This window comes from Gallinula chloropus, assembly GCF_964237585.1.
Source record: "Gallinula chloropus genome assembly, chromosome: 8".
In the NCBI taxonomy this organism is placed as follows: Eukaryota; Metazoa; Chordata; class Aves; order Gruiformes; family Rallidae; genus Gallinula; species Gallinula chloropus.
Genome location: NC_140093.1, coordinates 22631994 through 22767195, shown reverse-complemented (window position 1 = coordinate 22767195; position 135202 = coordinate 22631994). Strand labels below are relative to the sequence as shown.

Below are 135202 nucleotides of genomic sequence, written 5' to 3'. Positions count from 1 at the left end.
CCTCATTCGCTGCTTTTATGGAGTGGGGAGAAAATCTCAAGCTGTTGGTGCTATTACACAGAGCAGAGTTAATTGACAGCTCAGAAAAGCAAAAACAACTGATACCTAAATACATGTCTGTTCTATAAGTGCTCACATGTGTGAAACAATACGTGATCCACAAAAACATATGGCTCTTGTATCAAATACGTGAAATCAAGTTGAATTATGAAGACTTTGAGAAGGTCCTCGGTTTAAATGTACACGGCTCTCTGAAATGTCCAGCTAAGTCTGGTGCAGCAATTAAAACCAGATAGATTGTCAGGATGCATAGACTGAGGGTAGAGTTAATTCAGTATGAAAGAAATGAGTGACCGGGAATGAGGGAGAAGAGCAGAAGCAGCGGGAAAGGAGCAAGAATGAAAAGAGACAAAATGCTAATGAGGGGAGCTAGGGAGAGCCTGGAATAGAAGAGGGGGAAAGAAAGGAGCAGAAATAAGGAGAAAGGAAAAGAAAATAATGAAGGAAGGGCATCAGAGAAAAAAGAGAAAGAGAGCAGCAAGAAAAATAATGACATCTTATTGTGTAATCTGGCAGCTTTCACTTTCAGGAGAACAAAGCCTGGAGCAGACCTAAAGGGTACTACTTACATATTGAAAGTATGTGGGAGGGCCTGTCTTTGATGGTTTTATATATTTATATATATAAATACACACATACACATAATTATATAAATACAATTACATAGAAATTGCAGTCTTTCTGGGGATCTGGCGCTGCTCCCTGGAATGACAGTTTCCCCAGGCTGCTGTGTGTCCGGCAGCAGTCCTGCCCTTCCCACGTGCCACGCTGTGAGCCAGGGCTTTCTGTTTCAGTCTGCTGTTTGTCTCTGTCCTGCCTTCCCGGAGCTGGAAATGGTGCTTCTGGCTCCCTGCTCTGTGGCTGCTGGTGAGGTGATAACCTGATGCGACCTCGGGGCTGCCCGCTCAGGTATCGCTGCTGCTCACAGGCGGCGTTTCCTGATGTGGATATTCATGGCAACATTTTCATTTCTCACTGGCTGATCCCAGTCACGTCAAATGTTTTCTTGGTGAATTTGGTTTGGGGTTTTCTATTGGTTTTGCCTTGTCTGTCCCTCCCTGTGCCAGCTACCAGTAAAATGGCATAATTTTTCATGCTTTTTTGACTAAAAAGTCATTGAATGATATTTTAAGCTAAGGCAACGCCACTTGATAGTTTAACAGCCCTAAATATTGATCAGAATCTGTCTGCCTCCTTTAAAACAAGCCCTTTCTTGGAACATCATCTTCCACCTTTGGATTGGGGACTACTGGGACCATCAGTTGCATATCTTTGAGTAATACTATTTATTCTCATATATTTAGGCTGAAATTGAAACTCACACCCAGTAAACTGTGCTCTGTCATATGAGAAATAACACTTGGTGGAGCAGAAATGGATTGGGCATGATCATCCAGCTGGCTTTAGGAAGGCTGTCTCAGGAGGATGGGAAAAATAAATGAAGTTTCTGGCTTGGCCTTATTGGAGTGAAGCACATTTCTGTAGGCTGCTGAGCATCCCAAGGAATTTCTGATGCCTACTGGAGCAGGTGTGCTGCCAAACCTCCCCAGCTGTGTGCTGGGCTGACTCTTCTCATTAAACCAAATAGTTCTCTGCACCTCCTTAGGTAATCACAGGATTCATTTCAAGGCTGCCTATGGTCCTTGCATGTGTTCTGCTCTTGCTTGAGGACAAATTGTCACACCCACCACACCCAGGATGTTGATGATGGTGGAAAATGTCTTCATCTTGCATAGCAATTGATTTGTTCCTAGATGTCTGCATGGGTGACATACAGCTGGCTACAAGACTTGCAGTGATTCCCAGTTTTGTGTGAGCCATTCCAGCTCTGTTTTGTCTTGCCATAGCAGTTCTTCCCAGGGTGTGAGGTGGGTTGGACTCCTCGGTTTTCTTCCATATGCTGTGAGGAGCTTCCTCTTCAAAGGCAACTTCAGCTCATCACATGATTATATCGGGTCCTCATCCCTCCAGGGAGGGCACCTTTGTGAGGAGTCCAAGAGATCAGAACATTTGTCGTTCAGTGGCAGATACTTTATTTCCTGGTGCTGTTATAGAAGTGGCATCTCTGCATTTTGTTAGTGACCTGCATGCTTTGCTCCTGTGCCGTGTCGCAGGTGGCATTGTTCAAATCACCCTTTTGGGGGTACAAGGTTTTCAAGTTTAAGCATTAAGTGGTATTTAGTTAATTTGTATTTTTTTCTGGGGAAAAACAACAAAAACAAAAGGCTTCCAGCCATTGCTGGACCATTTTTAAATGTCTTTTCTGCTGATTTGGATAAAAATCTGAGTTAATTTGTGCCATTCTCCTTCATCATTTCCCTGTTCCATTTCTCATCATTCTAATAGTCCTGTTATGAAGACAAGAAACAGAAACATGGATATTTAACACTTAACAATGTCTTATTGTCTCATTGCTTTTGGAAAAGGGAATGGAAGAGGAAAAACCTCCCATATGGCTATAAACAAAACAGAAGGAAGTGAGTTCACTATCCACGGGAAAGCACAGCTCTCCTGCAAAGGAGATTTTTCTTTCAGCTGAGGGGAAATGCAGCACTGCTCTGGTGCTGAGCAGTTCTGTCTGCAGGCTGCGATGCCGAAAGGCTTCCCAGGGAACCCTGAATGTTCCCTGTGTGCCCCGGGAGCATTGCTGATGAAGATGGTGATGAACACGGCTCGTAGTCTACCAGTGTGAAGTCAATAGCAAATTCATACTGAGTTCAATGCTGCACTTGGGCTTGCTTGGAGAAAGAAAAACTGTATCCTGCCTTTCCAGAAGTGCAATTTTCACTTCAGTCAACCTCTTCTAGTCTATAGTACCTGCCTGGTCGTTGCTTTGCAGCTCTTGACCTTTTCAGAGTCCCATGCCTTATCTTGGGTAGTCCTCTACCTTGTCTTTATTCCTGATCTGCCTCTGGGCATTATAATGACCTAGAAACCCAGTTGGGTCAGGGGGTGGGCATCCTCCAGCCACTGCACATCTGGGTTTTCATCACTAAATATAGTAAAAAAGTGGAAGTTAGGAATTCTGGGGTGGTTAAAGGGATGTATGGTGTAAAAAAAAAAAAAAAAAAAAAATCCCCTGTATTTTAATAAAATAGGAGAAAAAGAAACTAACTAGGCAAAAAGTGCTTCTAGAGGCTGAGGTAGATCCAAAACCTCAATGGAGAACTGGGGATGAAATGGCTAAAAAGCCCCCTCCCCAAAGTGCACAAATGTAGTGATCCTTGTGAGAATCGCCAAGAGCTAAATGACGTACAACATTGTGGTTGTTACTGTGTGACACAGAAGTGCATTGTATCCTCCGTTTAGAGCTTCAAGAGAGTAACAACAGTGAGTGTAACATCAGCAGGGTGTGAGCTTTCTCAGGGATACCCACAGTATCTCTCTCAGCTTGGCCAGAGACAGGGGTTGTAATAGATTATTCAGTGCTCGAGTTTGATAAAGCACAAATATTATTGAGCTTCCTCATTTTATCCCCTTCCTCCAGAAGATGGCAAAAGTTAGCTGGGCTTACTGCGGATAGCTGAAGAAAAAACGTTTCAGGACTGTTTACACTATACTCCAGTTTCAGGTCAGCACTTGTTTAATGCTCCAGATGCAAGGGTTGTCTCCCAAGCCCACTGAGATGAGCGGTTGTTTGGAGCAGGCAGCCACCATGCCTGCAGCTGGGCAGCACTGCAGTGCGCCGGGTCAGCTGCCGCGCTCCCGGCAGCACAGGGCTGCTTGGCTGCTGCCTCGGGTGCTCTGTGAGCCACACAAGTCCTAGCTCAGGATGCACATTTGCCTTTGTCGGGAGGGAAACCGTCAGTAGCGTCTCCATGAAGATCACAGCCAGAAACACGGGCGTGAGAAGTTCAAATGTTGTACACAAGGTACCAGAGACGTGCACTGCAGTGTCTGTTAGTGCTCCGCGTTACGGACCTTCTGCTGAAGTAAAAGCCCTAGAGATTCACTCCTTGAGTACCAAAGAGGTTAGTTCCCACTAATATAGCATATATTTTGTCTAGGACACAGTGGAGAACTTGCATTTACAGAGGAACCTTGACTGAAAAAAGGAAAGAATATGTAACAAATACATAGAAAAAGCCATCAGGTTAAGTAGAGGTTTCGCAGCAAGGAATTTGTTCCCAGCTCAGCAAGAAACTCTAGAAAAAGGAAAGAAGTATTACTAATAAAATCAGAAGAGACACAAAATAAGCTTTTCTTTCTTGTACAGTTAGCTTATTTTGTTCCTATATTTAGCTGCTCTGGCAGTTTATAATTTCAATATTAGGAAAATGTGAGAGTATTTGAGTAAAGTGATACGCTGAAGTCAAGAGGCTTCCTGCCAGCAGAGAAGAACTGAGGACTGCTTGTTTAAAGGATGCTTCTGAGGTGGTTCAGCTTAGCCTGGTGCTTATCCCATGGGGAAGTTTTCATTTGATTCCAAACAAATTTGTCCTCACAGGTTTTTTCAGCCTCAGGGTTTTGACAGCTGCTGTAGCTGACCGATCAATGGGCAGAGTGGATTTGTGCCCCTGGAAGGGAAGGGAGCAGTGGGCCAGTTTGGGGGATGTTACAGACACCCTTGCAAAAGCCAACATGCCAGCAACCCGTGCTAACAACACACCAGCCCAGGACACCTATTCCCCTTCTCAAATCTCCTCCAAGAGGAGGTAGGCTGTGTTCCTAATTGGCAGAATGCTCCATCTTCTTAGGTAACTTGTATCAGGGCAGGCCCAGAGGTGGTGCAAGGACACGTCAGCTCCCACCTGAGCTGCATTTACCCTGAGTTTTGGTTTTGGAGAAGATGTTGCCATTTGAACACACATTTTCTTCTTTGGACAGTGTTCAACATACCAGTCATGTTGCCTAAAACCCACAGTAAGGTAGTGATTGTATCTTCTGTTACAAGAAAATGTCCTTGTCACAGAATCACAGAATCACAGAATTGTAGGGGTTGGAAGGGACCTCAAGAGATCACAGTTGACTTCACAGAGGTCATATCCTTATTATTCAAGCCACTGGGGAAGTGATTCCCTGGCTCACCACAGCCTGAGAAAATGCACATTTATCAGAACAAAAACTTGATTTAAAAAAAAAAAATTGAAGATTCTTAATATATCAGATTATTCTGTTTCCCATCCAGAAGGAGGGAATGTTATCTCCAAATTTTTGGCTGAGTTGGGCTGTCTGGGTAATACAAATGTGCAGAAGGAGTACTAGCAACTGGCTGTTTTTAGCAACGTGAGAAACAATACCAACCACGGGGGCTGACCCCGCATCGCTTTCGTTTGAATGACTCAGCAGTCCTAATTGTCAAGAACCGATCCCGATCAGGCTGGCAGAGCCTTGCAACTGCTGCTGGGTTAGTTCGACCTCACCGGCTGCTGCGTCACTGATGGTTTCCCTAGCCCTGAGGCAGAGGAAGCAGCGAGACAATAGCTACAGCGGTAGGAAGCTTTCTAGCCTCACCCCTGCTTCCTCCCGTCAGCGGGGGTATTACCTGCTTGTCCGCTCCTCTGCTGGGTTCACCTTCCTATAATCCCTCTGCTCTGGGAGCTCTGGTTTGGATACAGGCAGTTGCTCAAAATCCTGCAGAAATGAGATTGCCCTCCAGGTATGTGTTTAGCAGCACGCTCTGGCAAGCTCTGAAGAAGCTGTTGCATTAGTAGCTCTACTGCTGCCAGCTGAAAGAAGGAGAGTACTCAGATCTAATAAATCACCAGATGTTCAAGCAGTTTCTGCCTTCTCTGTGGCACTGCACATCAGCAGGAACGTGGCAAAATGCTTCTTTGTACCCTCTTGCATCTGGCGTTTCAGCACATATTGTAAGTGTGCATTAGGAGACTGGGATGTTGCTATATTTGTACTTGCAGATTTGGAACGAGAATAAAATCTGGAGAGATGCAATGTGCACATGGAATGTTTTCCAGAGGGGCTGAGGAGATCCAGCCCAGTGAAGCTGGAGCTGTCTTGAAACTTCAGGTTGACAATGCAGTGCTATTTTTAGGGAAGCCAAGCTTTTACTGCTGAGACTTGATGGGGCCGGGATGCAGCACTGTCTCACTGCAGCCATGGTGCTGTGCATCAGCACAATCTCTCCCCATGCTTCTATCAGCTGTTTTCCATTATATCCCTTCTAGTCTGTTAGTAAGGCCTCTGGAGTCACCACAAGCCTGCCATCAGCAAAGCTACTCTCTGCCTGTGTCGAGGCACTAATAGTCACTAATTAGCCTGAACCTGGGGCTTCCAACCCACACCCACACTCATGGCCCAGGAACTTCCTGGAGCTCTGCCTTCAGCCCTGATCTGAGCTGTGTGGCTGGAGCATTCACCTCCAGCTCAGCCTGCGTCTGGCCACAAACCCTGTTGTCCAGACCGCAGAGTGACATTGTAGCCAGGCCTCAGACCCTGTCACTACAGACCTGCTTTGGGGACAGGCATGTTGACAGAGTAGTGAGGAACCAGCAGCTGGGGCTGCATTTTAACATGGAAAGCAGGACGTGGGAGATGGGCTGATGTTTAACTCGCCTGTCCTTCTGAAGAGACAAGCGAGTCTCTTCACAAGGTGAAGGAACCTTGCAAAGGTGGAGGAGGTGAAGGAATGCTCCTGCATGAGGTGCAGAAACTCCTTCCTGGGAGATTTTTGCTGGGGGGTCAGAGTATCCTAGAAGGTGGAGGCAAGAATGGTGAAATTTCTTTCTGCCTTCCTGTTTTTTAGTCCTTCTCAGCTAGCTTGTTTGATTGTTTGCTCTCCTTTCTACAGTCCCTTCTCTGCTCCTCCCTGCACTCTGCTTTGTCCTTTTTTAGGAGCAGCACCAGCTTTCCTGCCTCCTTTGCTTCCCTTTGAGGCACCCGGGTTCTGCTGGTAATGCTGTTTGTTTCCAGCAGAGGCTGCTCAGGCTGCCTTTACAGCGAACCAGCTCCCAGGAGGTGCAAGGGCATGCTGCTTTCTCCTTCCAGAAGGCCCTTAGATGTTTTCCTTTGATGGGAGACCATGAACTGAGCAGTTCAGGGAAGCTTTTGGATGCTGCTGGAGCTTGGGTACTGTGGGAGCATTCATGTGTTTGGGTTGGGGTTTTGTTGTTGGGGTGTTTTTTGTGTGTGTGTTTGTTTTATAAGGAGCTGGTGGGTAGACAGACCTTGCTTTACCGGCACAGAAACTTGTCATTTTACCCCAGAGATGAGGGGTTCCTTTCTTGGTGGACCTGGAGATTGGGCACAGAGCAGGGGTTTGCAGCAGGCCGGAGAGCAGAGCCTTGGGCTGTTAGTGGCTGCCCACGTCACCCTGCGGCTGCATCCCGCGGGGCCCCAGCCTTGGGGCCCGTTGGGTATTGCGGGCGCTCACCTGAAGGCCCCGGGCAGGGGCTGTGACAGTGGGTCCGTGGAAGAAGGTAAGTGCTTGTCTTTACCCCTGCCGTAGTCAGCTGGGGGGGAGCCTTTGTCCCGGGGTGTTGAGCTGTTGGACACAGCGCCTTGGCTGTGTTCCGTGTCTGTTAGTCAAGGAGAATCCCCCATGGTCATCCCTGTGCTAGTGAATGCGTCCTACGGCTCCTCTGGCAGGGCATTCTGCTCCCGGGCTGCCTGGCTGTCCAGGGCTGAGCGTGCCACTGCTGTCGCCATCTAGGCTGGTTTGGGGCGGTTTATTTCGCTACGAAAGCGATTTGGGGTTCAGACTTGTGTGTGCTGGCCGAGAAGGGGAATAGGGAGCTCGGTATGGGCAGCGATCCGCCCGTGAGACAGCGGCTCCGTGCCGGAGGCGCTCCGGGAGCTTCCCCCGAAGCCCGCAAGCCGGGCGCGCCGCTGGCAGCGCGGGTGTCCTGGCCGGGTCATGGAGCTGCCGCCCGCGGCCGCCAGGTGGCGCCATGGCGCGCGGCGGGGCCTCTCCCAGGGCGGGCCCGCGCCGCCACGTCCGGCCGCGGCCGCCCCCGCCCCGCCGCGCTGCCGGCATTGGGTGGGCGTGGGGCCGGTCTGTGGGCGTCAGTGTCCCGCTCCCGTCCCTCCCCCGGCTCCGAGCGCTTCCCGAGGTCGGCAGGTGTAAGGGAGCCTCAGCAATCGGCACGGGTTGAGTTCTTGTGCGCTCCTGCCCCAGGCGTGGTGCGTGGCCCGGCCGGAGCCGCCCGTGGAGTCCGGCGGCTGCTGCCGCCGCCGAGAGTTCAGCCCCGCCCGTGGTCGGAGGGGAACGGAGCGTCAGGGGCGGCACTCGTCAGCGCCGTGCCCAGAGAGCCCCTCGGGCGTGGCCCGCGGCACTCGCCTGTTGCCGAGGCCCTCAGGCCTTCTGGCCTGTGCTCCGAGGGGACTGGGAAGGGTCCCTGGCAGGTGCCTAACCGGGTGCCCGCTGCCCTGGCTCCGAGAGGGAGCCGGCTGGTTTTATAAATACCTGTCCAGTCCTCTCTGGGTACGGAGCAGTCTTGGCTCAATTCAAATCTTCTGGGAATGAGTTCCATAGGTTAATTATGTGCTGTGCAGAAAGGGATTGTTAGAATGTAAAATGTCGCCTTTCAAATTGTAGGGAAGTCATCCTGTTCTAGAGGGAGCAGCCAGTCAGCCCAGAGATGACAACAGGCACTTAATCGGTGAGCATCAAAACACGTTAAGCACAAGCAGGGGGTGGGTTGCTATCCCCTCCAGTTAATGTACAGACTCTCTCCAGACTCCCCCTAAATTTCTGTGTGAGAAAGTATTTCCTTTCCTCAGATTTGAGTTTTCCACCCTTTATGTTTCCTTGCATATCCCTGAGTTCAAACACCAAGACAAGAAAGAGCTGAGCTCCTATCTCCTGTATTGATCCTATTAATTTCCAGGTGTGCTCATATCAACTCTTGTGTTACTACTTCTCTGGCCTGGAAAGTCCTGGTCTTTCGGTCTTTCTGTGAATTTTCCCAGGCCTGTATCTTCATATCTCTCTGAAGATGAGGTAGCCAACAGCTTGAGGGCTGGTGTTTTACCCTGAGGCAGGCAGGCTGTGATCTCCCTTCCTAGTACCGCTTAGCACTACTCATGACTGAGCATTTCATAAGCTGAAAGAGTAACTCTACAATTTCATATAACTACAGCTGTGCAGTGCTCACATACGACAGGTTCCTGCAAAGATGCTCTATTTTTTTGCTATCCTGTACCTCAAGCATCCAGACCACTTGTTGCCTCCTTTGACCATAGCTATGTGCTCCCATGAAGGCCTTCCAGAGCTGTAATACCCAGGTAGATTTTGTATTAATGCTATTAACTGTGAGCAACAATGTCTGAAAACAGCCATGCCTTATTACTTTACTGAAGTGCAATTATCTCTTAAAATGCCTGGACTGGGCTGGCCTTTATTTTATCCCCTGTAATTGAAATTTGGCTTGAAGTGTTTGTAACTACAGCCAGTAAATAGAGAGGAAACCCTCGGCAGTAACTTATTCACCCACTGTCCAACAATGTCGCCAGTGATTTATTTGACGACAGTTTCTGGGCTGCGTGTGAGATGGGGTGAGCAGTGGAAATGGTACTCATTAGAACAGAGGGGAGCACTGATGAAAAAGTGGGTTCAACTTGCTGAACAATTTGGAGGTTGCGTGTATATTGGAGACTGAAGTGTATGTTTCTTGAAGGAACAGGAGGGAGCATCAAACTGTGTGTGTCTCTAAGTAAGCTGGCATCCAGACTTTGTTGGCCTGACTTAAGGTTATCCTCACAGGCCAACTCTCAGACTTTCCTGAACTTTACTTCTGTAATGACTGGGTTTTCTTCCTCTTTGGATTTTGTTCAGAGAAAGTGGGGAGCTGTCAGTAGTGCTCTGAGTAGAGGGTATGGCCAGAGCACATGAAAATAAGATAGGATTACACTTTATGAGAAGTGGCAAAATCTGGCCTGTAGATATCACCACTATTTTTCCACTTACAGAGAGTATTGGTCATACGCCAACAGAACAAAGCTGCCAACTAAAACCTTTTAAGAAAGGAAATGCTGTCTGAAGCCTGGCAATAAATGTTTTCCTTCCCCCGAAATATGTGCTGAACATATAGAAAGAAGACTCAGAAGTGTCTCATGAGGTTTAATGCTTTGTGATTGTATGGATGGATGTGTTAGTATTTTTCACACTTTGTTCTTTCATAGAAGAGCACTGTAACTAATACTACTCGGTTAAAACCAGTAATTAAACACTGAAAACAAGAGGTAATGTCATGCAGTTGGAGAAAGCTGTTTAAAAGGCACTAGTGTAACATCAAAATGCCAACACCGTGAATTCTTTGTCGGTTTAAAATTCCTTTGCTGTTCTGCCACTTTCTCTCTTTCTTTGTGCCACTGTTTTTTCTTGTGACTGAAAACATCAGATGACCACGAGCAATGAGCAAGCAGCGGTGCTGCCTCCCAGGATGTGTGGCAGCAGCCTCTAAGCCCAGTGTTACCGCAGCAATCGGGATCCACGTGGCCAATTGTTTTGCAGACATAATGGTGGTGTATTTATGGATCTCTAAACTTGTTTTTCAGGATCTGTGTCTGGCTGCCTATCGTGAAGCTCCCTGCTTAACAGCAGAAATAAAGCACTTGTCAGGCAGAAGCAGTGCGTCAGTGCAAAATGGAATTCGCAAGACTAAAGTTTACACGAGGCAACAACAAAATCTACTGTGCCATTCTGTTGGGCAACAAAGGTAATTTGTTATGCAACATAATGAGGACTTGTGTGTGATAGATGGCAGTGGCTCTCGGTTACAGGGCGTTGACATCAACAAGCACATGCAGCGTGCAGATAGAAGAGAATTGCTGTACATAACAGAATTCAAAAGCTTTGTTGTTATTACAGGGTTTTTTTCCAACTTAAAAATTACAGAGTAAACAAATACACAGGGACTAGTCCTGCTGGTCTGTATGGTCTGGGTATGACCCTCATCATTTCCTTTTGGGTTGGTCTGTGTCTTAGACTTAGTCGACCATCAGCCCGGGGACACAAGGTCAGGGCTCTTGTGTGTCATGCATTCCATGTGCCTCTGACACATTTGGCAGGTCTCCTGCCAGCCCACAGAATGACAAAGGAGGAACAAGTGTAGGGGGAGAAGTAAGATACATTCATAACGCTGTTTACTGCTGCCCAGAAGTCCACTATGTCTCATCCCACATGCTCCACCACTAGCATATGCACTCCTAAAAGGCAGCTATCCTTCCTGTATGGAGGTGATGGTCCTTCACCTGTTTTGCAGATAAACCACTGTGTACAGAGCCGGGAACAGAGCATGACTCACAAAGCAGTGAGGCTGATCTGCTTTGCCATATCACCTTTCAAAACAAGTGTAGCTGCTGGTGGGATTGGACCTCTTGTTTATGATGACTTAGCTTGCTCTCTGCCTCCAGAGCTGGGTCTAGACCCAAAAAATCCTGTTTGCTGACATTCCAGTGCTGTCTGACAAATGCTTGTGTAACTTGCTGCCAGGTATGTGTTTTCCTGGCCCACACTGAATGTTTCCCTTGTCATTCATCTGTAAGAGACAGTCTGGGAGCAATCTCTTCCCAAGAACTGCAAGGGAAAATCTGGGCTTGAGCTTCACTGATAAATTCATCTGGGAGAAACCAGGAATCAAGACTGTGCCATGTAGCGGGCAGAGGACTGAGCTGAAGCTGTGTTGGTAACCTGGCAGTCTGTGAGGTTGGTTGTTTCTTTGGTGTGCCTGTAACGTCCTACCATAAACCTGATATTCTGGACTAGTCATGATTGAGCAAACAGTTTTATTCCATGGCTGCTGTAGCTGGGAGTTAATGCTTGCTTTTTGCCTCAAACTGCAGGCAAGCTTTGTTGGCCAGACCACGTTAGGGGAAGCTGCTCCTGTAGAAAAGTTCAAGACCCCCATTCCCTTTTGTACAGTGCCTGTAACGTCCCTGTCAGCAGCAGGATGTTGGAGTTCTGATTGTGCCAGTGACTCAGCAAGGGCTTGGTGCATTCACTCCTACTCAAACAGAAGCCCAGCTACTTCGTGCAGTCGTGACAGCAGTATGCTTAATGGTAAAGCACTGAGTTAGCCACTACCTGGGTCAAGCTGCTTTAACTCTTGGTGACTTAGGTTACATGGGAGTACCATCACTATGAACTTGCCCTCCAGTGCCTCAGGATTTAACCAAACAGGCTGAAATAGCTGAAGGGGCTGGATAGATGGTTGGGCTCGATGATCCTGAAGGTCTGTTCCAACTGAAACCATTCAATGATTCTATGAAAAGCTGTGAAACAAAGGCTGCTTTAGTGAGTTATGGTGTAATGCTGGGCATGACGCTCAGGCCAACACTTTCAAACTAATACCTGATGGAGAAAAAATTTGATTTAGGTGCCACATGGGCACCTGCACTTCATTTCCAGAGATGCCAGGCACCTGCCATTATGAAGCAGATGGGGGTGTCTGGCCCTGTTTTTCTTGTGTACTTTTTAAAGCCTCTTGAACAACAGTGGTCTTGTCCTGATTGAGATATTTTAGGAGCCACCATTATATAAATACTTCATGATAATACTGTTGGAATTTTTTTAATTTTAGCAGGGTTAATTTAATTACCAACCAAAGTAATTAAATTAAATCTGACCAAATGAATATTGCGTCATAAGAAGCAATAAAATTCCATACTGTGAGGATAAGAAGCAAGCAAACCAACCCTGCCTTTCAAGCAGAAGATGGTATCTGGCATTTGCATAGATATTGTATACATTGTAATTAAAGCCATCCTTAATGTGTAATGCTGTTATTACAGCCCTTGCTGTTTTGTGGCAGTTGGTAGGCCTTATAATGAACAACTACAAAAATATCCCAGGAACTCTAGAAATCATTACAGCTACTTTGCAGACAATGACAGTCTTAAAGCAAACCTCACAAGCACCCTTGCTTTTTCACAGGGAAACATCTTGGCAGCGCCCATCAGTAAGAACGCGGTTTCGCATCCTGAAAATGCCGCTGGTGGGACAGCCTGGGTGCAGCTCGCAGGAAGCTCACAGGTGAGAAGCCAGCTGGTTCCTCCTGCAGCGCGAGCGTGGCGTGTTTTCAGATTCAGGGTGCTGAGCCTCGGGTCACGGAGAGGCGAGGTGCTGTGCCAGACTGCCCCGCGTGAGCTACCCAGAGGTACTCTGCTTGGCTGGCAGAATTGTGCAGCGGCAGGTGATCCTGTGTCTGACGTGCCGGAGGGTTGTCTTTCCACTTGAATGGAGCTACTTGCAAATGTTCTGCTGCTTCGTTCCTCTGCAGCTTTCAGGACTGTTTCAAGGTCAAAGTTACTAACAGGGCTGTGAGCACAATGCCTCCTCTCAGACTGCAATGTCCGTGGTACAGGGGTAATTATTTATGATCTGCTTCTGCAGTACCTACTGCACTGAAATGTTATTTTTCTCAGCACTTGTGACCTGCCTAGAAGCCACACAGTTCATGTGCCTTTCGTGCATCTGTCAGCCCTGCTGCCTGTCCCTCCGGGTCCCAGAGTGGGCAGCTGGGCTGCCCTAGCCTTGGGGTTCTCACCCCGGATACTGTTCACAGGGAGCAGCTGGAGTGATTGATGCTGGGGATTGAGGCCAGCTTCTGGGGCTTCCTTCAGCCAGCCCTTCCCTCTCACATAGGCAGCAAGCAAGCACCCACCCACCTTCCAGCAGTGCCAGCACACAGAAACACTTTTGGTAACTGTACCAATCCCTGAGGTCTTTCTGCCAGTACCCCTTTCTCCCTTGTTTATTCCTTTGTCTTCTGCCCCTATAGCAGAGGATGCCCTACCATGTCCTCAGCCCCTCCTTGCTCCATTTCTGTGGAGCTCTGTGTTCACTTTTCTAGCACTACTTGTGTCAGGTGCAGCAAGATGAAGCCACAGTTCAATAATGGTTAGCTGAATAAAGTATCACATGTAGAACTGCACAGAATTCGCACAAAATTTGCTTCTGCAGCTTATCACAATATGAAAGGGTACAGTTGTTTGAACACCAAGTTGAGAAGGATTTTCACATGTAAGCATTTGGACTGAGATTTGGTGTGGTGGCAGATGGACATGTGGAGTCAGGGGAGTTGCCGGCCTCTACCATCCCCAAGGTACATGTCATGTTCCTCTGGGTCAGGGTGGTGGAATTTTCTCCTTAGTAGGAAGCTTGACATCTGACTGTTCCCAGTATGGATATTTCTTGTGCAGATGGTGCATCCATAGTGCTTTAAGGTCTGTGTTGTGTCCAAAGTGCACCTAGAAAAGCTTTTTAAAATTCAGGAAAGGTGTCTGTAGCAGGGTTTGTTTTTAATGATTAAAAGAAGTAAACATTAACAGGTATTCTTTTAATCTGCTTGGATCAGATGAATGGGGCTGTCAAGGACTGACAGGTGACCGATGAACTTTAGTTGACCAAATTGGTAGTTCTTCTGTTGTGATCTAAACTGAAGTTTACAGCATGTGTGTTAGAGGTATTTACTAAGAGGCTTGGTAAGTGCTGTTAGTAAGATGCAACTTTGAATCATGCACTTTGAAAGTCATAACAGGTCAAATATCTAATGAAAAATTTAAGAATGAAATTAGTGGGAACAAGAGAGTTCCCACCAGAGCAATAACGCAGTCCCTGAAAGCAGTCAGCTGCCTCTGCAGCAGCAGTTTGCGTGCTCCTCTCACAGCTGCTTGCATCTTCTGAGAGTACACCTTGGCTTAGTTTTCATTTTGTTTGTTGTCAGCACAAGCTGATTTGAATATGGTTTGAGTAAAACCAGTTAAAATCTCAGGATCAGCATCCAAGAGAGTTTCAGCTGTATTTTCTGAAGTGGTCATGCTGACCTTTGCTGACAGCAAATGGTTGTCCAACAGTAGTCAGTCATCTCATAGCCTAGTCTTACTTTCACACTTAGCTATAAAGCAAGAAACACTCAGAAATCTGCTGCGGTCCTGATACACAAAGATCACTTACTGAAGGGGAAATGTTTGGGAGTAACAAACATGCCATTTCCCCCTGCATTTCCCAGCCCAGGACCAGAGTGCCAGAAGGGACTGCAAACCAAGTGGGCCCTGGGGAGCAGTGGGCAGCTCTGCCTCATAGCCTGCCACCTCCTTCCCTCTGCTTGGCCTAGATCAGCTCATGGTTTACTCAGCGCTTCCTACAGGGCTGCTCGCTGCCTGGGGGTTGCTGCTGCACTGCTGCTGTTTTATGTGAACGGTGGGGTTTGGCTGCCTTCTCTTCCCCCAGTGAAAGCAGAGTGCTGAGCTCCCTCCCGACAGGGTCACCCATGCCAGGGCAGTGAGAGCTCTCAGTGGTGCTGCCAGACATGCTGTCTCAGCACATCTTCTGCTCTGTGTGTGTGAGGGGGCTGTTTTCTGGCTTGGGGTTGTCTTTTAAGTTTTCAGATCTTTAAAGTTCTGTCAACCTTAAACATCACCCCCTCCCCCCTCCCCCACCAAACAACCCACCCCAATTGTAGTCTTTATTAAAAGAGCAAATAAATTAATAATAGAATCTAAAATAATTTTTTTTTCTGTAATGATTGCATGAAAAAACTTAGAAGTGAGAGGCAGCTGTAACCTAATAGTTCAGGCAGAAATGAACTGATAATACATATGAAAAAGTTATACTTTTAAAGTAATTTGCATGATTTTTTTAAATGCTAACTATTGGCAATATAATCTCTTTAACAGCAACATTTAAGAGTACAATATTGCTTTTTCGTCCAAATAATATTATATCCAAGTATGTTTAATACTGCTAGTTGATTAGAATTGGGCAAGCATAGACAAGCAAGCAATACAGAACAGCACAAAGCCAATTCCTTGCAGACTTTACAGGACCATCAGGACATTCTCTCTACTTATCAGAAAACATGTTAATAGCTCCTGGCTCCCTTACTTACTCAGATAGGGAGGTAAGATCTTTTCCTGTAAGCCGCCTTCCAGGAAACTCACCCTCCTCAAGGTGTGTAATGAGAGAGGAGAGTAAAAAGAAAAGGCAAGAAGAAGAAAAGGCAATGTTAGATAATGATAAGAATAGAAAGACCCTGGGAAGTGGTGAGGGAGAGATGTGGATTGTCAGGACCTAATGTCTAGAATGCTAAATGTGCTGATAAGTGACAACCTGGGGAGATTAAACTGTGGTCAGGGGTATGTAGGTTAGGCTGACAAAAGCTGTCTGCAGGCTGAAATGTCCAACTATGCTAGTGGACATTCAAAATAAGATTTCTTCACAGCAAGGGCATGAAACCGAGCAAGTCAGACTTGTCTCTGCAGTATATTAGGCCCTGTCAGCCTCAGCTATGCTCAGTGCACGGGGAACAGCCTTGTGTCATCTGCACAACAGCACCTGCTGGTGTGTGGAAATGAAGTACTGGCCATGCTCTGTTGGAAGAAGTTGGAAGTTTGGGTTAAGGAGCTGATTTAGAGACACTTGGTGGAGGATTCAAGCCAGCAGGGCCTTTGCTGCTGATTGTTCTCTGGGATTTCCAAGTTGACACGTTTGCTCCCTTAGCAGAGGTAGTCATACCCTGGTGTCAAAAGGAAGTAGGGTCCTTTCAAAGCGTGCTTTATCCTACAGATGCCATAAAAGCTGCTGGTCAAAGTTGGTCCTAGAGAGCTATACCTCTCTCAAAATCTGTCAGTTCTGATGCAGATATAAACTCAAAAGCACCAGCATTCTATGAGAGAGACTTACTGGTGGAAGACACTTCATATGGTCCTGTCTTTCCTAGTTGTTCTTTCTCAGCTGCTTGTAGGGATTTCATCACATGTGCTGTTGCTTGCCCTTATTTCGGTCTGAACAGGGACAAAGGGAGGGAAGAGCTCTGTCACTGAGAATTCACAAAGCAAACCCATGAGCATAGCCTCCAGAGGAGCCTGGAAAAGGAAGCTCCAGGTGGAAGCTGCTTTGGGTTCCTTTGTTCTGTGCTGTTGGCTTTCCTGCCCTGCTCAGACCCCTGTTTGTGAGCAGCACAGCTGTATGGGACGGTCTGGAGTTGCTATTGTTCATTGCAACCTATTGCCCCTACAAAGCATTAAAAGACCACCAGGCTTCAGAAATAGAAGGTTGCTGCATTTTTAGTGTATGTTCAACTTCGTGGGTTTGAAAATTCTCATGCAGCCTTTCTGCAAATAGTACAGTTTCCAAGCAAACATTAACTTAGGTTCCTCTGCTGACAAGCACCATTCTTGCAGCCAATAAAACAGGCATACAAGGTTCAACTTGCCCAGTAGGATCTTCCAGACCTCCTGCTAGGGCATATTTCTGGATTTAGGCTTTTCTTAGAAGCCACTTTTGCCTTCAGTCCCAGTGGTTGAGGCCACCCTTCCATGGTGGCTGTGTACTGTCCTGCTTTTAGCTCTACCAGCTGTTTCATGTCTCCTAGCAGACCCCTCCCCTCCCAGCACTCCCACCAAACCACAGCTGCAGAGCTCTGGAGGCTGGTGGGCAGTGAACCAGCAGGTTTTATTGCAGTAGTCGCCTCTCCTGAGGGAAGGATGTAAAGGGGAAGGAGCGAGGAATAGCTGTGTAGTTTTTAGCATGACTTTTAACACTTCAGTACCAAGTGCTAAGTCATGGGTGAAAAAAATGTGACCCTGTGGGGCTGGCCTGCTCTCCTTCCCGAGTGAAGGTACTCTCCCTCCTGGGGTGGCTGTGTACGGCCGGGATATGCTGCCAGGCCTCCCCTGGGCTCCCTCTGGGCCTGGGGTGCTGCTTGCAGGCAGCCTGCTAATGCCTGGCAGGGAAAAGGCACTGACCCGAAGCCCTCGGGGAGCTGGGAGCCCCGCCGCAGCCCGGGATAGCCAGCGTTAGACTTGGAGGTCTAAACGTGCCTTTGTTCCGGGGCCGGGGGGAGGAGGAGGAGGCGGCGGCGGCCGCCCCGGGGTGGGGCAGCCGGGCAGCCTGTGCCGGGGACGCCCAGCCGGTGCGAGCCTGCGGGAGACGGGATCCCCGCCAGCACAGCCCGGTAGGACAGCGAGTCTCGCTGCTGCTTCTTTATTTCCATCTTTAACCTTCCGCCCGGCCCCTTCCCAGCACGGAGGGCTCCGGGGCAGGCTCGCCCATTCCGGAGCCAGCCGGGCGCGGGGTGCCGGGGCGCGGCGGGCGGCTTTCCTTCCCGGCTGGGCTCTGTCCGCTGGCAGCCGGCAGGAAGGGCTGAGCTTTGCTACCGAGCGCCTCTCGGCAGAGGATCGCTTAGACGGCGCTGCTTTGCGCGGGGACGCCGAGAAGAGCCGGGACGGAGGGACCGGGACAGCCTGGTCCTCTGCCCTGGCAGCGCCCGGCCGGACACCGGCTCTGCGGCGGGAGAGCTGAGCTTGGCTTCCTGAGCTGAGAGCCGCTAGCTGCCCGCTCCTTCCTGGCTCTGTGCGGACCCCTCCCTCTCGTTGGCGCCTGGGGCTTTTCCGTGTTGGGAGAAGCTCCTGAGCCCCACTTCAGCGGACGCTGCTTGAGCGGGTGCCCAGCGCTTCGCGGCAGTGCATCCCCGGGAGGGTGAATCCCCCCTCTCTGGAGATGCTTCTGGGGTCTCTTCCCATTGTCGGGGGGAGGAGATGAGAAGAGGATTTGATATTGAAAAGGAAAACAGAAAAAAAGAAAGACTCGGAGCAGCCAAGGCGAAGTGCCTATGGGGGCTGCTTCACCCCAAGGCAATGGGAACGAGGTATGGAGCCGGTTCGGAACCTCGCGAACCCGTGAAGGTCTGGCAGCTGCCAGCGGTGGGGCAGCGTGACTGGCAGCATGTCTGGGGCTAACACCTCCTGCCTGCCAGCATGTCAAAACGTTTAGGGTGTTCATGGGACGAACTCACCAATTAAACAACATTTCATCTTTTTTTTCCTTAAATGTTTTCCACGTGTGCTGTCCTGAATGGTAACCTCAAATTTTCTGAATGATGTAATACTGTTGCCTGTCTTCTGTAACAAGGTGTTTTCTTTAGCTGTGATTAATCATCCTGTTTTTCTATTCCAATTAAGCTGCTCACATGGAGCACTGAGACAATCAGCACCTTATCCTATGAGCTGGTCTTGGAATTACCAGTTTCTCCCTCAGATTGGAGTTCGGGTAGACCAGAGGTATTTTCAGTTTCAGGCTATTGTATTTTCCTGGCAGTTGTAACATGTGGGAGGTTACTTGAGTCAATGACTTGTTAAAGCATGAGCAGACTGGGAGGGGTCTGATAAGAGTGGAGCCTTGATTGCATGTGTGTGCTTGGGTTTACTTCTTGCAGACTTAGTGTCCTGGAAGACAGCTCAGACAACTATGGGCTGTCAATTGCCCTGGGATCAGAATAATCTATACTGAATGTTTGAAGATGATGTTCCAGTAATAGTTTTTGCTCCTTAAGCACAAAGAACAGTGATTTAGTCTTTGATGTTGTCAGGTTGGTGCCTTGGTGAGCTTAGACCCTTGTGGCAATAGGAATGGACAGGTACTGGAGCTGACTGAGATGCCTGAGGAGGGGAAGGAATGGAGGAGGAACAGCTGACTACTTGAAATTCCCAGGAATGGGAAGAGTCTGGCGGTGCTTGGCTGTGGCTCCTGCCATTGGGGCCTCCCGCATCCCCTTGTAACTGGCTCCTTTAGAAGTTGCATCTTCAGGGACCCCCAGAAATGGTGAGGAAGAAGCCTGGTCACCAAATGCATTATTTTGCAGAGAATTACAAAGTGGAACATAGTGCTTTTGCCAGCGCTTGCAGTATTGTATTCTTTTAAACTTTTGAATACTTTTGAGTTCAGCTTTGGCTGAACTGCAGACTCTTCCCTGGCTGGGCTGTATCTCCCCAGCTGTAACATCATCTCCCTTTTGGGGGATCTCACAGCGCCTCATGGGAGGTATGCTCTGGTGAGTGCGTCCAGGGTGACTGAACCACAGCTCCAGTGAGGCACTACTTCAAAAGCAAGTTTTTGTTGGAAAACAAAAGGTAGTAGTAGATACTGTGTTTTTAGAAATAAAGTACCAGACAGAGTGAGTGTTTCTAGTGGAACGCTGCTTTTTTGTCAGTTTTTTTTTTCCCCTTAGGGGAAACCCACAGTTTTCAGTAGAAAAACATCACAGAGAGGGAGTTCTTGGAGCAGCCCCAGGCAGCAGTTACTAAGAGAGGGATTAAGAGGGATGAGAAATGAATGCAGTTGATGTTGTCCGTTTCTCGCCTTGACAGCATCCAGGAGTGAGACGCTGACTGCCACGTCATCCTGGCGTGGCACTTTCCTCCCTAAGAGTCAGTGGCCTGTATAAATCTTTACACTTCACTCTAAAAGCCTGTGTGGTGAGTCGGGTAACACGAGTTCCTTTCATGCCTTGGTGCCCTATGCACTGTTTGTACAGTAGTTGCCTCGGTCCAACAGAGCAGTGAGTAGCTGGGTTTATTTTCCGTGCTTTTGAGGCATATATGAAAGGTTTCAGGACCTGGGACTTCTGCTGGGTGTTGTCTGTTGCACCAAGTGCTGTTTTCAAGGAAAAATGTTGTGATTAGGTTCTAAACTTTCTGACTGTGGAGTCATGTTCCAAATGGCAGAGAAACATTACGCAGCATGTAAGGTCTAACTTGGTGGTGGATTTTAGGAAAACTTTTCTGGCCCGGCTTTCAGGTCTGTCAGCTGTGTGGCTGGGAACCTTCCTCTGCAACATCTGGGTATGAGCAGTGCTGGAAACAGGATCCTTGGCAAAAATGAGCCTTGTCTCTGAACCATTGTGATTTTTCTGATGAGATCAGTTGCCACCTGCATCTCTCTGGTCTGTGACTTTATTTTAGAGATGTTGTAAATGTATAAACAACCTTCTGACCTTCCTCACTTCCATCTTTTGCTTTATTGTAGTTTCCTTCTCTTCCTCTTCATCCTCTCTCACAGTCCCGTGTCCTTGCAGACATTCCTTATTGCTGGCTTGAGACATGTTACCAATTGACCATTGTTTCACAGCCACTTCAGACAAGAGGAGGAAAGAGCTCGTGTGGTTAGATGGATAGCCTTCAGGGTTTAATGAGCACCCCCCAAATATTGCCATCAGCTAAGCTCTGATTTTTTAATTTATTTTTTTTTTTAAGGCGTCCCAGTACCCTGGTTGTCATTCTCTGGCTCGTGAGCATTTGTGGTGTCTCGGCAGAGCTCAGTGGTGGAACCCCTGCCATGTGCACATTGAATCAGCTTCTCCATCTCATGAACAGAATGGACTTTATTAGGGAGTCGTGAGCAGTGAGACCAGAATTCCCCAGTGACACTGTGACTCAGTAGCTCCCCTTGATGGGGTAGTGCTGTGAGAGAGAGGTTTATTAGTGTTTTTCATGGAAGTTTCACAGATAGAAGGAACTTGTGTTCAAGGCCTGAATATTTGGGATTGTGGTTTTTATTAATTGTAATCAGTCAAAACAACATTGGCACTGAAGCTTCTGTGGGAAAGTTGTTTGTGAGCTATTAATTATTTTCAGTCTGCTTGGCACAATGTGAGGGATTATTAACATAACTGGTCTCGCAGGTGATGACAAATTCAACAAGTATTGCTTCTACTATTTGAAGAGGTTGGTTTTCATTGTTCCTGATTTTTCACATAGCTGCCCTCTTCCAGCTGACACATTCCTTATAGAGCTGTCCCAAACCTTGTAATTTGCCAGGAATTTAGGATAGCTTTTTATTTAAAATACAGTTTCCCCCCTTACTTACCATAGTGACCAAAACCAGGGCTTTCATTTCAATTTGCAGGAAGCAAAACATCATGCCATTATCTCAACACTGCAGAGCTACCTTGCATTAAATTCTGTGTCTTACCAATCCATCTTAAGAAGAACATGGCTGTTAAATCACAGGATAATTGTTGTCTTCTCCTTCAGTTAAACACCTTCCCTCATCAGTATGGCCAGGAGGAAAATAGTTTTCAATTGTTCTTATATATTTACTTTCAGTATTGAGTGTAGCAGCCTGATGGAGGCCAGACTGAGAATGGGCTTAATGTTGGTGAGGAGGATACATAAGTTTTGGACCAGCTTGTGCTCCTGATACACCTACAAGCCTCCTCTGTCAGGTTACTCACAGCTCTGCCATAGCTTTGTCAGCATATGTGTAAGTGTTAAATTGCTTTTGTGGCTTTGATGGATATTTGTTTTGGTGAATACATATTAGTTTCTTGCTGGAACTAGTGTCCAGGTTGAAATGAAAGGCCCACAGTGTAATCTCACTCATTTTCCTGCCTCCATTGTATGTGTTCAGGTAGTTTCCAGGCGCGCATTCACTGTCTGGTACCATACTACATCGGTCACTGGACTGTCCCATGGTTTTCAATGGCCTTTGAAACAGAGCAATAAAACAAGTTCATGAGAAAGGGATTCACAAGTTGCTATCTATTGCAGTGACTGAAACACATCTGTGAGATAAACCAGCCTTCTGATAGTCTAAATAACCACTCGTGTATCTGTAGGAAAGAAAAAAGTCATGTCCCCAGCATTATTTTTATTAGTAGTAAATATTTTGATCTTTGCCCTCAGTGAGCAGGTGTGCTGATGGTGTTTCGGTAGTTAAGGAAATTAATCTGTTCTTGGTTCAGTTACTTGCTTGTTTTGGGGCATCAGATGAGTGAGGGTGACTTGATACTGCTAGAAGTACTCAGATTGTTTTATAATGAGAGCACTACTCTTCTGATAAAAACCATACCTTTCAGTATCCCACCCTCACAGTTATTTTATCAGTGACTTACTGAACTTTCCCTAGTCTAAACAAAGCTCTGATGCTGCTATTTGTCTTAGTTCTTTTCATTGTAGGCACAGTTTATTTTTTTTTTAGTTCCACTGAAACCTACCCTGCCTCGTTCTTTTGATACAGATGGTTTTGTGGAGCTTGAAATAAGCTGCCATGGCAAAAATACTGTTTATCCTAAGCTGAACTTAAACACAGCCTTAGTGCTCAGAGCAGAGAGTGCAGGGCATACCCCACAAGCAGTGATGACGTGTCATCTACACATGTCCCTAAGTCTCTCTGCTTCCCCTTGGATATACAGAAATGTGTAACAATGCAAATAATTGCTCATACCCCTATTTTCTTTGTGTTTCCACAATTGAGGTGCTGCAGACAAGTAAATACTAAACAGGAATGCCTGTTCCTTGTCTTGACTTTTAACTCGAGTAACATTTCAATGGTGAAGAAACATCTATCCTGCCATTCACCTTCTGTGATGTGGTTCAGCCAGCAACAGTCCAAGTTCTATTTGAAAATACCCGTTATAGAGAACGAGTTGGCCGAAGGCAGCTGGTATTGTCAGTACACATTACAGGGCTCCTTCAGGAGTACAGGTGACATCAGAAATCATCTAAGTGTCCTCTCAACTTTGTTTCCTAAAATGTAGATTCAAATTGATTTCCTTTGCTCTCTAAGCTCTCAAAGAGACAGTAGCTTCCTCAGAATGGCTCAAACCTCAATTAATACTGTAGAGAACTTTCTTATGAATGAGCCAATGACTCTTACAGTTCTTCTTTCAATTTCTTTACTTTCTTTTTTCAGATTTTTCAGCTGTGTGTTTTACTTGCAGTATTTGTGCTCTGTTTTTGGTGAGTGAGATGAGAACATGGAAATCCCATTTTTCACGTTCTGCAGCTGCAGAGCCAGTGTATTATAGTTCCACCTGTGTTGGCAGGGAGTTCCTGTTTTAGAAGATTAATTACAGTTGAGTAACTCTTGAGTTCCTCTAAACCAAACGATTTTTCTTTCCTGTATGGCAAGGGAGATTGCAGTCTTCTGGGGCTGTAAGCGTGTTCATACCTACCGATACAGCAGTTGGCACCACTTGGAGATACCTGTCTGGTTTCAAGTCTGTTCTGTTGGGTGGATGTAAATCCAAATGGATGCTGTGGCTTCCTTTACATCTTTTAGAGGCCAGATTTTTTCATCCATCCAGAAGTTTGCCTCTAGCTCTCATTATCTCTTCTTTCCAAGTCAAAAGTCACTATTGGTATTTCACTACATTTTGGAAAAGAGCTGCCCCCCCCCCCCCCCCCCCCCCGATTGGGGTCAGATCTTTAGAAACCACACTTGTGTGCTTGTGGAATTAACATAGCTGCCCAGTTTGGATGGCCCTGAGTATTTACATGGAAATAGTTTGGAATTGTTTTGTTTCTTTTTTATAAAAATTTTCCTTTTTTCTCCCCCCTCCCCTTTCTGCTGGCTGAGTGGCTGTTAGCTGGTCCTGGTCTAGTTCCAGTGAGGAAATGGCCTTTTTCCTAGTGAATCGCACCTCTGGCAATTCCCATTCATGTTTACCGCATTAAATTGCCGTGTTTCTTACCTTGCTAGGAAGTGTATTTAAGCACAGCTTGCTTAGGAGAGCTTGATTCTGGCTTTGTACTCATTTTTTTGGTATGTCTTTGGGTGGGTGGCATCATTTGGTTTGAATATTGACATTTGGGTGCACGTGCACCATGTGTCCCTAGAGATGCGCTGTCGGATGCCTTGCTGTGCGGATGGCTGAGGAAGCTGAAGCAGCTGGTAGTGGCCGTGTTCCTGTAAGACTGTCTTTCATAGTGGGTTGAGGATGTAACGTACAAAGAAGGCAGCACCAAAGCCTCCTGATCCAAACTGGGGCCCAGCGGAGAGGTCAGATGCCTGCTGAGTGAAGCATTTATGGGATGTGTGCTGGGCTTCTTTGCTGAGACATGTTGTGGTGTTAACTGAGCCAGACAGAAGACCTTCCATGCGGTTCTGCCTGAAGCTCAGTGGTCTGCCTTTGCTAGCCCGAGCTGCACAGAGACACTTGGCTTCTCAGGCAGTGGCCAGTGGCAGGGTGCTGCGGACAGCCAGTGCTCAAGCTGCAGACCAAAAGCACTTTCTCGTTCCAAAGCTCTACAGGTTTGTGAAACCACACTGTAGTAACAGATGCATGTGGCACAGATAGGATGTTCTTGTTTTCTTCACCTCTGAAACTCAAGCGAGTCTAAGTACTGTTATTGAATGTTCTGTTACTACAGGTCTCTTGAGGCAGCTATGGAGAGGCATAGGCAGGCTGATGATAACAGCCAGAACCAGCAGGAAGGCTAATGAGTTCAGATGTTCTCTTAGAAGGCAGCCTCATCCCCTGGGGTTTCTGACACCATTGTGTAGTTCTGGTTTCTGCGTACTTCCCAGATCTAAAATATTAAAAATAATACTAGACAGTTTAAGCTGCATCTGTTACTGACTTCTGCCAGTGTAGTTTGATCACTTTGCTTTAAACTGGAAATACTCAAGACAGGTTACACCATAATTTTGAGTGGCTGTAGGTTGTGCTGCTTGGTTTTGCTTTTTCCCCCCCTTCTTTTATTGATGGCTTGTTGGGGGGAGGCAAGATGGGAAGGAATCACCAGATTTCCAGCGTGCCAGCACTTGGTGTGTCACTTCTCTGAATCCAACCTGTGGTTACAAGAGAACATGAAGTCAAGATGCAGTAGGGTGGTAAAGGTGGAGAAACAAGGGACAAGAAGGGATAAGAGCAGGAAAAAAAGTGAAGGGGGCAGTGCATGTTCCAAACTGGAGATTGTGGCGAGAAGGGAAGGAGTTCATGAGGGACACTGAGATTTTCAATCTTGTATCTAATTTAGGCACAAGCCATAAAAATACATGTATTCATATATCTTTCATATGACTGGCTTTGAAGGCTGGTTAAGATTTTCCATGAATAAAATTCTTTGTTCCCCTCTCTGACCTGTCACACTCCATCTTTTAAAATAGTTACCATTTAGCAGCAGCTGTAAGAAGATACTTGAACCACTCTCCCGATTCCACCCGAGCATCCGGACCCAACACACCAGCCAGTGATTAAAAAAAGTTGTAAGAAGCAGCAATGTGGTCTGCATGTGCCTCAGACACGGAACTTATTTGAGATGGCAGGGCAGCAGAACAAAGAGATGTCCCACTGTATATTCAACAGATCTCATCAAACCCAGCTCTAGCATTGTTGATTTGAGACTACTGTTGATTTGACATTAAGAAAAAATAATTCTTAACAAACACTTGGGAAATACTGTTTGAGAGATGTAACTTTTCTCTCCCTCCTGCTGTCTGTCTAGGTGGACTTGTGGCCACAAACCAGACTTTTGTGTGTTTTTTCCACTGTGTGTTTCATTTGTCTCAGGCAGTTTTCAGGAGTTAGACTATAAGATGCCAGCTCAGCTAGAGAGCATTTTTTTGACCTGATGTAACAAAAATAATTTTATACTGATTTTAAAGCTCACACTGACAAAAATTGGAAAAATAACTTGACAAATGACAGGCTTCTGCCAAATACCTTTGAAAAGGTCACGCTCAGCCAGCCAGTTTGGAGAAATGCTCTGGAAAGAAACTGAGTTGATCTAGTTCTTTAATAAATTTCTGTTTAATATCATTGCAGTGTACATCAGATAGGAAAACCTGAAAGGAAAAAGGTAAATTTGAAACCTTGGAAAATCATCGTCAGCTAGACGGAAAGGGTACAAACAGATGGGATGAATTGGAAAAGGGTAAGTACAGAGCCTGATGTGCTGAGCACAGAGTGGTTTGGAAAGGCAGTTGAGCTTGGTGGGATTGCTCGCGTGTGTAACGTTGGGTGTGAGGTTATGTGGTATCGATGGCTACAGACCCAGAGTGAGAAACAAATCAGGACTTTTCTCTGCATTAAAAAGGCAGATTGCTAATTATGATACTCAGTATCTGTTGGAGAACTTGAAGGAAGAACAGAACTGGCAATGGCCTTTCTACCCAGGCATTTCAGGCTGGCTGACTTCGGTAGCCTCAATTCTGACCCATGTGCATCCATGTGCCATCACTTGCTAAGCACTTTGCAAATATGCAGATCAGGTGCTTGCTACTGAGTCAGTTGGTTGGGTGTATGAGCTGCAACAGCACATTCCCATCAGTACAGAATGTTGGTGGGAGAGAGAACTCATTTTTAACTCAAAGCCTGGGAGGAGCCCTGCTCTGGCAGCGGAGGTTTCTGAGAGTCTGCAGGAAGTACCACAGCCACAATACCACGTTAGGTGAAGGGTGGGTTGTCTTACTGGGGGTGTGATTTATTCAGAGTTCGCCCAGAAGGATTTATTTCAAAGTGTTTTGTTTCAGGCAAGATGCGTAGCACAGGAGACGAGTTACTCCTTGTAAACTGTGGTACTAAAGCTCCTTTCAGGTGTATCTTAGCAGGGTGTGCAAAGCCAGTGTTACATGCCTGCAGTGTGCAGCGCGCTCCGGGTGCTGGAGGAGTTGTTACCAGCTGTAATGAGAAATACAAAGCACCTTCTGTTGAGTCACTCCACATTATTATTCTAATTTAGGGTTTACACAGTGCAACAGCCCCACTTTTTTATCAGATAGTAATTAGGGTCTGTTGGTATTTTTTCATCTTTTGAGGGAGGTTACCGGCTGATCTATATCAGTTTGAAATAATCAGGTTTTTAATAGAGTTCATATGGCCAAGCCACTGTAGAACTGCATGTCTGTTCATTCCCTCAGCTGCTGTTGCAGGGGAAGGAGAGAAAACAACCAAAGAGAACCGTGCTCAGTTTTTCAAGGTATGTTTATGGTAAATGATAATTTAGCTGAACATCATTGATTTTTAGGTTTGCATCAGGTGATTAAACCACAAAGATAGAAAACCTGACACCCTGTAGCAAGACCTTCTCCCAAGTAACTAGCAATAGGACGAGAGGAAATGGTCTCAAGTTATGTCAGGGGAGGTTTAGATTGGATCTTAGGAAAAATTTCTTCACTGAAAGAGTGGTCTGGCAATGGGACAGGCTGCCCAGGGAGGTGGTGGAGTCACCATCCCTGGAGGTGTTCAAAAAATGTGTAGACGTGGCACTCCAGGACATGGTTTAGTTGACATGGTGGTACTGGGCAGGCGGTTGACTTGATGATCTTAGAAGTCTCTTCCATCCTTAAAGATTCGATTATTCTATTACCTCATTTTCTATATCTATCTGTGTTTCTTTTTAACATGTCTGTGAAAACGGGTAGTTTGAAATGTGACTAGGATTCAAAGAGAAGAGGTATGAGTCTCTAATACTGTACTCTAGACTTTCTCTCAAAGGAAAATTTAGCATTAGAATCAAGATTTAAAGGTTAAGTATGCATTTTAAAATTAAATTATTAAAGCACTGAGATTAAACAGTAGTGTTTTAAGAGGTTATTTTGGATATGTTACATGAAGAAATAGGCATAGAATGGATTTCAGTTTGCAGGGAGTTACTTCGTGACTAGAGCCTTTTTTTCACTGCAGTGTGGAGGAGATGTCTTTTTCTGTATTGTGGCTGTTCTAGGTATCGGATCCGCTTGTCGCTAATGGTGCATGAGAACAAGGATGGCATTTGTAAGGTGCATGAGAGCTGACACTCAGTGTTCTCTGCTGTTTTGGAACACCCCTCTAGTCCACACCAGAACTGATTTGCTCTGCCTGGAAGTTGTACTTGGCAAAAGAAATTTTAAGTATAGTTTAATGACAAGGTAAGGATGTGTCTGATGTTTCAGTTTAAGTGATCCTCTCTACCAGCTGTATGGTGGCATTAGAAACGCTGTTGGATTTGCGTGGGGTAGTTAAAGGCAGCGTGCTCTTGTTTACATCGCATTACACGGTCTTGCTTTAGTTAAAGATGGATCACTGCAGCTGAAATAGACTTGCCAAAGTCCTCTGCTCAAAGCTCTGTGCGTTAGCGCACAGTACTGAGCATATGGGTCTATGTGTAGGCAGGTATGCAAGCATTTCCATATGCCAAATGTGAATGGGCTCTCATTACCATCCCACCCTGGCCTTCTGCAGTGAGTCTGCTCCCAGCTCCCTGCCGGGACGCAGCGTACAGGGCTGGTACAGAGGAGGCTGCGCTGCTGCACCGGGGCTGCGCTAGTCCTGCCAGGCACGGCCCTGTGACAAAGGGTGTCAGGCTGAGGTCTGGCATTTCTTGCATGTATTAAAAGACAGGAGGCCAAGTTGCTGTGAAGTTGCAGGGGGGTATGGATTATATACATCTACATGTGTGTGCAGTGTGCATGCCAGTAAGCCCACACAGGAAAGCCCTGCTTTATCCCAGGTACCGCTGGTGCGGAGGCTGCAGCAGATGCCTGCCCTGCCGCGGGGATGTCTTGGCTTTTCAGTCCAACACAAGTTCTTGAAAAGCCTACAGGGCACTGGTCTTCCTGAGAGTCCATGTAGCCATGGCAGCAATGTTCTTCGAAGTCCAGAAAATAGTAGTTTTATTAGTCTGTCACCAAAAAGGCTACTTCACAGTATAAACAATGAAGAGTTCAGTAAGGTACTTTCTCTTTGGAAAGCAGCAGTGGCTACCCAAGGCTTTCTCTAAAGGTGTTTGCGGATGGTTTGGCCTTTCCAGTAGTTCCTCTTCTGTGGAGAACTAAAAGCAGCAGGGAAGTAGCATTCAAAAACCTTTCTTCAAAACACTCCTTGCTGAGCACTGGCATTCCTCTGATAGCTGTAATGCAATCATTAACTCATTGCTGGGAACAGTTCTCTGAACAGGACAGGCTCATTGCAGCATGGCTTTTGATTTGTGCCTTTCCTGATCAGCCCAGATGTAAAAGCAGGCCCACATGAGTTACTGAGGTGTGCACTGCAGTTTTTGTGTTATTGTGGCCCGATTTTGCCGTGTTTCCCTAGGCTTTGTTTTCTTTGAACAGGCACCAATACTGGTGCAGCAGTTATCACACAGGGGTGGGAAGCGCTACGAGCTGACGGTCTTGCTGTGATACTGGGTATTGCTAACCCATTACTACTCATCCAGGCATGAGAGATCAGGCCAAAAAGGCTGCTGCTCAAAGCAGGGGGAAGAGAGGGATCAGAGGAGGCTGTTCTCTGGTGTTTCTGCTTTCCATACGGTGCCTAAACAGGAGCATGTTTCTTACTAGCTGCAGTTTGTCTCTGGGAGCAGCCCTGCTACAACTCAATAATGAAGCCTAGGAAAACTAGTTTCACTTTAAGACAGTCTTCCAAAAAGCTGTTTGGGAGCCAAATGGTCAGTAAACATCAAACCAGGTTATTAATGTCCTGTTCTTGGAATGTTCCTATGTCTTGTTATGCCAGAAGACTCCACGTGCGCTGTTGCTCATGAACTCCAATCAAACCCATGTTTAAACCCCATGTTTTACTGTACTTTCAGCTTGGAAAATTAGTTGAACTTTTTCCTTTCCAAGCATCTTTGTGTGCTGAGAAAGATATATTTTTTCAGGATCAGTGAGACCCTTCTTTCAAAGTGATGTTTAGTGCTGTGTCTTCAGCTGGGCTGTAAGTTTGATTGCCAGGAAAACGATTTATGGAAAGGATAACAGTCTAACTCAGCCTGCAGCTCTCAGCCCTGTGCAGCTAACAGACATTAAAAGAAATAATTTATACCTGGAAAAATTTATAGAAAACACATGATTTTACCTTCCTACTTAACAGTTCTGTTCAACTCCTTTGCCAATGCACTTTTCAAAGTGGAATTTGGTGGTGTCTCCTGGGAGCTCCTCAGATACTCGACTCTATGTCAGTCTCTCTTATGGAAAACCCTTTGGGAAAGTACAAATTCTATTGGAAAATCCCAGAAATTTCCTTTGGCAGCTCTCCTTTGGGACTAATGGCTCTCAGTCTCTTGGAGGTGATTTGAGAGTCCATCGTCATCCCAGTGAAGTTTTAGCTTTTAAGCATATGTCCTCTTTTGGTTAGTTGGCTCAGAACCATATTTGTCCCTGTCGTGGAGTGTCTTAAAGGAAAAAGGAGTTACTGGCATATGCTGTGCATGCCTGAAGCAATACTGAATTCCAAGGGGATTTCCTCTATCAGATTGAAAAGGACTGCAGCTTCCCAACACCGTGCCCTCACACCCATGGGATAAATACGTAATCTCAGAATTGGGTGGTGGCAGCGGGGGGAATATTGTTGGACAATTCATGATGGGAAGTCAGGGGTTCATATGAAATGTCCTCAGTGGTATGAGAAGAACCCAATTTATTTCCAACTGGAATTTGTCATTTCTCCTTAAATGTATTACCAGAACTGTAACATTTTGGGACTGCATAGGCCATAAGGCCGATCGGAGACCACGAGAGAAGGACAGCTCTGAGTAAGGCTTTGTTAGGTAGCTTTTCAAGGCTTTTAAAGCCTATATTGAGAGACAGGGGAGGAGGAAGATTCCAGTCAGTGATCGGTATGAAATTATTCATGAATATTAAGCTTTAGGTGCAGAACAACTCAGGAAGTTATTTTTCCACTGTCACAGAGGGAAGCAATACCAGTTAAACCAAGGCCTGCAGCAGAAACATTTACTGGAAATGTTTACATGTTACTTAATACCTTGACATGCATTATTCAACTTGTGTAATGTTAGTCAGGGTGGAGCAGGGAGGAATGGCTTTGCAGAAGAATTTGTTTGCTCCCTGTGGAATATTTTCCTGAGCATAGCTACCTTCTTTTGCAATGAGGTACGTTCCAGGAATAAAAAAAAAATGTTCTTCAGCCACATTTTTATGAACTGCTGTAATGTGTTCTCTTGCAAAGGTGACCTAACCTTGTCCAGATGGTTAGCCCCTCTCTGAGCAGTCTTTCTTCACGGGAGAGCAGAACTGCAAAGAAGCCCCCTGCGAGCCCCCTCCAAGGAGGAGCACTGCACACTAAATGGTGGAGGCATTTAAATGGATGCACTTCTTATATTGGAAATGAAACCCTACTTTGCCTCTCAGAGCCTCATGCAGCAAGCACTCTCTCCTGACCAAACAAACCACTTAAGCATGTCCTTCAGTTTTCCTGATGTGTCTAAACGCCTCCTTTGAACTGCAGCCAAATGAGCTGCTGTTGAGAAGGTGCTGAGAAGAGTTCATCAGCTGGTATTAGCAATGTCACAGTGATGCAGCGAAGGAGGCGGCAAGGAGAAATAGATGGGGAAGCGTGAAGTTAAGCTGGCATCTCTGCTTCCCTCTGTTTACTTAGTATCCACACAGACAGTAATTTCACGATTCACCTGCTGAATGATTAGTTTTGCTGACAAGGCTGTGACAAATAGCAACTTGACATCATTTGCAGAGGTTTTTAATCTAAAGGCGTGAGAGTCACAAGTGAAGCTTCCAGGCTGCTTGTGGTAGATTGCCAGACAGAGTGGGTGAAACACACACATGTTTTGGTTTGGTTAATCAATACCTGGAAACATTGTTGCAAAAAGTGGTTCAGCACAAAGCCTGGAGTTTCCAAAATAGTAAGGCAGTTGTTAGTTTTGAAAGTAATACTAATAGACTTTTCCTCTTGCACCGCAACAATCTCTTTTTATTTATTTGCTATGGCATGGAGCCAGACTTGGCTATTGAGGACTAAAACCGAAGATGATGCATACATAGCTCGAATACACTGTCTGAAGTGTAATTCCTAGAAATAACGTGAGTCGTCCTGATTCAGGATGACTGGATTGTCTACCAACAAAAGGCCGTGCAGAGTATTGCTTCAAAAGATGTGCTGGCATTTTAGGAGCATTCCCAGAACCTCTGCATGGGTGGTGCAGTGCCTGTCAATACCACTTTGTGGGGGCTGCTCTGAAACGTGGCCCAGTGCTGGCTTTGCAGAGGGTGGAGTTCATGGATCCTGATCCTGGTAAGCTAAATTAATCCAAACTGTGAGATGAAAGTGTTTGTTCCAGCAGAGCACTGGCTATTCTGGGTTCTCACTGATTGCATGGCAGTGATCTTCGGTAGAACAGTTTTATAGCAACAGAAACATTGGTATGATTACATGCTCATGAATTAGTATTAGCTTTCTAGACACTTGCAACATCCTTAATGAGAAATCTGTAAATGCCTTTTGGATGCCTATCTGCTAGGCACATGTATTTTTGATACTCTTTTTAAAGTTAAAAACTCATAAGTAGTATAAAAATTGTAACACGTTCACCAGAGGGAAAAAGTTCAAATCTTGAGGTTTTTAAATAGGGATTCAAGATAATGGTCCATTTGTAGCTAAGAATTGATAATTTTAGAGGAATGATGTTGCATGTAGTTTTTTTTAATCTTCTTGAGCTTATAGATTTTTAAACTTTCACATGAACTTTTTCAGGTTGCCCTGGTAAGTAGGTACAGATAGGCACAAGCGTACCAGCTTCTTAGTGGTCTGTAACAATCAGTGAGACTGAAGTGCTCACGTTTTTCCACGGACTAGTGAAATGTTGATGCAGAAGCTGTGTTTTATGGTAGCAGTAGTATGTCACACTTGCTTTTATCTCTTCCTTTGGTTTGCATGTGCATATAACACGTGCAAGATAAAGGAAGATTTGGTTTTGAGCAAGTCTTTCATGGCTCACAAATGGCATGTGACCGAACTCAGAAGTGATGTTCACAACGTACTGCAGGTCAGCAAACGTGTTTGACTCAAAGTGTGACAACACCAATGTCATTTAGGGGCTAACGACTCCTGAGTTTTCTCTCTTACGGCAGTTCTATGCAAAACGGTGTCTTGCTAACCCTGCCTTACACCACTGTGACTGGACACAGTCTGTGAGCTTCTCTAACCAAACATGACAAAACGCTAGTTGAAAATCTTCTGCAAGGCCAAATTCAGTAATAAATACAGTGTATTTCATATCCATAGTCATTAAAAAGTGTGATGCACTCAATAGTATCTGATTGTTATTAATTTTCACAGTTGCTACATGTGTTCTGTTATCAGAACGGCCTTAACAAAAAGGCCAGCTAGAAAATAAATATGTAAAGAAGGTGGGAGAGATACAGGTCTCTCTAAACCATTTGTGTTCCAGTTTTGTAATGAATCTCTTTCTAGTTTTTGCCTCTGGCTGAGATTAGTAATATCCCATTAGCCCAAGAGATGTAAAACATGCTGTGCTGTGCTTGGAAGGGTGTCAGAAACTCCTCCTGTAAGGATGAGAAGGCATTTCATTGCCTTTTCAATTATTGGGCAGTCTAATCCTAGTAAGCACTTGAGCAAAATGGAGCTACTAAAGTAACTGTGAAGCCTGATGTTTGATTTTCATAATGAGCACATTGCAAAGATGAACTGCTAATATAGGTGTATTGAGGCAGGTACAGCAGCTATTACACTTGAAATGGTGTCTAACACATTACAACCTGCTGGACATTGAAGCCTATTTTTAGTAAAAAAAATAAGCAAGCTGACTGTGCCCTACTTTTTGTCAAAATGTGTCATGGGATCTTTATATTTGATTAGAAAAGTCAGCAGAATTAACACAAGGGAACTCGGTGCCTCTTCTAAAAGCTGGCAGTCTAACAATCCAGTGCTGCCTTTTATTACAAAAATATGTTAATATTGGGTATGAGGTCAGACCCATAAAGTGGGCAGTGAAGATAATAGCTGGTGGGAGACTTGCTTGTGTGGTGTGTGAGGTTACGTGTGGACAGAATTCCTGTGTCTGTTAGGCAACTGGCTATTCAAGATGCTTTTGATGAAAGAAGTCACTTTGCATTGATGAATGGAACTATTTTTTCAGATTCTGCCTTCGGAAACTGGAAAAAGGAAAAATTATGTACAGATTGCTCTCTCCCTGGCAGGGTTTGAGGCCAGGCTGGATGGGGCTCTGAGCAACCTGGGATAGTGGGGGGTGTCCCTGCCCATGGCAGGGGTGGGACTGGGTGGGATTTGAGGTCCCCTCCCACCCAGTCAGGTCTGTGGTTCTGTATTTATATATAAAGAGAGAATAAAGCAGGAAAGTCAGATGACCATTTCAGGATGCTGCCGATCTTTGTAAAGACCTTACTCTTCCTAATTAGGAGCAATTTTGTTGATCTTTACTGTCTAAGATAAGGTGAATGCCCACACACCTCATGAATAAGCTGTCTCATCAAATGTGCCCGTAGTCGGAAGCCTCTGTTGGCCATGAGCAGATGCAGAAAATGTGCAATTACATATACATTTGCTTTAATATCAAATTAGTGGCAGCTAAGTGCTTTCAACCAGTTTATCTACAGATAATTGATAATCAAAAAAAGAGCTGCATTATTACAATATAATTTGTATAAACTGGTCAAGAATGCCACCATTTAAAAGGATCTGCCTAAGAGCTTCCAGTCATGGACTTTCTGTGGTTTGGAAGCAAAATGAGGATGAGCCTGGTAGGTGTGGGTTTGCAGGGGGTGGGCTGTCAGCTCCCAACTCGTACTGGCACACTTGCAGCCCCAGTACAGGGGGACTCTCCAGTTCCCCAGATACAGGGAGCCTGAGAGCAGCAGTCGTGCTCTGTGGGATCACGAGCAAAGCTGGTGCTGCAGGGGGAGAGCTTTGGTGGGCTACGGCCTCTCTCCAGCTCGGGCCTGCTGCTGCGCGGCTGCTCACACAGCTTGCTGCCTGCGCTGGGAAAAGGGGAAGGAGCTGAGCCCACTCACTCAGAGCAGGGCTCTGTCTGCCCTGCCGGGTCAGTCAGCTGGTGTGCTGGTTCTTGGGCTGTGTTACAGCACCCGGGGGAGGTCAGGGAGGTGGAGGAAGAGGCCCTCTGTTTCAAGTGGGTTTACGCCATTTAAGTCAGGCCTAGCATTTTAAAACGAGAGGCCTCAGACCCCGAATTGAGTAGTGGGAACAGAAGGGTGACGTGCCGGGATATCATTGCTGCTGGCTGTTTGAGGCACTGCTGTAGATAAGAGCGGTTTGCCTCCCTGTCTCTTGTACACATGCTGTAAGTTCATGGAGAACTTTTTCACTGCAGTTTACAGATATTAAATAACTTGCTTTAGCAAAGCACTGTTAAAAGCTGCTTGTTCTTGCTGCAGGCGGTAGCTTCATTAGCCAAATTCAGCATCCGTTTTGTCTGACATCTGCATTTGCAGTCTGGTACTGAATGTCACTCAGTCCATTATTTGCTGCTGCCTCCCCCTTCACCGGAGTCAGTGTGAGAAACAAAGAGAAGCTTATTATAGGCACACACACTGCTGCAAGCACAGGAAAGGAGACCAATGTACTGTACAAACACCTTTGAGGGAATGCTGTGCTTCTGGAATTGAGCTAGCAGGTTATGCTGAGTTTCTCACCATGCCATTAGCACTTTATAAGTGCACCCTGAGAGGCCTTGATGGCAACAGCCAGCTTGGATTTTGCGGATTGGTCTGACTTTTGCGGAGATGGGCAAGGAAGGTCCCGTCCAGCAGGCCAACTTTTGTCAGCTGAGACTGATTGTGTTATCCACATGCCATATCTTCTCTCATATCATTTATATGTGTTGTAGTACTTTAACCTGGTGTGTGAAATCACATATAGACTTACTAAGCTTACTTTTAACATACAAAATTCCTTGGGAATCTCTTAGCATTTCCTTTTTAGGAGATTTGACTTTGTTAAACCTGATGGTAATTTATTTTTTTCTGAACATGTGGCATGAAATAGACATGCCAAAAGTATTTGCTTGCTTATTAACACCTCTTAAATTTCAGTGACTAATGAGAGATTTTGTCCCCCAGATAGTAGCCACCTACGACCTTTAGGCAACACAGGGCATTTTTTTCTACTATAGATGGAAGGACTTAAATGGGACATTCAAGTTTTGTTAATTCTGGACAAGGTATTTTTTTGATGTTAAAATCCAAACTGACTTTCCTTTAGTGACTTCTTAGGAATCTGTCATGTTATTTTTCATACACGAGATGTTCCAAGGGCTTTTATTTGGATGACAGTAGGCAGCATGCTGACAAAGGAATGACCCTGTGGTGTTGAGTGGTCATTATTCTTTCTACCATTGCTTGTGCAGTTTTGAATATAGTTTTTTTGGTTTGGGGATTCTTTTTTAAAGGACATACTTATGAGAGATTCTTGTGTTATTCTGTATTCACCACAAAATGTTCCTGTGCATTAACGAAGCTGGTTTGGTTTGTAGATGTTGTAGGTGTCACAGTATCAGACACTAGCAAGTTGTTGTGAGCATTTAAGTTTTGTGACAATTTCCAAGCATCTCCTTCCCAGTACTAGCTGTGTTCTGGGTCACACTCCTTTAGACTTACTCATTTGATTTTATTTTTTTTCTCAGACCAGCTTTTTCTACTTTAGACCACACGTCCTCTGCATGGTGTTTCCACTTGCATTTTCCTTGTCCCTCCATCAGGGTCAGCTGCCACAGTTCTGTGATGCCTGCAGACAATTTATGTGTTCGCTCCTCTCTTCTGACCATTGCAGTGACACAGGGCTAAAATAATGTAAACCCAGAATTCCGAAAATGACACATTTTCAAGTGACCAAGAATGTGCCCTAGGTGTACAGCTGTTTCACATGCAAAGACATGACTCAGATACAGCCCTTTTAGACAAAACCCTTTTGTTACACTGAGAACACATGTAACAATAGCCTGGGGGAGAGAATAATGAAACATTTGTTGTTTTGTGAGGCGAGGTGGAAAGACAATCTAAAGATCAGGAAATTGAGAATTAAAATTATATTTTAAGTCTGTTTTTTTCTTTCTGCTGCCACGTAGGGCATAAAACATTTCTATAAGATGTCTAGAGACAAGTTCCTTATCCATACTGCACACACTGTCCATAACAGCTCCCTGAGTGACAAGGACATGAAGATCTTGTAGGCTGACCAGCTGTAATCTGAAATATGTTGATCATTACTGATTGAGATCTTGCTACTCCCACTGCTAAATACTGATGTTGTATTTGGAGGCATTAAAACACAAAACAGAAAGGAACTTTAAACTCAGAAGTTCAACACTACAGCAAGACTCTGTGTGGGCAGCTTTCCTTGCAGTCTATTCATAGATATAGCAAAAATTGTCTATACAAGGCAGTTTTTAAGTGCTTGGGGCTTTATGCATGACAGACACTTAAATGCATCATTATTTAATGGAAAAGATGGCAGTGCAGTGAACAGATTTTGAAGTTTCTGGATTGTAGCCCTCTGCTCAGTCTACTAAATCATTCACATCATAGTTGACTTACACTTTACAAAGACTTCACTCGATCCTGTAGAACAACGACGTGATGTTGCAAGATCCAGAGTAAATAGCTCTTTCTAAAAAAAACCCCATTATCTAGCCTTTCCAGGCACAAAACCATTTGTCATCAGTGAGGCCAGTTAGTGAGCCAAGATTTAAACATCTAGGCCAAGACTATCTGGAATATTTAATGTCAAAACCGCAAGTATTAGAATGGTTTGAAAATTGACATGTCTGTGACATTTCGCCCTACTGGGTTTCATTAATACCCTGTTTTGCGGTCAAGATGGTTTTACCACGGGGAGGTCATGTTTGATGAGGATATAACCAGGGGGATAGAGGATGGTAGGGCAGTAGATATGGTCTACTTTGACCTCAGTAAAGCATTTGACACCATCTCCCACAGCATCCTCATGGCTAAACTGAGGAAGTGTGGTCTGGAAGGTCGAGTAGTGAGGTGGATTGAGAGCTGGTTGAAGGGAGGAAGCCAGCAAGTTTTGATCAATGGGATAGAATCTACCTGGTGGCCTGTGTCTAGTGGAGTCCCGCAGGGGTCAGTACTGGGACCTGTGCTATTCAATATATTTACTGATGACCTGCATGAGGGAATAGAGTGCACAGTCAGCCAAGTTTGCTGATGATACAAAATTGGAAGGAGTGGCTGACACACCAGAGGGCTGTGCTGCCATTCAGCAAGGCTCAGACAGGCTGGAGAGCTGGGTGGGGAGAAGTTTAATGAGATTTAACAAGAGCAAGTGTAGGAACTTGCATCTAGGGAAGAACAACTCCAGGTACCAGTATAGGCTGGGGACTGGCCTGTTGGAAAGCAGTGTAGGTGAGGGATCTGGGGGTGCTGGTGGACAGCAGGATGACCATGAGCGAGCCGTGTGACCTCATGGTGAAGAAGGCCAATGGCATCCTGGGGTCTGTTAGAAGGGGTGGTTAGGGTTAGTAGGTCAGGAGTGGTCCTTCTCCCCCTCTACTCTGCCCTGGTTAAACTGCACCTGGAATGTTGTGACCAGTTCTGGGCCCCTCAGTTCAAGAAGGACATAGAAGTCTTTGAAAGAGCCCAGGGCCACCAAGATGATGAAGGGAGTGGAACACCTTTCTTATGGGGGAAGGCTGAGGGAGCTGGGCCTCTTCAGCCTGCGGAAGAGGAGACTGAGGGGTGACCTTATTAATGTTTATAAATTCAGATGGAGCCAGGCTCTTCTCATGGATGGCAGCGACAGGACAAGGGGCAGCTGGTGCAAGCTGAAGCAGAGGAAGTTCCATGTGGATGTAAGGAGAAACTTTTTCACTGTGAGGGTGACGGAGTGCTGGAACAGACTGGTCAGAGAGGTTGTGGAGTCTCCTACTCTGGAGACATTCAAACCCCACCTGGATAGGTTCCTGTGTGATTTAGTCAAGGTGATCCTGCTTTGTCGGGGAGTGTTGGACTAGATGATCTTTCAAGGTCCCTTCCAACTCCTGACATTCTATGATTTTTCAGAAATCTATTTCAGTTGCAATGTAAACCTTAAACAAAACAGACAAGTGGCTCAATGGGCTGAGTTAAACTTCGGTATGTAAGACACGATCCACAGAGATGGATGTATGATCTGTACGCTTGCCTGATAAACCAGTCGCCTTAATTTGAAATCTATCTGTGGTTTGTTTTTTTTATCTTCCAGGAAGAAGGGAAGTCAAGTGAAGTTACCACACTCCTGTGGTATGAAGAAGCAGCATGATGTTCAGAAGCAATGCTTGTAGTATCGAGCAGCCTTAAAAGAACCAGTTAAAAGCAGGAAGGGGGACTATTAATTGAGACACACAACAGATGGGCTGTGAAGGCGACTGACACACGGTAGGCAGTTTTCTTACTACCTTCTGCACATCCACTGACATTTGCCTCTATGTTGCATTGCATGCTCACCATACATGCAAAAATCCCATTTGCTGAAGTAAGTGAGGAGATGGTTGTCCTTCCCATAGATTTCCAGCCAATCCATGTTGTGGTTGGTTGCTTTGTAATGAGCAACTAAACATCCCCTAGATGTATTCTAAATTTCATGAATTTTTAGTGCCTTGAGAATCAGTAAATGAAGTTAATGAGGAAGTAAATCCATCCATCTTTCTGGTTTAGAAACTGGAATAACTGGAAAAATGGAGAGAAAAATAGATGAGACTAATAACATGGGATGATTATTAGCACAGGGATGTTAAAACATGCATAGTACGTTCATTTTTAAACGCGGACAAGGACGTGCGCTGCCTCGCCCTATTCTCATTAAAGGCAGCAGGAATGTTGCTGCTGATTCCAGTGGGTGGGGACACGTCAGCTGCACGCAGATCCAAGTGGTTTCATTACCGGTTGCATTTCTACCTTGCTTTTCTTTGATTGTTTCTTTTAAGCCCTAGAAAGCCACCTGTTTTTTATAGGTACCAGTTTCAAGGCAATTATTCCTAACAGCCTAGCGCCGAGACTCTGAAAATGAGGATGCATCACGGAAATCAGAGGCAAGGCACTAGGCTGCTCTAATGAGCTCTTCCCTGCTGATTTCCACAACCCCCTCCGGGCAGTGCAGCTCTGCCGTGAGCCCTTGTCGCGCCAGCAGAGCCGGCCGCCGCTCGCACGCTGTAGCTGCGCAGCCCGGCCGCAGGAAGAGGTGCAGCAGTGGGCTGGGCGCGCCTGCGGTGGCTCGCCGCTGCGGGTGAGAACTGCGGCCGGGGAGCGCCAGACGACCGGCAGGGAGATGCAGCCGCTCGTAAACGGTTCCCGGCGAGCCCGGCCGTAGCCTCCGCCAGCGCCTCCGCGGCCCGGGACCGGCCGCCCGCCCGGCGCGTCCCGAGAGGGGCGGGCAGGCGGCTCCCGCCGGCCGGAGGCGCCCGCGGGACTGCCCCGGGCAGCACCGGCGCCTCCGGCCCTGACGGGAAACTGGACCCGGGAGCGCCCAGCCGCGGACGGGACGTACCGCGCCATTGGCCGCCTGCGCTCGATAGCGAAAGCTGCGCCCGGGTTGGCAGTCCGCGGGGCGGGACCCGAGGGCGAAGCTGTCGCCTAGGTAACCCCGGCCCCGCCTCCGAGCGGGCGGCAGTGCGGCCGTTGCCGGCGGCGGCGGGAGGGAGCAGGCTCCCCGCTAGCGCCAGCGCCGCCGCGCTGGCTGGGGGGCGGCGCAGGAGACGGCGGCGGTCGCTGCCCGGGCAGGTGGGTGTGCGGCGGCGGACGGGCGGGCCGAGCTGCTTGTGCCGCGGGCGCTCTGAGGGGGGACTGGCCGGACCGGCGGGGCGCCCGCGGACGGGCGGGTCAGTCTGGCGGTGGCGGCGCGGCGGGGGCTTCGCCTCGGCCGCCACCGCCGGCTCGTTTCGGTCCCTCCCCGCTGCGCCGAGCTCCTCAGGAAGAAGACGCTGCTCGGCTGCCGCTCGTTGCGACACGGCGGTTGCCCAACCGCGCGGGAGGCGCTGCCCGCTCCCCGGGCGCGCTGCGGCCGCTGGTCGGCGGCGAGGTCGCGGGGCTGGCGCGAGGGGCCCGGGGCAGGCGGTGGCCTCGCGCTGGTCAGCGGCCGCGCGCCTTTGTGCCCTGCCGCGAGCCGGCGTCGCGCAGGGGCGCGCGACGGTAGCGGCTTCCGCGGCTCGCGCGTCTCTCGCGCCCTCCGGACGGCGGGCGCTCGCGCGACCGGCCCGGGACTGACTCGCCGCGCCGGCTCGGGGGTCTGATGCGGCCTCCCGGCTCCCGCGCGTCGGGCGGCGGCCCCTCGGTACGCCTCCGGGGCGGCGGCCCCTCGGTACGCCTCCGGGGCGGCCCGGGACTCGCCGCGCTGGCTCGGGGGTCTAATGCGGCCTCACGCCCCCCCCCCCGTCGGACCCTTGCGTAGCGGCGCTCGAAAGAGGGTCGGCGGTCCCTGGGCGGTCAGCGCCTTCTCCTCCGTGAGGTGAGGCGGGGCAGGTTTGGCCCTGGCTTCCCGCCGGGGCGTCCTGTAACGCGGTTCGTCCCCCAGCCGAGAACTGTTAGTGGCTCCTCCGGGATTTTGAAGCCAGGCGCCGGTACTCGGTGCCGCTGGCAGTTGTCAGCCCGATTCCCGAGCGCTGCGGTCTTTCCGCACCGCGGACGCTGGCGTGGAGAAGCAGCGTTTGCGTTTCCAGTCAGGTGCCTCAGTTAGACGCGGTCCTGTCGCGCTGCCCCCAGAGCGGCCCTTTCGGCAGCCCGTGGTCGTCCCGTTCTCTGTTACCAGACAGCTAAACTCTCCCACAGATGGGGACCTGCTTGTGTGCAAGGGCAGTAAATCATTAGTCCCAAAGAGTTCCTGAAAGAGAAACGGAAACCTTTTTATGCCAAAACTGCTGGTTGCTGTAGCTCCCGCGCGTGTGCTCTCACAGGCCCACGCTGGACGCTTCCCAACATCAAGAAAGCTCAGGGGGTTCTTCTGAACAGCACTTCTCTGCATTTGCACTGATGAGTTTTGCTCATTTGGAATTGACAGCTGTAGCCAAAGTAAATGGTACGTGCTCGCTAAGCCGACGCTGCCGTTACACTGGTGGTGTTGAGCTCGGTTCAGGCTTAGGAAGGTGTCGAGGCTGGGCATTGCTGGGAACCCCAGTGACACTTTATTTACGTTTTCAGGACTGTAGTTAAGTGATTGCGTGAAGGATGTTGTAGAAACTTGGGTCAGCCTGTGGTTTGCAGTATTAGCTAGAGTCCCACAACTGTAGGTTGTCAGAGATGAATTAAAAGGTGACATCAAACACTGTAATACACTTGCTTTTAGGAAGACTGCAAATGAAGAAATACTGCATATCCATATGCCTGTCAGAGGGTTGCAAAGTCTAGTGGAGTGCATGAAGGTGACTAGGGGAATCAGTCACCCAGTCACTTGGAAACCTTGATCTAGAAGCTTCAGTTCTGAATGATGATGTTTTTCCAGGCTTCAGAAGTTTCATGCCAGCAAGCAGTGCTTTTCAGAATGTGGTTGTTGGACAAAAATTCTTTTTCTTTTTCTTAAGAATATCAGAGGTATGGGTAATATCAAGAATGTTTTGTTGTAGATTGACTTGGAAACATGTTTGGGTGGCGTTTCAGCCTGATAAAACGTGTTTTAAAACGTTTTTGAAAAGGAACTTTCTCTATACATGGTCTTAAAAGATCCTTGTTGATGTCTATATAAATATCTTGAAGAAAAAAATACTTCTGTTAAGTCAGGTTTCACTTCCCAATGTTATGAATTTGCTGGTTCTCCAATTGTCTATAGACTTTTGGCAGAACTCCAAATGCTGGTGTAGGAAAGACTTCTTAAAAAAATAATAAATCTTTCTCTGATTCTTGTAATGTAGTACGTGGCACACCCTATAGTAAAGAGAGAAGGTATCTTGCCTCTTCTTCCTCATTTCACTGCTCTTTTCCCTGTCTTGGGGGTCAAACAGAGTCAGTAGGCTTGTGAAATACTGCATGCTTTTTTTTAAGTTGGCATGTGTCTGCAATATGCTCTGTTTCGCAAATGCAAAATTGAGAACCAAAATCCAGTAAAAATACAAGCTGTGGGAATGCTCTGTGTGCACGGGGAGCACAGGGAAAATCCTGTTGCTTCTTAGAAGTTGGGTGGGAATGCACGCTGGTGTTTTGGCTGTTTGGCTGGAAATCTGGTGCTGTGTTTCAGTGACTAGAGTTCAAGTAGCTGAAATGTTTTTGCGTAGATCTGGAGATACACACGGAAGCATTGTCCTTGGTTCACTAGGAGTTGCCTCCAGTTAATGTACCTGATCGTTGGGCTGTGGAACTGGTGCTGTATTTTATGTGAAGTCCTGGGCCTGGTTTGGATTGAGGTGGACTCTGACTTGCCACACTTGCAAGCAGCAGACCATTAAGTTATGAACTTAACCCGTTTCCGCAGCTGGCAGTTCCCATGAAAACAGTCTAGGAGAGAAACACCTGAAATAAGCGTCACTTACACCATTATGTAGAAAAGCTTGCTCGTTTGTGTGTTGTTAGCAAATGCTTGTTTGTACTCAAACCAATACTCTGGGAGTACAGACACACGCGGTTTTATGTTCTGCATCTCAATTTAGTTGCCTCAAAATGAGGACTTTAACTGGGGGGGGCGAAACCAAAGCAGCGTTAGTGTCCGAGTTGTGAAACAGTCTGTTCTGTGGCAGTGTTGTTTGTCAGTCCTCGCAGTCACTCGCCGTAACAAAGTGTCCCGTGTTCTGATAACAAACCCGATCTGGTGTTAGAAATTTAACAGGCTTTTAAAGGTAATTTTTCGGAATCACCATAGTAACCCGTAAGCAGGCGGGTTTGCTTTGGGGTGGTAAGGTGTATATACTTGTGGTCCAGAATTAACAGCAGGTAAAAAGTGGGGGTTCCATCAAAAATGATCAGCGATTCTGGGAGGTTAAGGATACATGTGTTAGTGTAGCGCCTGAAGTATGGGTCAGGGACCAATCTGTTCTACAATCTCCCTAATTTACATGGGTAAATCTGAACGTTTGGTGGAAATAAATTCAGGAATGTGGTCTATTTACATATGTTAGTGAGGCCTTCATGTGCAAATGCTTGTGGATGGCAGCTACCAAAATAATTAAATTTGCATACTGGCTTCAGAAGATTAAAGAAACAAATGGTGACACTGACGTGCCCCAAGCCCCTTCCTTTGAGAAGTAGAATTGGAGCACTTGTACTGTCTCCCACTGATAATTTTTTTTTTGGGGGGGGAGGGTGGAGGGTGTGCACGTTGTTTATTTGTTCTGGTTTCAGCAGTTCGGGAGCCAAAGTTTAATTGCTAAAGTTTAATTGCTAGCCTGCTATAGTGTGTGGCCTTTTGTGAATTTGGTTGTATGCAAATAGAGGGCCCAGACTGTCTGCAGGTACAGTCCTTGCTACTTTCACTTCATGGCTCTTAGCCATGGGGGGGGAAGAGTGCCCCAAATCTTTTTCACTTCCCTTGAAAGGAAGAAACAAACAAACGGAGGAGGGGGGGAGCTGTGAGAAATTTGATTATTTAGTTTCTTACCGTAGGTACTCAAGACTTGAGAATTAATTGAACTCAGAAGTAATTTTGTGTCTTTGGAGCTAAATTTACATCTATAGAAATTTTTTTTGTATTTATTTCAAAAAGAGCATAAGAATGAGTACTGACATTTTTATTTTGATGCAAAATATACTTAATATAAATTTTTTACTCACAGATTATCTTACAAAATCGTCAAACTGGCATATTTTTGATAAGTAGTGTTGCATTAAATTTTCACTATGAAACTGAATTGTAAAGGGTGCTTTCCCATTTCCAGAATATCTTGCTATTATTTGCAGTAGTTATTCTGATGTTTAAAATAGCTTTCTGAATTCTTCATCAAAATGCTGTAACGAAGCAGTATCAGAGACAGGATATAGCTGTATGTGATGCTGTAATACTGAACAATTTTACATACCGTGTTAGGTTGATAAATGATCTCCAGATTTCTTTACTTCACTTTTATTTATTTTTTTTTAAACAGAAAATTTGAACTAGAGAGGTATAGTTCCCTGGGGCAGGGGTGGAGTGAGTTGGCCTGATGGGATAGATCTAGCTCTGTCTCTTAAAAATAAAGTGCCTCTAAGAGATCATGGAAAATTGTGGATATTACACACAAAATAGCTTCCCCAACAAAAAAAACCACAACCCACCCCAATGATTGTTGAATGGGAAGCTGTGTCCTGTAATGGAAAAAAAAAGTCCCTGGGTTTAATTTTTGTGCCTGTATATGATGGTTTCTTCTTTGTATGAGGTTACTTGTAAGAGGGAAGGAGGTGACAACCCTGTGATTTCTGTTTTCTTTTTATGAGACCCAAGTAATTGGCATGTTCTCATTACTGTCTTTTGAAGTTCACTTCTGGGACAACTAAAGATTCTGACTGAAGAATCAACTTCTTTTCATGGTCCTCGAGCTTTTTTCCCCCCAGACTTCTTGTATCCAGAGCAGATAGCAGAGGCTTTTCTTTACGGGTTAGTTTGAAACTGCTGAACATGTTTAAGTGATGTGGAGTCCATTACAGCTTGCAGTGTTTGCTCTTGCTTTGGGTCGCTGCTGCCCTCCCCTTGCCCCCAGGCACCATATATCTACCCGATTAAAAAACCCCCAAGGACTGTGAGTGGTGATGTAAGTTTTGAGTTTGCATTGACTGGCAGCATGTAGTGATGGCTTGTTTGGATAGCAGAGGTAGATAAACCGTTTTGTGGAAGTCACGGGGGTGTTTGTGGTTTGTGTTGCCAGTTAATAAAAACATTAGTGTGTTTTGGTTTTATGATAGTGTTGTTGTGAAGTATTTTCTAATTATCAGTGTTCCCAAAAGTCCTTTGTGCACAGAAGGTGTCTTTAACAAAACAACGAAAGATTTTAAAAGTACATGTAAGAAGGGTCAGTTGTTCCTGATGTGCTCCCTCTGTGCCAGCCTGGCGCTGTGAGAGGCTCACAGTCCTGCTGTCGAGTGGTTTTGTGGCAGCTTTAATGTGTAGCTGCAGACTACTAGAAGCAGTTAAAAACTGGAATAGGTAGATGGTTTGGAGAACATTTAAAAAAATCCAAACATGAAAAGCCTAAGAAAACAGAATAATCTGTTACACTGGTAGTGCTTGAGGTTCTTGAGCAATGCCTTTTTATCTTTTGTAAATAAAGTGCTTGAGAGGTGGATTTTGATCTTGTTGCATCGTATTTTGCTTTGGGGTGGTAAGAATGAAGGATGATATTTCAAAGTGTGCTATGTTTTGACGATTTATGTTCATAAGAGTAGAATGTTAATAGCAGGAGAACATAAAGCATACCTGATAAGAACTGGTTACATTGGTGTCACTACACATAACCCTCCAAAAGGCTGCTTCAGGTACTGCAGTGGGGTGGTTTTCTGTCAGTGATAGGAGTAGTGCTGTTTGGTATTGTGTCCTCCAAAGGGCTATCAGTTAACTGGTAGTTTGTGTATACACACACAGGTGGGTACAGACCCATGCACACAGAGAACATGGTAAACAAAGGTGGTAGGTACAGACCCATGCACACAGAGAACATGGTAAACAAAAGTAAATGTTGCCATTAGAAACTCAAAGCTAAGTACAAAGTTGATGTGGTGGAAAGAAGCACACAAAATGTTATTTAATAGAGGTATTGGTCACTCTGTCCCCTTCTTGATTGGCTCCACACCTCAAATTCCTTCCTCAGTTTTTGAAAAGTAATTTGGTCCTTATACTTGTATATTCCTCCCTTCATCCAACTTCAAGTATTTCTGGTTTTTAACTTTGTTTTTTTTTCTTCTACTGTCTGTCATTATGTTTACTACTCTTGACTTAGGCCTCCTCCCTTGATCCCCTGTTGTTCCCCTCCCAGGCCCAAAGAAATTAAGGACCTGTGTGTTAACTGTGTTTGAGTCTTCACTCTGTTAATTGTCTTGTCTTTTTAGACAGCTGGTTCTTGGAGGCATAGGTTAGTGTTCCTTACAGCTCCCTGTGGCAGGATGTGTATTAGAAATAACTCATGCTTTACAAAGCAATCTGGGATTAGAGGTACATGGAGAAGATGTGGGAGTTGGTGTGCTAGAAATCATGATGCTGGAATGCCTGCTTTTGGGTCCTGTACCTTTCAGTGCTTGGAAATGGCTGTCATATGTTTGTTCTCTGCTAGTGTTGGGATGTTTGTTTTTCTGTTTGTTGTGGGTTTTTTGGTTGTTTTGTTTTGTTTTTATTGGGGGATTTTGGGTTGTTTTTTCTTATTCAAATTCCCTTTGGACATAAATGGTTGTTCCTTAGGGAGGCAAGGCCTTTGGGATTCCCCGTTGTGTCTGGTGGTCTGAAAATCTTGTGGGCTTGGAGTTTTTGTATTTCTAGCCTTTAGTGCTGAGTGTCTGTCTTTTGTTTCTGCTGATTCAGAGGAGGATCTCTGAATTTACTATCCAGTTATGTATATGCCCTGCTAAAGATGCAATTCAAAACATTAGTGAATATATTTAAAAATTGTCTGGGTCATAACCAGGGATTCTGTAGGCAAAGAAGAGTTAGTGTACAGACATCAGTAAAACAGAGATAGTGCATTTTATGTGTACGCAGCCCATATAGGTGTATGAAATGGCCAAATGTCAGAGACACATAGTAGAATGTAAGCCCTGTTACTAGGTCATGAAAATCTACAACAACAAAAACCCCAATAATGAGCCCAAGCCTAGTAAGAAATAAAAATTGAAGTGTAGCTTTACAACTACCTGAAAGGGGTTTGTAGCGAGTTGTAGCGAGAGAAGTAGTCTTTTCCCAGGTAGTGAGTGATAGGATGAGAGGAAAGAGTCTCATGTTACACCGGGGGAGGTTTAGATTGACAAAAAGTCTTTACCACAAGGGTTCTTAAGTCACTGGAACAGGCTGCCCAGGGAAGTGGTGGAGTCACCGTGGATTCACCTGGAGGTATTTAAAAGACGTATGGATATGGTGCTTAGGGACATGGCTTGGCTGTGTTAGGTTTATGGTTGGGTTCCTCTAAAGGGGTCTTTGCCAACCTTAATGATTCTGTGATTTTATTCTTTTTATTCCTTCAATTTTCTTATGCCAGGTTTGAATGGAAGTTTCATGAGAGTCTCACAGACACCGTGACATTAGGATTGAGGTGAAGAACACTTGTCTGTGTGTTTTAAATTATTTATTCATAGTAATAATTTAATGTGAAGAGGCACGTGTGTGGGAAAGAACTGATGGCAGGACTGTCTTTGGGAATCTGTGATAAATGCTGATGGAAAGTAGTAGTTTGGGAACCCTCCTGAGGGAAGAAAAGCATCATTAGTCTGGCAGATTGTCAGCAGCAAATGGTACATTAATTTTTGGCATGAAACTCTTGCTAGCAGAGAAAGACTTTCCTTTCTGTTGATAATAATAAAAATGAGGAGGGACTGTTCATCTGTTCTCAGCAGGCTGATATTGTTCAGCTCTTTTCAATATCCACGTAAGATGGACACAATGGCTTTGGCAAAAGCCCTTTTACATTTTATTGTTGACAAGAAGTGCTTTATAATACTGATAATCTGCATTCATCTACATAACTAACTTTCCTTCATACAGTTTTATTATGATCACAAACTATAAATAAACTGTTGCAAAATTTCAGGTGTTATTTAACACTAAAGAGATACCCGTGTTCATATGTGTGTTTCACTGTATGGAGTACATGGTGGGTCTTTGTTCTAGGACAGTTTTACTTCCCGAGCACTTGGGAATGACTGTTTTACGTCTACTGCTAGTGGCAGCAGTAGAAGGAAGTCGTTTTTTCTATTAAAGGTGTTTATTTACACTTGAATTAGGTGATCTCTGTGTTGAAAATTTTATTAAGCTCACACAACGGGTTTTATTTTTTACCTGAGTAATAAAAAAAGCATTTTTCTTTGCTGTTTTTACTTTAAGTGTTAGGGTATTGGGTTTTTAATATCTGATGTGATCTGCCTAAGTTCTTAGAGTTCAGCTAACAAAAGTACATAAAATTTGTTTATTTCTTTATGGTGGTCTGTTTTGATAACTAAAGTAATTTCTGCTTCCTTTGGGTGCTGTAAATATATCTGGTGTATGGAGAATTATAGCAGGAAAGTACTGCATAAAAAGGGAAGGTTGTTCAGTAGGAATTGAATTCCTCAGTAAAAACAAGATTTGCAAGAATGTGAAGACATAACTTAAAAAAATAAAAGTAATGTTAAGACCACAATCGAGCCTTTTCCTCACCATTTCTCATCTGAATTTGTAGCAGTTTCACCAAGATGTGCAGCAGCTCTGTATCTCTTGAAATTGAATATGCATATTGGGTGCTTTCCTAATTTTTGTCATGGCAAATGTGCTGGATTACAACTCACTTTATATTCAATTTCCTATTCACCAGAAAATGACAAGAGTCCTTACCTGTTTCTATGTTTCAAATAAAGAACACTGTTATTTTCTTTTGCTCTGTTTTGTTTAACTTGAACACTTCAGCATCAGTTTACTTGGGCAAGATAGACTCTGGGTAAGGCCCAGGTTAGGGATTTGTAATCATAGAATCACAGGGATTGGAAGCTGACCTCGAGAGATCATTGGGTCCAACCCCCCTGCCAAAGCAGCTCCCCAGCTCTTACTGCACAGGGAGGCATCCAGACGGGGCTGGAATCTCTCCAGAGGAGACTCCACACCCCCTGGGCAGCCTGTCCCAGGGCTCCCTCACCCTCACTGGGGAAAAGTTCTTCCACGTATTGGTGCGGAACTTCCTGTGCTCCAACTTGAGGCCATTGCCCCTTGTCCTGTCTCCACAGACCACTGAAAAGGGGCTGACCATTTCCCCCTGTGTCCCATGCTTAAGATATTTATAAACATTAATAAGGTCCCCCCTAAGTCTTCTTTTCTCCAGGCTGAACAGTCCCAGCTCACTCTGCCTTTCCTCATAGAGGAGACGCTCCAGGCCCTTAATAGTCTTCGTAGCCCTTCTCTGGACTCTCTCCAGGAGATCCCTGTCTTTTTTGCACCAGGGAGCCCAGAACTGGACACAACACTCCAGGTGGGGCCTGACCAGGGCAGAGTAGAGGGGGAGGATCACCTCCTGTGACCTTCTGGCCACACTCCTCCTGATGCACCCCAGGATCCCATTGTCTCTCTCAGCCCCCAGTGCACACTACTGGCTCATGGCCAACCTGTCATCAACCAGGACCCCCAGGTCCTTCTCCGTAGAGCACTTCTCCAGCAGGTCACCCCCAGCCTGTACTGATACAAGCAGTTATTCCTTCCCAGGTGCAAGACTTTACACTTGCTTTTGTTGAATCTCATCTGGTTTCTCCCTGCCCAGCTCTCCAGCCTGTCCAGGTCTCGCTGAATGGCAGCTCAGTGCTCCTGCGTGTCAGCCACTCCTCCCAGCTTTGTAATAATTAGGTTCTGTTTCCAAGGGTCTCACTTGGAGACACCGTTTGGGCTTAAAGGAGTTTGGTTTTCATCTGTGTGTTGAGGGTGAGAGGGTCACTTTTTCTTTAGCCAGGGTCTTTGCTCAGTGAACTCTTCTGTTGTTTGTGTCCTTGAACATATATACTGTCAACTGTCAGGGACCTTCAAGTGTGTGAGATGCTACTTTAGGATAAATGCAGATAATTGAAAAATACTTTGTAGCAACTGTGGTATTTGACGTGAATAGCAAATAGGTTGTATGTGGTGTTGTTAAGTGGCACTATTAAAAAAACCCAAATGTTTAAGTGGCCACATATAGTCATCCCAGTCAATGCACAGCTTCACTCTGTACCTGTGAAAATCTTTTTGTTGAAAAAGACCCTTCTTTATTGTACTAAAAAAAAAGAGGAGAAATTATTCTTGAAAAGAAGGTAGAAGCAGGCCATAGTTTAGTAGCTGAAGTGTTTTTAAAGCATCATATTAAAAGATTATAAAGTTAGAATCTTTAGTGTATTGTTGTCATGGGAATAGAAATGTCAATGATTAACCCCCTTCTATTTATAGCTATTTTCTCCTGAGTTAATATTCCTGTTCCAGTTAGCTTCTAGGTAAATTTTAGGAGAAGGCAGAGCAATTCTTGCCTTAGTCTATCACTGCAGCTAATAGTTTTAGTGTCTCACAGTTACTTTCTTTTTAATGTGAATTCCATAATTAAGGTTCTGTATTTTCAGAATTGTTTGTACTTTGATAACTTGTCAACTTTTCTGGCATGGAGCTGTAGGATTGAAAGACGCCTTCGGCATTTGCCCTGATTGCCGGTGTACTGTCAGCCTTGCATCCATACATAAGGGCTAGAAGGGTTATCATAAAGCTGCTGTCAAATGACAGAAGTGTAAAAATTAAAGCAAAAGTCCAAACCTGTATTCAGGCTTGCTAGTAGCTTTCTGTTCAGGTTTGCTGGTTTCCCCCACCCCTTTCAATGCATACCAGGTTTGCTCTTGAGCAGCTAATGGGAGCAGGAGGGTGTCCCCACTTCCTTCAGACTTGGCCCATCTTGCTTATGTGGTCCTATAGTGGTACTTTCCCTTTCTGTTTGTCAATGTTCTTGGAGGGTTTCCATACACACACTGAGAACTGCAACTCCTGTGAAAATTCCTGCGCTTTCAGCACCAGAGTATGAGGCACTGGAAGTGTCTCTGCCTGAAAGAGGGGGTGCATGGGAAGTAAAAGTAAATTAAAACACAGTGTTTCATTACCTAGAAGAGCTTAATAGATTGGCTTTTGAGTGTTGGATATGGCTGAAGGTAAACTGAATTTGTTGGATGCTTGAATATTTCCTTCTTCATCTCAAGAAATATTTGTAATGATGGCTTTTAGTTTCAGAGAGTAGCAACTGTATACATGATGCAAGTGACGAAATACTGTTGATATTTATCATGTGGTAATGTTTGGAATCAAGCAGCAAGTTGGACCGCAGCAGCATGTCTTTGAAGTAGACCTAGCTAGACACTACTGTGTTTGTTCGTGATCTCTTGTAATTTGTACTTTGGAGTTTGTTTTAATCTTAAGCAACAAAGCCTTTAAATTGGTATCTGGACAAGAGTGGGAAGTAGTTTCACGAAGTAGCTCATAACAATTACAGAAAAAATGTTTAGTCTTGCTGTTTAACTCTACTAAAATCTACTCTTATATAAATCTCATTTATGTAAAAATAAATATACAAAAATAAGAATTTGGGAACTAAATAGAAGACAAATTGCGTAGTTGCACCACATTAGGCACTTAACAGCATGTAGCTGGGATGTGAAATATCAGCATGTGAAAGTAGTGAAGAAGATGGACTACACAGAAGACATCACAAGAAACAGAAGTCCTGCTAATAATGTTGCAAGTAACTAATTGTAATAAGATCTTTGTAGAGCTAAGATAGAGTCATTGTTTTGTTTCTTTGTTTAAAAATGCAAGGAAGTATTTATTCATTTTGTAACTGTTGGGTGGAACCAGTATCGGGTTTTGGAGTGGTTTTGAGATCTGTGACACACTAGAGAATAGCAAATGCATCAGCAGTAAGGGCCATGTTCAGGTATCCTGAATCCTGAGGAGGTGCCTGGTCAGCGAGACCTATGCACCTTAACTCTTTCAGAGTTTAAGCTGATCAGAGGGAAATAATGGAGAAGGACTTCATAAACTTTAGGATTACTGGAAATGGCCTTGGAGCTCATTAAATGTATATAAGACTTCTGTATCAAAAAATGATGGTGTGGAGGTAATTTTGTTCCTTATGTTCTCTGTTATGCCCAATAATCAACTTAGCTTCAAAAATAGCAGGCTAGTTAGTCTCACCTCAGTCCCTGGAAAGATGTTGGAGAAACTTGTTCTGGGGGTAAAGGAAAAGAAGGTTATCAGAAGTATTCAGCTTGCATGCACAAGGGGAAGTCATGCCTGACTAACCTGATAGCCTTCTATGAGGGCATGACTAGATGGGTAGATGAAGGGAGAGCAGTAGGTATTGTTTACCTTGACTTCCACAGCATCTGCATAGGCAAGCTTAGGAGATGTGGGTTAGATGAATGGACAGTGGGGTGGATTGAAAATTGGCTGAAAGATAGAGCCCAGAGGGTTGTGATCAGTGGCACAGAGTCTAGTTGGAGGCCTGTAACAAGTGATGTTCCTCAGGGGTTAGTCCCGGGTCCAGCCCTGTTCAGTGTAATCATCAACTAATTGGATGAAGGGACAGAGTGTACCCTCAGCAAGTCTGGTGATGATACAAAACTGGGAGGAGTGGCTGACGCACCAGAAGGCTGTGCTGCCATCCAGTGAAGCTGGAGAGTTGGGCAGAGAGTAACCTTACGAAATTCAACAAAAGAAAGTGTAGGGTCCTGCACCTAGAGAGGAGTAGCCCCATGCACCAGGACAGGTTGGGAACTGGCCTGCTGGAAAGCAAGTCTGGAAAAAGACCTGGGAGACTTGGTGGACAGCAGGTGAACCATAAGCCAGCAATGTGCCCTCATGGCCAAGAAAGCCAGTGGCATCTTGGGGTGTATCAAGAAAAGTGTGGCAGGTCAAGGGAGGTTCTCCTGCCCCTCTGCTCTGCACTGGTGAGCCCTCATCTGGAATATTGTGTGCAGTGCTGGGCTCCCCAGTTCAAGGACAGGGAGCTACTGGAGAGGATACAAAAAAGAGCTACAAAGTTGATTAGGACACTAACTTCTCTCTTACAAAGAGAGGCTGAGGGACTTGAGACTTTTTAGCCTAGAGAGGAGAACACTGAGGGGGGATTCTTATCAGTGCTTATAAATGCTTGAGGGGTGGGTGTCAGGAGGATGGCGTCAGTCTTTCTTCAGTGGTGCCCAGTGACAGGGCAGGAGGCAATGGGCATAAACTTGAATATAAGAAGTTCACCTAAACAAGAGGAGAAACTTCTTTACTGTGAGGGTGCAAGAACACCGGGACAGGCTTCCTAGAGAGGTTGTGGAGTCTCCTTCTCTGGGCACGTTCCTGTGTGACCTGCTTGACGTGACCCTGCTCTGTCAGAGGGGTTGGACTAGATCTCCAGAGGTCCCTTCCAACCCTGGTGATTCTGTGAGTACAGAGCTCCTGCTCTGAATCACTTGCTGGATAAATGTAATTATGATATTGAGTTCTTCTTAATGAAGACATGTGCCTCAATTTAGCTTCAAATCATGTTTCTAACTGTTAGCCATTTAACTTAAAGAATAACACTGACCCATATTTTTTAGTTCTTCATAAAAATGCTTTGTGGTCTTTATTTTGGCTGCCTGAAGGAACAATAAAGGCTGAAAACTGACTTGTAATTCTGACACAGATTAATTTTTGCAATCGTTTGGCTCAGAGCTTGGTATTCTGCAGATTCTGTCTCAGCTGCTTTTTTTGAAAATTATTCTCTGTGGGTATTTTTACGTGATGAGCTCTTGTAGCTACAGGCCTGGTTTGTCTTGATAAAAAAGATTTTGTATGAGATAGGTGGGTTTCATAGAGCAATTGTGTTCTGTGTTTTAAAGCGACACATTTCAGAAAAGGCTGAGGCTTTTTTAAAAAGGATATTCTTGTTTTTTACCAACCACTGACACCTGTGAAAGTAGAACAGAAGGAAGAACACTGCTGTGTGTGAAAATACGCTGTCTGTTATCAATAAAATACTTTGTCTCTTGGTATTAGTGGAGAAATAAATGCCACCTTTGCAAGGTCAAAACTGCTCCCTGCTGTTGAAGAGACTGTGGGCACTGCATAGTTAAGGTGGTGCTTCTGTACTGTTCTACTGTTCGGATCAGTCTGTGTGCAACATTGCAATGGGTAGGAAATGGTTGGGTTGTTTTCAGATTCAGGCTTTAACTTGAATTTTCAGCATCTGCATTAAGATGTGCAGGGTGTGAAAGTCAGGAGTTGTGCTGATATAGCCAGGTGTGTGCTGCTGTGAGTTCTTTATCTCACTGTTTTAATTCTTGAACTTGGATTGTAATGCTTTAATTACTGATAGTGAAAGTTCTTGAATAATTTTGTGCATATTATTGTTGAAACTTAAGACTGAGAAAGGAGAGAAATAATATTGCTTTAGATTTCTCAGTATTTTTTTCATTTTAAGATACTTGATGTATTTACTGATGGTTAATCCTCCTCTTGTCTCACTCGGGGAAATAGTGAGTTTCTTCATTGCCAAGTGGCTGCTACAACAGCTAATTCAGTTTGACATTCCCTTGTCCAGTCTTCAGTGCTGTTGAGAGCATGAAATGCACAGAACAGCTTTCAAGTAGCTGAAGATCTAAACCTAGAGTTGTACAATACTCTAGCAGTATGTTTCTCTAGGTATCACTATCCAAAACATCCACTAGTGCTTTCAGTGCAAGTCCTGGTGCCTTCCTCAGTGTGCTCTTCCAGAGTAGGAGATGCTCAAGAAACTGTTTTATCATGTCATTTACCCACTCTGAGTTCCTGGAATATCCTTTCTAACAAATGGTTTTGTTTTGTTCTCTGACAGAACTCATAGAGAACCCTGAGTGATGGGTCTAGAAATTGTTGTGGTTTAGGAGACCACAGAGCCACAGTTAGTCCAGTAATTTCTATGTGGCATCTTGTATTTCTTATGAATAAATTGTTCTTTTTTCTCTCCACCCCCACCCCCTTTTTGGGTGGCCTACTTCCTTGCCCTACAATTGTTTTATGTCATATACCTCACAGACGTTATAGGCAAAAATTCCTTGTAGGTTTTCCCCCTCTCTCCCTTTGAGGTACAATTTTTGGGTCATGCATTCGTAAGGTTTCTGTGGACATAAAGAAGTATGGAGGGTATCTATAGCACTGTGGAAAGCTTCACTGGATTGTCACAGGTATTTTTCTTGTCTCCACACAGTTTTACAGTTCCTGAGTTATTGTGCAAGATTGTTAGTTTTTTTTCTAAAACAGTTTTTTGCATAAAACCAGGTTTGCACAGACCCAGCACCTGTGTAGTAAAGCTGTAACTGAAGGATTCACTTAATTGTTTATTGTGCAAAATACAACTTCTCATGCAGAAGGGCAGGCTGAACTGGAGAAGGGTTTCTGCTAGGTCTCTGGTGGCACTTCGTGTAGCAGTGCTGTGGGTCTGGACCCAAGGGCAAGTGCCTGAGGTGGTTTTGTTTTGTGTCTTTGGCTGAGCTCATGGTGATGAGCAGAGACTGGTGAAGGAGGTCCCACTGGCAACATCAGGATGACAGTTCTGCTTGTCCTGCATTCCCCAGAGAGATAAAGTGGGGTAAAGGTGTGTGCTCATCACAGAGTCCAGCTTGGGTTCAGAGCCTGAGGCAGTTCCTTGTCTTTCTGATCTTTACTCTGTTCCTATTGATAATGTTTGCATGTTTTCTTATGAGTTGGAGATCTCACCAGCTGTTTATGGTAGTTAGAAGGCCAGCAGAGTTTGTACCTTGGTCTGTTAGGTAATATAGTCATCAGCCTTTGAAAAAATTTCCACTCATAATTTAAAGGTAATATGCTGGCATATGAAAGGTTGACCATGATGTGATCTGCAGTTAACACCGATAACCATCTCTTGTAACCTCTGTTCTGCTTGTCTGAAAAACAAGAGAGGTTGAATAGCTAGAAAAACAAAGCTGCACACTGTCATCCTGTACTGAAGGATCTGTTTCTGATGCTTGAACATAGTAATGCGTAGTTTGCCTGTATGCATCAGAAGTGGTTTAAGGTCTGGAGGACTAGGTGTTCCCCCAGCTACCCGCAGGGTGCAGGTGCTTGCAGAGGACCAGCAGGAAGCCTGCTGTCCATGTCAGGTCTGAAGTCCTCTGGAGACAGGAAGAGGGAAGGGGTGGGAAAGGACAGAGAGCTGTAGAGTAGGCAGCAGAACTGTAGCAAGCAAGAAGCTGTGGAGAACATGGGACTTGATACACCGTGACAGTAGCTATTCACAATGGGCTGGCTTGTTAAATGTGTACAATGTAGGGACCCCAGCTATTTTCTGGGCTCTGCATGTGTGCCTGACCCTCAGGTTTGATGCTGGTGCATTGTCTACTGCACTAACTCATTTATTTCTCACCAAATTCTGAATGAGGCATGTGGAACATTAGGTCTCCTTGCCTTGCCAGTGTCTAAGGGGTGAATATGGTACAGGAGGTTGACTCTGTCTAAGATAGGGATGATTTGAAGCATGATAGGAGCCAAGCAGCTGTTGTCAGTTCCAGGTCACAATTTGCACTGTGTGGTGTGAGGAGACAGGAAGGGATGAGGCAGAAGAAGGCTTGGACCAGAACTTACAGCACTAATATGACTGCCTACTTGCTGGTACTTGAGCTATTTCATGCAGTGCTTCACCCCCAGCCCCCAAATGCACTTAGTCGAGAGAGCTGACAACACATCTGTGTTACACATTGTTCCCATTTATGAACTTAATAACATGGGTAGTGTTGTGGTTTAGCTCCAGCTGTCAACTAAGCATCATGTGGCTGCTTGCTCACTCCTACTCCTGGTGGGATGGGGAGGAGAATTGGAAGAAAGAGGTAGAATTCTTGGGCTGGGATAAGGACAGTTTCCTGGCATGGCAAAAGAGGAGAAAATAACAACTACGGCACTGAGAATATACAAAGTGGGTGATACACAGTGCCCAGCCCTGGCCAGCTACCCCTTATGTAAGGAATGTGACATCAAATGGTATGGGATATCCCTCTGGCTCATTTGGGTCAGCTGTCCTGGCTGCGTCCCCTCCCAGCTTCTTGTAGAAATGAACTCTAACCCAGCCCAAAACCCAGACAGGCAGGTAGTGTGATGTAAGGAATGAATAAGGTAACAGTTTTATCCAATGTATCAGTGCTGATATTAGATAACCAGTATTGTGCATTTTCCCTGTGATTCCCATGTGCAGTTGTGAGTTTCTCAGCAGTTTGCAGACCTCCATGGAAGCTGTTGTTAAATTTGTCTCAGATATAGCAGCAGGGGTATATATGCAATTTCAAACCACCATTCTTTGCTATGTTGGTGCCAGTAGGTTTCCCATGAAAGGTTTCTATGAATTTAGAATGCTAAATTCATAGGCTCCCACAACCTGATTTGTCATCATGTGACCCCTTGAAGGTTGGGATCTCTGATTTTTTTGTTAAAATAACATCCTGCTTCTGCCCCAGGGTATGGTACTTCAGATGTACATTGTATATCCCCTTTGAGGAGCCACACATCATGAAAGATTGGTTCCTCAGATGGAAATTCTGGATGTAATGACTTTTTTATCTTGTATCTATAGTATGATGCATTTCACATCCCCTCCTGAGCTCCTGCCTTCTGGCCACTAGCTTTTGATTCTGATTTTTCTGACTCTGTAAACACAAATATTGATGTGGCTGTAAAATATTAGTGCCAGACTGGCACTTTAGTGTTGGTTGTAAGAGATTCACTCTGTTCTCTGTCCTAGCAATTTCTAACTTGTGTAAGGCTGCCTTCCTTTTTTCTTATTTTCCTTTTTAGCTTTTGCCTGCTGCAGGCTCCTAGGCATTAGTCATCTGAAGTTTCTGGACTAGTTCATACCTGGAAAACAACCTTGTGGTCCATAAAAAAAGTTATATATGTAGCAGTGACATTTTAGACCTAAGTGGATGGGGTAGCAATTCTTTTTCCCTTAAAGCCACTGAAGAAATCCAAGCTGCTTCGCAGTGCTGTATGCGCTGATCTCCAGAGAGGTTCTGCCCTGTGTGGGACAGCGGGAATGACAGCCCCTGTACCTGATCACTGTGGACTACTTGGTGTGGTTTAGAAAAAGAAATGTTTATGTTGCATGCCTTGTGTTTTGTGGCTTGGCCTACAAACTGGTAGATTATATCAGTGTCAAACCAATAAACAGGGCTTTGTTCTCAAGGGAGTTTTAAATATTTTTTATTTCACTTTGCTGAGAGCCTGGTTTGCAAGGTAGAGCTAAATGCAGATCATGTCTTGGCTCTATGGAGATACTTTGTCCTGTACATCTGCAGGATGATGATAAGAGGAGATCTATTGAAGCTTGCTTCTGCTGTTTCGCAAGTTGAAATATCAACAGAAAGTTGGGATCACTTGTCTTCAACTTGAATTCTTTACAATGAAACTACAGGTGACATTACATGTGAAAAAGAAAACAAACAAAAATTGCCCCACCTGAAAACAACAGCAACAAAACCACCCACCCACCGCTCTCCAAACCCCCCAAAACAACCAACCAAAACCAGCTTACAGCAGAGTGTAAAAGAGATCATGGGGTTAAGAGAATGACGGCAACTCTATTTCCCTTTCTTTTGTCTTTAATTGCAATGGACATCTGTTGATCTGATCCAAATTGAGTGTATAAAAATGTAAAAATTATTTATAGCAGCTAAAAAATGTTGTGACTATTTAATTCTTTATTAGCATACCTATATTGCCAGTTACGTGTACACGTATACCTATATTTTTCCCTTTCCTGTTCTCTTCCTGGTAACCAAGTGCTTGAGAATTTGACATTCATTTAACTGTTAGGTTGTGTAATGTGAATTGCAGCTCCATCATCCATCAAGCTAGCATGAGTCTTCAGTTTATAGATCTCAGAATGACTTTTCTTCACTGTTTCTACTTCTAGCTATTGTGAATTCTAGGCTGAGACGTGTGACTCATGGTGCAAGAAGCTTAGCTACCTGACTCAGGGACTGTGGACTGCATCTTTTGGTACTAGATACCCCAACATTTATAGGCCGATACAGTATAATTCTTAATTTCTGTGTGCTTCACTTGCTTGAGGTGGAAAATCTAATAATTTTTCTGTCACCATGTTTGCATCAGATTGTAAGATGTTTAAAATATTCTTGTGGAAGTCAGAGACTAGGAAAAATCTGTGTCCTTTTCCATTTGCCGCAGATTTTATTCTGTGAAGGGATATGTGAGTGTCTTTCTGCAGGAGCCATTGGAAATGCACTTGAATGCATGGTTAGGAATCAAAAATATCAGGCCATTAGGAGTGGAAGAGGGTGGAAAATGGTTTTAGTTTACAAAAAGTATATACTGGCATATTGCTATTGCTAAGAGGAAATGACTCTTAGTTGCTTCTTTGAAAAGGGATGTGTACATCGTGGTGTCATAATTTGGGTAGAAAACTGTCTGTGAAACCTAATCAGACAAGCTAAGCTTTTCCTACTTGGTACTTTTTTCAAAGTGGTTTTTAGCAGAATAACTCATTTGGCTTGATGGGTTGGTTGGTTTTGGTTTGTTTGTGTGTGTGTGTGTGTTTGTTTTGTTCCGTTGTTTGGTTTGGGTTTGTTTTTTGTTTTTAAAGGAAGTATTTATATACATGTTTAATTGAAATTTTATAGTAGTTAAAGAGATTAGTGTGCAGGTTACTTCCCTATCTGGAAGTTCTTGAAGCAAGTGTAACAGTTTTAAGTCAGAACATGTAAATCAGTTCCTGATTTGGGCCATATGTCAAGTGGCCAGTAAACATACTCATGAAAGGGCCTTGTAACACCCGATGCTTAAATTCTGACCTCTGATGTTATTTGTCTTTTACTGACTTACCAGACCGCACAGTAGAAATATAGGCACCTGTCACAATGTCCAAATAAAATAATACCTATTTGATGCTTGCACATTTGTTTGGACAAGGTAATTTTTGACTCTGGTAATCAAGTCACCGAAACAGATGGGTAATAAAGTTGAAACTGAGCTCTTCAAACAAATGAAAAGAAAATGCTCACTGGAGATCATTTTAGTCATTTAAAATCATGGTATACAGGCGTATGCCAGGCACAAAACTCTCTGGTGTGTTTGGTTTCAGTAGCCAGTAAAACTGTGCTTCCCACCCACCCCTGCCCTTTTTTTACAAGGACTTAGAATTCTCATGTTATAATCTGAAATCAATTCTGATTTGTTCTTTTGGGGGAAATATTTTTGACCCTTTTTTGTTTGTTTTGATTTGGACATTTGTATGTGCTTGTACAGATTTCAGTCATCGCAAAGTATTTTGCAATTACAGTCCTTCATTTAAAGTACTGAAGACATTAAAATGAGGTCTTGATAGTGTCTATATTCACAGATTAAAAACCAGGTGAAGTTCTCTGCAAGTATTAAAAGCAGATGCTGAATCTCACAGCTGTGGAAAAGTCACCCCAGGCACAAGTCAGGCCGCTGAAGGTAGCTACTAAAGGCTCTGAAGGTAGCTGCTTTTCTGGGAGTCTGTAGGTTGAGCGTGAGTCAGCGATGACCTGGCGATGGTGGAGATGAGCCATGCCTGGGCTGCCTCAGCAGCGTGTGACCAGCCAGGGGGGAACGGTCATTCCCTTCTGCCTAGCACCTCTGAAGCTGCATCCAGAACAGTGTCTCCCACTGTGGGCTCTCAAGAACAAGAGAGATGCCCACAAACTGGAGAGTCAAGTGGAGGGCTGCTGGTGAGGAGATTAGGGGGCGGCAGTGTATGACATTTGAGGTGTGTGGGGGTATGTATGACCTCTGTTTGGAGAAGACAAGAAAAGATCTTTACTAGAGTTTTCTACTGCTTGCAGGAGGATTATAGAGATATCTGAGAGGTGGGGGAAAGGCAGAATGCAAGTGGCAGATCACACAAGTTTCAACAAAAGAAATTCCAATTGAACATAAGGAAAAAAATTCACTGCGAGGGTGGTTAAGCACTGGAGCAGGTTGCTCATGGACACTGTGGAGCTTCTGTCCATGGAGACTGTGCAAATTCCTGAGCTACATGCTTTAACTTCAGTGTTGAAACTCATCTTGGGGACTAGCTGACTTCCCACCTAAATTAGTCTGTGATTCCTAGAAAATTTTAATCATTTTTGGTACTTAAGATGTATGACCAGGACTACTACTGGTTTTATTGCCAGTAACTCAATGACAAAAGTACTGATTGTGTGCAGTTTTTATCATTATTCTTTTCTACCAAGTGGCATTATATTTCATGTTATCTTTATAAATGTCATGAGACATATGTGTAAGATACTTCTAACTGTCTGCATTAGGTTTGAATTGTGGGATTTTCTCCAGTGTTCAGCATTGAACAGTCCTGTTCATGTAACAAACGGCTGTGAACAGCTACCTCTGAATCTGGGTAGTGGATGACATTGAAGCTTGTGTTGGAAGAAAACTGACTGCAGAAATCCAGACCAGATTGTTCTCTGTAGGGAACTGACCCGGTCAGTCTGATGAAGCATGCAGATGTCTTTATCCACCACTCCCCCTGTAAGGAGCATCTTTCTAAGATTTTAATACCCATGGCATCACTGTATATTAAACTTAAGCATGATCTGCTTGTATGATAGCTCTGTGTTTGGTCTGTGTGCCCTCCTTTTAGGAGAAAATTTCACTCCTAATTAATTTTCCACTGTTTTTAATTATTTTACTTCTTTACCTCTCTTTCTAGATGCGTATGATCTGTCTGCTAGAGAATAACCCTGTTTCCTAGAGGTTTTGATTGAAATATCAGAAATAATTGAAAAATGAATCTTGTACTCCCTGTGTGAAGAAGTATCTATATATAGGAAAACCTCAATTTCTAGTCTTAACTTTTTTTTTAATAGTAGAAAGTCATCTATCTTATAATTTAAGATGTAACATTTTAATAGCTGGGGGAAATGGCTGCTGGTGAAATCTGATGGTCTAGGTCCATTTGTACAATTCAAAAGGAGAGGAAATATTAACAGTTTATATATTTAAATGCCTGCTAAGTGGACTGTTTACTCCTCCTTTCCTCCCTGTTTACAGTGGAACAAGTTACTACTCTGAGTGGTAGACCAGGCGAGAAAATACCAGAGAGCAGAACGAGTACTGATGTAATGTTTCATAGAGTTGTTTTGTTAGACTATATTCTATATAGCAGTCGGGGGCTGGGACTCTACAGGTTACTCAGATCAATAAATTAAGCACAACTCCAGATTATTAATGCATCTTTTCAGATTCCTGACAGAGGCAGTATGTAGGCTTTTAAATAGTAGCTTGGGCTGTTATAAAAGCAGACCTTTGGGCTGTAGTTTGAAGTACTGTAAAGTGGCAAGCCAGCCCTGGGGCGGCAAGAATCTCTTCCTCCACCACTCATCTTGCTTCTGTTTACATCGGCACTTTGCTGGCACAAGCAGTTAAACAGCTGTGTAGGGAACTGTGTGACTCACCTGTGGTAAAATGACATCTGGGTTCTGGATTAAGGTTCAGCTCTTTCTCCTCCCTTCCCCTTCAGTGTGGCTGGCCAGGCCTCTTTCTTCCCTTGTGCCGACTCCACTCACCCTTTTGGTTAAGGTTTTTTTGTTGTTTTGTTTAACACAGCCATGCAAGCATCCTGCTATTAAAATATTCAGTTTTTCTGTTTTTAATACTAGAACTCAGCATATCCTAACATCTCAGGCTAACCTTCCCCCGGTACATAAAATATCGACAGTGAGTTGGATTATGGAAAGTGAATGATTATCTAGGTTGTGAGCTAACCGGCTGTAATCTCCAACTCTTCAGTCTCATCTGAGTGCTGTGGAGTGCACTGTACGGAGTGCATTGGGCTTCCTGTCAGGTCCTGCTGACAGTTAAACTAGCAGCTCTGCCTGCTGCTGGCCAAAATCTTTAGGGAGCTAACTGTTTACAGATTTTCCTAAAGTTGAATGGACCAGGTATGTTCTCATAGCCCAATTGACATAGAGTATTGACTTATTTCACTGGAATTTTTCCTTCACTTGAGATTTTTCACTTGTCACCCTGCCTCTGGGTCAAGGTGCCAAACTGACTGCTACTTCTGTGACAGTGCTGTTCTAATCTGCTGTTTTCTTCCAGTTCCTTAGCTTGCCTCCCATCTTGACCATGCAGAACTGGATTACAGTGAGCTGAAGGGGGGATGTTTTCTTATAGTGGCCCCAGCTTCAGTGCGATCTGTGATCAAATTCTTCTAAAGAAAATTTCAGGCATTGGCATTTAAATGTGAAAGGATTTCTTCTCCCTGCAACTCACATTAGCTACACAATACCAAAAGATGGCCTGAAAGTCCTTACATATATTTTTCAGTGCACCTATATAGTGATTTCAAAGTACAGCGAAGGATAGTCATGAATTAGCTGAGAGAAGCTCGTATGCTACTTTTGCATTCGTTATGAATGTGCTGCCTGTGAATTGTCTCAAGTCTAACAGAAAGTGGAAGTTTTATTCCTTTGCTTGGTTCATAATGGATAATCTTTGGAGGGAGCAGGAAGTGTGTTGACTTGCCTGAGTATAATGTCGAGAGCAGTCCAGAATTTCACTTCATCCTCTTTGTTCAAACTCCAGCCTGTTGGGCTGTTCTCTACCTGTATACCTGTTTTGCAGGAAAAAAACGTTGAAGACAATCTCGTTTACAGCTAGTTATAAAATTACATTTTCATTGAATTATAAAGTAATTTCCGTAAGATGGGATGATCAGAGGTCATCTAATCTAACCATCTGTTCAAATCAAGATGCTTAAAATTAAATTAAATTTTAATTTGTAACCAGCTAACATGTTTGCATTTTTTTCATATCTCTCAAATTCACGTACTCAGCATGTCTTGAAAACTGGGCTGTTTTTATTTACAGGCAGTAATATCAAGGTAGAAACTCTGTTCGTTGTGGGTTTAAAATCCTGGCTTCAGTTTTTAAAGCTTAATGCGTAATGCTATGGGTACGGCAGAGGAACAAGGCTACGGAAGGAGAACAGGCAAAATAATCAAGGAACATGGAAAAAACCTAATTATATTCCTTTTGTGGAAAATTAGCTGTATTTTATGAGGAGAATGAGAGTCTAGACATGAATAGCTGAGAGACCACTCTTGGTACCAGTCTGAGCACTGTGAGGGAATGACATTTCAATAAGGCCTTTCGTGTTTTCTATACTTAGATGTTTTTAGGAAACTAAATGATGATATTTTTATTCTGATTTTGGGAAGGATCCTGACTAAATGGACACTTAATTTTCCATTCCATAGGGCCAGCTTATGTGGCAGTTGAGCTAAACTGCTGGGAAATATTTATAGTATCACATGATCTTTAAAAATAACTTCCCAGGCTGCACTGTAGATGTCTTGAATTCTTAAAATCTTTGCTATTGTACATAGATAACCGTGACATTCTCGGAGTGGAAAAATCTTAGCTTTCCTGGTGTAAGCATTCTATTTATAATCAAGTTGTTTGTATTTGCTTTTTAAATTTGTAAGCAGTGTGAGCTGCAATTCACCTGTGCGGCTCTAGAAGGCCAGAACCTGTTCAATCTTTAGGGCAAAACATTGCTCTCAGTGCCATGGTACGAAATAACCTGCAGAATAAGCTGTCAGTGTGTTCGATCCTGTCTCCAAAGGAACTGTGAGGTCTAGTGAACACGCAGCACAGTCCTCGGTACTACATGTGTTGCTTAGCATAGGTGCTTTCTCCTGTCACATCAAGCCTTTAAACCAAACCAGGGTTGCAGTTCCACATTATTACACCCCGTTTCATCCCTGTGACTTCTGCTGGGGAGCAGCCACAGTGTTCATCTCACCCCACCCTTGCTTCAGATACGGTGCCGGCCTGTCACGGGGTGAGGCAGGTCATTCCCTGAGTCAGTGGAAAACTGGTAATGTTTGTTTGTTCGGGTTTTCCATTGTGTGGCTGGGGAGGCGGGGAAAGCAAAAAGCTTAAGGCCTGCTTCTGGCAGCAGCCCGTCCCCCGAGGGAGCTAGGGTAAGGTGCTGCTGTGTGCTGGAAACACAGTGACTTAATGAAGTGGTGCTCTTGCAGTCAGTATAAATACAGTGGAAGTCGGGAAAGTGGCAGTCCCACGCAACACTGTGCAACACAGCTGGGGTGTGGACTGCACAACAGTGAGCTTGACCTGTGAGCCCACAGGCTGGGGCAGCGGCTGGGGATTTGCTACAGTTTAGGAATACAAGAGGAGGTAGTTCTGCAGAGCTGTGAACTGGCACACTGGTCTAATGTAGATAGCTGACTTCAGAGTCTGCAGAAGAAATCAGAATTCTTTTCAAGTATAAAGAAGGAGGAATTTTTCCTTTGGTTTTGGTTTGGTTTTTTTTGATGCCTCCTAATTTTCATAGGACATAAACCATCCTGCATATTTTCCCTTGTTTAATCTTTGCTTGTAGATTCTTTTCCCTTATTTGTTCTCAAATATTTCCTTTATAGCTTGCTCATCTTTTTATAGTGCTAGATGTTTACGTAGTTAGAAAAATGATTACAATGATTATATTGTGTAAGTGCTTAGTGTTTCTCCTACTTAGACTATGTGATATGCTGCTGCTGTTTCCTAGAAAATAACTGTGGTCAGATTGTCATCTAGTCTGTTCTGGACAGTAAGATATTGTTTAAACACTGTTCTTGTGTGTCTGGATAGGGTGTCCCTTCTGAACTGCTTTCACTGCTGCAAGACTTCCCCCACCCCTCCAGCCCCTTGACTGCCACATGACAGAGCAAGCAGTAGATAAAAAGCTGTATTGATCGTGGTGATCATCTTGAATGTGGGGCTTAACAGCTGTAATAACTTATTCTATAAAGCAGGAATCTGGATAAGCAGAGTGCTCTTAGTTTTTGCATGATCATAACAAGCTAGTGAAAAGAAAAATAAATCCAGGTTTATATGTAACTGTAAGAGTATATACTTATGTGTCCTTAAAATGCACCCTTGTGTGAAAGAGGTGGTGTAGAAGAAACTTATTTCTTAAGGAAACTGACCTTTTCATACACAAGTGATTTATCTCACTCTGCCTATCTCCCCCTGTCCCCCAGCCCCCATAGATATTGCTAGCCATTTTGGAGACATAGTTCTCATACCATCCTGAGAACTGTGACCACATTTCAGGGGTAGGTGACATCATTTCAGATGTACAGTATCTCTTATAAAGAACTGTCTGAAGATGTGAGTTTCTGAGGCAACCCAGGAAAATAAAAGCTGTGAGCAGTAACAGGGCATCAGAGTTTTCCTCTAAACTGTTATGTGGGTGTTTATATTTACCAGCTTCCTTGCAGTTACTTCTTCTTGTCTTTTATTAGTGTTCTTTTTGATTATGTCTCAGGATAATAGATTGAATGGTGCAATCTATTTCTTGTAGTAAAAAAAATGCATCTCAAAAGGATTAGTGTTAGGGGATTTGTGGTGACACTTTCTCAACTAAAGGAGCATTTATAACTTAATGACATAGAGTGAAATTTTGTAATTGATGCATTCTTCAAAATGAAGATTTCAGAGGAACTTACCTGACACATTAATCTTGGGTGTTGGCAACCGTCTGTATAGACTTGTAAGTACTTTTTAATGACTAGGTCTTTTGCTGATAGGATGAATAATTTTCAAAGGAAATTTTATTGCATTGTTACTCCGTGTCTAATTTTTTGCAGTGCCTTCAGTCTTGCTGCCTCTGAGCATGCTCTTGTTTAGCTCTTAATTTCAGGATAACCTTATGAAATCTCCCCCATGCTTTGCTCTGTCCTTCGTATCTTCTTGGTTGGCACTGTTGTGTGTCAGATATTTGCAGCTCCTGGATTAGAGGCTTTTACATGAGCAAATTAACTGCTCGATTCAGGTAAAACTGAATCCACCGACCCTTACAGCAGCTGGATGGTCCTGGGCTCTCTGTGCTGCCTTGACCTGAAGGAGTCATGATGGAATTGAGTTTCCCACAAACTGCTTTTGCCTTCTCAGCAAAATGGGATTAACTTCTGAGCGGATGGGACCACAACCCCAATTTATAATCACAGCTTCTGAAACCCTACTGATGCTTTAGTCCTAGAGATAAGTCTTGCAACTCTTTGATGTTCTGAATGCCTGGGTTGTTTTGTTAATTGATACTGTGTCATGTTCCAGTGGTTCTGCTGGTGGCTGACCCTGGCTGGAAGTGTTGCTTATGTGGTTTTTGTAGAGTGGTTTTGCACCTGCACGATACAGCACAGGCACGGTTCCAGTTGCATGTCTTGCTTAGGGAAGAGAATGAGCGGGACGAAATTCCCAGAAAGACATAGGAGTCTGACTGACACCTTTCCTGAAACCATTTGAGGAATCAATGAAGAAGCAGACTGCTTCTGGTAGGTTTGTTTGGTTTTTTCCTTAGTGGTCTCTTTGGTTAGAAGATGATTATACTTGTGTTGAGGGTGAGAATCTACAAGGTCTCTTGACTTCTGCAATAAGGCTGTTAGCACTAAAGCAAATTGTTCTGTCTGCCTGGAGATGGTAACACCTTTAAAAAAACAAATTTTTCCCCCTTGCAAGCCACAACAAAACAAGAACAATGAAGCCCACAGTTCCTAGGAACACATAGCTGTTCGGGGACTGCAGTCTGTTCATTGGTTTCTCCTGCTTAAAATGTCAGATTTTTCTTGTGATCAAGGTCACAACACAGAGGAAAGGCAGAAAATGAAATTCTGTAACTTTTACATTGATTTCACAGAGGAAATTCTCACCCTCTGTAGGAATTCGTAATGAAGAAAAGAATAGCTTACATCTATCGTGAAACAGTCTGGTGTGTTGGTGAAGCAGTGTTGAAGATGATTGTGTGCTTAAGGAAGATGTCAGTGATGAAAATCTACATAGCTTACTGTATGGTTCATTAGATTCCTCCCTTTCCTTGTAACTAGTTGAAACTATATCAGTGCGAACTATTCATTGTGTTTTGGGCTTTTAGAATTTTAGTTGTATTTCATTTGGTAATTCTTTCTCCTTATTGAAAGTCACCAAGTGTTATTTCATGCATTGCCTAAGATACTGAAAATCTGGGCTGCTGGTTGTGCCCTGTTCCCAACGAAGTGTTACCTCCACCTTCTCTCTGTTCACGCAGCACACTTGCTTAGACAGCTCTGAGTGAAAAGTAACTTTCAAGAAGAGAAATAAAATCTCGGTTGGATCAGTGCTCTGATGGTGCTGACAGGCAGGTTGGTGTGATCTGTTGGTTTCAGCCAGTTGTAAAGCTGCATCTTGAGGCTGTCGTTACCTGAAGGGGTGTGACACAATCCAGAGGCTTGCTGCTAATGAGAAGATCCTGCTTCCACTCTCAGGCACTCTTTGTGTCCTTCTGTGACTATTCAACTAGATAATGTGAAAGAAAATTAATTGATTCCACCTGAATGATAAGCTGAAAGAGCTCATGAGGAGGCTCAGCATGTGTGAGGCCAGGGAGCAGGACTGGGCAGCCCGGGGTAGGGGCGGCGAAGGGGCGATGTGGCTGTCAGTGAGCATGGCACTGTACTGCACACCTTCGCTGGGAGCGTGTGATGAACACCAAGCTGTGGCACAGTGTGGAGGCTTACAGTCTAGGTACTGATGGCTTGTAGTGGTACTTGTTCTACTTCAGTCTTAATGCTTGGTGCATGTGCCATATCCACAGATTTATAGATGGGAAAATTGCAGGCAGTTGTCTTGGTTTGAGTATCTTTGTTGTAGGTTTTCTTGTTTGTGTACATTAAATAAATACATACAAAGATGAGTGTTAAATTGTCTTTGTCTGTTTCTTGTTCTGCAGATGTTCTAGTGTGTGTTCTGTGTCTTTTCATTGGTCTTCCAGAGCTGCTGGTATGTTAAAATACAAGTTGAGTAGTTCAAAGATTAAGAGATTAACATTTGTATACATGAATCTGAAATGAGTAAGTCAAAGTTTAGAGAAAATGTGTACTTCATCTGGGCAGGTTTATATGCTGTCTGTCATACTACACACCTGTGACTTTAAAAAGCATTTAGTATTGGCCTTTGCTGCTATTAAAATCAAACAATCATTGATTACATTCTTGAGTAGCCAAGATTAAGTACTGTTCTAATTACTTCCTTCTTTTGTATGAGAAGTTGTTTTTACCATGATGGTAGGCAAGAATAGCTATGAGGTTAAAAGCCTGAAATAGCTTTTTATTATTATTTTGATTGTTGTTTTTTTCCCTTTAGCTGGAAGTTGTTTAAAACGTCTCTTGTGATACTACTGCTCCCAATCCAGATGGCTCTCTGCCTTTGTTTCAGTTACTAGATGTGATACTGTTACTTAGTCACTAGTGCCACCACACATTTTACAGTTTGGCCCACAACTCACAGCCATCTCCACATTGGCAATCTTGTTATTTTCAGTGAAAATACTTGTTCTCTCTTGACTGCTCTGATACCAACTACTGGTAGAAAATGGGTGCTGACTGTAAAAGATGCTGACATGTTTCCTTGAGGAAGGAAATACAAAGTGCATGCCTGAAAGCAAGGATAGCTTCCTAGCGTGCTCAGATTGGTGTGATGACTGCTTGTCTCCCTTTTTAATTGAAAATGTAAATGGACTTTTAAAGATTCTGATGGCTGTGTTAGAAGTCTGTAATTATAAAAACTTCAGAACTCTGTGTGGTGGTGTCTAGGTAATAGGGTATGTAGCAGTAGTTTCAAGTCTTGCTGCTTTGAAGATTTTATACTCGTGGTGCTCTGAAGTGGTTGCAATGATTGCAAATGTTGTGGAAAACTGTCTGAAACAGGCTGAAAATAGAAAAGATTTAATGCTGAATTAAAGTAGAAATGATGAATGAATTAACTACATAGAACAATTGATGTTTTCCTTGGTGCTGTACTGTTAAAGTACTGCTTTATAATCACAATACCACTTTATTTTACTTTAGTTTAGTTTTTGGTAATTCAAATGATCTTTCTTTGTCTGCTGTTTCAGTTGGAACAAAGTTACAGCCACGTTTTTTTTTGGTAGAAGTAGCTGGATGTCATCCTGTTTGAATAGTATCTTGTTAAAGCTCTACTGATGGGTAGTGAGGAGCCATGTGTTTTCTCAAGATTTTTAGGGTGGATGCTGTGTTATTGTAACAGTGTAGTCTGTGTTGTGTGGTGGGGTTAAATGTTGTTTTCCTTCAGACAGTTTGAGAGATTGTGCACTGTGCTAAACTTTCCACACCCATCAGTGAGTGAAGGGGTGGGTTTGTAAAGCTCTGGTAGTTAAGATAAAATATTTTCATATCTGGTTTGTTTGTTGTCACTGGGTCTGCATCCCCCTCCTCAGTTCATTTCGCTTTGATTCAACCAGATGCAGCGCAGATTGATTTGGGGAATGAAGGCCTGATGATAATAAACTATTACTTGATAATGGTGATGATAGGAGCTCCCTAATTGTTGCTTCTAATGAGGAAAAATATTTTTCCTTATGTATTTTTGCTTTCTAAAAGGTAGAGGGTTTTTTGTTTGCTGTTAATGACAATTCTGTATTTTTATCTAATACAAGCGAAATACAAAGTGATCCACATACTTAGTGCGGTAATGAGGTGTACTGGCAGCAGCCATGCTTGCAGGGGACCTCAGTGACTTTGCTAAGGCTGAATGGAAAGGTTCTGAAATTACTTGGGTCTCATAACTGTGTGTTTACATGGCAGTTAGAGGTGAGATCTAAGTGTGATCTCGTACGTACGGCAGCTCTGAGCTGGCAAGCTGACAGTAGCACAGCTGCGGTTCCAAATAGGTGCACTGCTTTGAGGATTGAGCTGGGTGGGTGATCAACTGGCTATTCCTCCGGTGACTGAGCTTTGGGAGATCTCAGTTCTTTCTCCCCCTTTCTCTGCGGGACATGTTCATGTTCTGATTTTTTTCCAGATGTTATAGGAGCAGTTTTAGATACTTATGGTAGCTGGAGGGATAGAAACCAACGCTAAGGAATGAAGCAGAGACAGGCTGTGAATGTTTTAGAGTGGTGATTTAAATGGTATTGCTTAACAGTGATGATCAGTAAAGGTTAGCACTGAACAGCCCTTTGTAATATAGACAGAGTATTAATAGCTTGTTTGTCAATAAAAAGTTATGTTTCTGTAGTTTATTTTTGTGTTGCTGGCTTATTCTGTTATCCATTGTAGGCACGTTCATTTTTGTTTAGTGCTGGCTTGCTTATTTATGTTATTGCAAGCTGTGTGTATAAAGCAAGGGGTTACAGAGGGAATTGCTGAAGTCCCATTTTTTGTATTTCTGTTGCCAGTTAAGAACGGTGAAGCACCACTTGGTTTAAAAGCCTAAGGATTTTAAAGAACTGAATGTCTGAAATAGCATCAAACAAGTTTAACTTGCTATAAATCAAGCGTTAACTCATGTGCATCATGAAGTTTGGGTTTAGTTGCTAGTGGTGTGACTTTTCTCAAACTAAGCTGTTCTATAAAGGAAAAAAGATAAGCTAGAAAGGGAGGGGAACAAAACACCTTTGTTACAATGTAGTTGGTCACCTGGAGTTTTGTGGAGGGTTCACCTATAGTGCATTAGAAAAAGCTTTTGTAATTGCTTGTTTGGGGTGAAGAATGTTAATAAAGTGCTGAGGGACTCTGAAACCACATCCATAAACACGTATCCATTGGGGGAGTTTGCACAGCACAGTGGCCATCTGCAGGTCTTGGCTGGGGCCAGTGTAAGTGACCTTGTCCTGTATCTGGATGTACCTTTGTAGGCTTAGCACCTGTAGAAAGCATTGCCTTTTGAGAATGAATTTTGCCTAATTTCTTCTCAAAGGGGAAGAATGTTATGTGTCAAACAGACTCTTCAGCAGCATAGTCCCCAGGGGTGGCTGGGTTCAGAGGGCTGTCATGCTATTTGGTTTTTTCCATTTGCTGCCGAGCTTGTTTGAACCTGCTCTGTGATGTGTAAAGACCAGCAGCACAGTGCATTGGTCACATCCTGCTTTTCCTGCTGGTTCTGTACTAGGGGAAGTACCTTCAGTTAAGCAGAACAAACCTTGTTTCAGACCACAGGGAAAGGATCTAGAAGAACAGCATTGATAAAAGTAGTGAAAAGCTGTAGTAGTAGCAGAATTGCACATTCTGGCTTATGCTTTACTAGTGGTGATTTCCCACATCTCGTGTTGTCCAACAAGAATTAGAAAGGTTGTAGGGGTAACCTGTCTTTATTGGAAAAGTGCCTTGCTGTAGCGTTTTTCAACACTTCCCATCCCTTTGTCAGCTGAAGAGCATCGTCTGAATGAAGGGGAAGGTAAATCAGTGATTGAAGGGCAGATATATAATTAGAGAGTGGTAATCAAAATAGAAGACTTGGAAGGTCAGAAAACTAGCGGTAACATTAAGAGTAAATAAAATGTCCTGAAATATGAAGGACAAGTAATCAGGAAGCCAGTGTAGTGAGTCAAAGGAGATCACACAAAGGGTTTCCCCCTGCTCGGCAGTAGATGTAGTTCACACACTGGGTTGTATTCATAGGAAATGATCTTTAACAGTGAGAGTAAGTTGAGATAAATATCTTTAGAGGAAAATGGCACTTTGTAATAGTGTTGAAGATGATTTTCCTGCTATTAATAGGGACTTTGAAGTTGAGTATGTCACTCTGGCCGCACTGGAAATTTGCAAAAGCAAAATGATGAAATTGATCGTTTGTTTCCATATTAAATATTTCCATCTTCATCCAGGAAGTTTGCTTTGACTGTATTTTATGCAGGTAAATAGTTTGAGAATGTAAAATTAATTTCTAACCTCTAATTAGTTAGGGTTTTTCCTTTTATTACTTTGTCTTAATGATATAAACGTTTCTGCAGTAGTGCTTTACAGGGAAGTGCTTTCATTATAGTTAATAGAATTAATGAGAAAAACCCTGCTTATGTGTTTGCAGTGCTGGCACTTGAGACCTCAGACTTGCAAACTGAGCTATACAAGCTGGCTTATGTAAACTTTCCAAAGGCTTTAAAATGTGTGTCTAATTATAGAAGGTTAAGTATACTGAATTTTAATTTTTTTTCCCCCCCTGAAGGCCATGTGGTTATGATATTATTGAGATTCCATAATGCCTCCTGCCGTGACAGACAGCCTTGACATCTGGGCCGTGGATTCACAGATTGGTGCTGATGGCTCAATATCTGTGGACTTCCTGTTGCCCACTGGAATCTACATCAACCTGGATGTCCCTCGAGATGCCACCATATCTCAAATTAAACAGGTAATAGTAAATGGTCAATTAACTTAAAAGTTAGCTGCATTTGGAATGAGTGCTGTTTCTGATTTTTATATGCCTTCTGGCAAATCAAGTAATGAATCTGAGCAGGCATAGAAATAATGTATTGAAGGGGCATGTATAACGGATTGATTAATAAAGATGTATGTGTGCCTGGGGGGGTTGGAATGGGTTTGGGCAGAGGGCAAGGCTCAGAGAGATTACTTCTGGTGGTACACTTCAGCAGAGATAATTCTATTAGCTCTATATTAATACTGTATTGCTACATCTAAATATTTTTTAACACATTGGTAATATATTATGCATTGATTTAACATTTCTCTTCTCAGTGCGAACAGGAGATGCTGTGTCTGATGGAGTTTTAGAAGTCACACGTTGGGCTCCTGTTTCAAAATAAGTTTCAGAAACAAATCCATCAAATGTAAACTTTTAAAATTGGGACAGAAGTATTCTCACAGAGATTTGAATACTATTTAGGTCAGGAGAGATCATTTTATTTCCAGTTTTGATTTCTGCAAAGGATTTGATATATTTTATGTATTTGATAAATTGATGTACATTAGCCAGAAGAGACAGGCCAAAGAGAACGTACCCGCCTTGGTAAATGAGACAGGAGAATTGGCTGCAACTGATGAGGAGAAGGCTGAGGTACTGAATGAGTTCTTTGCCTTGGTTTCTCTGGCAGCCAGGATTCTCATAATTCTCAAATCCCAGAACCTTGCATCCCTAGAACTCTAGGTGGGAGCTGGGGGAGCAAATCCCCCCCCACTGTAAGAGCAGAGCAAGTCTGTGACCGCTTCATGAGACTGAATGTCAACAAGTCTATGGGGCCAGATGACATGCATCCCAGGGTCCTGAAGGAACTGCTGATGTGGTTGCCGAGCCGCTCTCCATCATATTTGAAAAGTCGTGGCTGTCAGGAGAGGTCCCTGGGGACTGGAAAAAGGTCACGTCACTCCCATTTATAAAAAAGGGAACAAGGAAGACCCAGGGAATTACAGGCCAGTGAGCCTCACCTCTGTGCCTGGGAAGATCATGGAACAGATCCTCCTGGATGACATGTTGGAGCACATGAGGGAAGAGCATGTGATCCGGGACAGCCAGCACAGCTTCACCAAGGGAAGGTCGTGCCTTACCAATCTGGTGACCTTCTATGATGGAGTGACAGCATCGGTAGATAAAGGGAAGGCGACCGATGTCATCTACCTGGACTTGTGCAGGGCCTTTGACACAGTCCCCCATCACGTCCTTATCTCTAAATTGGAGAGAAGTGGATTTGATGGGTGGACCATCCATTGGATAAGAAACTGGTTAACAGACCATAGCCAAAGGGTGGTGGTCAATGGGTCTATGTCCAGGTGGAGGCCGGTGACAAGCGGTGTCCCCCAGGGGTCTGTCTTGGGACCGGTGCTCTTTAACATCTTTATCAGTGACATGGATGATGGAATTGAGTGCACCCTCAGCAAGTTTGTGGATGACACCAAGCTGAGTGGTGTGGTCGACACCCCAGAAGGAAAGGAAGCCATCCAGAGGGATCTTGACAGGCTTGAAAGATGGGCCCGGGGGAACCTAATGAGGTTCAACACTGCCAAGTGTCAGGTGTTGCACTTGGGCCAGAAGAATCCCAGACACAGATACAGACTGGGAGAAGAGCTCCTTGAGAGTAGCCCTGCTGAGAAGGACTTGGGGATTCTGGTGGATGAGAAACTTCACATGAGCCAGCAGTGTGCCTCTTGCAGCTCACAAGGCCAATGGTATCCTGGGCTCCATCAGCAGAGGGGTGGCCAGCAGGGACAGGGAGGTGATTGTCCCTCTCCACTCTGCCCTCGTGAGGCCCCATCTGGAGTCCTGTGTCCAGATCTGGGGCCCCCAATACAAGAAAGATGTGGAACTGTTGGAGAGGGGTCAGAGGAGCCACAAAGATGATTAAAGGGCTGGAGCAGCTCCCCTACGAAGAGAGGCTGAGGGTGCTGGGCTGGTTCAGCCTGGAGAAGAGAAGGCTGTGGGGGGACCTCATTGCAGCCTTCCAGTACCTGAAGGGAACTTATAAGCAGGAGGGGATTCAACTTTTTAAAAGGACAGACAACGGCAGGACAAGGGGAATGAGTTAAAACTAAAGGAAGGAATGTTTAGATTAGATGTCAGGGGGAAGTTTTTTACAGAAAGAGTGGTGAGGGGCTGGAAGGGGCTGTCCAGAGAGGTGGTGGATGCCTCGTCCCTGGAAATGTTCAAGGCCAGGTTGGATGGGGCCCTGGGCAACCTTGTGTAGATCCAGGCCTTAGTTTGGTGTCCCTGCCTGTGGCAGGGGTGTTGGAGCTCTGTGATCCTTGGGGTCCCTTCCAACCCATGCCATTCTATGATTCTATGATGTTACATAAGATGTAACTGCTACGTAAGTATTGAGTGCAGTAATGAACTGTTTTGTGCTCTGTGGGTGACTTGCACATCTCAGTGGCCTGTCAGTGATTCACAAATAAATTTACTTTGAGCTTCTCCAGACAGCAGGTTTTTTTGTTTTGAGGTTTTTTTTAAGTTCAGGAATTGTTCCATAGTGAGAGCTTCTTGGCTATATATTACAATAATTACTCAAAAAAACAGAAAGTACAGATGTGTCATGGGGGAAGGATTTTGATAGGAAGTGTCCAGAACACCTGCCTCTGAAATCAGCAGGTGCTTTGTTACTGTGGTGGCAGCCACAGCCCTGCAGCTGTTACTGGAGACAGGGCTATAGTGGGTCAATTCCAATGTAAGCATTGAGATGAGGGTTAGTGCTGCCCTTCTCTAATCACCTCATGGTACTTGTGCCTCTGTTTTTTACCTCTGGGATATTTGTGCAAACAAGTTGCTAAAAAGTAACCTCAAGATAGAGACTGCAAACCAGAGAAAGTAAATACAGGGATAAAAATGAACCGAGTCAGCAAACATGTTTCTCTTGCGTTCTTCTGGGAACATAAATGGAAATTAATGTTACCTTCAGTGCCCTAAGATCTGTCCCTGCTTGCTTGTTTTGCTTTAGCTGTTTGTTTGTTTTCTTTGCAGCTGTTATGGAAGCAGGCACATGCCTATCCACTCTTCCATCTCCTCATGGAGATTGACTCTTACATGTTCTCATGTGTGAATCAGACTGCCGTACATGAAGAATTAGAGGATGAAACACGGAGGCTTTGTGATGTTAGACCCTTTCTTCCCGTCCTTAAACTAGTGACAAGGAATTGTGATCCAGGAGAAAAGTTGGATTCCAAAATAGGTGTCCTTATAGGCAAAGGTAACGATGCTTTAATTTTTTGAAAAATGAAGGTAAACTTAGTTTTCTATGAGAGTCATAACTGGGCAGGTAACAGTGGGAAAACATAAACAAAAATATTAATAGTATTTCCCTGACAGAATTTCCTGTTCTCATACTACTACTGGTGTAGTTTAAAGCATTTGAATCCTCAAGATGAAACATTTGAAAGCTGCTGAAAGTACTTTCTGTGTTGTGTTTTGGCATTGTATTGCTGCATCAATCAAAAGCAATGTTTGTCTTGCTGGATGAGGGAGAGATCTGTCATCTTATTCTTACTGGAGGAAAGCGCGATCCCTGAAAAGCGTTATCACAGCAAACTGGAGGCACAGAGGGAACTAGAAATTGTTACGGGTTTGTTATACATGGTTTCTGAGTTGGTTAACAATATGATTCTTGTTTTTGCTCTCAATTGTGGCACTCATTTTCAGCAAACAATGAAAAGCTATTTTTAAAGGTTTCGCAGTAACTTGTTCTTGATGTTATTTCAGAATTTTTAGCTTTAAATCTACTCTGCTTGGTTATACAATCAAGATTGACAGGGTCGTGTGAGGTCATACCTCTTGTTTTAAAACAATGAACCATTGTTAGCTCTTTTATAAAGACTGCAGGTTTTGTTTAGATTTCAGCAGTACACTGTCTGCCTATTTGTTAAAACTGACAATGGAAACAGTTAGCCAGTTTAACCATTCAGACATATTCTGGGAGATTCACATTCTTTGATTGAGAGCTCTGCTTATTATAGCTGTGCAAGATCCATCCTTACGCAGCCCTTCTTTGTACCTCAGCAGTTCCTGTCTGAGCTTCTAAACTTACTGCTTTGTTCTCAAGAGGTGTTCAGTGCTTTGTGTAATTTGGACAATGTCCTTCAAAGTTTAGGAGAAAAGAAAGAAACAGTTGTGGGCCCTACACTTCCTGAAGTAGGGAAGAATCGCAGCTGTGTGGACTCTCCACTGTGTATTCTCTCTTTACGTGTTTTGGAAAAGGAACTTTCCTGGTCTTGGTTTCGTTGAAATTTCGTTCCTGTCATTTTGACTTGAGTAGATTTTAATCGCAAGGAAAATTCAATAATAAATGTGTCTGTTTATGGTGGCCCCAGTATCCATTTTTTTTTGACTTTTAAAGAAAATAAAAAAGATGGCGTCACCTTTCTGTGGAATTAAAGAGTTTGCAAACACTTTCACTGGACTTCCTCTTGTGAGGAGAGACTTGAAACTTTACCAACTGTCTCGAACTTGTGGTGAAGTTGGCTTTTCCGTTTAATTGTACCTAAGAAAGACATTGGTTCTGGCTGTTTAAACGAAACTCACATGCCAGGTTGCATAGGGATTGTGTGAGTAAATTTGGAAGCCCGCTGATGTATGGGGCAACATAGAACCCAACTCACTTTTGAGCACCAGTTTTGTATGGGATATTTGAAGAAAATTACTTCTGTAACCTTTAAGTGAAGATAGTAAAGGATTAAGTGGGAAGGTGAATAGATTTGTACAGTTATGTATCCTTCTGCTTGCTTGAATTCTTCCAGGTCTCCATGAGTTTGATGCCTTACAAGATCCCGAAGTGAATGACTTCCGAGCTAAGATGCGGAGAATCAGTGAGGAAAAGATTCAGTCACTTGTGGGGCTCTCCTGGATGGACTGGTTGAAGCACACTTACCCACCGGAACAGGAACCTGTTATCCCAGAAAGCTTCCAAGATAAGCTCTATAGTGGAAATCTTGTAGTGGCTGTTCATTTTGATAACTGCCAGGTAGGAACTGTTCATCACATTTCATGTACTGTTCTTGAACCTGATCTGAATTAGCATGTGATTGATCAAGGGTGGAAATGAAATACTCATAACATTATCATTTGCTTTAAAATGCAAATTCTTTCACCAGGATCCTTGACTCTTGAAAGAAAGTGAGAATGCAAACCTGCAGTTGGGAACTGAACTTCTAAAGTAAAATTGGAACTTTCTACTTTAGAAGCAGAACTCTAATTTGTATATTCTCTATTTCATATTCATTTAAAAGTAAAACACAAATTGAAAGTTGTCAGGACTTTTTCTGGCCAAACATTACTGTGTTGCTTCACTAGCATTCGTTTTAGGCTCAGGGGGTCCTGGTGAATTGGGAGGCACCATATTTAACAGACTTCCCTTTGTGTGTGATTCATTGTTGGACATCTGTGGGGCTGATCTGCTAATAAGGTTGAGCAATACGTTTTTAAAAAAGAGGAAATAACATTCCCTGCCCTAGACACACATAAAGACAAATGCAACACTAGCTGAAACTTAGTTACCTTTTCATTCAATCTAAATAATCCCTAGTGTATTTTTAAAATAAAACCCTCTTTAGTTTCCACTTCAGTGATTGAGCTTCAGTTTTTTGATGTTGAAGTTGCTATAGTTCTACTTCAGTCCAGCATTCCCATTATCCATTTATGCACGGTGTTCCTTTGTGTAACAGTGAAGGACCAGTGTTGGAAACGTCACAGGTGTATAAATGTATCTGGCTGTGTCCATTTTGACCCAGGTGCTAGATACTGATTTTCTATGATTCATCTGATTTTATATATAAAACTATATTTCTGATGCTGTCTTTTTAAACATAAAAAAACCCCAAAAACAAAATGCTGAAATAATATCTGACTCTGGAAACACTAAATGGAGAGGTGAATACTGAAGTTGCTCACCAGTAGCTCTTGCTGATGCTGGGTGCGTAGGTATTTTCCTTTTTCCAGTCATCTTTGGCTTAGTAGAGGACTTGTAGTTGTCCAGGAGTGAGGGTATCTGTGTGTTTGTCAGCTTCTGACTAAAGTACCGTGTGTATGTGCATGTGACAAAGTACAAAAGCAGTGCAAAAGTTCATGTTGCCGCAGAGCGTATTCGCCTGCCACTGTAATAGCTTTGGCTGCTGACATTTCAAATGTTTTGAATGCTTCTGCTGCCAGTCCTGACCTTCAAAGCTATTAACAGCTCCAATCTGAGCTGCTCTTTAGAGCAGTAAACTCTCTTCTAGACTGTACTGCTTGCACTGAGTACTGGAATCATCTCTCAAGAATTAAAGAGGAAGGTATGGGGACTCATGCTGTTTCAGTAGGAACACTGCAAAATTGAGAGAAGGGAATATCACAATCATTTGTGTCTAGAACACGCAGGTGAGCTGTAAAAGCTGCCTAGCTGCTTCTGGAGTAAAAGAAAGAAACAAATCCCCATTTCTGTGACATATGTGGAAAGACCTACAATTTGGGAGTAACATGGACATTGTTTTGTCTGACTTTACTGAGTTAATTTTTCCATTAAGCGTGACTGGCTTCTTCCCAGTAGACTTCTATATAAATTAGCACAAATCAAATGAATAATCTGGACAAAACTTATTCTTTTGAATGGTTAAATCTTCAGGAGTGTGTGTGAATAAAAAAAAAAACAACAAAACAAACAAAAAAAATACCTAGAACTTGCTGGATCAACCTTTGCAAATAAATGTGTGCAAAGCAACATGTGGTAGATTAAAGGAAATGAAAGATTTCACAGAGACCTTTTACATTAGGAACTTGAAATTAAACTTTTTTAAAAATTTAACAAAGAAAGTAACTTCTTACCTTCACCTTTTCAGAATGCATCAAAGTTAGAGATACTTTGGAAATAAATAAATTTTTTTTCTTTGAAAATGTATATTCTTTTATTTTGTATTGAGAATTCTACAGATGTTGGTCACTACCCCTCTTTTCTGTAGTCCTCCAAATAAGATGGTAGTTTTGTACATACATTACATTAGCAGTTTCTTCTGCTATATTACTTAAGCTTTATTTTTCTTTTGAGAACAGTGATACCTAGAAAGCAGATAGTTTACTGGTGGACAGGAAGAAAAATTAACACATGTCGTATTGCTAAATGCCTTGCAATGTGTGTGTGATCTACGGGCTGCTTCATTCACATTCTAAAATACAAGCTGAATCAACTGAATGAAGTTCTATTTGCTTAGAAGTACTTCTGTGGGAATTGATTACTTTGCTGCTTGTAGGGTGATTATTGCTGTGATCACACTGCAGATGTTGACACTAACTGCAAGTGTCAAAATAGACTGGTTTGAACAGTTAAGTGTTTCGATGTAAATTATTGTGTGTGCTGTGACAAACGCCTTGTGCGTCTGACTGTGACAAGTTTGACATTCAGTATTTCTGTTTGTATTTTGTTAGGATGTTTTTAGTTTTCAGGTGTCTCCTAACATGAATCCCATCAAGCTGAATGAGCTGGCAATCCGAAAACGTTTGACTATCCATGGAAAAGAAGACGAGGAAGTTGATCCTGCTGACTACGTGCTGCAAGTTAGCGGAAGGCTGGAATATGTTTTTGGTGATCACCCATTAATTCAGTTTCAGGTACCTAAAGCTCTTTGGAACTTACTGTAACAGTTCTCTGGTGCCTTGGCCAAAATTTGACCTTGCTGCTTGTGCCACTGAATCTCCAGCTATGCTGAACAGCAGTACACTTCCTCCTCATGTCCACAGCCCTCTCCATTTGTAAATATGTGGCACCATTTCCTGTGTATCTTTGTATTAGATTACTTGTTTCTTTGTTTTGAGATTTGGTGTAGAATAGTCTGCTAGCTGATAACAGCTGTTTTCCATGGGCTTTTAGTATATTCGCAACTGTGTGATGAACAGGACTCTTCCTCAGCTGACTCTAGTTGAGTGTTGCACCATAAAGAAAATGTGCGAGCAGGAGATGATTGCCATAGAAGCTGCGGCAAACCGAAAATCATCCAACCTTCCTCTTCCTCTGCCACCAAAAAAAACAAGGGCAATGACTGTAAGTTGATCTGGAGAATGTCTAATACCCAAAAGTAAAAGTAACTTTTAGAATATGAATCGCAGTGCTACTACTACTGTGTTCCGGTGTAGGTCACCTGGGTCTACTCAGAACCTCTGGTTGCTTGTGAGAAGGTCTACATCAGAAATAGAGCTTGAGGCTTTTTGGGAACTTATTACCTTCCCTTGCCTCATCCATCCTCCTCCTCCCTGCACTGTCTCCTTTCCATTGCTATCAATTCCACTTTTAATCACAACCCAGAACAGTGGGTAATCAGCTGTTGCCAGCAGCTGGAGAAGTTACTGCAGAGAACCTAGGTTCTCCAGCTTTGCCGCAGTGCATAGCCTCTGCTAGCTTGGGCAGTAGTGGTCTGTGATCTCTTACGTTAGCCCAGATACCTTGCGTGGTGTTGCCACTTCAGTGACGGCAACATCTACCTTAATATATGTGTAACTTTTCTTTTAATAGGGTGCTTCCTTTATTGCTAAACCAGCGGCTTTAAAGCACAGTTAGAATTTATGAGCTGCTGTTCAAAGAGATGTGGGCAGGCTTTGCTCTGTTACACTCTGTAAATACTCAGAATGAGCAATAAATTTTGAGCATAATTCTGAATTGGCAGCAAGCAGCACTCAGTGTAGTTTTTCATTGCCACCCCCTTTCAGCTGAGTGTTTTCTTGTAATTTTTTCCCTCTCTCGGGCATCTTGTATGCTCCTGTGGGAATGATAACCAAATTGTTTCCAAAGGTTTCAAATGTATATTTTTAAAAATGCATCTGTTTCAGTTTGTATTTATGATTTTTGCATAAAACACCTAGTTAAGTCTGAGCGTGTTAAATTGATTAAAGAATAAACTTGTTCATTTGTTTCTTTTCTCAGAGTGTATGGGATATTTCCAACCCTTTCAAAGTTATTCTGTTAAAGGGTAATAAACTAAATACAGAAGAAAATGCCAAAGTAAGTAACAAAGTAAAACATTCGTCACTTGAACGATATTTAGTGTTTTATGAACTCAGGATTACACAGATTTCAGCTCAGCAGAAGAGTAAACATTCTTAGTTGTTCCCAGTTCCGTTGGCAGTATCGGTTAAAATCCTGCTTTATTGCTGAAGTATTGCTTTGCTGTTTGAAGTTGGACGTGTGCATCAGAACAGTATCAATAATCATGGACAGTATGACACTCATGTCCTTTTGGTACTTGGGCTTTTTTTAACATGGGGTCTGTAAAGGGCTGATACTGCTGTGAAATAAGCTGATTCAAACTAAACTGTCATAAACATCTGACAGGCGGAAGCAGATGAAGTAGGAAACATTTTTCAATGGAGCATAAGGTATTTTTGTAGTCCAGAATGTATTCTCTCCATGTCTGAGCACGGACTGTGTGCTTCTATACAATCTGTCTTTTATTTTCTAAACATGCTGAACAGGAAAAAAAGCTGTAGTATCGCTTCCTGTTAAAATGTACACGACTGGGCTACTGACTGTTCTACAGACCACAAGTTGTTAACACATGGGAATTTATTGCACAACTGTTTTAAGACCTTGCAAGGCACGTGCCTGTGATGCAGGACATTAATTTCCTTATTTTGTTTGGCAATCAATAAATTATATAGCCAGTCATGTAGGAAGGGAAGAAATGCCATTAGCCATTGAAGTCTGCTGTTCTGATGCAGTGAGTATCCTGAACAAAGCATTTTTTAATTTCAAAACTATTGTTACAACCTCCTCATATATTCCCAGTGCTACACTTTACTACACAGCTAAACGAGCCATAGTTACAATTTTACACCCAGTTTTCCAAATATATGATATGTGAAACCACTTTTCTTTTTGTCTTGCTCTTTGGCTGCACTATCAGTATGTCCTGTTTCATTAATAGAAGAGTTGTGTCAGAACAGGAAGAGTAACATTAGGACCCAATCCCTTACATAACAGGATTGGAAATCACGGAATTAGAAGTAGCCAAAAGACAAGCAAGAGAGCAGTGTGTCCCAAGAAAGCAGTGCTTTGTTACTGACACATTTTACTTCATCACTTATGTTTTTTATATTAATGAGATAAAAGTCGGAGAAGTGCAGTGGCATGTTAAGTTACAATGTCAGGTGATGGCAAGGCAAAGAATATTCAACATTGTGCAATTAAAACACAGGCAGATTTAATTGTGTGAATTAAAACACAGGCAGATTTTACAGTATTTACAGTTGCTGGTGTTAAAGGCGAAGGAGATAACACACTAGACCTAATCTTAATTCCGTAAGATACGTTAAAACCAGCAAAATAGCTTGATTGGAAGTTCAGTTGAACATACAGGGAATCTCCAAATGAATTAATGGACTGAGGTGAACTGTTCGAAGAAGAATATGAACCAACGGGTTTTACTGAATTCTCTGACATCAAGCAGAGTATTTCCTTCTTGAAGAATGCAAGGCTGCAGGCTTTAATTTACTACCGACTGAATTTGAGTCAGCAGTGTGCCCAGGTGGCTATAAAGGCCAGTGGCATCCTGGCTTGTATCAAAAATATTGTGACTAGTAAGTCTGAGGAGGTGATTGTGCCCCAGTACTCGGCTTTGGTGAGGCTGCACCTCAAGTGCTGTGTCCAGTTCTGGGCTCCTCACCATAAGAAGGACCTTGAGGTCCTGGAGCAAGTCCAGAGAAAGGCAACCAGGCTGGGGAAGGGGCTGGAGGGCAAATCCTCTGAGGAGCAGATGAGGGAGCTGGGGTGTTTAATCTGGAGAAAAGGAGGGGAGACCTTATCACCACCTACAATTACTGGAAAGGGGGTTGTAGAGAGGTGGGTGATGATCTCTTCAGCCAGGTGACAGGAGACAGACAAGGGGAAAATTTTTTTTTCCCTGGCTCAAAGCTGCTCCAGGGCAGGGTCAGATCAGATGTTAGGGAAAAAATTTTTCACCAAAAGGGTTGTCAGGATGTGGAACAGGCTGCCCAGGGAGGGAGCTCAGTGTTTTAAAAAAGGGTAGATCAGGTACTTAGGGATATGGTTTAGCATATGTAAGTCAGTGAGTCAGTTTAGCCCTGGGTGTTGCTGTGGCACCTGTGAAGGAGTAGCGTGTCCCCTAGCAGTGTGCTCCCCAAGCCCCAACTCCTCTGCCACTGCCTGCGATCTCTTGGTCAGCAGTAGCAGTTGTTCCCGAGAAGGCCAGAATGATCAGAGCAGGTGTGCCTTGGTGCTGCTGCTGCCTTCTCCGGGCATTGTTGTGGGCTGAAGACACATTTGCTCTCTAGAATGACATTGTTTAAACTGTATTACAGTTCATCAAGGACTAATATATCAGAGCTAATTTATGAATGGTGAGCTTAGTACTGAGCAGTAGTTGGTGTAGTCAAAAATATATTGAGATTGGGACTGCTTCAATGTCCATCACACTGTTGTTTCCTCAAAGGAGGGAAGGATAGGTTCTCTTCAGAACAGATCATGTCTGTGTCAGTTGGGAATTCAAAGCTGATTTTTTTTTTAAATCCAAAACCTGTACCAAACTTTAAACATCTCTGCCTTCCCATTACAGTGGTCAGAAATAATATGATAGCTTAAAGGGAATGTTGGGAAGGTTGGTTGAGGAGCATAGGGAACCTGAAACATCAGTTCACCTTTTACTCTTTAACTGTAACATTGAGAACTTCTTTTTTGTATTGACCAAAGGGTTACCTTTGTGGCTTTTTTTCCTCTTGCTCTAAAAACTGATATTTTGTAAGGTCAGCTGAAAGAAGTTGTAGTATTTATCTTTGTTGTTTGCTCAGGCAACAAAAGTAAAGACCTCCCTTGTCATTGCTGTTGAAGCTGTCCAAGAGGATAGACAGGCGCTCAGAAACACATACGCTTAGAAACATATGTGTTTCTAAACAGAAATGCAGAAATTACCCACATCTTAACATTGACCTGTAATGTGTTTAATTTCACTGTCAGTAATTCCAGCTTCCTTCTCTTCTTGTCATTCTCCTTTCCTGTTCGGTATTTTTATCATTCAAGCTAGCTGGCCTTGTTGTTTTCTGGGTCCTAAAGACAAAGCAGAATCCCTGGGAATTCTGTACATTGCTATTATTACAGGTGATTTCTGATGTCAGTGTTCCTTCTGTACATTTTCGGACAGGTTAAGTAAAAAACCAATGTTGTTTCTTATGCTGAAAAAAACCGAAACTTTTCTCACTGAGAAGCACAAATTAGTTCTACCTGGAGATTTGAAACTGTATTGAGGGTATTAGTCCTACCTTTTTGTTTCTGCTTGGTTGATTGTTCCCCACGATTTCCTTCCATGTTAGGTGTGTTGTTAGAAGTATTAGTATATCCATATATTGTATTTGTTACTACAAATGGGTGGTTGTTGCTGTTAGAATTGGTAGCCAACTTTATTTAACCGATCGATTTTGATTTGGCCAGGAACTTGAATAGCCGTGTAAAAATAATTTGTTCTCAAGAATTGTTTAGTTCCTTTTAAAACCTCAATATTAATATTTCTTTTAAGGTAGAAATATTGATGAAAAGTATGTATGTTTTCTATATGCTATACAGAGTTCTACAGGTTCTGTGTCAAGTGTAAGATTTTTCATTTCTTTGTTGCAGGTTCATGTTAGGGCCGGTCTTTTCCATGGTACAGAGCTCCTTTGTAAAACTATTGTAAGCACAGAAATATCTGGGAGAAGTGACCATGTTTGGAATGAAGTCCTCGAGTTTGAAATAAATGTCTGTGATTTACCAAGGATGGCAAGGCTTTGCTTTGCTGTTTATGCTGTGATGGATAAGATGAAAACTAAAAAATCAACCAAGGCAATGAATCCTTCCAAATACCAAACCATTAGGAAAGCAGGAAAAGTGGTAATTATTTAATTTGTTTTTCTTGAGTGCACCTCTGAATTATATTGAAATGAGTATTCTGAAGACTTTCATGGTCCTCACTTTCCTCACCTTAGTGTTCAAGAATGCAAATGAACAAAAAATAATCTAAAAATAGCATATGTATTAAGAATTGCTCATCTTGGTATGAAAAAAAATATATGTACTTCTCAGACTCTGAAAAAGACGTGAAAATGTTGGTTGGAAGCCAGTTCACAAATGGCTGCTTTTAAGGTCAGATTTTTGCTGAACTTTAGATGCATTGTGATTGGGAAAAGAAGAAGAAATTAGCCACCGGGCTGATGTTCAGGGAAAGGTTCACCTTGAGTGAAATGTGTATGATTACAGTGGCAGAGTGATACCCTTAATGTGAAGTCGTGTTGTCCTCAGTGTTACTGGAGTACATTCTGAAAACTGCATGTGTTTAACTGCTTTTCTGAGAGGTATCACTGCTTAAAAAAACAATAACCCTTTCAATTTTACTTCTGTTGTAGTTCTTGCTGCATAGTAATGTTCTCTGACAGAGTTTCCATGTATAAATTCTTTCCTTTAACAGCATTACCCTGTAGCCTGGGTAAATACCATGGTATTTGATTATAAAGGGCAGTTGAAGAATGGAGAACTGGTGCTGCACAGCTGGTCATCATTTCCTGGTAAAGATTAACTTAATTTTTAAGATTTGGACTTTAAATACTTACAAGACTAAGCAGTAGTAGTATCAAATAGTAGAATATTTACTGTATGCATGTCCCATTTTCCTGCCATAATCTCTTTACTACTCATATTTTTTATGTGGATAAATATATAACATCTTAATCTTTTCCTGAACGTATTGTGTATCAGGAAGGAGGAAGGGCAAGAGTCTTCTTTGGAAATAGTATTCTAAAAGTTTTATCTGTTATAGAAGGAAAATCCCATAAAAATAAAAGTATGTTTCTATCCAGTGTTACCTGTTTGTAAGATGCAGTTGAGATTTAATTTGGTTCCCTATGCTGGACAATCTAAATGAAATAGATAAGCTACATTGTATGTGACAGCAATCATGTCAGCAAAAAATGTCAGTTAAAGTTCAGCTTGATGAGTTGAGTGTCTGAAATCTCCAGGTCATTCCTCATCCCATCCTGAGAAAGCCGGTAGCAGCTTGGCTGTAGTGCTGAAGGAAACCGGGCTTCGAACTGTCTTCTCTTTCTCGTGCTGTTTGATACAGAGGCAGTGTGTGTACTGGTTTAGAGAAGCTACAGCTCTTGCTGGGATTTGGTTCCATGCAGGGATATCTCAGCTTCCCTGCACTCTTACGGTTATTTTGGAAAGAGAAAACCAGTGTCTCCCTGGGGCAGCCCAACATTTGTACCTGTAAGGGGCACGGGTTGTTAGTATGGGAAACGGAGTGCACTGTAGTGAAAGTAACGTGCTGCAGAAGGTGTCCCTGTCCGCATCAGGCAGTAAACAATCTCTTACTACATCTTTGCCTTTGGGATTTTTTCATTCCAATGCATGTAATGTTGTAATTGCCTGTAATGTTAATTGCTATCTCTGACGTTTCAGATGAACTTGAAGAAATGTTGAATCCAATGGGAACTGTCCAGACTAACCCTTATGCTGAAAATGCAACAGCTTTGCACATTAGATTTCAAGAATATTCAAAACAGCCTATAAATTACCCCGCCTTTGATAAGGTAAGGTGTGGCATAAGGAGCAGTTCTGAACACTTATGTGTTAATAGCTACTCCTTCTTTCCTGCCTCTTCGTTAACGTACGTCAGTTTTGCGTGCTGTGAGAGGGTGCCAGTGCTCTGACTTCGGGGTTTTCAGAGAGTATTTTGGAGACATAGACTTTTAAAAATACTCTGTGGTCAGTTTCCAGTATGGATGATCTTAGGAGAAGTTAAGTTTGTCTGCCATTCTGCAGACCTTCAAACTGTGCTTGCCTGTGATCTATAAAGATCTGTTATTTCTTTGTACAAATGTTACCTGCTCTTTGGGATACTTCTTTCCTCTATGAGCTAAAATCTTTTTAAGGATAAATAGACTCTTGATACTCTATGAAAAGGGATTTCTTAAGGTCTGCTCTTGAATTAAATCCATTTAAGTTGCCCTGTCTTTCTAGAAAGGAAGCATATGTTTGGAATACATGTGGTAATGTCTGGAGTGCTAGACAGCAAGTTCTTCACAAACCAGCAAATAAAGTTAAGACCTGGAAACAATTAATAAAATAAGCGTTAAAACAGACAGCTAACGGTGCATTGAAAAAACTCATACATACATTGGTCTGCATTTTGGTTTTGGGAAAGTTAATGGCAATTAGAGAAAATTGTCATTTTATTTCTAAAATGGCTTTGCACTTTTGGTGCATGAACAAAAAAACAAACCAACAAGGTATATCAGTCAGATCAAAGTGGGGTTTGGGGTTTAAGGTTCATCCAAATGATTTTATTTTGATTTTGGGTTGGGATTTGTTTCTTCCCCCCCTTCTTTGTGCAGTAGTTTTTCTTGTGTTAAAACAGCACTGGAAATGCCTTAAGAACAAAACCAGGACCAACTTCTGAATTATGATTGACCAGTTTACTCTTCCTACTGGACGTATTTTGGTCAGTTTTGTTACTGGTGTATTTGTAATGTTTGAAGTGTCTTGTTACAGTATACTGTTTCATGTCTAAAGGAAAAAAGCTGCTCATGTGCACATTACAGACATGTTATGTAAATGCATGTTTCTTAATCACGTATTTGTTCTAGCTCTGTTGTCCCTTATTTGTACCTGTGATACCAAGTTTTCAGTGTGTTAAAATGCTGGGGTGAACATGGACTAAAGGTTTTACTGGGTTACCTGGTCTGATGGTCTGCATAGTCCCTTGCAACGTTTGCTTGCCTACTGGCTTTTTTTATCTGATGGCTTTGCCTCCTTGAACTATACCTGAAAAATCCTGCATGTCAGGTAGAGGAAAAATCCCAGAGCGACCTTATGAAGAGATTGCAGAGCTGGTAATGAACATTCATGGAAAGCATTTGACATTCTGGAAATGCTACAAAATGTGTCCTTCTTTTCTTTTTTCTTTCTTTTTTTTTTTTTTTCTTTTTTCTTTTTCTAAGCTGGTTTTATTTTTTCCTAGTTAACTCTTGTTACTTGCAGTTCCCTAGAGTTAAGAAACTGTTCTGCAGTATCACTGGGAAAATTGCAGCCCTAAACTCTTTGGCAATTCCATTTCTGTGGGTATACTGAAATTTCTCCCTCTTTCTTCAAAATTGCCTGGAGGAGATGTGCTTGCTGTATGGCTACTTCTAATTTTCCCAGCGTTGTTGCTTGTTTCTGCCAAGAAAATGGAGAATCAAATGCCAGGTTGCTTCTTTAGGAAACTTGATGTGCAGAATTAAATGAGTCTTTTTGGATGATCACATCAGTCTGCTCGCAGTGAAATGCTGCGTGGGGCCGAGTGAGCAAAAGTGCCTTGGCAGTTAATACAGAAGCTGTTCTCTGATGCAGGAGGAGCTGTATGTTGGCCTGGTTAGTGGTCAGTGCTGCTGATGCACTGAGGGGCACATGGCCCAGTTCAGCAAAGCTGGACTTGCAGAAACTTTCCAAGTTTCTTTGCAAACAGAGTAACTCTAAAAGCACAAGGAGGCAAGCATCAGCCACAGAACTAGGGCACTGTAGGTTTGTTTAGGCACACTTTCACCTACAGTATGTAAACAGGCTTTGTAGCCAAGTTGCAGGTGTAATCTATCGTGTTAATAAGCATTTCATACAGAGGACAAAACAAGTTAGTGTTCTTGTCTCAGGATTTTAGCTGCTGGGTGTTTATACTGTGATTACTGTAGTCTTTTGCTGTTCCTCACATTGTTGAGTAAAGACAATCCAAGTCTTGCTGAACCGGTGTCCAGGGCTGGTGTTACATTCCTGGGTGATGGGACAGGCAGACCTCTGAGGGGAAGGAGATGGTGTAGTTCCTGAATTGGTATGTCACTGTATGAATTGCTTCTCCAAGCAGTTCTTCTCCAGTGTCTGACATCTTGTCGATACACTTCCTTCACCTGGTCCAATAGCTCAGCAGTCACCTTTCTAAGATGCCTCTCTGGGTTGTGGTAGTGTTCAGAGTGTGGTTTGAAGACCTGCACCTCCAGCCATACCTAAGGACCCATCCTGATTTATTGCATGAACGGCAATAGCCAAGTTGCATGTTCAAACGGCCAAAAAAAGAGAAGTAGCCAGAGTAACTGGGAGCTGAGCTGCTGGGGAAATGTTGCTTTGCTGTTAACGAAAGCAATCTGTGGTCCAGAGGGCTGCTGTATACTGACTGGTGTGGAGACCTTGTTGGTGGAACATTCACCTTATCATTAAGTAAGTTCTTGTTGGAAGGCTGGTTGTTCATGATGTTACACAAGAGAAGATCACAGATTTAGAGAAGTAGCTGAAAACACTAATTGGGTTCATATAGGTGATCTAAGAGAATGGTGAAAGGACTGAGTTTGTGGGTTCGTACTGAAATAGACGGTCAGAAATGCAGATCTGTGGGTAACAGGCTTGACTTGCGGGACCGGTGCCCTTGAAAACAGCAGAGGTAGAGATGAATAAGGAAGTGATAACTTGGGGTTGAGGAATTGTTTTGCTGTACTGAAAAAAAGAAACAGAAACAAAGATTCTACAGGGAAGACTCTGTAGCCCTAAAGTAGCGAAGAAGAAGAAAATGGAGGTGCTCATGACCATTCCTGTTCCTGAGCTCCATAGCCTGCAGATTAGAAAAGGGATGCAGCATGGAAGCCCATGTTATACCACAGTGTATACAAATTATCTAAAAGACAGCAAAGTTTCCTTATCTGCTTCATTTCTACAATATTATTCTTTCAGTGCAGTCAGATTGGGTTTTAAATCTAATGTATTTAAAAATAACCTTTTTTGCAGATACTTGAAAAGGCAGCTGAGATTGCAAGGAGCAGTGACAATGCTGCAATGGCGGTAAGCATCACCTAAAGGCTGTTTTAAAATCGATTTTATATATATAGTATCAGGGTTTTTTAAAAAAGTCTTTCTCTTCTACATCAATTTGGAAATAAATCCAATTTAATGACAGTACTACTGCCTCTGTTTTCTTATGTAATTCACTTTAATGAACTGACCTGAAATTCAGGTTTGTATCTCCTTTTTCCAATATATTTTTGATTTTTTGGCTGCTTTTGTCAAAAAGCACAATGGCTTCACATGCTGTATGTTTTGGAACACAGCTAAGATTTTCATTAGATCTGGATGTGGAACACATTCCTGGGCTGGATAAAGTACTGCTGGAGAATTTCTCAGTTTTATCAAGTGTGATGATTTGCTTGCTTGTCAGCTGTTTCCAGATAAGTGCTCTCAAAAACAGTCATTGATCTATAAGAAGATATTTGTTAAACATAGTGATTAATATCCTCTTCGGAGGAATTGGGTAGTTCTAAACTTGAGGACAAATTTAGAAAAGATCACCAAAATTTGCAGATGTTTTCTTTGTATTGTACACAAAAATACAGAACATGACAATTTGAGATGGTGAAAGCATCCGTTTTTCCGTTAATGTCCAGACCTTTGCTGTACTTCTTCAAATTATACAGAAACTTCTTCAGCTTTGTGAAGATAAAGTTGACTTTGGTATTTAACACTTGCCATATTGTTTTTCAAAATATGTATTGAAACTTATTTATTCTCTTCAGCTACCTACCACCTCCTTGCCCAGAAGCAGCAGTTTCTTTTGTCTCCCATTAATCTATGGAATGCTGCTGTTGCTGATATCATTGCTTTAGTTTCTGCCCTGGCAGTTTGCACAGAGACCAGACTGGGGACAGCAGAAAGTATTAACAGAGCCATTAAGCCAGTCCATGCAAGCTGATTACAGAATAAGAACTAATGTTAAAGCTTCAGAGACATAACATTGAGCAAGGTGTCTGGAAAAGACAAGTCTGGATTAGATAGAAGACAAAAATCTGTTTGTATAAGCAGCAAATGTGATTGCCTTTGGTTATTGTTGAAGACTGGTCTTTGGCTTCTAGTTCAAAAACCCAAACCTATGTATATATAATTAATTTTCCTCACTTGAAAAACAAAAGGAGAAAGGATGTGCATCCAAAGGAAAAGTTCTCCTGTGGTAGAGCTGGAGAACAGAAATATTGCCATCTAGTGTCATTAACTCCACAGTTCAGTTACTTTTTCAGAAACTTCTGTACACTGAATTTTGAATGTATGAGTTACAGTTCTTAGAGCTTAAGAAATCTGGAAGAGAGGGTTGTTGCAGTCATTCCCCCGTGTTTCGTGAGGTTTATCTGATTGTCTTTCTGGTGTAGAATTTCTAGTATTTGAGCTAAAATATAAGAATCTTACAGAATATACCAAAACATGATGTGTTTTGCACTTTCTAGGGTCGAGGTGGTAAGAAGTTTTACATTGTGCTAAAAGAAATAATGGAGAGAGATCCTTTATCTCAACTCTGTGAAAATGAAATGGATCTTATTTGGACTTTACGATATGATTGTCGTGAAAATTTTCCACAATCACTGCCAAAGCTGCTGCTCTCCTTAAAATGGAACAAACTTGAAGATGTTGCTCAGGTAAGGGAACAGACAGTGATTGTGGGGAAAAATGCTGGGCTTAAACCATGAGTAAAAACAGGGCTTCTTTCCCAAGTGTAGGCGTTCTGTAACAGTACTGTTGTATAAGCCAAAGTTGTTTGTGATGCCTCCTGTGGCCTGGACACGTAAGAAAACCTTATTATCTTGGGAAAAAAACCCAAAAGCAAAATGCATTTCAGAGGTTCTCTGAATGATGAGAGAAGTGCAGCAATTATATATGCAGGCTAATTTTAAAATCTTGTGCTCAACTTTGATCTTAAATGTAAGGACTTTCAGAGAGTTATTTACGTTGGATGGGACCTATTGACATCATCTAGTCCAACCCCGTGCATGGTCAGTTAGAGCAGGACCATGTCCAGCTGAGTTGTGAGACTCCAAAATCCGTCTAGGCAACGTTTACCACCCTTACAGCAAGAACTTCCTTTCTATGGTGGGGGTTCTTTTTTAGTTTTGTTTTGGTTTTTTGTTTGTTTGTTTGTTTTTTGAAAAGGAAAGTATTAAGCTTGTAAATCAAGATCCAAAATAACACTTCCTATAAAGTAGTGAAACTGCTCAAAGATATAAAAATCTACATCTCAAGGTAATTAAACCTCATTGAGGCAGGCAGATGACTTTTCAGAAACATGACACCCAGTACTGGTACAAAATTCTTCATTCTCATCATGTTGACTGACCCAGTAGGGTCTCTGTAACTATCAGTGCTGGTGCTGTGATACAAGATGACATTTTCAGTAAAACTGAGTATGGATGTGGAAGGTTGTTTCACTGTGCTGTGAAGAAGTGTGTGGAGCTGCCTTTTTCTGTGTTCACTCAAGTAGAATCCAACTCTTGTGATGCTTTTTGGGAATAGGTGGAACCTTGATAGAGGGAAAAATACACGAGTCTGTAGTGAGACCATTCCTGCTTGATAGACTGACTGACAAGTAATGAAACAACTGACCCGCTTTCTAGTCAGTGTGCAGAGCAGGGTGGGCAAAACCACTGAGGTGTGGCCAGTGTCAGCAAGTGCTGTGCTCGCTTTAAGGGGTGAACCCAAATGCTGCTCTGTTCATCTGCTTATCATGATGGAATTGCACATTTAAATGATGCTCAGCTTCTTCAGCTGGTGTGCTTTCCATGAGTCTTGTATTTTAAATTTTAAACTATTCATTATTACAATTTTTAAAAAACTCTGAGGTAAAAAGCATTTGCTGTGAACAATTATTAGTCTAGCTTAGGATTCTGACCTCTGCCTGTTACAAGCCAGGTGTTCTTGGAAGAAAAGGAAATCACTCCATGAAAACGCAACTTCCATCTATTCATCGTGTGATTTTTGTGATTATCCAGTCACTCAGAATTGAAGTGTGCCTCCAGCATGGAGTTTATTTTCTATTACATCCTTCCTACCAGCTAGGAACTTATCAAAATAAATGGAATGTCACCCTAGCTCATTGTCTGTGTGGTGAACACTAACAAAGTGTAGCACCCCCACATTCCTTGCACACTTGTGTTCTTTCACATGCAGGAATCCGTCGCTTCTTAGTAATTCCATTATGTTCTTCTGAATTCATTGTCCATTATTAAAAGTTATCCGGAAGTACAGGTGGTAAAAATAGAAGTAGGTTTTTGTTCACACATTAAAATATGTGAAGGAAAAGGCATTCCAGTTGCTTGCTAGGGGCTTCCAAATACGGCCTTTGGTAGCAGAGTTTTGAGAAGTTGTTTGGACTGTGGATATCAGCTGACAGCTCCAAGTCCTTTAAACTTGGTAACGTTGCTAATACATATACAGCTTTTTACTTAGAGATGGGTGGAAGTACGTAGTGATCTTGCTTGTTACTCTGTACTTTCTGGCAGGAATGTCATATTTATCTATCTAAAAAATGAGACCTTATCCTTAAAATACGCCAATTTTTTCTGTAATATGTAGACATGGAAGTATTCCCAATGGCTTATCTTTTCAGGTGAGGCAAGACAGCCTCACGAATCTTACAGATTCCAACATAAGCAGGCCTCGTAATTTACCTCTTATTAAAAGAAAAGAAACATGTAGAGCACTGTCTGTGTGTTGTAATATTTGTGCTACTACAACAACATGCAGGCTGAGGTGCCAGAAGGTTTCTTTAATGCCTGCTGTTAGCAGGGTTTCAGTGAAAGTCTGACACTAAGGCAAAATGTATTTTTTTTAAGGAATCAAAACCCAACCAAACACAACCCCCCCCAACCTACAACCTCCAAACACCAACCCAACACCAGCTGTTTATAAGAAAAGCGAATTATATAAATATATACCTGCTTCTAGTAGTGCAGATCAAAAGTACTAAGGAACAGAGCATCATATGTGATGGTAGACCACGTTTATGGAAAGATCCAAGCAGATTTCATGTATTATTTACCATAGGGATTCCATCCAAGCTCTCGTTGCATTGCAGTATTAAAGCGGACTGGTTGCAAAAGGAATTCTAAAGGTGTTTGCCTTTACTGTTGCCAGAACCTCCTATCTCAGCAGAGTAGCAGTACAGTGTCAGAACTTACTAGCATAATTCACAGGCAGCATTTATTCTCAAAACACAGGACTCAGTAATTATTAACAAAAAAATCCACCCACTTTCAGTGAAGTGACACCAACATTCATGAGAACTAGAGGAAGGACAGCTGATTAGAGAGTTAATTTTTGAAATACTTGAAATAAGTGAAATAAAAATACTGTCCTTAATTTTATTGTCTTGTATGGTAAACCTGTCTTGTTAGGAAAGAAACCATGGTTATTTTTTCCTTATAAAAAAAAAAAACAACCTAGCAAGGCCAGTTGGACTTGAGCTTTCTGCACAGCTTTTGGCTGTTACCAAGGCCTGAGGATCCTCGTTTCTCACAGCTTGTCAGGAGTTGCAAGCCGTCTGAGAGGAGAAGTATGCACTATTTCATGTTGGCAGCATTTTAATATGCTGATAGTGAAAAAAATACAAATTTAAGAACTTGAAACACATAATTTGAAATGTACAATTTCTTTACAAATGAGATGTACTTGGAAGTGCTTCAGAGTTGCCTCTCTGTTGCCAAAGCAGATGAGGTCATTTCATGGTGCAAGCTGCTTTTCTCCAAATGCAACAAGTATTTCTGACACCCTTCCCCCTGCGCTTGTGGGAAGTGTGCAACGCGCCTGGGAGGTTGGACCGTGCTTGCCCATAAAAGTTCCAAGGCAGAGTGCAAACAGAGCAGTAGGTATTTGGAGCATTTTCTTGGCTGTTTCATAGATCATTTTGATGTTGCTTCCTCTGAACTCATATCATTTTACATTTTCTCATTGAAATAACCTTTGAAATAATTTCATCAGTGAAAAGGAGAGTACCTGTGTCTTCAGATACACTTCACAGTTCACGTACGTGCTGTAGACCATGACTTTCAAAATTCATTGCCTGGTACATGAGGCATGTAATGCCACTGTGATTCATCTTTTCAGCCTGTATTTCAGGTTTTCCAGCCACTTGGATCGTTCATCATTAACAAAATGTTTCTGTATTGTGGTTCTGCACCTGATTTGACGTAGGTCATCTAGAAGTGTTGATGCATTTGTTTTGAAGTTTCTTACTGAAAAGCCTAGCTGCTGCTTGCATTTGCAGCATATGATTTATGGGGTTAGTATTAACTTCAGATTTTCAGAACAAATACTCATATGTCAGTTGATGGTGGTGTTGGCCCTTACTGGGCTGTGGATTGCATGCATTTTGCATGTGTGTTTCTGTGGGGATATGACCTCTATATTTAAAAACTTCTTTAGTTTTACTTTATGTAATTTTGAATCTTGCATTTGTTGAGATCAGCATTTGCCCATGAAAACAGTTCGATTGATTCTTTCCTCTGCTTCTGGAATTGTGGTGTGGACCCGGGCTTTGGCCTGTGATTGATTAGTGCCCCGTTCTTGCCTTTTGAATGTCACAAAATCCAGCCCCCAGGGAGTTCAAGTAGTATTATGAAAATGCTGTTGTCGATGCAGGTTGCGACTGTGAACTCACATGTGCTTGTCACACTTGAACTGGAAGCATTAGTCCAACTGTCACACATAGTCGAAAATAGGGATTTTCACTGTTGGTGTAAAAGGATTATTAAATCAGGAGGAAAATAAGATGTTCCTAATCATTCAGAAGTTCCTATTTAAATATGAAATACCATATTTTTATCATGAGTTATGACTTGTTCCTACAGAGAGAATAAATTTTGTGCTGTTGATAACACAGCATACATCTTGAGTGCAGACTGGTTTAGTGATGCAACTGAATGTTGTATTAAAAGCATGTTATTAAAAACACACCCTCAGCAGGTAGCTTCATTAAAATACAATAACCCCCGTTTATTTTGGGGGGCCTCTAGATGTTTTTCTTCTTAGTAGTCCGAAATAATACACAAGTGTTTCCTGTACGTTTTTTCAAGCACATCATTGTCTTCAGTATTGGAATTTTTATCTTTATATTCAGTATCTAACCTGGATCATCCTTTCTGCAGTTGAAGCCACCGCTGTTTACAGTGCATGTGGGAAAAGGCTCCCTCAGTTGAGGTGGATAAATATTTTTGGCAGAGATTTCTCTCAATAAAAACCGACTTCAAACTACTTTTGTAATGGGAAACTTTTACCATTACAAAAGCCTGTATATGTTTATGACAGCATTTGTGAAACATCTAAATTTTATTGAAACTCTGTTTCTAAGACATTCACACCTAGGGTTGCCTAATTTTTGTTTACTGTGTCCTGTCTCTGTGTTAAGAAACAGACTTTTCAACTTGTGTAAATGAGATCTGGTGCAAAAAAAAATTCTCTCCTGCTAGTGAATGAACCATTTTATGGGCTGTTACACCCAGCTCGTCTTAAATACTTACTTTACCCATAACCTAATAGTCATCTTTTTAAACCAGCTTCAGGCTCTCCTTCAGATATGGCCCAAGCTGCTGCCTAGAGAAGCATTAGAACTATTGGACTTCAATTATCCAGACCAGTATGTGAGAGAATATGCAGTGGGATGTTTAAAGCAGATGAGGTGAGTATGTTGTATTTCCTCAGCGTGCGAGGGTTCCTGGGGTGAGAAAGTGTGTTCTGTTTGTAGGAAGAGAAGGCTCCACAGAGCAGGGGTTAAACACACCACCTGCCAGGAACAGGTCAGGTAGAGCAGCCTGGTCTGTAAATAAGCATGTTGGCCACCAAATACAACCTTCTTACTCGGACATCTTGGACTCAGCAGTGATTGTTTTCCATGCTGCTGAGAGAGCACCAGTGTAGCTCTGTCCTGGAGAGGGTTGTGTGCTCACCCCTTTCTCGGACAAAGGCAGAGCAAGGCAGTGTGAGAACTTTCTGGTAACAAAGGGACAAAACACTAAACTAGGACAACTGCCATCCATCCACTGCACACTGTGTGTCAGGTATGGGCTGTATCATTTAATAGAAAAGTAAGCTGTAGCATATAATAAACCCCAGAGAATTCCTGGTTTGTTTGCTCTTCACAGTAGCCTTTGCTATCTGTAGTTCTTCCTTTATCGTGTGTAGTCTTGCTCTTCACTGTAACCTAGGCCAGGATTTGTGTAACGTTATCGTTTGCACCATTACCACATATTTCCTGTCCTTGAATTCTAAATTCTCTAGTGACTGGTTTAATGATGAAATATTTTTAATGGTCAAGGCTAGACTTTTGGGATAAAAAAAAATAAATATTTTGACTTCTTTCAAATGCAAACAAGCAATTTAGCTGCTGGGTTGTCCTAACAATACTGAATGGTTACATCTGGAATTATTTCCAGAATTCTTAGTTCTGGCTCTGAAGCAAAATGCTGTTCTGCCGGGTGTCAGAAATAAATTCTCAACTTCTTTAAAAAGTCTGATGGAGGCAGCTAAAAAAAACCCTTAAAACTGTAACCTAAAGGCAATCCTATTAGATGAAATTTAAAAAAGATGACCATGCAACACAGCATAATTGGAAGTTTTTACCAAGTTACTGAAGTTTTACAGGGTAGAGATGGAGAAAATGAAAGAATTCAGTATTTGCATCTCTGAAGACTTCAAGTAGTAGACAGAAGAATTTGTTCTTTACTCTTCCATCTTAGGCAGAGAGTTTGGATTCTGACAGCCTTTTATAAAAGAAAATGCACTCAAACATACAAAATGAAGGAACATTCACATTTGTAGAGCAACATAATTGTCAAATGTGAGACTGCTTTTTTTGCAGGGGAAGGGGGGATATATACAGGATTTAATAAAAAATTATAGATATTATTATGTAATAATATTACATGAAGTAATTAGCATAGACACTTGTATGTTTAATGCATGTTTATGAACATACCTTCAAGGTAAATACTTACATTTGCTTTTCTAAATTAGGAGTAATTTTGACACTGGTTTCTCAAAGGTGATGTACTTTTATCCTCTAAAAACCTTTGTGCTGTTGATACAATTAAAAACCCCAAACAACACACAAACTAAAAACCCACCAAAACCCCATCACTTTGTAGCTGTACCTTAATAAATGACCACCTATTCACTGACTGGTAGTGACTTTTTCAGACAGTTTAATCGAATTGCTTTAAGTTGAAGCAATGTTCTTCCCCTTCTTTGTAAGCAGAGTGCCCCATTGTCAGTTCTAGTCCATGGTTGCTGCAGCCAACTGCTTGGTTAAGTGGTCCCTTATGTGGTTCAAGCTCCTCAGACAGAGGTTGAGTGGTCAAAAAGAGCCAATGTCCAGTCTGAAATAATTGGAAATAATTCACCTCCAGGACACTTAACCTAGCACTCAGGCTGGGATCTTGAGCTCTTTAAAAGCCCACAACAGAATACTAGGGCTTTATCACTCTCTTACAGGTTTGAGGGCCCTAAGATTCTGTTAGAGGTGTAACTTATTGATGAATTGACCAGTCTAGTAATTGCACTGAGTTGTGTATTACTGTCCTTCTCTGTGTGACTGAAAAATTGGGTGACATTCTTTCTGTTGAAACAAATCTGTAATGGTTGGATTTGTACTGTGCATTTGAATTTTTGGAATATCACTCATAAGGTTACTCTTTCTAACTGCTTTTTATGTGCCCATTCTAGTGACGAAGAGCTCTCTCAGTACCTTCTTCAACTTGTGCAAGTCCTGAAATATGAACCTTTTCTTGATTGCGCGCTCTCCAGGTTTCTCTTGGAGAGAGCACTCGCTAATAGGAGAATAGGACAGATGTTGTTTTGGCATCTAAGGTAGGAGTTCTTCCCCTTAATGTCTTTCTGAAACTGTTGAGCCTGATTGGACTTTCAAATATAATTTCTTGAGGATTTTTCTCAGTGAGCCATTATCTCTTTCCCCTACAAGTCCTCTCAGCATTTATAGATCAGAGCAAGCCTATAATTAAAAATACACTGCAGTAGTTTGTAATCTACTCTTTGATGAAAGCATTCCAAACTGTGTTCAGCTCTGTGGGGTAAGTTAGGTTTGTGTGTAACCTTAGTGTTTGTTTTGGATCTGCGTGCAGTAGAAGTACAATATTTATACTGCACAGTTGGGAAAAATCTATGTTATTTTTGAGAGTCTTATCAGCAAATAAAAGCAGTTGTATGTGTCATTATACTCTTGATGACCAGTTCCGTGAATGGCAGACACCTTGCAGAGTGGACTATTGGTTGATTCTGTCTTGAAAGTACAACCCACCCCTGGATTATTAACTGATGTTAGTATTTCATGGTGCTACATAAAAATGTTTTGGATGAGAATGGGCTCTGGTATTAGGTTAGTGGTTTGTTTCAGAGTCTTCACCCTCAGGCAAATTTTGACTTTTCTCTTTTTGAGAACACATGGTTTAACACCAGCCCTCACACTTGATATCATCTTCTATGACTTACCAGTGACTACTTCCTTGAATAAAAGGGGTTCCTGAAAACAAGTATCTAATTGCTACTTGTAACGTGACTGCCTCCAGCAGTCCTAGGCTGTGGAACAAGTGGCATGCAGTGACACCAGCCAGGCCTTACAGGGTTTGGCACAGACGAGTTTTGTTATTTCTTAAGAAATCTGCTTTTCGTGTTATCTACATAACCATGAAGCTTTTGGGGGTTTGTTTTTGTTGTTGTTGGTTGGGGGGAGATATGTTGGGGTGGGTTGTTTTGGTTTTTATTCATTTGAATGGCTTGAAGAATGCTAATCTGTAAACGCTGTGGTCTGAAGAGAAGCTTTTCTCTATAGGTCAGAGATTCACATACCTGCTGTCTCAGTCCAGTTTGGTTTGATACTTGAAGCCTACTGCCGAGGAAGTGTTGCTCACATGAAGGTGCTTGCTAAACAGGTACAGACTTCCCTTCTCTTTTTGGTCTGGACTTATCCCAGCTTGTAACTCCAGTATTTACTCCGTTGCTCCTGTGAGGTACATTGATTACTGTGACAAAGTCCATCTGCTGGGAACAGGGAGAGAAGGAGGCATCGGTGAGTCAGAAAGAAACAGGCTAGGTAGGTAGATGTATGATGGAGCAGCCCTCTCTGGCACAGAAAGCAGCTAGTGCTGGCTCAGATGTTGGGGGCTGGTTTTACAATGTTCCAAAATCCATGAGGTGTGTTCAGCACTGTGCATGTGCTCTGGATAGAGCAGCGGCCTGTCTGGATTTTTAGCTGAAGAAGGGTTTCATTGCACTTGAGTCTTGTGATCTTTCCCCCCCCAGTAAGAGCAGCTTGTTCAATAGAAACTACATTTCCATCTAAACTTTATCTAGCTGACTCCACCTTTGGCTTTTGTTAAAAGTTGATGTAAAAACCCCTGGAGTTGCAGTATAACACAATACTCCCTGGAAATCAAGATGTTGAAGTAAACCAAATACTCATTTCAGTGTTAATATAGATGTGCTGTTTACAAAAAAAAAAAGGGGGGGGAGAGAAAAAATACCCTACTAACCTTGTAGGTGTAGCAACAGGTCATTAATAGAGACACAAACCATGGTTGAAGGCTCTAATGCAGTTTTAACAAGTTAATTTCGATAGTGACCATACAAATCTTTGAAAAGTCATCTCTCCCTGGAATTAATGTATTTGTTGTTTCAGGCCACAAAAATTAGCTCAGTAGCTGCTTGTCTGATGTGTGTTATTTCTAAACAGCTTTGAGCCGCTCTGCATGGAAGTTGTGCTTTGAGAGGCGAACGGACCAGGAATGTACCATTGTGCTCTTTATTACTGCAGTTCTCAGGACATGTAATAGAGCATCTCTTACACATGTGTGCTTGTTAGTATTGTCAAAATCATAAAAAGATTAGGTGATGAAATGCTTTAAGTGATAGACCTAAGGTCAGTGAAGTTTTTGTGCACTTCACAGGAAACAAATGTCAGTACAATCAAAGAAGGGGCAAAAAAATTCCCAACTGTGCAAACACGGAAGAAATTCAAAGTAGAAATACTTCAAAAAGTTCCTGTTTGTACAACACAGGTTCCATTTTGTTCCCTTGTCACTGATGTTTGTACAGCTCCTAGAATAGTGGAAGAGCAGAGCATGTTTGGTTTTGACAGATGGCTGACCTGGCAGGTCTCCATCGCCTCAGTTTTATAATCAGGCTGCATACAACTTCCACAGCATCCTGCCTGACAGGGTTCTGTCTGTCTGTAGAAGTGCTAAGTTTTGACTCAGCACCTTGTAAGTTGGACTGAAGCTTCCTTGTATAGAAACAGACTTTTGTAATTATTAAATGGATGTGGTTTGGTAGAGAACATGTTTTACTGAGCATGTTAGCTGAGGCTAGTGCTGTATTTGCACCATTGTCGTTACAAATATTGTATTTGTACAAAAAAAATTATTTTCTGATTGTCATAACCTATTTCATGTTCAGCTGTCGAGTCACTTGGGTGTGGATGCAATGTAGAAAATACATTTGCTGCTTGTGTTCTCTCAGCTTGTTACAAAGGGCTTTGCTCTGTTAGTGTTAGGTACATTTACATCACTGGGTTACTTGTTCTCTTAGAGATCATGTACCTGTAAAAGACTTTCCAAAACTGTATTGATTGCAAATAATTGCTTTGCCTTTGGGTGTGTTTTTAAAGTAACAGTATTGCTTAGATAAGATTACAATTTGGAGCATTTACCTTATGCCTAACTTCAGCACAGTTTTAATAAACTTTTGAAGGCTTTGCACTGTGGATGTGACATGTAGTTACGTACGTGGAAATTGTCTGCAAGTAGTTGTATGGCCATACTCTATTGTATGCATCTAACTGAATGGTACAATGAAGTGTTGACATCCATAGCTCATCTCATCTAGAGGTGTAAAGCACTCAGCATTTCCGTTGACTTGGGTATGGATAGAGGTGCCTGTACTGAAGGAGGAATTGGTGTAAATATGTCACACATACAAATGCCTCGTTCATTTTCTGAGGAATGTCAAGTCCTGCTTTAGCGTGTCTGGCGGCTTGGAAAGCTTCATCCCATCAGTGTCCTTATTACTTAAGAAAGTGGGATTTCTGGGATGTGAGTGACTTGGAAAAGGCTGTTCTCGGGTGTTTTCAGGAATGTCATCTTAATTGCCACCTGTTGCTTCCATGTTTTAAAAAGTGGTAGAATTATTTGATACTTTCATTAACTGTTTTGAAATGAGATTATGCGTTGCATTATGTGTAAAACCAGAGCAATAACTTTTAAAGGTAAAATATCTCTTTCAGGTGGAAGCCCTTAATAAAATGAAGACTTTAAATAGTCTCATTAAGCTGAATGCCATGAAGCAAAGCAAAGCAAAAGGAAAAGATGCAATGCATACGTGTTTGAAGCAAAATGCTTACAGAGAAGCACTTTCTCACCTCCAGTCTCCTCTGAACCCTTCTGTTATACTTTCAGAACTACAGTAAGTTAAGAATTAGTGAGTAAAATTTCGCTGTAGCATTGGCACGGAAACAGTAAAGCAGAAGCACTGGTGTGCTTCAGCTTCCTTTGGCTGTATTGTTCAGCAGATAAGCTGCCATAGGGAACTTGTTCCATCCTGAGACAAGCTCTGTTGGGAATCTTCCTGAGGTTAAGATATCAGTTAAGTTACAAACTTTTTGTGATCACCATGAAACTTAATATTCTGTTAGCCAATGTATTACCATAGCTAAATATATTTAAATATAAGCTTCAGAGTGAATGAGACCAGGTTCCTGGATTCTGATTACAAAAGTAAGCACAAAAGCCATTAACACTTTTAACAGCACTTAAATACTGAGCCTTTAAATTGGGGAAAGAATATCAAGGCAGCTATTGTCTCTGAAAACACTGGTGCTTAATTAAATCATTAGATCTGTGTATGCCAGTCAGGGTATCTAGTACATTCCGTCTATAACCGTTGTGTATGTAACTTGGTAAGCACGCATGTCTCATAGCAGAAGGAGGCAGAGATATTTTGAAGTACTTCCATGCTGGAAGTCTACATGCTTCATTGTGGTTTGGGCAACATTTAGGCCTTTTCAGTTGAATTTCTTGCTTGACTAAAACTTTTGTTGTATTTTCTTCTAGTGTTGAGAAGTGTAGATATATGGATTCTAAAATGAAGCCTCTCTGGATTGTATACAACAATAAAATGTTTGGAGGAGATCTTGTAGGGATTATCTTTAAAAATGGTGATGGTAAGCAGTGCTACAGATTTTCGATTTCTTCTTTCCCTTCCTCATTCCCACACTTGCTCTTGTCTTGCTCTGTATTGCCATACTGTGAATGTGGTTTACTCTGACACTGGTAAGCAAATGAAGCATCTTCTGACTGGGCTTCAAAGTACAGACATCATCCATCAGCTTAATCAGTTAATCCCACTGTAAGCTTTAGGGTTGATGAGTTTTAGGTAATTTTTTTCTGAAGACGTTATAGACATTAGAAAGTTTGTCTGCAGCACTCTGAGACTGAAATAGCAGATTCACCCTTCTGTTACAGATCTCCGACAGGACATGTTGACACTCCAGATTCTGCGTTTGATGGACATACTTTGGAAAGAAGCTGGTCTGGATCTCCGGTAAGGATCTCCTCAGGGCAAGCTCATTGGGATGGAGAGTCCACCTTTAGTAGTCCAGCTTTCCTGGTTTTTAAAATACCTTTTTCCACTTCTCATTTTCCAGGCATCTGTATGGATGCCTAAAGGGTTCATAGTCGTAGCCAGGGTGAACAGGCTATAAAAAGCAGTTCCTGTAACTCACTAGATGTCTTCTCTTTGCAGTTCATTCCCTAGGTGGTCCACACTGTTAGAAACCATTCAGAGGCCATAAATTCAATTTTGTATGTCTGCAAAAGAGCTTTAACCCTTTGTTTGTAGTTTTCAAGTGTTGTTTCTAAGGCCAGAAGCACCTATTTGAACATCACGTGAAATATACTTCATCTAGGTTCTTTGAGCAAATCTCAGATTTTGTGTGGTTCAGGCATACTGCTGTGATCTTCAGAAGGCACGTAGCATCAGCACACAGATAAGTAAAATTACAAACTTGTTGCTTATGCTACTTATGGGAAGATTCCTTTGAGTGAAGTGTGAGATAAGGTAAGAATGTGAATAATAAATTGTTTCTGGAAGTGTACGTTTCAGTGAGGTCACTGAGTGTGTGTTAAGTTGAACACTGATTTGAGGAAACTTTAGATAATTTATGTCATTATAAATAGATGGTGAGTAGAATGATCCAGCATTTAGGGGCAAGGACAACTGTGGGCAGCTGTGGAATCCCAGACGAGGCATTCTTTGGTTCCTGCCTTTCCAGAAGCTTAGTTTGTGGTTCCAGCCTGGGCCACACACCATGCCTAGCAAACAGGAATAGTGATCAGGAGTCATCAAATATGCTTTTCCTGACTAAGGCTTTTTTTTTTTTTTTTTTTTTTTTTTGTAAACTCAACAAAGGAAAACCAGAAAGTGGCTCTGGTGTCCAAGAATTTTCTTAAAACTCTCAGAAGGAAAAAAAAAAAGCAGAAAGGGGAAGTTCCTAGTGAGAACTGAAGTTCTATAATTGGCCCCTTCCATTTATTTACTTAATTGGGAGCATCTTCCTTCCATTCATCCCCTCATAGTTGTTATTAAAAATCCTGGGATTGAGGCAGGGTTGTAATTTGGTGTCTATCAAAGAGAGATTAACCCAGAGGTTGCTAAGGGAAGGCTCTGAAATAGTCTTAATTAGAAGCAGAATTGGACAAAACAGCACTCCAAATGCCTGGAGCATGAGAATGCAGCTAAGAGGGTGAGACACTGTGATCTCTGTCCTCGCAGTCTACATGCCTCTCAAGAAGAGACAACTCCAACATCTATGAATTAAAAGCAGTGGTAATGACTTGTGTTTCCTCGTTGACGCATTGGGAATTGTTAGCTTCTTTCTTTCTGCTAGGGTAAGATGCACGGTGTGAGGTGAAAAAAGTAGTGTCTGCTTTCCTGAGAGAGAGTTCTGCTTTCATGAGAAACACAACTCCCTATGTCAGTGCTAACGAGGGGAGTCTCTTCCTCTTGCCTGTATCATTTTAGTTTCCCTGAAGCTGTTGCTTCCCCATTTCCTTTTGTGGATGCGTAATGGATTTTGTGCCTTTCAGCTTTTTCCACTACAGAAGGTCTGATAACTCTGTTCAGGTAAAAGCAGTGCTTCTCACTGGCTTCACCAGTGTAAGAGCAGAAGCACTTGCTGTTTACGTCTCTCTTCCAGTCAATAGCATCTTGCCACAAGCAAATCGTACAGCTCCTCTGAACCATGGATCAGAAGGCAACCAGCGTGCTGTCGTCAAGGAGTTTGGGATAGATCGGTGTCCTTGTAATTGGGCTGCAATCTGCACTCAGTTATTTAGTAGTAATTTAGAATGAAATCTTAGTCCAGTCTGTGTCTGAAGTGAGCACGATATTCCCAGTGGGAATTCTTACCTCTTGAGATGGAACACCAAATATATATCTATAGCTTTTGAGAGCTCCCAAGCTGAAGGAGGAGAAAGTTGTGTTTGTTTTTAACTGTTGGCTAATTTGCCCCGTGGGTGAGCTGGCTCATCTGACACTGCTTCTGTGGCCGAGGCTCCCGCGGGTGCGTTCTGACCAAATGCCTGAATGAGAGAGCAGGGCTGGTATCCAGAAGGAAGTATGAGTACACATGAGGACAGGACAGGGTGCTCCAATATGCCCTTCATCCTGGGCTGTCCCTGGATGGACTTTGGAGCACACAACTGAATAAAAACTCAGATGTAAATCGCATCTGCTTCTCAGTACAGCCCCAGCCATGAGACAGCAAAGACCATTGCCCCAGATGGATGCTGCTCTGCCATTTAAAGAAGGTTGCCTCAGAGTCAGCTAACATTAGACATCTGTCAGTCAAATACCAGAGAGAAATTAGAAAACCCCCAAAACGTATTCTTTAATCCCCATACTTTACCCCCCCCCGATCTATTAATTTCTAAGACTAATTGTTACCTGAAAAATGAGCAGGAAATATTTAGCCTCCGAGATCAGTAAGTGTGTGCAGCAAAACTTCCTCAGTTCTAGCTGTGGTTTATCTCTTGTTGTTTATTGTGTTCTAAGTTGGAGCAATTAGGGAACAAACTTACTCAGTTGAATGATGTTTATGTTGAGGTTGCATCTGTGGAGTAACAAAATGAGACTTTTAGAGGTTCAACCCCCCTGACAAGTTACAACTATACGAGTTATTTTGCTGTAAAAATATTCTACATCTGAAGTCACGTTGTATGGGCATTACTCATAGATGACTTCCTCTTATTTCTGCAAAGAGTGTTTAAATATTACAACATTACATGTATTCCCAAACATGCTGTGGGGTTTGCAGTGTTGCACCTCTCAGAAGAGTAGTCCTTGCATCAAAAAGTATTTCTACTGCTTTACCAGTATTACAGTATGGAAATTGTGGTAAAGGAGAAATCAGTAAAGTCAGAGCACAACAGAAAATGTGAAGTTTGAGGAAATTGATCTCAGTGATCTACCTTTGCTGTAGTAAATTGTCATAGAAGTATTTAGTACTTAGTTACTTTTCAGACAGATGGAGTTCTCCAAACTACTTTTTCATTTTACGACTTATTTAAAAAGAATCTTTATTTTCACCTCCCTTCATGTGTGTGAAGTCTGATGTTAAGCAGCTGTGTATGAATGAAATCAGAGTTCACAAATATACTCAGAAATGTATTGGTAACAAGTCGAAAGAATGTCATTATTTTTAAGCCATTGGACTTGAAACTAGAGAATATGTTGATAAATCACTGGAATTTGGCATTGTACTTGGAAAGATGCTTTGGAGGATTAAACTTTTGCAATAAAGAACAGAATTAGATGGAGTGAAAAAGACAATTTTCTGTCCTGTCCAAGACTACTGTATTGATCTGTCCGTGGTCTTTGCTGGCACTAAAAAGCAGGGAGCATATCCTGCAAGCAGATGTTGAAGTCAGAAAGACCCGGATGAGATGGAAAAGGCCCAGAGGATTTGTCCCTAACTTGACTCCTGTCAAACTGTCTCTCTGACAAGGATGTTTTTTCCTCCAGTTGTAAGCACACAGCCCTCAAGGGGCTGAAGGCTTTCATCATTGCTTGCTTTTGAAGGGGAAGTTGTTGGACATGTGCCCGGTTAAGCTGCAAGTAGGGTGGGTTGAAATGCCATGGAAAAAGGCCAGCGTGCACTTTAACCTGGCAATATTTGGCTTCCATTTGTCCTGTCGTGATAAGGATGGGCAGTGCTTCCTTGTGACATGAATGCTGGTGTTGGGTAGTTACGGATACCTTCTGTTCATTGTGAGAACCCTCTGGGCCTGACAGTTGGGGCTTTAATTGGGAAGTAGAATAGAAACGGGAAGAAGGATCCACATCTGCACTTCTTTTTTTGGGGTGTTTTTTGTTTTGAACTTGGATGTTCTCTAAATACCCCGTTGAAGCCCATGTTTCAGCTGTTGCTGGTAGAGAAGAATTCCCAACTGTAGTTATTAGTACTTGCACTGTCTCAGTTCTGTGTTATCACTGAGGTAGAAATACTGTTCAGTTACCTAATAGCTGTTATGCCAGGAATTTCCAATTAATTTCTTTGGAATTTTATTGATTTTTATTCTACTGCTTAGGATAATGGGATGTGTCAGTTAAGACATGGTTCTGCTTTGCAGCAATTAAAATCAGGATCTCTTTTATTTATAAATACCAATGACAACTCCACTAACAGGTTAGGGGTTTTTTATACATGTGTGTATATATGTACACACACACACATTTTAATACACCCTGCAGTGCATGCTAGCCTATAGCTTGTGTAGTTAGATGTGCATGGGCATCCATTCTTTAACACAGGGATCCAGGGCCAGAATTAAGATAACATTCTGAGATGGCTGACACGAGCGTGACGTCTCGATCAGTGATGCCGTCTGTGCCTGCAGAGAGTTTGCTTTCCGTTTGCGCCGCGTACAGCGAGCAAACGTCTACGTTGCGATTCCATTGGGCATTATAAGCATCAGGAGCGAGGAAACGTGGACAAACGCACGTACCTGTTGAGACACATCTCTCCTTCATTCGTATCTTCATCTTCATATTTTAATGCCATTATAATCGTTACAGGTATTTGTCCTGGGCATCGTATACAAATGCACAGGAACAGTCTTACTCATTGGGGAGATAAAAGATGGATTCCTGGTTTTCATCAGGTATCCAGGCTTAAAATTAGTATGAGTTGGAAAATATTATTTTATGTTTATATATAAAAGGATTTTTAGCATTTTAAGTTGAAATAGGAAGAATGGGGAAAAAGGATAAAACAGTCTTTTCTATGTACACAAATAATTTAGTCTAGAATGCCCATGAGTGTAACTTACTGTCTGTTTAGTCAGTAAATTAACACATGAAAACAGAGGGCTCCCTCTATGGTTTCTCCTATAAAATTACAAGTAAATGTGTTCTCTAGTAAAAGGGGAAAGTTAAGGGAGGGTTTATAGGGTCTTTTACATACATGTATGTAAGAGCAAAAGTGAATGTTTTAAATGTATTGCTGGTATTTTATCTTGGAAGCAATATCTGTAGGTTAACCTTTGAGATAATGCTCAAGTTAGCATCAGTATCCAGCCACAAGATACTGATCCACTGAAGCAGCTTTCTTTTCTTTTGGCTTTAACACCAGTCTGTGTTTTTTTCCAGGATATTGCCATATGGCTGTTTAGCAACTGGAGATCATTCTGGCCTTATTGAGGCTGTTTCTAGTTCAGAAACCATTGCTGACATTCAGTTAAATAGTAGCAATGTTGCTGCTGCTGCTGCCTTCAACAAAGATGCTCTCTTGAACTGGCTGAAGGAATACAATTTAGGGTAATTTCTACAGTTATTTTCTTGTTTTTAGTGTAAGCTACAAAATTCCTGTATGTTTCTATTTCAGTAGTGGATAATGTGTGGCTCTTCTGGCAGGTTTGTTACTGCTTATTTTTCTAGTATGTCAGATTCTGACTCGCATTCATGATGCCTCTGGAATTCAAGCAATAATCCAGATGAGATTCTGGCATTTGCAGCATTTTGACTGCATGTTGTAGAGTAAGTTATGCTAGATTTGGCAAAACAAGCAAACCCAAGTAAGCCACATGGGTCCTAAGTCTTGATGCCATTGCATTTCGTAATAGTTGTGTTTCTCCTATTCTTCATAGTTACTTTTTCCAGTATTTCCTCTCAAATAAGTCTGTATCCTTACAGCATCCTAATGGGTGTCTGGTTTAAATATGCCAAAAATCCTTTTTGAGGTCAAGGCATGACCTGAATTGCCAGCAGCCTGCAGTAATACTGTTTGTCATTACAGAGATGACTTGGACCGAGCCATTGAAGAATTTACTCTGTCTTGTGCTGGCTACTGTGTAGCTACTTACGTGTTGGGCATTGGTGACAGACACAGCGATAATATCATGGTCAGAAAAAACGGCCAGGTAAGAACCTGTTCTGTAGGCAGAATAACCTACAGTGCTTCTGTTGTGCAGGAATTGTCCTGAGCACATTCTAATTGCTTTAGTGTCTCGGTAAAGTTCAATCCACACATTGTTAGAAGTGATGTCTGTCTTTGCTGAGAATTGAGATCTCCAAAGGAAGGAAATGTGGGACTCGCAGAAGGACCAGCCAGTGCCTGGTCAGTAAGCAGTTGTGTATCAAGTGAGGCTGTTCTGTGCAGCTTTCTCAGAAGGTCCAAAAGCCCTGTTAATAGTTCACATTCATTGGATAAAAGTAATCCTGTACTACCTTGCAAAAGACCATCCTTAAACTTGATGAATTGCTGTTTTGGGCAGTGTAGTTCCTGGAATTAGTCTCTGCAGTCCAGCTCAGCAGGAGTTATCAATATGGAACTCAGTACAGCACAATGCTGTGCTCTAAGTGTCAAAACCTAGGACTAGGTAGACTCTTAGAAAGGTATTTTCCTGTTTGTTACTTTCTACTGTAACCTGTCTGATTTTATTTAAAGTATTCTGCCTATACAGCTAGCAAGGGTTATAAAGGCGAGACTTTTGTAGATGTCTGAAGTATTGTTGTAAGCTTTTTATATATTAGGAGAAGAAGTTGAAATACCCTTAACTTTGATTATAAAATGGGACTATGATTATAGAATGGGAAAATGATTATAAAATGGGAAAGCTGTCACATTTCCCTTCCTAAACGCTCCCAAAGAGTTGCAATTGTGGGCTGTGGGGAGTAGCATTATGAGTTAACTGTTCTTGATACCAGCATCCTGCAGGGATATTAGAAAAATTAAATGTTTCAGTGGAGAAATAAATTTCCACTTATGGTTTGGTTTTTTTGGCTTTTTTAGCTCTTTCATATAGATTTTGGGCATATCCTTGGAAACTTCAAGTCCAAGTTTGGAATTAAAAGGGAACGGGTACCTTTCATACTCACCTATGATTTCATTCATGTTATTCAACAAGGAAAAACAGGGAACACTGAAAAATTTGGTCGGTGAGTATTGTTTTGATCTCCTCTGCTTGTAACTGAGATGATCTCTGGTGATAACTCCCAGCACACCAGGAACCTGTCCAGGTTTCGTTTGCTTATTTGTACTTGTATGGAACTGTGTATTTACGATGCTGTCTGCTTCTCTGCCTGAGCTGGAGTATGTATACAAATCACTTCATACATCAGAAGCTGCAGCTGTGCAGTGGAGAGAGAATGTTTTTCTTTTTTTAATCTCCTCTAGCAGGAGATAGCAGATTCTTCTGGGCTCATCTTTTTCCTACACTGGGTATTAGGGAGGGATCCACAGGCTGTTCAAGCAAGGTGAAGCACTGGACTGGGACAGGCTTTCTTCTGCCCCTTCTGTCCATCACTGCACGTGCACCGTGCTGATCAATCCTGGCCCTACGTAGGTGGGTAGGCACATAGAGCCATGTGCACCCAGCATGTTGGATGTCCTGTCCCATCTTGGGTTAGAGAGCTACAGTGGAACATGTGAGCAGATGACAAGGGAAAACTGCCCTCTGTGGCCCTGCCTGTCGAGGTGGATTTTCTGTTTCCCTTCTCTGGCATTCTCAGCAGATGACAGGAGGGACATTCTGAGTGTTTTGCTCTCATTTTGCTCTCAGTTTTCACCGGAAGAATTTATTGCCCAAGATAGTAAATACTTAGGTACAACTTGAGAAATTGTGTGGCTACTTCTGATAGAAGAAGCTGTGTGTATTTTTGTAATGGTATGGCTAGGAAGAATGAAGAGCAACTGCCAGGGACCCCTGTCTCCCCTGAAGAGTAAGGAAACATATCTGTAGTTCCTTTTTTAACACCATGAGGTAAAGGCTGTAGATGACTGTGTTAATACAAGAGCTATGGAATATGAAGCACTTTAAATGGTCATAGGATTCCGCTTTTATTTGATAAATGTCTCAGAAGATAAATTATTCCTTAAAGTATAACTTGTCATCTTAATCTGAAGGGGTCTTCCTGTCTCCTGTGGAAATTTTCAGATGAGACACTAAGCAGTGGCATGTAGGGGGACATTGGGCAAGGCCTCAGGTATCTGTGTGGTGGGTCTTCATTGCAGATCTGGCAGTCTGACCATGTTTGCAGGAGGAATTACCTTACAGTGCCAGGCTGGGTTGGTGGGGACTGCTGCAGAACTATTGTTTTTCCACTGTAGGTCTCCTGCAGAGGATCATAAGGGTGTTTCACCTAAGAAAGTCTCAGGAAGATGGGACCCTGGCATTACCTTTGGCACTTTTTACCCTTTTAGAAGAGCAGTGGTTTGGGATTTGGGTTTTTTTTTTTACGCTTTTGGCCTCTCGTACTGATGTTGTAAGGGCTTGTTGGAGAGGCATGGGATGTATTTGTGGGACTGTGTTGGAGGTTCTGCAGACAGCTCTGTTGTCCTTTCTGTTACCCTGTTCCTATGATACATGTGTTAGGTTGGTACATGTCTTTTGAAAATAGTTAGACGTTTGTCACTGTGTGAGTTCTCACGTTGTGTTCATTGCATGTGCCTTGGGGTGACCGTGAAGGTTCCGGCAGTATTGTGAAGAAGCATACTTGATTCTGCGAAAACACGGAAACCTATTTATTACCCTCTTTGCACTGATGTTAACTGCAGGGCTTCCAGAGCTAACCTCAGTCAAGGACATCCAGTATCTCAAGGTAAAGTAAGATTCACACCTCAGCAGGGCTTTGTGTTTTTCCAGAGTGCCAGTGCTGATTGCGAGGTGAATGTATTTTAATGGGTTTGTATTTCTCTCAAGACTTCTGCAGAGTTCTCGAAGCTTCTGTTTCAGCTCTACAGAGGGAGGTCTGTAGTCAGTCCTGGGGCCAAAGAAACCAATGGATATCTGTTCCACTCAACTGTTCTGTAAGAAGTTCAGCATCCCTGCATCTTAAATTTTGTCATTTCTGGGGTGCTTTACATCTTGGCTCATGCACAAGCATAGACCTGAAAATCATTTGCTTGATTCTTCTTTAATTTTATATTCAAACCCAGAAAATTCCACTGATTTATTACTTAATGAATAAGAGGTGAAAAAGTGTCAAACGAGAAAAAACCAAACAGAATATGATTTGTGCTGGAAGGTGGAGGCAGCCCTAATGGCATTCTAAAAATTCCTAACAGTACTTGTTTCCCTGTCACCTTAGGACTCTCTCGCCTTAGGGAAGAGTGAGGAAGAAGCACTAAAGCAATTTAAGCAAAAGTTTGATGAAGCGCTCCGGGAGAGTTGGACTACTAAAGTGAACTGGATGGCTCACACGGTGCGAAAGGATTACAGATCCTAGGAGATTTTTGCATTTGCACTAAGCTGAATGTTACCTGATAAGCGTTGGTAAGGGCGATCTGTAGCATGGACCAAGAGAAACTTCTTGTAAATAAGAAAGAAAACAACAACGAAAGGAAATGGGCTGAAATAATTCCCCAGACTTTTGCACTCTGCTTCTGAATGCTTGATTCCAAGACTGTCTCTACGATCAGTGAACATCCTGGATAATCAGTTCCTGCTGACTTTGCACGCTGAGAGCTACTAGGCATTTTTAAAACTTCTTTGGTACTTTATGGAGGTGTAAATATTTGGTTTTATACATTAGGGTAATGTACTTTAACGTGCCCAGGAGGTTTGAAGACCTCTGACAGAACTTTCTGACTGTTCTTTGTGTAAAGTTGGGACTTGAAGAGTAATTTTTTATATATATATATATCCTAATCTGGCTAAAAATGACTGTATTGTGTATATTTTTCATATGAACTCTGCCCTACTGGCACAGGCGGATTAATTCTACTGTAAATAGCATCCACGGGATCACTGTACTACAGGGAGCTGCTTAATGTCTGATACTGCTGCCAAAAGAAGAGTAGGTGTTTGCAAGGTGGGAGGCAGAGACCTTTGAAAATGATGCAGCATCCAGATGTTCAGGGTTGCACAACTTTGTTCCTCTGCCACAACACAGGAAAGAAGCCCTTCAGTAAGAGGAAAGTTAGGCCAATTCCAAGCCAAGCAGGTCTGAGAATCCCTCCTTGGCAATGGTCTCCCATTTGGCCTCTGGGACTTTGCTTTCAATGCCTTAAGAGGCCCATTTATTTCAGCTTCAGCCAAGAAGCTCCTTACAGCCTTACATTGAAATCACATCTCAGATTAGTTGTGCCATGCAAATATACTGACTTACCTATGGAAAATTTTCATTAAATATTCTACACATTGTGATTTTTAGAGCATACAGACCAAAAACCCTGAATGTTTGGAAAAGCAGGTGTTTACGGGAACAGATTCTCCCATAAAGCGCCGGTGAGAAGTCATTAATCTTTCCTTTCTGTATTTATTAAAAGCTTGCAGTAATGTTGTTTTACCAAGATTTATATGTTGAAGATGGTTGCTGAAGAAACTGGATTTGTTTTAATTTATTTAGTGAGGTACCAGGCTGTTAGGTGCTTAAATGGAGAGCAGATTTGTCATGTGCAATAGGGACCTGCTGGTTAAAAGATGTAACATACTGTTTCTGAACATCAGCAAGACGGACTTTAACTACTGCTTGTTCTCCAAGGAACACTGGTAGCTCTCAATTCTTGTTGACATTTGAAAGAGAATTCAATGTGTATATTTACTTTTTGACTAAACAGTTGTTTTGCATAGAAATGTTGTTTTACGTAGGAATTTAATTAAAAGTGGTTTTACTTTGTCGAGAGTGATTTATTAATTTTTTTGTTGCTCAGGGGTTTTGTTGTTTCTTTTAAAGGTCAAGAACCTGTCTGGAGCCAGGGTAGCATTTTATGGGGTGGTTTGATTCTCTTGTCTTCACCCTTTGGGCTAATCTGGATGAAAAGGCCTCTGCTTCTAGAATGTTGTAAAAGTAACAAGTGGTTTGTGGTTTGGTTTGGGGGGTTTGTTTTTCTTATTATGCAGCAGCATTTAAAGTGTGTCTTATCCCCCTTTGATTTTTGAAACTTTTCAAGCAGATGGGAAGAAACTTCTCTGCAGTTGAGATCTCTGAAAACAGTAATTTTGTCCTCAGCTAATTCACAGCATATAAATTTGCCTAAGTAACCATTCCTGGAGATGGCACATCTGAGAGACAGAGACCTTGGACAGCTCTGGCAGTTCTCTTGTTGGGTGTGTGTAGTGTATATATTGTATAAATTGGTTCTGGTTTTCTTTTGTATGATTACTTGATGGGTTTGCTTTCTTTACTTTGTATCATTTGGTTTGTGACCAATGGTGACAGCTGCTGCTCCTGGACTCCTGCTTGTAGGCTACTTGATTTCCAAGGAAGGAGCAACTAGGGATACGCTCCTCACCAGTGGAGCTGCTTCCTTTCCCTTTTATGCTCGTATCGGTCTTATTGACAGTGGTGTGTTAAGCCTTTCGTGTTCTGGTGAATGCCTTTGGCAGAGCCTGTTTGTATGTTTCATGTAACAGAGACCAATATTCCTCTTTAATGTTCTAGAGCTATTGGAATCAGATAATTAAATAGTACGGGCTCTTAATTAATGTCAGGCTATGATCACAGCTTTATTCTTTAGGAATTATTTCAAGCCTAAATCAAAATTTTAAGTATGTAATGAGTCTTTCTATTATTATTCTTTCACAGTATATTGTGTTAATGTAATTACATGTCTGAGCTGGCTTTAAAATCCTGTGCTCACATAACACATCCCAGGTTTTGGCAAGTTTATCAATTTTAAAATAGCTTGTCTGGCATAACACTGCCAAGAGATGAGGGAGGAGAGCTGTCTTGATGGACAGCAACTTATAGTAGATGCTGCCATAGGAGATGGCAATGCTGTGTTGCTGTTGGACCTCACAGTTTACATACGGCTGTGGGGTGGTTTTGTAGGCACATGCCTGATTCTGGCTTGGCTCCTGAGAGAGAAGCCAGACGAAGCTCCTGGTTTCATGGCCTGACCACAGTACCACACGGTCTGCGATTTCAGTGCAAAACTGGCTGGCTTGAGGCACCTCTGCTACTGACAGTGGGTATAGTCTGGGCACAAGGTCAGCAGTGATGTTAACTCTGTAACTGGAATATCTTTGCAAATGATTCACAGTAAGGTCATAGTCATAAATCTCAAGTGATTGAACAGACACCGGAACTGCTGATCTTTGTATTTGGGCTTGTCAAGTTCACAAGTTTCACTGCATGGGACTGTCAGATTTAAAACAGTGCTGCTGTGACAGGCTAGTCCTCCATCCTTCCAGTCTGTCACCTTGCTTGTCCTCAGGTGATTATCTGGAGAAGTTTCCCCTGGGATTGCTTGCTGAAGAGGCATGGGGATGAATATGTATTTCTTAAGTAATGGCACGGTTTATTCTTGGGAAACCTGTAAAGCATCAGGGATGAAGAACAGCAGTCAGAGGAATGTAAAAGGTTAATTCTGATTTGCCAGGCATCCCTTGGCTTTTATGAAGCAAATGAGCGGAAGCGACAATCAAGCACCATGGAAACATGGTTTCTGGGGCACTACAGCCCTTGTAGTGCGAGGCTGTTTGTAAGATCTAATTTTTGCTTTAGAAGTCTGCACTTGGGCAGGAAGTCTGGGCACTTGCTGGGGTGCCCGAAACCACTAAAATCTGGGCAGAAGTGAGGAACCCTGTTGTGATTCATTCCTGTTTGTGAATTCAGCTTCAGGTTTTCTCACAGGTATCTGACCTAATGGGCTTTGCCCTGTGAGCATTCTTTGAGTGTTTGTGATCTGACCACGTGTACCGCACGGGCAAAGCAGCTCACTGTAGTTTCTCAAATTATCTCTTTACCTCACTTGCATAAGGAGCATTGAGCATTCATTTGACCTATCAGAAATGGGGCTGAGCAATATTGGTCAGGGCACTGGAGTGGGGGAATGTTGTGTACATGGCTCTCAATTCCTCCTGTTCAAACTGTTTTCCATAGCGCAGCAGTGGAAAACCCAACACAAGAATGGATGGTGTAGCTCAGTTGAAGTACTCACTAGGGATAGGACAAAAAAATTAAATCTGGATTCCAGCCCCTTGGCAAGCAATCATTGGAACAAAAATGGAACCGCTCTGAAAGGGGAGCAGGAAGGACTTTTAATTGGAGGTGCTGGATCACAGGAGTTAAAAGTGTCAAATTTCAGAAATTGTAGAAGAGACTTGGAATGTGACCCGTGATTTTTGTGGACAGGACAGCCTTTAGAAGCCCCCTTCCCCCATCAAATTGCATACCCATGGTAGTTAATTTAAAAATAAGAAGTTTAATATTCCAGACAACAAACACTTAAACATATGTAGGCATTACAAGTATGTGTAATGCACCCAGTGGTTCTGCATTTCATATTCACTTTCCCTTTTGCAGCTCAGTGGGGTAATTTTGTTTGCTTGAGAGGAAAACCAAAACCCTTTGTAAATGTTTCTGAAACGCTTCTCTGTTCTTAATAGCTGAGAAACCTTTATCTCCTACTTCGAAATCTCTGTTTGCAGTTTGTGCTAGTTAAATTAGTGAATGTGCCTCTGCTACGTGTAGTAAGTATGAAGTACAAGTATGGTTCTAATTGTTGATGCCGTGTACAAATCGCACACACTGAAGATCCAGTCAGCCCGAATGGATCCAAGCTTTAGCATTTTGGATGCAGTCAGGTGCTGACAAGGCACCCACACCAGACCTTTACTCACTCCTATGTACTTGACTGTCTGCAATCAGCGTGGCAGAGCTGCCGTCTCCTCTGTCGTAGTGGTCGAGCAGGCTGTGGGCAATGAAGCTGCGCTCCGAGTGCAGCGTCTCGCACTTGCGGCAGACGAGGATTTCACACTTTGGACACATTCTCCCGGAGTGCGGCTGCCGTAAGGAACAGACTTCCTCTCGCCCTGGCTTCAGCTTTTTGGAGCCTTTCCTGTGCAAACATCTCCTCTTGTCTTCAAACAGTTGACTTCTTCCCTGAGGGCTAGAACAGTCAAAGAAAGGCGCCAAGTTTAACCTGTACACTTCCTAGATGAACGAGATCAGCAGAAGCGACTGGTGTGATTTATGAACCCTTCCTGAGCTTCCATCTGTGACACACTGGGAGCAGGTGCAGTGTGTGGTCACATGCAGAAAAGGGGAAAAAACAGAAAGGGAGAGTCTGGCTGGGGAGCTGTGCCAGCAGTGATAAGCTGTTAGTTTTAGAACAGAGAATGATTAAAAAGTTTGTCAACATTTAAACAAAAATGTTAAGAAAATCATGTCAGGTAGGAGCTTTCTACTCAGATCTTTAATATGCAGCCTTTCTGTGTGTGGTCATGGCATGAGCCTCATGTTTGCTTGAAGACAAATTTCATACAGCTCCATGTACCTAAATTACAGGCTTTTGACCCAGTAGACCTCACATATAGCATCATAAATGTTCATTTTCCACTTGCATGCACTAACAATGATGCTGGTTAGTAAGCCCGCCCTGTATTGCACAGTCCTTGAATAGAGATGAAGGGGCCAAAAAGCACTCTTGATCGAATTATATACCATTATGTTTTATATAAAATAGTACTTCCAAATCAAGACACCTGCATAGTCTCTTAAAGAGCTTGCAAAGCAGTGCTGATCTGCAGAGATTATCTGATTTGACTACCCCACTGTGAAAGTTCTGTGGGCCCTGATAACTTGAATGTTATTTAAAAACCACTGCCCTGCAATGTGTCCAGAAGTAGGTCCAGTGAAGTCTGAAGACTGACTCTAGTGAGAGCCCATGGGAGGAGGATGCTACATTACTGTTTTGGTGGGTTTTTTAGGTCAAGCTGGGGAAAATCTGTATTCATCACTTAGAAATAAGGATCAAGACCTGTAAAGCATGATTTTACTGGTTCAATTGCACTTATCTTCCTCCTGAATGCATGCTTCAGTGAAATGATGAACAATGGAGAAAACTCACAGCTGCAATATACTACCTCCTCAGATGTTTGACTATGTTTCCAGTTCCTCAGCAGTGCAACAAGATAAATCCCAAAGCAAAGCCCTTGGTATTAGCTGTTCTGCAGTTAGAGCTGAGAGAAGAATCTGGCTCTGGATCGTTTCTGGCTAGGTTTTTTTTTTTTTTTTAATCTTATGTTGAGCTTGTAACCAGCTGCTGTGGCTATCAAGCTTAATGTAGTTAGCTGAGTAATTGCTGAGACTTGCGTGCACTTCCTGCTAAGACGGTAATTTCATGATAATTATCAAAGACAGACTCTTTTTAGGAGATCTGCGTAGAAAACAGCTCTTGTAATAGATGAGAGAAGACACTTTTTGGAAAACTACTACTGATCTTAGCACAAAGCATATGCTAGGTTTACCTCGTGTTAGGGAAGAATAATACCAGGTACAAAGACCCAAGAAGAGAATTTCAAATCCCAAAAGAATGCTGATGATAATTCAAAGCTAGTATATGTGCAGAGCAAGTAAGCTCAAATTCATTTTTGCCTCTTTGCTTGCTTTGGTTAGAAAAGGAATAGTCTTGCATTGCTTGTCTATTTTTTCTTCCCCCCTCCCTTTTCTTAATTCTGAAAAGCAGTAAGTGTGCAGGCACTATTACAGGAATGCAAGCAATAATTAATGCCCTGATACAAGAAACTTAGTCAGTACTACCACTGACCAGTGTTTTTTGGCTGCTGCCTGTACATTGCTACTGTCCGTTACACCTGGGATATTGGTGCAACAAAACCAGCAGCAATGTTATTCCTAGAAACAGCATCCTGGCTTGTTACAACTGGCAGCTTGTGTTTATGTAGAGGGATAGAGATGTGGCCCCTCTAGATCTTTCTTGCTGGGTGGGAGGAAGCACAGGCAAATGGTTTGAAGATAAACATGCAGACACACAAGGTTTGGAAACCTTAATTCCATACCTACTTCTGGCAGAGACTTGCTATTTTTTAGGTCAAGTTGTTTAATTAGCCTGTAACAGTTTCCTTGTTTGTGAAACAGTTATTACAGCAGAGGTAACAAAGGTGTCTGTGACTCTTTGAAAGGTGCTCTGGAAAGTACTAACACAATTTCTTGGTTAAAAATGTATACAAAATATAATCTTGGATGTACTTACAGTTTATTCTTAGGAGACCCAGAGAAGAGGCTCAATCCTGAAAATCTCTTCCTAAACAGTCGCTCTCTCTTTTTTCTGCTATGCTTCCCATCTCCAATGCTTTCTTCTGTGAGTTCCTTCTTCCCTTTGTGCCAGCTCATTTTGTCTGTCATAACAGCAGCACCTGCTTAGATGAAAGCAGAAGTCTGAGTAGCTCTTAGGAAAGTCTCTCCCCTACTCCGCTGCACCTGATGAAGACTGGATCTCTTACTCTACAGACCCGCAAGTGTCCTGGCTATGCAGAAGGTTGAGTTGAGATCGGCGAGCAGCCGCTTTCCATCAGATGGAGCGAATACCTGCTTTGAAAAATCCTGCAGGCACAGGCGACTGGATGTTCTTACTCAGCCCCTCTTCCGCCCAATTACGGCAAGTAGGCTTGGACATTCACTGTAATAAATATTTCCCTCTCCGTGCTCTCTTGCATGGTGAGGCCAGTTGCTGAAACCAAGAGAGGAGGCGTCTTGTTTGATAAAGGCAAAGAACCAGGAGCCAATGAAACGGTTTTGCACAGAGAAGAGAAGCAGTGAGACAGATGCGAGATGGAAGGAGCACTGCAAAGCAAAACCAGAACCCTGAAAAGAAGAAGAACCAACTGGGGATTTTAGTTAAGGCTTGGAAATTGTTTCCTTTTTCTTTTGATAAAGCAGTTGATTAGGCTGCATTTCCGTGTTGCATTGCTTTGTCTCCAAGAATTATCCCTTTGGCCTCTCTGATTGAATTAGTGTCTCTGCTCTACATTTGATACTTAGTAATTGCATTAACTTTTGGTTGCTTGACTTTGGAGGGTCAAGTTCACCCCCTCTGAATGATAGAAAGTGCTTGTCAGTGCCTACCTGTTCAAAATATTTTTCACACATCTAAAACAAGTCACAAAAGTTTGTAAGCTTAAAACCAAAGCTAATGGCAATTTTGAACCTATGCACTTTTCTGATCTCACTCTTCACTTCTTCCTCCCCTGCACACTCCTTACCCCCAACCCAGCCTTTTCAGCACAGGTCTTCTGAACTGGTTCTTACAGTAGGATATGCACAGGCAGTAGGGGCTCACTGTGCAAATGCTTTACAGGATCATGCCCTGAAATGGTTTTCCATTGTGTTGTAATTATTTACCAAAATTCTATTTTGACACACATAAACAAGAAACTATAAATACCTTGAAGAAACAGAGTGACACACCTTGCTACTCAAGCTTGGTCATGAGACACTCAGCAGATAAGAGCAGAGGTAAGTTGGAGATGTTTATCCCACAGAAATAGCAGATGTCTGAAAAACATTGCAAACTGTTTCTTGACCTGTAAAAGGAAACAGTCACGAAAGAATTACTATGATATTAAGGAATGAAGAAAAGTTGTAAATGAAATATAATTACACACCTCACAGTGACAGACTTGCCCCCAGTTTTTAATTTGTGACAAAGTAGTCTGCAAGTTCAAGACCCATTCAAGGCATACGGTGGTGCTGGGGTGTAGCTTTGCAGGCAGACCAATCTCTGGCTAATAGAATTAGCAGCCAGGGAGCCAGGAATCAACCTTACTTTTGAGAAGCCAGCTTCAAAGGCTTCTCGCTGCTGGATCTTTCAGTACTAATTCTACTTGTCCAAAAGATCAAGAGAGGAAGATGTAACGTTGAAAGTACAGATGTAAGTATGTGGAAATTGCTGCCAAAGAATTGAAGATACACAGAAGGGGTCTTTTCTAAAGCCTTTTAGTCAATAATTAAAAAAAATGCCACCTGTGCTTTGCACATATATTGCAGAGTATTTAATTTCTTTTAAAGATGAAGTTGTCTGGCTATGCTGAGTTTCCAGTGTTAATTAAATCTAATGATGTAGGGAGAATTCCTCCTATACTTCAATATGTGTGTTGCCAGGTCAGAAGATTTCAATATCTAAGTATTTGAATAATTGATCTTGGCCTTGCTTTTCTTCTCTGCTTAAAACCTGTGCAAGTTGACTACTATTGCTTTCAGTATTAATTGCCCTCGCTTTTCTTATGTACCAACAGCAATAGTGGGGTTTTTTGTTTTGTAAGTCAAAGTAACTCTTCATAATGTGGTTAGCCCTGAGTTTTACTTTACTATGTATTCAGTCCATAACCCATAGATTACATAACAACTCTTTAAAATGGGAATCCTACTTGTTAGATCTGGGAGATGATACATTTCCCTTAGCTGAAGATCATGTAGCAACAGTGAACAGCATTTTCAGGAACCTTGGTGTTGTATCTGTGGGTTGGCTTTAGTTATTTATAAGCAACGTCTCATACCTGCAAGGCTTCAGACGTCAAAACTGATCTGCACTGATGCCTATTGTTGACCACCTTCATTCCTGGATTATCTGAGCAGCATATTGGTGCTTCTGTAACTTACTTTGTATTTATAAACATGATTTCAGGACAACATGTGAATTTTAGATGGGGTGAAATAAAACTCCAATGATTTGCCAAAAGACTGATAGTTTTCCCTTCCCAGGTTGGCAGGCTGAAGATGCAGGGAACTATTTTCCAGAAACAAAGCATTTTCACAGACATCCATCTAACTGCAGCAGCACACTGCAGCCCTGACCCAGCTGGTATTTTCTGGGGCAAAAGAACCAAACAGAACAAGAGGTAAAAATCTTTGTAGCAGGGACTGTCATGCAAACACACAGGGCAAAAGAAGCCAGGCAGAAAAGTAGGCCTGGAGAGAGGAAATGTCATGACTAGCAGCTTGGGAAAGATTTCTGTGTCCTAAGGATGCAGCTTTTCTGATCCAGTTCTGTGATTTAAATAAAATTTAGGCAGTTTGAACAATTTCTGATTATATTATTTTTGCCACCACAGGGTGTCTCTGCATCTTCTCTTACACCAAAGGCATTGGGAGACTTTAATGGCAAGCTGCAATCTCAGGGGTATGTCGAGCTAAAGGAAAATGTCTCCTAGTTTAGCCATGGGTTTTCTTCAGGCTCATGAGCCTCTTTCCATTGGAATGGTGTTGCTTTCATTATCAGGCAGGAAATTCTTTAACAAGAAAGGCCACAGTCTAATGTTATTACTTAATTTGGTTTTGAGAGCTGTCCCATAGCAGAGCAAAGCAAGCTGTGGCCATACAATAAGGTGCACCAAACTAGCTTCAGCTTATTCTGTACTATGTTCACAGTGTTGCCCTGTGCTGGTGTGCTCCTGCTGAAGCAGCGAAATCTGTCTGTTCTACCTTTATGCTTACGTGTGTACTTTCTGTGCTGCAATCAAGACAAAGTTGGCATGAAGTTAGCATAAACACCATATCAACTGTTTCATGTTAATTTTGGGGTTTTTCCAGGATTCTTTTTAGTCTTAGAAGCTTTGATCTAGCTAGAGTCAATAGTTAACTTGTTGCACTCCTCCTAGATAGTGTGTCCTTCTGTTCCAGGAGCTCCTGGCCTCACTAGTCATGTTTGACTTCTTTCCCAGTATTCAAGTCTGTATTGGGGTTGAGACCAAGAAGATAATGTATCTGGTAGCAGTTGGTTCCAATACTGAGATTAAGTCAATATTTGGGTGTTGGTGGGGCTGTATGCTGGAAAGGAATCACCTTTGTCTGGGATATCTGAAAAGTAAACTGTCCTCAGGAGGAAAGAGTTATTGGGAGAATTCCAGATGAGAAGTGCTGAGCTAAGTGGTCTGTGTATGGGTAAAGCCTAAAGCTAGTCAGGAATCGTCTGATTATCATCAGGGCTTGTCAGTTGGATGAAACTCCAGCTTTTTGTAGAGAAAATCCAATTTGAATTTTTTTTTACTTCAACAGGAAAAGTTTTCCAGGGTCAGGCTGTTATGAGAGCTACATGGGAGCAAGTCCATACCGATGTGGTCAGATGTAGAAAACTAAGGCTCAAAGTGCTGCTCTAAGTGATATTTATTTATTCATGCAAATAATTAGCTTCAATAGAAGAGACAGAATCACCCTCCAGTGGCAGTAGGTATGATGAGCCTTTAACACAGAGAGAAAGCTCTCAGGCACCAGAGGGAGGAGGAAGAGAGGTTCCTATGACTAAGTTGCCCTGAGGTGTTCCAATGTTCCCAAGGTGCTGGTTTCCCTTCAGAGATGGTAGCTGGGAGCTTGTATCTGAATCAGGCTGTGATAGCATCTGAGCCTGGATGTAGGCAGTAACTGGGTGTCCCAATGTCTGGTCTGGGAACTGCTGCTGTGGGTGTTGTCACATTCCCTGGTTACACTCTTACTCCATGACAATATTTAACTGATTGATAACTTAGAAATTGCGAGTGATGTGTCACCCCAAATAACTGTTGATTTGAGGAACAACTCATCTTTTCTTTGGCTTCCACATGCAGAAAACACAGATTTGATCTGATGACACAGATGTATTTTATCCCCAACAGGCACCACAGGATCTGAGGCTCAGATACTTACAAAGGCTCCGTTGTGCCCCAGGGAAGCCCTTACCTTACTTGGGTTGTTACCTGGTTTTAAAGGTTTGTGCTAACAGTCACTGAAATCAGCTAGTGAAAGCAGTGATTGGTGGAGTATCTTTTTACAAGTAAAATGGAACAAGGTATCATGTTAAATTCCCAGTTCTTGGAAAATAAGTGTGTAGACTTTGTTCTTCCTTGGTATCTGTTTAGAATATATGTTGGCCTTGGTTTAAGTGCAAAGGAGCATTTTCTGCTTCAGAAGAAGTTTTATTCTGGGCGGGGGAATGGGGGAGGGTGGAGGATTGTGTGCCAGAGAAGTGCTAACATTAAGGGGATTCAAGGGGAAGATTGGATGCCTGGACCTAGGTTGAGTGAGAGGTGAAGGCTGCAAGAAGTCAAAGCTGGGAGCATAGAGACTTGACAACAGCTGGTTTTCATCTGAGACACATGGAACCATTTAAGAAGCAATGGTTGATCTAGTATCTTACCTGCTTCTGTTTTTTCTTGATGGTATGGGTAGGGATTACAATCCTGACAGCTTGCTTTTTTAAATTCACAAATACTGGCTCATAACAGCACAGACTGAACTGCAATACCTCGTGTGGTTATCTTTCTTTTTGTCTTTCTAGAAAGGAAAGAGAGAGAAGGTGGTTACAGAAAAACACCCAGGTCTGCGTTTAAATACCCTCCCCCCACCCCTGCCAAGCCTCCTGGCTGGAACGAGCCCAGCTCTGGTAACCACACCCCAGCGAGACGTTTCCTGCTCCGCACGGCGGTATGAAGGCAGGAGCCAGCGGCTCCCTTTGCTTTAGTCACTCTAGGACTTTCTCCTGCCTGGCGTGAGGGTGGGGAGGGGGTACCTCTTTGCCTTGCCTCTGTGATGCGAGGCACAGGCATGCTCAGTAGCCGGTGTCTACCCCTCCTATCTCAGCAACAGTGCCTACAATACTAGGAGACTGCTTGCAGCAGGAGCGGAGCCGGAAAGCCATCTTTGCTGGAGAGGGAGGCAGCAGAACCAGAGCCGCTCGGCACCCGCTCGGCACCGCACCATGTGAGTACCCGGGCGGGCCGGGCCGGCCCCACGCAGCCGGGGCCGCCCTGCCCCGGGCCGGCCCGCGCCCCTGTCCCGCGCCGGGCTGCGGGCGGGGTGCCCCGCAGAGGAACGCACGGAAAGTTCCCGGCCGCCGTGGGGCCGGGAGAGTTGCTCTGCGGACTTGGGAGAGACAGCGGGTACCACCCTGTTGCTTCCGCAGCCGAGGGGGGATTAACTTTGGCGATCCGGCGCCGGCGTAGCGTCTGTGGGATGCGCAGCGTGGCGAGCGGGGTGGGGTGAAGGGATGGAAACGGGGATAAAATGTCTGAAGCTGCCGTAGCCCTTGTGCATGGCATCCTGCCGCTGCAGGCTCTGAGGATGGATTTCCAGGGCGTGGGGCTTGGCGTGTGTAATTCAGCCAGACGGAGTCTGTGGGAAGCAGCGTCCAAGTCTAATCTATTTGCTACTGCTATTAACCTGTGAGCACTTAGCTGGGGCTCTCGCTGCTGTTTATCCAGCTGCCAGGCAGCAGCAGAGAGGATTTTTGACACGTTTCTAACTCAGATTAACACTCAAAAGGAAATGCTGGGCCAAGATCCTCAACAGGTTCAAGTCAGGATTGTTTGATCGCCTGAGTCACTCAGTGCCGCTGTTCCACAGCTGAAGGGTCCTGTTTATTCTCACTGTTGAATGAATGTGCTACCTCTCAAATACTAGCTGTCTGATCAATTCAGCCTCACCATCTCCAGTACCAATGGCTTCCTGTCAGCAGCACTTGATAATAATCCGTTCCATCTTCTTTGCATCTTTTCAAATACCTCTTCCAAGTCTTTACATTCAGCTTTAATGAAAGCATCAATGTTTTCTGCTAGGCAGTGATGAAACCCCCAAAGTCAGTTCTGAAACCAGAAGTGTACAGAGGTAAGCAGGAATTGATTGGACCCCTGTTCATTCACAAAAGAATCTGAGAAACTAAATGCACCATTTTTCTGTTGTGTCAATTCATTGCTTGTTCCCAGTGACTCCTAAAGGACAGCCAGAGGAGATGTCTAAAGCAGTCACTCACATGGTGTGTAGGACCTGCTGGTACCGGGTGGTCTTGGAAGAACTGAAGCTTGGTTGATTCAGACAAGACAAGGAGTGCAAAAAGTCTGTGATTAAATTACTTTAAAAACATTTCCATTGACTAACTGTTCTTCGTGAGGGGTTTTCAAAGTAGAAGCTACAGTCACATACCCTGAAGCATTGTTGTTTTTATTTAATGCTATTTCCTATATGATATCGCAGACAATAAGCTTTTGTCCATATTGTCTAAAGTGTTTCTAAAGCAAGGAACTCGGAAGATTCCTTATGTAAACACTGAACTCCATCTAGAAAAAGCCAGTTCATTGTAAGCTTCTGTTGCCTGGTTGTGTTTATACCAAGAGCCAGATGATGACATCAAATACACACAAAAAAAAGTATGTGAGCTGTTCTTCAATGATTAATACAAGAGTTTGCTGCTGCAGTATTACACAAGCTAAGCTGTTCAGACATAAAGCAAAAACTGGGATAATGTTTAAATTAACCTGTGCATATTTCAGACTCAATGTACATAGGTGTGTATGGCAGCATCTGTAAATAACGCAGAAAGGGTGATGCTGATATAACTCAGTCAATCTTCTTCTGTAGGAGGCTTGCATCAGACTTCTGACAAAAATTAGAAGAAAACGGGACAGCAGTTTTCTGCCTGTTTTGGCAATATAGACTTTCAGTTTGGTAATCAAAACAGAGCTAAGACAAATAAGCAGCTTGTCATTGGCAGTGTCAGTTGGCTTCTGCTCCATTGCCAGATATTGTAATAAAAATGGGGTTTTTTTAACATCTGCATGAATATCATGTCCCAGCAGCTTCTGAGTTACTGATGAACAACAGAGATAAATGGGTATTAGCTACCGACTTGTAGCAGTGGCTACAGTTGTTGTTCACTGGACTATAAAAGCTAATTGCTAGTGAGCACCAAATACCAGAGGTTACTTCTGCTCTTACATCCACAGAGTATAGCAAATATGGACTCTTCCCCTGTACTTATACAGACACGCATGTGAGATGCGATGCTGTGTCTTCAGCTGGTGTGAACTAGTGTCAATAAATAACTCCTTTACTGGGTCAAGTGACAGCTCCATCTGCTCTGGTCTGCTGTGCCCTAAGGCAGCTTGCAGGGAGTGCTCAGGGAGAAGTACAAGAAAACAGTGGGTATACAGTGGTGCACCCAGGATACTACCCCAGTTTCCAGCAATTTAAGGCTCAGGGAGTGTCTGAATCTGAGGAGAGTTCTTTGTATTTCATGATTCCCAATGGGTTTTGTTATTCTTTCATGAAAGTGTGTGACTGTGCCATTTTCAGTGTCCCATGGCAAGGAGCTCCACGGCTGGATCACGCAGGTGTGAAAACTGTTGGGTCTGAGCTAGCAGATAGGTGCTGTCTGATCTTACTCTTGCATTGGAAATCAGAGAACAATGTTTCTTATTCACTGTCTTCTCTGATTCGTGATTGTGTCTCACCCCAGCAGACCTGTGCTGATTTACATCAAGTGGGAATCTGTCCCTGTGGTCTCTCCCCCAGTGAGTACAATCCAGGGCAGATAAGATACGCTCAGGTAACAGATGTCTCTCGCCTTGGTGCAGGCAGAGGAGAGAAAGCTGTGACCTAAAAAGATTGAATGAAAGAAGGATGTAATGGGGAGCTAAACCAAGAACAGAGAAGGCTTGGACCATGCCAGTGCAGCTGGGAAGATTGTTCCAGGTGTAAGGGAGAGCACACATTTATTTGGAAGAGATAAGAGAAGCAGTGCAGAGAGATAAGGAGAAGGAAATGGTGCTCAAAGCTGAGGTGCTCATAGACTTTGTTCCTCTCTGGAAAATAGACCAACAGCAGCAGGTGAAATATATGGTTTTGTTTCTTTTACAATGGTCACATCTCAATAGGTAATTATATATAATAGAAGCTCATGGCATCATGTCATCTGTTGTTTACAGATAGGTCAGTGACCAGACAGCAGGGTGCCTTTGATTACATTAATCCAATACAAATGTGCTCTATTGCAGGGTACAACTTTTGCGAGACAAGCAGCAAAGCAAAGCACCTGGCTCTCCCTGGGGCAGAATTGCCTTGCTGTATCTCATTCCTCGGGTACAGTTAGAGCTTTCTTTAAAAAAATAATAATAAAGATCCTTCTGCCTGTTACAGAGCAGCAAGGAGTACATCCTGGAGGGGATGGATGGGATTAAAATGGTTCCACCAATTGTAATGAGTCTGTTCTGGTTGAATGTCTATTCAGTTTCTCTGAAAAGAAGGGCATGGCTGTGGTCTCCTGCTGTTAGTAGAGCAGTACTTAGCCTTCCTTTTGTGGCATAATTTTGTGAAACTCGGCAAAAATCTCCTTACCCTGCCCTTCTCTAGTAGTGATCAGCAGAGACAAACTGTTGTAGTACTGTTCTTTATGCAGTCCTGACCCACTGCTTTTGGGGAGTTTAGTGGCTTTACAAATGCGTAGAGCCAGTGCATGTCCCAGAAGTATAACCAGCACGAAACGGAGGGGTAGGTTTCCTGTGTGGTGCAGCTGTAGCTGTTCTGTGCTGGTAAGTGTCTATGCTTCCTCAGAAATACATTCCAAAAGAACTACAGAAATCCCTGGTGGCTGGAAGATTTGAGTCTACTGGAGCTCTGAGAGTCTTGCATCTGGCAGCCAGCTGCCTCAGACCTAGAGAAGCGAGATTTGGGTGTGATGTTTTCTGAGATTTTTTTTGTCCCCCTTCCATCAGCCAGAGGGGACTGATGGTTTTGATGGTCTTATCATATTGGTTCACACAGGCATAGCTGTGAAGGAGTGGGTTGTTCTTTTCATTTAAGGGATGTAATGGAACTTGTAGTGAAAATAATCAGGCTGTACTCAGTGGAGCAGGGCTGTGTACAGGAGAATATGATGTTTAGAAGGGGAAAGGATCCCATTTTCAGCATGGTTTTATTCTGACCCTCATTTGTTAGTTATAAGGCCCACAGATCTGAGTAAGAGCCTTGATGTAAGCGTGTTAGGAGACATCAACAGAGGGATGTATGTATCTTATTCATTGTTCGCTTCCCTTGAACTCTCTCTTTTGTGATGTCATGCAGACAAGAATCTTCTTAATGTACTGCATTAGAAATAAGTGCTTCCAGCTCACATTAAGTGTTATTCCTGATATACTCACTTGCCATTTGAAATAAGGGTGACCCAAGGTGGTTATAAATCTTTTTTGATATCTGGATGATAAGTGTTTGAACGTGTAGAGATCAAGCAGAATGAGAGAAACTGGGAATTATATGCGACTAGTACAGATAAAGTGAATATGTGTCACAATATTCTCCAAAACAGGCTAATATGAGGTAGGTGAAACCCAAATCTATTTAGTTCAGTGATCCCTTTCCTTGCTCCTTAGTGGTCATTCACTATGCATTGGCCGTAACTGGTTACTGTTGACTCTCAGGTGTTTTGCATGTATAGTTCCCACTGTGGAGTGACTCAAAGGACACTTACAGTGGCTGTAGTAGAAGCTGAATCTGTCTGCCAAAGGAGCATCTCTCCTTTTTAGATGCTATTTACATAATTAATATCTTCCTGAAAAATCAATAATCAGGCTGTAGAGCACCAGGCAAACCCGTATTTGTGTGCATGTGTGTGTCACAGAGTGCTCCTGGGGCGAAGAGGCATAGCTGAAGAAAGGAGAGCAATGTCTGAAACCTGTTCTCCCCTTCCTTCCACTGCCCTTCTGACACCATTTGTAGGATGCAGAACACACGCAGAACTCTCTCTGACAGCTTAGGCCACATGTGCCCTGGAGGGAGCAGTACAGACTGTCCCACATAAGTTCAGACTGGCTGAACCGCTCATTTTAGGCAATTAGAGAATATCCTCTCACCTGCTTCATTCAGTACCCTCTACTGTCATTATTCATAGCCATTATCAGCAATTAACTAGGCTGATGTTTTTTAATGATGGAATTCCTTTTTCTCTGGTTTCTACTTGAGCCCTCTAAACTCTGCCCATTAGCCACTGAACAACCAGCTAATGACTGCAAGGTGGTTGGTTTTTTTAACTGCTCAGTTATGACAACCATACATTTTTGTGTGTGAAATAGATCTGTCTGTACGTTTGCAAGTGTTTTGTCAGCTGCAATTCTATTGTAGTTTCTATACTGGGTGAAAGACTTAGAATGGAAGTTTCTGACCAAATGACCTGAACTACCCGATGAAATTCCTTGATATCTTCAGATGCAAAATTTAATCAGAAATATGCAGAAAAATGAAAGTATTTCTATTTCACTATAAATGAGAAAGAAATTAAATTTATCGGTTGTTACACCTGCTGGACTCAGTATCACAGAGTCAAAAGGGAACTCTTCTGGAAAATAGAGATTCTTCTATGATGACCTTTTAGAAGATTAAAACCACATTGTTTCAGGAATTGTGGGTTTTTTTTTTTAAATACATTCTTATATATTGCAGTGTTCTGTAACTGTAAACTAGTAAATGTACTGGAATGGAGTGCTGTTACTTCATGCTTAACCATAAGAGCTGTAGCTTGCTTGTCTTTTAAAAGCACCAAATAATTGTCAGTTTGGGATTGTGAGGAGTCAGTGCTGTGAACCTCACTGGAGTTTGTATTATTATGAAACATGTCAATACCATGCAGAATTGAGACCACTTTTCCAGCAAACTGGAGACAGAAACAGAACTGATGGATGGTGGGAATACACCAGAGGCTGTGATGTGTCCTGCTTCATCAAACAGTGTCTTATGCTGGAGTTTAAGTAGGAAAGGAAGTGTTCACAGAGCTTACAAATCTCCTGATGTGGTCTAAAGAGGAATTGAAGAGAGGAAATATAGAGTGGTAAGTGTTGTACCAAACTATACTGGATAGATGCTGATTTTCTTTTGAGATGCTCACACCAAATCCAGATGGGAATTTATATATCAAATGTATTTATTAATAAGAAAATGAAATTGAAAAATTCAGCAGTATTAAAAATGCAGTCACTGTAGGAAAAAACCTTTTTTCTTATGTCCCATTCTGGTTGTGGGACAAACATGTTATGTTACAAAACTGTCAAAATACTTCTTTGCATTCTTGGAAATGAAATTACAAAATTTGGTTTAAAAGAACCACTTAAAGGACTGTAGTGCACGTGTTCAGGAGAGATTTGTGAATCATTTTTGAAGATATTTAAAATCTGTCCTAAGCAAGTTCATCTAGTGGGCTGTGTTTTGAGCAGAGTGTTGGCCTAGATGATCTCCAGAGGTTCCTTCCAACCTCAGGCCTTCTGTGATTCTGTTTGAAAAGCTCAGTCAAAATTGGATATATTGAAGTTAATTAAACTAACATTTGTCTGTTTCCCAAACAGTCAAGATTTTGGCTTTTCATCCATGATAACCTGGTAGGACTTGAATACCCATCATAGAAGGGGAAAACATATAGGGTATTTGGGAAGGAAGGAAATGTGGGAGTTAATTTTAAATCTAGTGATTTTTTTTTTCTTTTTAACAAGTCACTGTATCAAAAAAAATCACTGGAATGCATTGTTAAACTTGTCTTGAATGCCAAAGTTCATATTCTTCCCACAGAGAATAAAACCTAGGTTCTCTGCAAGCAAGCTTTCTCATCTTTCATATCCAATGCAATCTTCTCTAGCCTGGTGTCTGCTCCCATCTCTCTATACCATCTCTTGTAATAGGTTGGTAGTTTGGAAAAGCTATCGTTCTGTTGGCCTGTAAATGTGCTCAAAATACTGCAAAGTGCACATTTTACCAAAACCATATGTGCTTATATCAAGGTAGAGTGTCCAGATCCACAACAGAGGAGAAGCAAATCTGTCACATGCAGCAGACTGGAAGAGATAGGAATTGCTGGTAGTAGGCAAGGTTACCGAGGAGCGGTGTACTGACCAAGACAGGTGGTGTGACCCACTGCTACAGAGCTGTTTGTAACTTCTGGAAGTGGTGGGTTTAATCCCTGGTTTACCGAGCAAAAAGGTGGCTGTTGAATCAGCACAAAGGACTGTTGCTTCTGGGTACAGCTTCGGAGATGGATCCTTTCCTGTGGAGCCATATAGGAGCTCTATGTGCGCTCCTTCTATCCATGCTGGTAATGGGAATGGCTCTTGGTTTTGGACTGTCAGAAGCAGGACAGAGCCTTAGCCCAGTATCTTCCCTGCCCCTCCAGATCTCTTTCCTCAGTCTAGGTTTCAGGTAACTCTGCAGAAGGGGTGAGGAGTGAGCTTTCCCTGTGAGCCTTGAGAACTGCAGTTCTTGGTGGAATCAGGCTCCGAACCTTCAAAGTGAGCAATGCACCTGAAGTACTCAGCTCTGCTGAAATATAGGTGCCTACATAAGAGCAAGTATGGATCCATGAAGGTAAGTACTTGGGAATTATCTCCATAGGCTTCTCAGCATCTCCTGTGCACCCACAGAAAGGCTGGGGTGCTGACTCTGCGATGTGGGAGGGTGTTGTAATGCACTAGCTGCCCTTTTAGACACTGAGATCCTGAGTTGGGCGATGTGCCAGTCTTTTAGAAGTATATAGGTTCTGATAAAGCTTTCCTAGAAACTATGAAAATCATTAATTATCCCTAAACTCACTTGTTATCTGCTTCAGGTTAATGGTTAGAAATTGCCTTTGTTCATTTGAATTCACATATAAAAATAGCTCCTCTTTATCATGCTAGTGAATCTGGCCCTACTCAGGGCCTTAATTACAGTGTGCTGCAGTAAGGCAAAGGGCATTGCTGCTTGAAAGCATAAACCTGATCTTCTGTTATCCGCCAGCTGTTGGCACAGACTATCATCTGTGATAGTGTTTCATATGTTAGTTTGGAGTTTAGAGGGAATTTCTAACACTGGGCATTTCTTAATGCTCTCAGTGATCCAGAACAACACTGACAAAAGACTAAAATCTGTCCTCCTCTCTCTGATACACACAGTCTTTTAGGTTGAATGCTTCCTGAACTCCAGCTAGGCTTGCCAATAGCTCTTGATAGAGAATGGTTTCCCCTTACTTTTTACTTCATGTGTCTCCAGCGCATGTACCCAAGCTGTACCCAACATCTGTCACCCATGGTGATAATTCACATGGGGAAAGAAGGAGGGAAGCAAAGAATCAAAGAGTTTTAATCAAGCAGCAACAAGAAAGTTGTCATCTAACCCTGAAAGGCAGAGAGCACTTTGCTATCACTGAGTGCTAAACTGATTGGCATGACACTTTATGTGCCATAGTGGGATCAGATTTACACAACAGTTACCACAAGATAATTAGATTTGCCTCTGGGTAAAAATGCAGATTCCTAAACAGGCATTGGATTGAGTATCAATAAGCAAAGCTGTG

General features: G+C 42.8%; 1 protein-coding gene across 1 annotated transcript; it reads left to right on the top strand.

The window, feature by feature from the left end:
- Positions 1–39600: 39600 nt before the first annotated feature.
- On the top strand, positions 39601–116030 carry PIK3CB (phosphatidylinositol-4,5-bisphosphate 3-kinase catalytic subunit beta). The gene is made up of 23 exons (XM_084267616.1): positions 39601–39628; positions 73806–73991; positions 77046–77271; positions 78815–79038; positions 81471–81653; positions 81913–82083; positions 82960–83037; positions 86659–86910; positions 87485–87581; positions 88474–88604; positions 91822–91875; positions 93306–93494; positions 98403–98524; positions 100567–100710; positions 101690–101789; positions 104138–104316; positions 104964–105073; positions 105375–105453; positions 110560–110727; positions 111206–111329; positions 112202–112347; positions 113877–114009; positions 114499–116030. The coding sequence occupies exons 2-23, from the start codon at positions 73839–73841 to the stop codon at positions 114634–114636; spliced, it is 3201 nt and encodes a 1066-aa protein (XP_084123742.1). The 5' UTR covers positions 39601–39628; positions 73806–73838; the 3' UTR covers positions 114637–116030.
- The last annotated feature ends 19172 nt before the right edge of the window (positions 116031–135202 follow it).

Excerpts from the sequence above, each read along its gene's own strand:
- PIK3CB (XM_084267616.1), top strand. The coding sequence starts at position 73,839 with ATGCCTCCTGCCGTGACAGACAGCCTTGACATCTGGGCCGTGGATTCA. Across the intron at positions 77,272-78,814 it reads AGGTGTCCTTATAGGCAAAG|GTCTCCATGAGTTTGATGCC; the intron begins GTAACGATGCTT and ends GAATTCTTCCAG. Across the intron at positions 100,711-101,689 it reads ATGTTGTTTTGGCATCTAAG|GTCAGAGATTCACATACCTG; the intron begins GTAGGAGTTCTT and ends TTTTCTCTATAG.